We start from the raw sequence: 111,455 nt of genomic DNA, 5'->3' as shown, positions 1-111,455 counted from the left end.
TTTAAGTTGCACACAAACAGCATGTTTCTCTCTGGGTTGTATTTGTTTTGTGCATGTCAGAGTGAATATATATATATATTTATATGTATATATTTAAACACACAGACACTCAAACATCGTACAGAACTCTTGCTTCTTCCAAATAAATGCCTTTGAGAGCAAAAGTAAACACTGAAAGTATACAGTGTATACAGTCTGATGACAGACATCACTGATGCATGCATGCATACACATATTTGACCACAAGGGGGTTGTTTTGACCAAGGAAATGTTCTTAAATGCTTCAACCACTCTAGATAAACACATAACATGGAGACATTTCAACAGGTGGCAAATCAAAAGAAGAACATGCAACATATAGTTTTCGTAATGATGATGATGGGCACTCAAGAGCAGCGTCAGTGCTCCTTGGAATATTTCTACAACTCTGTTAGAGAGACGAACAATATTCCTCCAAAATATATTCCCTCAATATGTCTTTTAATGAGGTGGAGATCACCGTCAGTCCAAAATTTCCCAAGATGTTCATATCTGATGGCTATGAAGTCCGTAACATGAGATTCACATCATTTTCACCCTGATCAAACCATCAATAGTAACCTCTAAAAGTGTACTCCGATGGTTCGGTAAACACATCACGTAGAGCTTCGCCACTCTGAGTAATGTCCCTGCTATCCTTGACAATATGTGTGATTTTTACAGCCCTTTTCTCCTTGTGAAAAAGAGGCTTCTCTCTTTTCTGACAGAGCATGTCATCCCTCTCCACAGCTGTGCTTTGCTTTCAGTCCTTTGTTACTGGTGGCAGAATGTCCTTTGTGACTTTCGTACATTTAATCATTGCCTGTGATGGTACTGTGCAATTGCAAACTTCCAGGCTAATTGGTCTCATGTCCTGAGAGTATATAGCATCCCAGCTAGTCCTTGCATGTACAGAGAGAATCAGAATTTAGAGGTACAGTGTGTAGGATATAGTGACATCTAGTGGTGAGGTTGAAGAACTGATACTTCTCCTGTGTGCCCAGTGTGACAGAGAACTACGGTGGCTGATGCAAAAACATGAATGGCTCTATCTACGGCCAGTGTTTGGTTTGTCCGTTCTGGGCTACTGTAGAAACCGCTCCATGGACGAGGTCCTGCTCGGTATATAGAAGTAAACGGCTCATGCTAAGGTAATGACAACACAGTGATTCATATTTTCAGGTGATTTTACAATGATGAAACCATAGTTATGAATATTGTATTCAATTTTTGCCAATAGGTGCCCCTTAATCCCACACACTGGACCTTTAAGATTAAACACCAAAGGTATCCATTAACCTGTTTTAGTAATTTTGGTGTTGTGGGTGTAAAGATATCACCTGGCATCTAGTATTTAACACTGAACAATGCTAGTGATTATGAGTAAGTATAAAACAAGTATTGATTCCAAATGCACTTATCATTATCAGCAATTGATATCTTTTTGCTCCTTCAAAAAAGTCAACATGGAAAGATGTTAAACAGATGGACCTGCACTTATAAAGCACCTGTCTGGTCTTCCAACCACTCAAAGTGCTTTAACAATACATGTCACGTTCACACATGCACATGCGGCTGAGGGTACCATACAAGGTGCCACCTGCTACTCAGCTTAAATGCCCTCAGACTCTGATGGAACAGCCATCAGGAGCAATGTGGGTTCAGTATCTTGCCTGAGAATACTTTGACATGCGGGCTGGAGGAGCCAGGGATCAAACTGCTGATCTTCCGATTAGTGAACGACCCACTCTACCTCCTGAGCCACAGTCACCCCTAAGAAAGAGAAAGACATCTGCCAGTCTTGGCTGTGGTAAAGACGCAATATATTAAAGTTGTAAGCAGCACTGAGCCAGGGCCAAAGCAGAATGCAAGTATTTGGATGCTATTTGGAACTCTTGGTGTTCTTTAAAACTGAAAAATGAAAATGAAAAAAAGAAAAAAGATTCATCATGGTCATCGCAATATGCTGATACTCTACTGAAGTATGTAAATCCACTTTCGGAAACATTTTATATAGCTTATATACTTCAGTGAAGACGTGTTTCACATAATTATAAGTGTACTGAATTTTTACTTTGTTAAAGACCTGGAATGTATTCCATGTCTATGTATATTTTGCTCTTCCTGAGGTTTCTACCATTTTTTATCTTTTTTATTTTAAACAGTCAAAGTATCTGTGGAGACATTTTAAAATAAATACATAAATAAATTACACATCATTCTACTGGTATATTGGTAAATATTTTGGTGACAATTATTTGAATATTAGATAAAAAAAAAAGAGAAAATGTTTATACAAAACAAATAACAATTATTATGATTTTTTTTTAAGTTTTTAATGTGAAATGTCTAGAAAATTATATTTCTTGTAATAAGCCACACCCACTTCAAGCAATCATTTCCAAACTTTGTGCACTGACAGAGTGATGACTTTAGATGGTGCAAACAGAATTTTGTACAAATCGCTGCAGCTGATTAGAGGATTAAAAACTTTTTGTGGTGCCCCCAAGTGGCAGAATATCTTGAGCTCGGATGAAGCATCTGAACACGTGCACCAGGTATGGTTACAATCACTTAAACCAATGTTGATTTATGAGCATTTATGTAATATTGAACATTAAGACAGGTTTAAAAGATAATTTCAGAACCGTATAAAGGATTGATAAATGGATATTTCCTTGATATCTTTAGATCAGTGATGTCTGTAGATGATTGCACTGGCAAAGTTTCAATGCAACTGGATGAATGGTCTCTGACTGGTTCTCAAAAACAGGATTTAGAGGAAACTGAGGAAAAAGTCATAAAATTTGACCTTTTTAGTGCAGAAGACCATTGAAGCAAAGATGCAGAGGAATTGAGAGACTGAAATGGTAAAATATATTTTGACTCAAAGCCAAGCTCTGTTCGAAATTATTGGAAAAACACGTACCTAACCAGTGGGTGGAATTTGTATCCCACCTGCCAATGTTGGTGAGTTGCCTTTTTTACAGCATTGACACTTTTAGCAGATAGAAATAACACAAAAGAAGAATAATGTGTTGAGCGGGTGTCGCTGCTTGGACCCCTAAATATAGGCAAAAGAAAATAAGGTAAGTGTGGGAGGGTTGGAGGACCTCCACAGCTCTGGTGTCCTTTATGTTCATTTGTTAGCTTAACTAAGAGCTACTCAGTAGCAGATACTGGGACTCATCGAGTATTAAAATGGCGGCTCAAGTGGATTTCCTGCGCGCCCTTTGCCCTCAATCCCATCTTCCCTCTCTGGATTGGTTCACTTAATGATAGGATACTTTAAAGTGTCTCCATGTTTGCACAAAATCACAGTTGTGCAGACATCCAATTAGTGATCCTGGAGAAGCAGGAGTCTTAACCTGCATGCAGTAAGCAAGGCAAGGAGCTGTGTGCGAGCCTGATCCTGTGGAAAATACAAAAATTGGGCCTTTTCTAATTTACATGAAATTACATCCATGGCCAATTACCTCTTCAGAGTGCACCCATCCACACACAGCTTGATTCAGCATTTGAAAAATAAATGAACAGACAGAACAGTGCTTGTGGGCTACAACACAGCTACTATCCGGCTTTCTGTATTGATCAGCAAATGAGTGGGGAGGTTAATTGCTATTGGCTATCAAACAATCACGAGATGCCAATAATCAAAATACACAAACCACAGTTTAATCCATTGAGATGTGGCGTCAACTCAGACTTTTGACACAGTCAGTGAGGAAATTACCAGTAAAAAAAAAATAATCAGCGTTGTGTGGGTCCGCGTGAATGAAATAAATCAGCATCCGCGCGCGCACCGTGAGCTGAGCAGACAGCTCGCGCGCCCCTCTCTGTGGTGGTATAGCCCATAGGAGAGCGTCTGCCTCCGCACAGCCTCTCTGCTGCTCATTCACTCGGCTCCTCTAGTTCGTGTTTGGCTTGGGTTCAGTGAGGACGGAGAGAGGAGGCTTCACGCTCACATTCGGCCGTCTCACCACCCGGTCCAGTCCGCTCAGTTCGCCGGAGACATGGAGGGAGTCAGCAGCAACAGGAGCATGTCTTACAGTAGGTGGAGCTATGACAGGTAAGCGAGCTGTCCCCATAATAACAAGTGGAGCCTACGTTTGAAACGCCAGCTTTCATCTTAAGTCTATTGCGTTTGGTTTATTGGAGGGAACTCCCCCCTCAGTTTGGTGACAGGTGCTGATTTGGACGACAGAGATGTGATGTGAGTGTGTAAGTAGCCTGTAAGCATCATACTGTGTGTGTGCTGGCTTCCCTCTGTGTCTGTATGTCAATGTTGTATTTACAAATCTTCCATCATCCAACACAGCCCACCACAACATTCATAGGAACAGATTTGTCTGTGGCTTTCATAGTACTTTTGCTTTTCCATAATACTCCATCTATCTATCTATCTATCTATCTATCTATCTATCTATCTATCTATCTATCTGTCTGAAACTTACATATGCTAGAGAAGTGACAATTTTCATTTACTCAGTAGTCCAATACCCATCCGCACAGTGGCAGAATATCTGTGTACACAAGCTAAAGTGCTTCAATCACAGATCTGGACTCATTAGTCAGCAAGTTGGCAGGATACGTCTCAGCAGGGAGTGTGACTGTGATCAAGACCTCACATTTTAGGACAAATTCTAAGAGACGTGGAGTATGAACACATGGAGCTCAGATGATTAAAAAACATGGAGTCACGGCGGTCCTTGACAGTAGCCGGATTTCTTAACAATTTTTTTTGCAAGGGATTAAAAATAGAGGCAAGTGGAGGATTGTTTTCCGAGGTGTGATCTATGAGACATTTGATAAATAAGTATCACAAAGGAGGACGACAAAATGTCCACTTTGTGTGTGATGTCATCAACATAATGTCAGAAATAAGTGTGAATGAGTCAGTCAGTTTGAATAGTCATGACTTGGGAAAATGGCTCTTACATGGAGAAAACACGCTGTAATGTCCAATATGAAGAAACACATTTCTGCACAAATGCATCTCCCAAAAGCACAAATATCTGTAGGAATACTTCACCAGCCAAGACATATCAAAACATACAGTACCTGATTAGCTGATCAATTTCCTGCTCAGCCAACATTTTGAAACACAATGGATGGTTGTGGAGATACTGTGGCTGTATCATTGATCAGCAGGGGCTCCATCAATAGGGCAGGTTTTACCCTAACAGCCCTGTTTATGCTGGCTCGGACAATATAATTGGTATTCTGAATCTGTGCTTGGACATCCCAAGAGACTGCCGGTAGAGCCAGTGGTATCTTACCCTCCTAAGATTTCACTGAAATCATGTTTACTGTGTGCAAGCAGCTTTGGTCTGTAAGAGATGCCAGAGTCTGTGCATTAAGTGTTTGTTTTCACAGCAAAATTATATGTTATTTTTCCCCCCCAGAAAACCAATAACACCTCGTGGTATTAATTCACTTTGTAGTACGTGTTTCACAAATGTAGGTGAGCAGCTTTCACAGAGAGATAGTCATACTGGAGGCGATTAAATTAGAGTGGACTATTTTAATGAATTATTAACTCCATCTTGAGGCCAAAATCAATCCAACCAACACCAAATTGTAATGTTAATATAACACTTTCTTACAGGCACAGGATATTAGCAACAGGGGTCAAATTGAGGTCACTGGTTTACGCCTTTATCTTATACCCTTTGTCCACCAAAATTAGCGAGTACATGCACGAAAACCCATGAAGGATTGGTGATAGACTTCTTTCCCATTGCCAGTAGACTAGAGCCTTGTTCAGGACTCTGCAGTAGATGAGTATGCATTTCTGTTTTTTCTTGCTTGTGTGTAACATTTAACATCACAAACGTGCAAGACAACAGGTTAATAAACAGTAGGAACCAGCATGGAGGCCAATGAAAATGTAACATGGTTACATCTTTATTATATCTCTTACTTAATCAGTCTCTATTCAATGCATTCTCACATTGACCATGTCACATATCGGCGTTTGGTCATGGAACTTCAACATCCAGATGCGACGTGCAAGGTACCCTGGGTGCGTTGGTTGCTGGCGTTCTGGTACAGAGTTATGCCTTTTACAAGCATTGTGTTCTTTCACAGGAAATTTAACGTTTACATACAGTCTCTATCAAAATAAACACACTACGTGCAACAAACGCACATGGTTAGGTTCAGGAAAAAAGAGTTTGGCTTTATAACCTTATGGGATGCAACACCGCTTTCCTGAAAGTTGATGTTTGTTGGACCCATCCACCACCCCTTCTACTTGGACTTTTGCTGCCTTACCTGTCATTCTGTGGCTGTGGCTCAGAGGTAGAGCGGGTCGTCTACCAATCGGAAGATCAGCGTGTCGATCCCCGTCGAAGTGTCGGAAGTATCCTTGAGCAAGATACTGAACCCCCAAATTGCTCTCGATGATGCTTCCATTGGTGTGTGAGTGTGTTAAAAACTGAGTAGCAGGTGGCACCTTGTATGGCAGCCTTAGCCACTGGTGTATGAATGTGTGTGTGTGAATGGGTGAATGTGACTCGTAGTGTGCAAGCGCTGCAGAGTTATCTGTTCTGGGAACGAATGCCAGTTGTAACCTTTCCCACTAGAGACAAAAGCTAGCTGTTCGTGGGTGTTAGCGTTGTTTTTGTCAAGTGTGAGAGGGGCTTTATTGAATGAAAAATAACAATTCCTTGTGAGATCTGTGCAGGTGATGCTGGTTGTTGTTTTTTCTTGTCTGTGTTTTTTGGCAGCTCATTTGTAACATAAAGGAGGTTTGCATACGTCGTACCTTGTCAAAGAGCAGATACGTCTCCAGTGGCGGCACAGATTCTCTAAGGGGCAGAAAAAATGGCATCTGTCCCTTCTATTATTGTTATATCCCCTGTTAGGGTAGCAGAGGCCACACCTTTATGTTTCGTATTGGTTCATGACTTTGGGGGCCTCAAGTAATTCCAGCACTGCTTCACCCAGTGTCAACCTGAGCAGAGAGCTCATCAGACACAATGAGAAAGAGCACCTGTGTGGCTGCTTTGAGCCTTTAAAGCTACAGTTGGTTATGAAAATAACTTCTTGTCATATTTGCTGAAGTTGTCACTGCTTACACACAGTATAATATGAGGCAGATCGTCATGGAAAACAACAGACCAGAGCTGAGGAGTCTGTCACGCAGCTGTCAATCATGTCAACCACTGCTTGTCAGCTGGGACAAACTGTCAAATTAGGCAGCGCTCAAATCAGGAGTTTATTTCTCATCTCAAATGTTTTCAGAAACATATTTTAGTGTACTGTTTACCTGTAAAATGAGAAAATTTGTACCAAAGTAGCACAAGCTTAGCCTGTTAAGATCCCCGTCCATTCCAATGCACCTAACTTTTCTAGGATGTCTAGATCTGTGATTACTGTCACCTGACTCCACCTAAATGCACAGACTTTTTTGACTGGATGTCTGTAACCCAATCACAGTGTTCCACATCATCTAAAGTGGACTGCAGTTGAGCCACTTCCCCTTCTTTTACAAGCATGGCGGACTGTGAGAAAGGAGAAAAGGCAAGTCACATTTAATCTATTAATCACATTATTAAGGTACATAATCTGTGTTTAAATTGTTTAAAGTTAAGACGAGATGCTATATTACTTATACATGGAAAAATATCTTATGAAAGATTTATAGGTTTTACTCAAGGCTTTTTCAAAAACATCTGTCCATTGGAATGGACGGTGGATCTGAATGTCACCTGAGAGTAAATTGAGAAATACTGTTTAAATAGGGAAATACTAATTCCGATTCTCATGATAAAATCAGCTCATTATGCGTCCTGTTGATTATGCACACAGAACATTCATCTCAGGAGGTTTTGAACACACTGTTTTCTCCAGATACTTAAGAGATTGAGAATATTTTGGTTGTGATGACAAATGCAATACAAAATATATACATATATAATGTGTTTTACAGCGTCACTTTATTCCTTTATATAACTAAAATATTCATGAAAGATAAGTTTACTCATGTTTTTTGTAGGAAAAAAAATTATACTCATGATTTACGAGTACATTCAGAGTAGAAATCCAACCATACAATATATATTTTTGTTGGGCTCTGAGCAGCTTAAAACATCCTTGTGACATTCCCTAGCTAAAACCATGGGGATGGAGCTGGTAGTCTCATTTAAGATGAGTGCTGACTGCTCAGCAAAGTGAGTTCATTAGCCACGTTTCATTGTTCGTTTTACCAACTCACGGAGTTACCAATAGCTGATAAAGACTGCCAGCAAAATGAGTTGCTTCAGCTGATACTTGACAGTTACATTTTTGAGATTTTTTCCCTCTTTGGTGAGATAAAATGCAGCAAATTTTATTTATTTAGCGAATGCAAAATTCTCAAACAAAGCAGTAGCCTCTTGATCTATATTATGGAGGCTAGACCTCCTTTTAGTCTGTGCAGAGGGCAGGCTTCAATAATATGCTCCATAGTTTGCTCCTCTCTCCAAGCACACAGTGGGCTCAGGCTGCTCCCCCATCTGTAAAGGCTGGCCAAGCGGGGGCCTTGACCAGTCCTAAATCTGTTCAAGGTGGACCACTGTCTCCTTGGGAGGTTGGTGCCAGGGACTGGTTGAGTCGGGTTTGATACTAGATGTTTGTTTGGGATGTCTTCAGATTCCCATTCAGTCACCCAGGCAGACAGGGCATCAAAGTCAGTGGGTGGGGGGTCCTTCCAAATTGGACGTCTAGATTGGAGACGAGCAGGTGGTGGATTGAAGATGACGGCGTGGATTGGTAAATAGGGGGAGTCTTTGACCTTTTGGAGCATCCAATAGATGAGTTCAGTTTGTCTGATGTTGAGGGGGATATGTTAGATAGGACAGGGAGCCAGGGGAGTGGTGTTGAACGAATAGTCCCAGTTATGATTCGCATAGTGGTGTTAAGTTGCGTGTCTATGTGGTGTGTGTGGGGTGACCTGGACCAGACAGGGGCACAGTATTCTGCTGCAGAATATGACAGGGCCAAAGCTGAGGTGCGCAGTGTGGGGGCTGCTGCACCCATTTTGCACCTGCAAGTTTGCAGAGGAGGTTGTTTCTGGATTTCACCTTTGCTGCCGTTCCTTTAAGGTGTTCAGGCAGGCAGTGTCCTGTCCAGAGTCACTCCCAGTTATGTTGGATTAGGGGCTTGTCTGAACTGATGTCCACTCTGTCTGATGTCCAATTGTTTGGCAGCTTCTGAGTTTCGAAAATGGAAAACACTAGAGACTGTTTTTGCTGGGCTTGGTTGTAGGCGCCAGGCTTTGCAGTACTGGTCCAGTTTTGCAAAGTCCTCACTGAGCACCTGCTCCAAAGAGGCCAGGTCAGTAGCTTGGGTTGCCAAACAGATGTCATCAGCGTAATGCAGCAAAGAAACTCCATGTTGAACTGCAGTTGTGGGTTTGACTATATGTATCTTGAATTCACAGTGTCAGATCAGTGAAAAAGCTTAGTCATACTCATAAGACCTCTACAGTTTAGAGAACAACCAAATCTTGCTGATGTGTTTTTGCAGGCACTGCAATTCATGGTGGAGTCTGTTCGTATTTGGACCTACAGGATGTACAATCACACTGTGTCCTGGCACCCACTCAGTAAACACTGCATCCTAGAGATGGAGGGGCAAGGTGGGCTGACAAGATACAATTCAGAGCCTTCGGAGCTCAGTACACAGTGACCATGTCTTAAATCAAAGACAAGGATTAGTCAGATCTTCCTTGTGTGCACTGTACGTTCAAACTGCCCAGGATAAACAGGTATAGAAATAGAGAAAGCAGTGGAATCCTCATCCTTCTTTATTTAATTTTAATTTCACCCTAGAGCTTGTGTTTTATTCTGTTTGTAAATATGACTTCGAATTAGGTTAGGTGTCAATCTCCTAACTAGTTGCACAAAAGCTCAAGGCTAGTATTGAAGCCAGACAGGCAGAGCATAAAGACAAGAGAACATCTTTTCTCACAGTATCTGTGTCATTAATAAAGTATATAAAAATAAAAAAATAAAATAAATAAATCATGATTTAGCCCTCCTTACACACGAAGCTGGCATTTTTCATGCCCCACAAACAGTCTCCAAAGTGGCTAAATCTAATAACAGTGATTGGGGTTTATAGTCCTGGCATACTATAAGATTTTCACCACATGTTGATTGCAAAAAATATTCACAGTCACTTTATTATCTATGGAAAATTTGGAAAAAAGTAATGCATTAAATCAAATGCATCTTTAACTCAGCAGTTGCACTTAATGGATAGCAAAAAGGCAGCCCGTTAGAAAAGAAAAGAAAAGATTTAAGAAGCACTGGATTATTGACACATTACAATCATCTGTGTATCATAAACATGATATCAGTATTTTATTTTTAAATATCACAGTTACCGTCAATACTGGTATATTGTGACGCTGCCAGTTTCTTAGTAAGGACAGGAAAAGACATAGGTTTTGGAAAACAATGATGTAAGACACTGTCGAAGGACGTAGGGTTTAACCTGCTCAGACTCGGCAGAATAACTGGGCTGTGGCCTGATGCGCGTTATTTACAGTTTTCCTACTGTTAGAATATTTTACTGTCAATGTAAATCTTTCAAAAAAGACCTGACATGTTATAGTGAGGATGCACATTGCATTCACATGTAAACAGTGTTTCTAGACTTTGCTGGCTTGGTGTGAAAGACGTCTCAGTCTGTGTTTGTTGGGAGGCTTTGCATTGTTTATTCAGTGGCCTTAGCCTGTCTTAATGTCTTAGAATTTCAGCTGTGATCATTTGGAATCTGTGCCGCTAACTTGAATTACCTCCTGACAATGATGCTGTGTTCACATGAAATTAGGGAGAAGGTAGACGGCAATCTGGATATTATTTTAGGAGACGTGACCATGACCGCAAAATCTGGCAGAGAATACTGGCAATAGTAACAAAAGATGGCACTGCCTTTCAAAGTTAAGATATTTTAACCATCCACGATGGAATTAACATCTGAATTTTAGGGTATTTCCACACACAAGGTGAACACACAATCTGGACAACTTCTGGACATTACCAAAAAAATTTAATTTCATATATTGTATTCCATTCTTTGTAAACAATTCAAAATCCCCATTGCAACATATCATCATGCATGTTTCGTTTTACTGCCCCGCCATTTCATCCGACTGGTAGTTTGTTTTTCCTGTGCTGTCCGAAAAGGTTTTTTTCTCCATCTGCTTGTGAACGCAGCATAAAACATTAAACAATTAATTTAGACATGCAGCAAGAAGTTGCCTTGAGTATGGTTGTGAAGTGATTTCATAGAGTGTTGTTTTGTTCTGTGTATCGGAATAGCTACTATGCATGAATGTGGTTCAGATGAGATCCGAGGTGTGCTCGTGTCTGTTCAGCTCGTGGTGCAGGTGTGAATTGGCACCAGCAAGAGCTGTTGACATTCAGTCTGCATCTGTGTATCCCCTCTCTATTGCCTTGCAGAAGCTGTAACCTGACTGGATTCTGGCATTAATTTGCAGTACATACAGAGTAATGCATTTTGCTATTTATAAACCGAACCAGTCCTAAGCACCAGATTTGTAAGAGACCCTCCTCCACGAGTGCATTTGTAACACTGGTAGTCAGCTACACACAAAGTCATACACATTAATCGCTGCAAGCTCCTGAAGTGGGAATCCATCGTGTGTTTGGGGCTATTGTGGGTGGCTTTAAAGTTGAGTCATAAAAGAACCATGTACCTTAGTGAAAATTGCAACCAAATAAATGGTTTGAGATTGATTCATCTGTCTCCATCCAAGAAGACTGTCAGGGCCATTATGAAAAAAAAAACCCCACATTTCTAATAGTTGAAAAAATAATAATGAAATAAAACTGAGCCAGAAGCAGAGCAGAGAATGAAAGTTGAATGTGGTTGTCATGACAGTCTGATTAGAGTTTGTAGAGGTATTTGCGGCGAATCAAAGTATTAGATGGAACAACAAGCACCATCTTTAGGTGGTGTTACTTGTGTAGCAAAAATGTTAAGTGTGTGTTTTACCGACTGAGGCGGGGTATTATTCAGTCACTGCGGCAAAAGTCCTAATCCACAAGATGCTGACTAAGAACATGATTTCTCCTCTAGACATTTTTAATAAACAGAGCCACTGCCCTTCACTGTCTGACTCTCACTGGTACGTCTTGAATCATTCATACTCTGTGTACCGTCTTTAAGAGGCTTCTCACCGATGGAAAGAAGGTCTTTTCATAATACTTGGCTGTCTATGCAGTAGAGAGATGCAAATACACTTGAAATTGGTGCTGCATGACCAGAGAAAACTGAGAAAATGGACTGTTGCTCAAGAGGTAGAAAATCTACCGTTACTAGAATGCACTGCACTGCCACGGACCAATAAACACTCCCGGTGGTGGGTGATGTATCCCAAGATTGGCTATTTCGACTCAAAGCAATGTGGTGGCTAGCTGGTAGCAAACAATCCTGGATTACATTAAACTGTATGCTAAAATATGTTTCTGAAAACAGTTTAGGGCAGTGGTTCCCAACTGGTTCAGCCACAGGGTCCAGATTTGTCCTTAGTCATCAGTTCAAGGTCCACACAGTTTAACACATTCAGCATCATACTTGCATTTGGCCATGATGTCGCGCTAGCTTGCTGTCTCTGTCAAGTAGCTGCCCGTGAGTCACTCACTGTACAGCAGGAAACAGCACTTCAGAATAAAAGCTCTGTGCGGGAAATTCAGTGTACTTAAAAATAAAGTGTGTTTTTACAAGCTCGGCATGTTTACGAGTCATTTGCGGCCCGTTCAGGATGAACCCATGACCCACTTTTGGGACCCACCAGTTGGGAACCACTGGTTTAGGCGAGGATCAGGAAATACAGTCACATTATCTTGAGCCCCTTTTACGCTGCCAGATTTTCGGCGAATGTTGGGCCGTTTTGCTGGCAAGCTGCAAGCGTTTAGATACACAGAGCCGGATTGGCGAGTTGATTCGAGGCGCCCAATTTTCCACCACGTAGGGTAATCATATTGGCGGAACCCTTTTAGATTAAAAAGACTGAGGAGGCCTTCCGCCACGGGAGGGGCTGTTGATGACTTGTGAGAGGGGCTGTTGATGATGCCGCACATGCAAGCCACTGGCGGTGGATAAACAGGATACAGCTGATAGCAGGAATTAGCGAGCAGCTAGTACTAGTAGCAAGAGAGAAATGCAAACCTGACAGACATGAGCAACTGGGGACACAAAGAATTGTGCGCCCTCCTTGCCCTCACAAATGAAGAGGACATTAACCGTCAGATGATGGGAACGGTGAGGAACAGGCCGACTTGTGAGAGAATTGCCGCAGGACTGACCAGCCGCGGCTTCCCTCCCACATCACTGTTTACGTCACACGCTGAGCTACATGTTTTGTTACCTGCTCAAGCCCCCCATTGCCCCGAAAAAGGCGCATTCTGTATAAACAAAAGTAGGCAGGCGGCATTTTGCTTCACTTGTTTTTATACTGCCAAGGCTGAAAAAAGACTGATTGGGCTTTCCTACAAATTTGCACAATTCCTGTTTTAAAAAGGGCTTTGGTTTATATTTCATCAACACTGCCTAGTTTTACAGTTTGTTCTGAGTTTGAGAGCGCGAGAGCAAGGGGCAAGTCTCTCCTTCAGTCACTTTTATAATCTCTGTGTCTGTGAGCATACAAAATTGCTGAAATAAAATTTGTAGTTCAAGCAACAGCCTGAAGAGCCAGCAAATGTCATCCAGCTGATTTGAGTTGATAAAGATGATCAAAGAGATCTGGGTGCTGGTGAGATGGAGGGAGGTTTACCACAACTCATTTACACATACTAGCCACATTGTTATAATACAAAGCTGGTGGAAATTGGCAAAGTATCCTTTTGAAGAGAGATGAGCCTGGAAAAGCAGGCTTGATACTGGTAACTGCTGCAGTACAGGCAGGAGACTACTACAACATGTTGTTGTTGTTGTTGTGGCGTGCTTGTGGACTATTTCACCTTTGCAAACCTGGATGAAAAACACAATTTCCAACCTGTCGTTTGTGGTGATGAGGCCTGTCATGTCTTATTCATCAGACCTCCAGACTCTCCAGCTCAACAACCCCTCTGCAGCACTGCTGTCATTATGTTGTGCAGTTCATAGCTTAGTCACTGTCCACCTGTTTCTGTAGTAACCACAGATACCAAACAAAGCCTCCAGGCTTTAGTCTATGCTGCGACACCTCCTGAGATCATTTGTAGCTGTGGCCCCAACTGTTAAAATCCTGTGTGGCATTTTGTGATATTGGACTTGATGGATTTAAAAATCTCAAACAACCTAACCAGGTCAACACCTTATACCTCTCTGTGCGTCTTTTATCCAGGTGTTGGGTAAGCTAATTGTAAATGTCAGATGTTTCCTGAGTAAGAAATGTACTTTGGCCATCGTTAGTGGCACCTAAGCAGGACTTGGCGTTTACCTTTACTGCCCGCATATTTTTCACCTGTCCTCAGATGTCCTCCAGGAAGAGTTTAACTAATGCAAAACAAAATCACATAATTTTAAAATGGCAGATGCTGTCTGCACCCAGATGTCAGTAGCCAACAATGCTGTTTGCACACAGGGTGGAATAGCTAGTGTGGCTATTTACATACAGGTATATTCATGGGTGTCCTAGCAATGTGGAAATATGACTTAAACACAAACGGGTCTATTCAGCTATTCAGCCACTTTATACATCCTAAAATCTGAAAATAATAAGTGAACATCGACTCATGTATGAATGTGGATGTCCTGTGCTTGAAACATTCACCCACCACCTTTTACTCCCTCCATGGATTATGTCACTCTTTATACACCACTTGACTTTCTGGCAGTGTAATTGTGTGTTTTTTGTTCTCCTAAATCAATGAATGAATGAACTTTATTTAATAGCACCTTTCATGCACAGAATGCAGCACAAAGCTTTACAATTCAGTGACAGAGTCGAACAGCAAAGAAATAAAACCGTACAACTATACCACACATTCAAGGAGAAATGAAAGAAAAAAATTCATTAATCAGTCAATTAATTAAATGATTGAAAAACATACATATTAACAGAGATAGCTGCTAGTTATAGGCTATATTAATTAAAAAGATATGTTTTGAGTCATCGTTTGAAACTGTCCACTGAGCCAGCAAGTCTGATATCTAAAGGCAGGGTGTTCCATATTTTTGGGGCGTAGTAGCTAAAAGAAGCAAAGGTTTTTGTAGTGACATTGGGAACAGTTAAAAGAGCAGCTGTGGAGGATCTCAGGGTTCGTAGAGGGACATAAGGTGATAGGGAGTCTATTCTATAGGAGGGGGCAATGCCATCAAGAGCCTTAAAGGGATAGTGCACCCAAAAATGAAAATTCAGCCATTATCTACTCACCCATATGTAGAGGGACGCTCAGGTGAAATTTTAGAGTCCTCACAACACTTGCGGAGATCCAAGGGGAGAGTGGGTAGCAACACAACTCCACCTAATGGAGGCTTACAGCGCCCCAGATTCAAATGTCCAAAATCGCATAATTGAAACCACAAAATATCTCCAAACTGCTCGTCTGTAGTGATCCAAGTGTCCTGAAGCCCCGACATAAGTTGTTTGGAAAAACGTCATTTGAACTCTGTTTTTAGCCTCACTGTAGCCTGTAGCTCTAACTATCTCTCTGTGCACCGCGCTCGCATGTGCGTGCTTGCGTGAGACCGTGAGACATGGGGACCGTCTTCATGTGTGTTCACGTGCTTTCGCTATGTCGGGGCTTCAGGGCACTTGGATCACTACGGACGAGCAGTATGGAGATATTTTGTGGTTTCAATTGTGTGTTTTTGGACGTTTGAATCTGGAAAGCCATAAGCCTCCATTAGGTGGAGTTGTGTTGCTACCCCCTCTCCCCTGGGATCTCCGCAAGTGATGTGAGGACTCTAAAACTTCACCTGAGTCTCCCTCGGCATGAGGGTGAGTAGATAATGGCTGAATTTTCATTTTTGGGTGCTCTATCCCTTTAAGAACCAATAGAAGGATTTTAAAATCAATTCTAAAAGATACTGGGTGCCAGTCTCTCTTTTTAGTTTTTGTTAAAACCCTAGCAGCAGCATACTGAATGGTCTGTAGTTTTGCAACGGCAGTTTTGGGTTGGCCAGTGTGTAGGGCGTTGCAGTTGTCAAGACGACTGGAAACAAAGCATGGACAAGCTTCTCAGCATCTCGCAGGTTCAATAGAGGTCGTACCTTAGCTTTTATTGTGTAAATGATTAAATGCATTTTTTGTGAATAAAACTTGCAACTTAATCTGGGAATTGCCCATTGGTTCAACAGCCCATTGGTTCGACATCCCATTGTTTCGACCATATTAAACTCATTGTTCCGAAGTCCGTTTTGAAATCATCATGATGTCCTGTGGTTAAGGTCTTTTTAGGTTTAGGCACAAAAACCACTTGGTTACGGTCAGGAAAAGATCATGGTGTGGGTTAAAATGAAAAAGAAAGTGACAAACACATAAGCCGTGAGCCTGCTTCGCCTCAAGCCGGTCGCGGCGCACCATACGCCTGCTGCGAGCCGTTCAGCACCGCGGACAGTCGGACTAATGGGATGTCGAACCAATGGGCTGTCGAACCAATGACATGGACCCCTTAATTTCAGAGAATACCCCTAGACTGGCTAGCACTACCTCTAACAATGACCTCTTTGCCCTAATCCTGACAGCTACTGACCTCAACATGTCAATGTGATTAGCACCAGCCAATTACAGCACACAGTGGGGGTCACAATAATGCATCCTAGGGATGGGTGTAAACAGCCAAATAGCTACAGTGCAGGGAGCAAACTCTGCTTTAAAACATACCGCCTGATAATACTAAACTCCTGCAACGTTTTTCCATAAGTATTAAGATTAAAGATAATGGACAAATTTCCCCAAAGCTGCTTTACTGCACTGCTCTGTGTGCCTGTACAAATTGCCTCCTGAGGACAAATTTTGTTTTGAGAAGAACTGAACTCAAAGAACTGCAATTAAATGCAGATTCTGTAGTATTAAAACAACCGGGTTGATTAAGGTGATTGAAGGTAACAAATTAAAAGCCAGACAGGCACAAAAACACAGGCTGAGAGAACACGATATGAATAATGATCTACACCTAATGCCAGACTTTACACTGACTTTTTAATGTGGTCATAAAATAACTTGTCAGTTTATTTTACAGAATCATAGCTGCTCAGCTAATGCCTATGTTTTGGGAGTTGTAACTTGTATGATTTAATGTGACAAATAAATGATGAGTGAATATAGTGGACAGACGGAGGAGAGATCAGTGAACAGATAAGGTAAGGAGGGAAATGTTGCGTGTGCTTCTGGATCCACTGAGGTGAAGTTTAGAGTCAGAGTCAGAGTCAGGTAGAGTTCAGAGAGGCAGCCAGCCTGTCAGTCCAATCCTTCCTCTGCAGTTAAAAAGAAAAACTCTCTCATCGTCTGGGGAAACGGTGAAGCCGGTTGACCTGCTGCTGTGGTGTGAAGTTGCACCTCTTGTAATGTTGCTGACAAATAGGATCTGTATGGTGGCCTGGAAAACTACTGTGGTGTTGACTGTGTTTGCAGTGTTTTTCTGTTGCATTTGTTTTCAGAATGTATGTGTTCTTGAATTGAATGCGTTGCCTCTGTATTTTTGTATTTTGTTTTGGCTTTGGCAGCAGCAGTTTTTTTTTTCATGTGCAGCATGTCTCCATTGTTGTTTCAGATTTTTGAATGTGTTTTTGATTTGACATTGTCCCTGAATCTGCAGCCCATTTGTCCTCATGGCAATGTTTGGAGCCATTATAGTGGGTGACCTTGTCGTCTACTGTAGCTCCAACATCAGATGCAAAGGTGGAGAAGCTCCCTCTCTGACGTCTCCCTCTGTATATTTTGGCTCTCTGTTGCTGCGAGGGAGCAATCAGTTTCTGCTGTGGTGGCGATGCTGGCAGGCCATGAGCTCTGAAAGCAAAGACTCACTTAAACATCACTTCATACATATTCATTGCAATGATTAGTATGATTAATGCTTGCATGTAGAGGAGCAGTTAGCTAATGTACAGCGCTTCTGACAAGAGAACAGCCCTGAGCACTTGAATTCTATTGAAGGCTTCCCTCATCAGCAATAAATGGTCTTCTTTAAATTCATGATTGATCTTTATAAAAAGGAGGTATGCCAGTCCAATACATTTATCCATTCAGGCATCTAACTAATCTATTTATATATTATCGACATATCTATTTAAATTTTAACTTGAAATTGATTATTTAGATCGATAAGCTTGTTAGACTTCAAACGGAATAAACCAAATAAGATGCCTTACTCTGTGTAACTGGTGGACTCTAGTGTTGTCTGTGTTGTGTTGATATGAAGAGATCCAGACCATGGATGTCTCTGGAGGTGATCTCCGTCTTTATCTGACTGACAGCAAGAGACAAATACAAAATCCTCCTTCAATTATGACCACATAATTCGATCCACTATACACAAATTAAGTGACACCAGAATATGTTAGCATATTATACAATAAGTTTAAGATGAAAAACTAACTTATAAACAGCTTAAGGGCACTAAACCACAGATATTACTACAAGAGTGATGTTGCTTACCTCTCCATGGAGTACAACAGCAAAAGGGGAGAGATAAGGCAGGAGACTTCCCCTTATAGGTGGGGTATCTCCAAAGGTGAACGTAGGGATACAGAAACTGAGTATGAAACATTCCCCATATTGACTATGGAGGCCTAGGCGTGTCAGGTGATAACTGAAACAAATTTGGCGTAATTGTAACCCTCTTTTCTTTGTTACCCTCTGATTGTTGGTGTTCCCCAGTTCGGGCTGTGGGCTACAACATTTGGTTCTTCCTCTTTGTTTCATTTTTACCAACACGACAAGACAGTACCAGCACATCCCAACTTAGGGGTACAGCAACTTCTCTTCACTCTAAACACAAGGGGTACGTCCAAAGTCTCTTAATTTTATACTGCTAACTCCTAACTCCTTACTTGAACCGGAAGTCGTTCGAGGTCCGCCATCTTTAAGGCCGTCTCATGTCTCTTATTCCTGCCAGTAAGGAGTTAGCGTTAGGCATTAGGAGGGATCTATTGCGATGAGTAAGGTAACACGAGAGGTTCCTAACAGGAAGTCTTCTTCAGCTTGAGGCCCTGACGTATAAATACCCGCCCCCCTACGTCTGGCTCATTTGAACGAGATGGCGGAGGAACAGCGCAAGTGTACCTGTTACATGCATTCTTTGCAATGAAACGCTGTAATTCACATGCCTACGTGACTGCAAAGAGTAACGTTAATGATATTTCATGCAAGACTGTCATGTTGTAATTAAGTTTATTTCATTCACAACCCGTTGCGGTGTTCAGTGGACTGTCAGTGATGTGTGGCTGTTAAATGTGTAGCTCCTCATGTCCAGAATCACACGTGTTGATATAACACCACGCACGCACACGCGCGTGCACACACACACACACACACACACACACACACACAAACATACAAACACATAAACACATTTGCCCATCATTAATTGTCCTGCATGTCATGTGAGTGGAATAATGTTTAATAGCCTGTAGGTAATATTAATTATTAATATTAATATTAATTAATATTATTACTTTCATTAATGTTGTTGAAAGCTACTGTCATTACCGTCTGTCCTGCATCTCTCTCTCTCTCTCTCTCTCTCTCTCTCTCTCTCTCTCTCTCTCTCTCTTTCTGTCTCATTGTGTCATACGGATTACTGTTAATTTATCATGTTGATCTGTTCTGTACGACATCTATTGCACGTCTGTCCATCCTGGAAGAGGGATCCCTCCTCAGTTGCTCTTCCTGAGGTTTCTACCATTTTTTTCCCCGTTAAAGGGTTTTTTTTAGGAGTTTTCCTTATCCGCTCTGAGGGTCCTAAGGACAGAGGGATGTTGTATGCTGTAAAGCCCTGTGAGGAAAATTGTGATTTGTGATATTGGGCTTTATAAATGAAATTGATTGATTGAGGCAGACTGACAGGTCTGATATGTCTTATTCACTCAGCAGCTAGCCTCGCATCACCAGGCTCTTCAAGCGAAGAGCCTGGTGTCTATTCACTCTGAATTTTGTCTGGATTCTGGTTCCGGTCTAGGGAGTGGATGCGGTATTCACCAAATTCACCAAACTAAAAGTGTTTACCATAGTAAAACTTTAAATTCTGGCGCACCATCGATTTGGGGTGATGAGGGGTGTAAGAAAATCGATGGCTTGGGGCTTTTCTTGTAAATTATATTCTTTAAATTAAAAGTTTCACCACATTTTTATTAGCTTGGTGCTTTTATTTTTACGGAAAGGCACATCCATCGAATTCCGGATCCTGTCTCACTCGCCCTGGTTCCGTTTCCTTACCAAAACGGCCACTAACGGCCCCAGACTACTCAGCAGCTGACTTGTTGAATGATGGCGAGTGGATTTAATAATAGTGATAATAATGATGATGATAATAATAATGATAATGATGCTCATCACAGTGACAGTGGCAGGGCTACAGACCATTCTTTAATTGCGACAAACTTCGGCAAATGACTCAGTAACAATGGTAATACATGCAAAAGTGTGTGACCAAAGTCATGACAGCGAGGGGTGAGGTTTACAGCTTTGATCAGCGAAAATAATGTGACTTGGGATGTACGCCAAACGCTGGCTCCGTTATGCAGCAGATCCAGCTGTCGCGTCGTCATCAGAAAAGGGCGTCGCTTTATGTGACGCTTCGGAGTAAGGCCGTCTCATGTGTCTTAGGCCCAGTCCCAAACCTGCCCCTATCCCCTCGCCCTATTCACTACCCCTCACAAGCTCCGCCATATTAAGGGCTGTCCCAAACCAATTATCGCTGAGTGTGAGTGGACTGCTCAGCCCTTAGATAGCGAGTGTGCATCAGTGCAGGCTTCTGATGAGCCCAGCAGGAAGTGCAACATCACAATAGAGGAAACAACTTACTGTAAGAGTTCCGTCTTTCTATTTTGTAAATATTTTGCATCAAACACTCACATTTGTTTTCCTCACACTGACTTTACAGTCTCAAACAAACTCACAGAATGTTTGGTGTCGAAAGATGAAAACCTACATGTGCTTAAATAAACTATTTAAAACGGTCTAAAAAATTCCTCATCCCATTCTCATGATTTTTAAAAAATATATAATTATGTGTTCACAGGGACAGAAGAAAAAACAAAGCAGTTAATCAATCTACGAATAAAAAATGAGTCTCTTTACTAAAAAGAGCAATGCTGCAAAGCAGGGATGGGAGTAAGATTGCCCAGATTAATTAATAAAGTTCACCTGTGAATGTGTGAACTGTGTCTAGAAAATATGAACAAGTTAATTACTTTGATTACACACTGTATCTCTTATATGACTTATTAAAGTTTTTTTTTCCAATTTAACTCATTTTAATTAATATTTAAATGTTTCTTTAATAGCCTATTGCTCTATTTTGCTTTCACAAAGCATCTGTCGGTATCCATGGTTACATCTGCTTCCTTCTTCCGGTAGAGTGGTGAGGGCTTCCCATGGTTTGGCTTCTCTTTCATACACTTCCCCTTAATCAGGAGTGCCCTCCACAGCTGCGAGTGTAACTTGATTTGGAGTGACACTGTAGTGGGTAGGGAGTGGTTTGGGAATGGGCCTGGGATTTGGGGAATTTGGAGGCCAAGTCAATGCCTTGAGGTCTCTGTCAAGTTCCTCGGGCCACTCCTGAACATTTTTTGTGGTGTGGCATGGTGTATTGTCCTGCTGGGGGACCAATGCTACTGGGGAGTACCACTGCCATAAAGGGTGGTACCTGGTCGGCGCTGGTGTTAAAGGGAAATTTCGGTTTATTTCAACCTGTCTCCTATCGTCCTAAATTTGTTTCAAGTGATTAGTGACATAAAAATAATAGTTAGCATGTTAGCCGTTAGCCTAGATACAGCGGGGCGCATAGTAGCGTCAGACCTGTTAAAACGTAAATGAACGGGCAACCTTCAAGTGCAAAGTTAGTCCACTAAACAAGCTTTTTTCCACAAAGACCGCCTCATATCGCTAGGATAAATGTCAGAGAACATATAGAAAATGTGGTGTGGTGCCATGTTTGTTTACCATCTAGCTCTGCTTTCCAAAGTGCGGCTGAAATATCATGAGAACAACATTCATTTATTTTATGAAAGATTTACAGAATAATGGCTGACTTTTTGCCAGACTTCGACTTTGTGGAGGAGGAATTTGATATTGCAGAGTTTGATGACCGCCCTTATTTATTTGAGCCACAATACACTGACGAAGAGCTTCGTGAACGGAGGAGGAGAGAGAGAGAGAGGCGCAACAGGTAGAGGACGAGAGAGGAGAAATGGCTGCTGCAAGGCTGCGTAGCTCTGGAGATTGGTGGCGTACCTGTGAATGCTGTGCCCCAGTGCCCACAGAAGAGGAATGCCTCTGTTGCAAGGAATGGGACTGGTTGCAGCCTTATTTTCAAGGTCTGGATGTGACTGAGGACGAGACACTTCCACCTGGAGTAGTATCCAGCTGGGCTTTATCTAGAGCTCGCGAGATATATTTTGGCCGGGCTTTGGAAATCAGAGCTAAATGGTAAACAAACATGGCACCACACCGGTAAGGTAAGACAACACGTTTACATGTTGTTTTATATATGTTCTCTGACATTTATCCTAACAATATGAGGCGGTCTTTGTGGAAAAAAAGCTTGTTTAGTGGAATAACTTTGCACTTGAAGACTGCCCGTTCACTTACATTTTAACAGGTCTGACGCTACTGTGCGCCCTGGCTGTATCTAGGCTATTGGCTAACATGCTAACTATTATTTATATGTCACTAGTCAATTGAAACAAATTTAGGACGATAGGAGACAGGTTGAAATAATCCGAAATTTCCCTTTAAAGTGTGTGGAGCATGTCTGGTGGCATCCACATGAATGTCAGAACCCAAGGTTTCCCAACAGAACATTGCACTGTAACAAGATGATCATTGCTGTTCACGTCACCTGTCAGTGGTTTTAATGTTTTGGCTGATTGGTGTAGGTGTGTACAGCTATCGAGATGCATGCCAAAACATACCAACTTTACATTCAAACAAAAATTCTTGTAAAGGTAATCCCTACATATCTGTGTTCATCAGATTACTCTCCTGATTTGGGTTCTGGTTACGTTACTGTTTCTACAATCTATGGTGCCTATACCAAAGATTCCATGCATTTTATGATTATATAACTCTACTTACTCCATGGATTATAGTTGCCTAATTCAGTTCTCAATCTCACCTGGGTTTAGGAAATGTCTCATTCAGAGAAAGGGGTATTGTAAATGAGTCGTTCCCCTTTTGGTTTATGAACGTAATACATTTTAGATGCAGACAACACAAGACAATCAGCCACACAGTGCAGGACGGAGCCTCTTAAATGTCCTCCAGCGACAGTTGATGATTGTGTTTTGTAGTGAAGAGTTTTAGAAGATAATCTTTGAAGTGCTGGAGATGCAGTGTGGAGGTGTGGAGGTGCTTGAGTGGGACAGTCTTGCCAAGGCTTCACGAGTTTCTCAGTGATGCATATCCAGTGTGAAAAGAAATGGATAACAATGTCTTATTCTGAATCTCCAAACACTGCATTTGTGTCTAGCTTGTAGCAGCAGCCATGACTTAAAAGCAGCCTTGAATAGTGAACGGACTTTTTCTCTGTGCTGGAGGCTTTTAATGTGAACAGAAACATCTGAACACAATAACTCATGAATGTGGTAATTCATTTTTTTTTTTTTAAAAAATGCCTATTAATTCAAAAAAGAAAAAGTCGACCATAAAAATTGTGATTTATATTAAATGCTATTGGAAACCAATGCATTAATATTTAAGTTAAATCAAGGGTTTTCTTTATAAATGATTACCAAATGCCATCAGTAAAGGTTATCTTTTTGTCAGCTAGGCATTCCTGACTGAAACAAATCCTTTATTTTTACACTTGTGAAGGCAGTCTCATCAAAGGAATAGCACCGCCTTCATCCACAGATCACAATCGCTGTACGAGTGGCGTGATGGTGTTTGTAGCCTCCTCACTTTGATGCCTTTGCTTTCTTATCAGAACAGGAGAGGTTGTTGCTTCTCCTTCACATCAAAGTGGATTTGTGTTGAATTACTCTCTCAGCAGCAGGTGTGCCTTGTGTGAGTGAGGTGTGGGAGTCTGAAGCAGCATGACGATCCAGCTGTGCCCTTGGCTCATATAGATGGCTAAGGAAAAAAACCCTGAGACGTGAGAGCAAATATTGACAAATGGTACTGCTTTATGAGTAGCTTGTTGAGTAAATGAGGACCCTTTGCCTTCCCTAAGCATCTACCAAAATGAAATAGCTGGCGAGATTGAATTCTATATTATAAATCTGATGTGTGTGCGGTGCTCCATCAGCAGTTCAGTTCTATTCTTTTCGTACTCAGGCGTAGGGATGAAACCATGAAATGTTTACTGGTTTCCTGATAAAGCAGGATCAAATTCCTGACGGTCAGTACAGTATTATCGTTTCAAATTTTAATAATCATGTCATATCAACCGTGTTTGATTCTTGCAGTTTGAAAATCTCACAGTGATTACTAACCAGCATCAACCGATGTAAGCGATAGTCTCCCAGACCAATGTATTCTCATACAACAGTATGTATGATATCTAACCCATATCCTCATGAATGACGCTATGTACTTAACGTAAAGTTACGTACTTAATATAAAGTTACATAAGTTAGGTTTAGGCAAGTAAAGTTAAGTTGTTAGGTTAAGTAAAAGAAACATGTTGACGATGTACCTTAAAATAACTCAAACTTCTCTTTGTCTCCCACAGAACACAAAACAGGTCTCCTGGGGTAAAGTCCTGTGTTGTTTGACCCATTCACCACCTTAATCTTCCTCTTATGCTGCGTTCACACTACACAACATTTTTGTTTGTTCAGACAGTTGCTATGACAAAATAGGCCATTTTGGAGTCATAAAATTGTACCATGACTTGGCCGACAGACGTGACAGACTATAAATTGGTCCCCGACCAATCATCGCTGGTCGTCTTTCATGACGTGTGTGATGTCATCGCATTATTCTTGTCCTATTTTTTATCATTATTACTATTATTTCAGTGACTGTGGCTGTTCATGTGCCAACTGAAATGTTATTGTAGAAACGTAAGAAAGCACCAGCAGGTGGCAGGAGCTACATCTGAAGCACCGCAAACTATGCAAGTCACTGAATCCTCCACAACTTCCTGCAAATGTTTCACAATAAAAGTCTGTTTAGAAAATGAAGGGATTCTCTCAACAGAAATTTTAAGGGGCTTTTAATTTTAAGCAGTCACAGGAAGCGTTGAGTTTGAAATGACTGTGCGATGCATTAACATTTATAAGGCAAACGGGAAATTACAGAGGGATTAATAAATAACGGCCCGTTTATAATGTAGTCTGTTTTAAATGAAGCTAGTAGCCTCTGCAGATGTGATAAGTAAAAGCCACTATTTTTAAAATTTTATTACTTTATATCCTGCATTACGAGGAAATAACATTCTTTGCTAGCCTGATGCTAATGGCAGTACTCACAGGTTTGCTAAAGTGCCTCTGCTGTTTTACGCCATCATTTCCCCCTTTTACTCTGTCATGATAATATCCCTAGAGGAAATATCAAAAACTCTGGGGTGTTGTTGTCATACAGTTTCCACAGCAGCTGATCGATCTGTGTTTCTATTGAAAGAAAATCAAACATGCTAGTCTTTCTGTTGGGATGTTGTGAGGCATCCCAGACGCAGCGTCAGTTGTCGTCTCCTATGACACACTACATGACATGAAACAATGGATTATCGCGTACAACACTCATCGTTGTTCATGATCTGAGCCGACACTGTACGATGCTGTTTAGTCACTGATTAGTCACGTAATCGCATGCTTCCCAATTATGTTGGATATACACAAATTACTGGCTCATGATTACGTGGGTTAAATATGATATGTAGGTAATTTACAAACGGTGCATGAGAACTTCCTGCTCAGGTGAAGTATGCACATTTACTTTGCTGTTCCCTTTTATGCACAGTGGGCATGCAGCAGGGACACCTGGTGATGTTCCTGATCCCTTGTCTTCACTTACAGTGATACAGACACTCAAACAAACATTTCAAAGACAGGCGATCTTCACTGTGCATATTTAATGTATTTTCTTATGTTCATATGTAATTATTTTAATGTATTCAAACAAAAAGTGCTGCTAGGTTTATTTGTGGTTTTCAATGTAAAACTTGGTGAAATAATTACAGTGTGTGTATCAGTAATTTCTTTAGGCAATCTGAGCATATTTTTTAAATCCAGTTTTACCCAACCACCCATTTTCCGCACCCCCCATGTCTCCTCTCCACCCTCCACTCATACCTCCCTCTGATATCCAATCCAGTCAAACCCCCTACAACCCTTCCACCCATCAACTCCACCTTGAACTCAGGAAAATATATGCAAACATATGTACATTTAAGAAATAACTTAAATCAAAATCAGGACATGAAATGAAGAGAATCTGTGTGTAAATTAGAGAGATGAGGAAAGCAAAAAAAGGGCGAGGCTAAACTGCTCGCAATGTCATCAGGCAGAAGAGGCATCGAGTCTATGTAATTAAAAAGGGTTTGAGTTTGATGCAGTGCAGAAGTGATATCATTTATCTTTGTATTTGAACAGTATGTTCAATATGCACAGTGGCCTCCTGCTGTCTGTGCCGATGTATATTATTCTGTAATTCCACCTTGATGTGTATCAGATACACTCTGAAATGGATTTGTGTCACAGGCATATCTGTAAAGGTGAAAGTCATACATTTACGCAGGTCATTTTGATTTATGATGCATATGCAGCATACATATGTAAATACTGATGCATATACACATATCTGCCCAAGGCCATACATGACCACTTATGCTGTATTTGTAAACACAAATGCAAAGCATTAAGGGAGTGATGATTCAGCCCAGTCGCCAGAAGAAAATATCAGCATTGTACGTTTCTGCAAACCACAGACATATAACATTTGCACGTTTTATATGTATCACATCAGTGTTTTGAAAGCGACAGTTCGGAATACATGAATATGAACTGAGTTTCTCAACAGGAGGAGGATAGTATGGCGAATGGCGTGAGACCCAGGCAATATGGCTCCCATGCAGCAGTCCACTGTTTGAGACCAGCTGTGTTTGTGGTGACAAAAGTGGGTATTTTTTAAGGAGATGCCAAGGACATTTCCATTCACAGCTGTGGCCAAAAACAGGTATCTTAAGTCCATAAAACATGATGTTCCTAACCACATCCAAGTTTTTGTTTTTTTTTGTTTTGTTTTTTTGCCTCAACCTAGAGTTTTCACATAACTGCCACATCTGAATGTACAAATGCAACATATCAGTGGCTTTTGGGAGCACACAGTGCTGACATTTTTTCTGGCAGTTGGGTAACTGATTATTTTACAGAATAATATAGCAGGTTGAAAATCACCACTTATCTCTAGTTTGTTTTTTATAGCATCTTTTAGCTCATTGTGTTTCTTTTACAGCCCACAACTTTGTTCTGTTTTGATATACTCTCACTGCTGTCATCAACCCTGATCCCAGCTTCAGTTGTTCTCAGTGAAAAGGCGCTGGTGAACACAATAGTAATTGCCCAGCACCAAAAGGCACAAAGGCAAAGCTAATGACAAGGTTAGTTGCACATTCTTTGGACTAATGGCGACAACAAAGTAAGTAGGTCTGAATTACCCTGAGTGTTAGACTGAAGCTCCCAGAACCTTCAGTCTGACATCGCCTCCATTGAAGGCGATTTACAAGGGGGAGGGAATTTGATTTTTCCCTAACCAATCAGTAGAGATCAATGACTCACCCAGAATCTGACGTCATTAGTATCCATGCCTCTGGGGTGCCGAAAACAAGTGAGCATTGCCTGTTTAAAATGTCTCCGTCGTCGTGCACGCCCAGCTGCATCGCCGTTAAATCCAGTTTAGCAGCTTCCTTAATTTGTCCTCCATTAACACGAGTAGTGGCGAAATATCTCGATAGCATCGTTAATGTGGTCTGTAGGATCTGCAGCGGTCGCCATTGTTGCTATCCTCACCAGTTACCCACCGGCGTATAGCTTGACATCAGCGTGGCGCTGATTAGCTAATCGCTAGACCCGCCCCCACCCCCGGCATTCATTGGTCCGTCCATCGTTTGGACGAGATAAATCGCAAATTCATTGCAGTATGCCAGACCAGAGATGCAAGCCTACTCAGCTGAGTGGGCGGGGTCTATGGTCTGGAACCAGGCTAGGTCTGAATAGTTTCCTGTAGTTCTACAACTCAGTTGCCAGAGTAAATGTTCCGGTGTGATGTTTCTGCACACCATGGATATGTAACACTTGTATGTTGTAATGTAGAGCAGTGGTTCCCATCTGGTCCAGCCTCAGGGTCCAGATTTCTCCTTAGTCATTCGTTCAAGGTCCACACAGTTTAATATACTCAGTGTCATACTTGCATTTGGCCATGTCGTTGAGCTAGTTTTTGTCTCTATTAAGTAGCTGTCGGTTATTCACTCACTGTACAGCAGGAAATGGCAGTTCTAAATAAAAATTCTGTGCAGGAAAGTCACTGTACTTAAGAATAAAGTGTGTTTTTTACAGACTTGACACACTTGTGGTCCATTCAGAAATGCTCCGCCACCCACTTTTGGACCACAACCAACCAGTTGGGAACCACTGATGTAAAGGCTATGTTGAAACCTTACATCTCTTTACGATTCAGGCACAAAAACACTTGGTTATGGTTAGTAAAGATGATGTTTTGTTTTAAAATATGTGATTTGGTGGCATAATAACGGATGGAAAGGCCACCAATGTTTTGCTAAAAAAAACACACCCACTTTTGGTGGCACAATTTGCACTTGAAACGCTGGCGATGTCTTGCTAAGAAACAACCAGTTTTCCTGTTTGTTGGTCTTGAACAGTGGTCTGCAGCTGGCAGTCATCTCGTTAAAGTGTGTGCACATACATAGTCACGTGCACACATTTATACTGTGCAGCACCCCTCAGCAAAAGTGTATGCAACAAGCTGAGGAATATTGTGGAGCATGTGGCAGCTACAGTGCCTTATTTCTCTCAGGAGGAGGTGGAGACCAAACCAGAGCCAACAATACAGTGAATATTGGACTTAAATTTGTCGGGTGGCCAGAAAGTCAGCTTCGGATTAATGCTAATGGTGCTCCATGTCTAACAAATATGTCAGTGTTGTGTTTTCAGCTTGTTCAGCTGCTTTAAACCCTTCAGGCATCTTTTAAAATTGATGGCCAGCATTTAGGCCCCACATGGGTATGTATATTTGGCCCCTTAACTAAATGCACTCAAATGTATTGCTACAGCTATAATACAGGTCTTAAACAGTAAATGAGCAGATTTTGAAATGTGATTTGAACATGGATTGATATGAGGAGAAATCACATTAGAGAGGTGTGGCACTGTGGAGTCTCTGTGGACAGCTGGTATCGAGAAAGGTGATGAAATCAATTATGCCTGGGTCATTCTCACTTCTTCATGTATTCCACGTGTAAATAATTAAATGATCTTACTCAGTTTCTTTTATGTCCTTGTCCCCCTATCATTGTCCTTTTATCACTCCATTTTATTCTCTTTTCTGCCATCAGCATAGCATATGACTCCTCTAGCCTGCAGTACCCTTGGACTACCATTGATATAGTATGTCACAACACTATACATTATACATGACATATCTGTATTTTGTCTCCTAAGAGCGAGTGCATAGCCTCAATTTGTCAGGTGAAATCTTTTAAAGTCTGAAGTGTAATGGTGCTCTCAGGGCCTGCAGGAGATTTGGATCCATTCATCTGTAAAATCACTCCTTTAAATTCATTTTCACTGGCGCAAGTAAAATGTCTTAAATTTACCCTTTTTAAATTCATGGGTTTTACATTTGTATTGGATTCTTAAAGGATTTTGTGAACACTGTTTTCTTAAAGGCCCATAAATATGAAATATGTTAATTCTGTTCCCTCTTGCTATTCTTTTATTCATCTCCATCCTCTCCTCCACAGCTCTGTACTTCTGGTGGATGTGTGTGGGATATGCCTCTGGAGCTAGTTGCTATGGTGAAACATCATGGCGTAAAATCGAGAAGTGGCATCAAGTTTTTGAGAAATGAGGTTGTGCGTGTGTTTGTGTGTGTGTGTGTGTGTAATTAAGTATCCCCCACTGACGAGCAGACTGTAAGTGTGACCACCCTCCCCCCGTTCCTTTAACACGTGGGAGAGAACAGACGTCATAATAATGTGTTGCCAGGTCTGATTTTTCTGCTGCTCTATATTGAATATATTGATAATGATGTTGATATATTTGGATGTACTCCTAGTTACCAGTGAGTAGGAGACGAAACAAACAAACAAAAAAAAAAAAACAACAAAAGAATTTCACAGAAATTATTGCAGTCAGAGACTGTTTGTCTTTGGTGCATTGGGAATACATTAAAACTCATCTTAGTTATTTTATCCTGCTTTTTGTCACAGTAACAATGACAGAGTTTGTTACATGCAGGTCATTTTAATTTTCATCTGGTAGTATTTTTATATTTTTTGTGTATTTTTGTTTTACAATGTCACATTTTTATTTTATAAAAGAACAAAGGAATACTTTGCACATCTATGGCCAAACAGGTGCGTAGGAGAGGGACGGGCAGAACACAACTTGTGCAGCATTAAAGTCATTATTTCTGCAAGGAAGACAGTGTATGGGACTTTTCTAAAAGTTTTTTTTATTTTTATTTTACAACACAGTTTTCCCCAATATTTCTTTATGCCACCTTTCATCATGCTGTTTATCTCTGTTACTCAAGACAAACAGGTCATGTGATTGGCTGTCCATTACATTAGACCAAAGCAATATCCCATCAGCCCCATCTTGTTTCTTGATTATCTATAATGTGTTATTCATTTAATTTGAGTTGAACACTTTGTCTCAAAACATGATGAGATGATCTTTTTGAATATTTTTTAATTTTATATACTTATATTTAATTTTATATACTTTATTAATTACTAATTACTTATTAATTACTTTATTAATTAAATTCAATTTTTCACTCTGTTGTCAATTACACACAGGTCCGAACACACACATGCACAAACTGGACCTATACATGCACTAAGTGGAGAGATGTCAGAGTGGGCTGCCCATGACAGGCGCTCTGAGCAGCTGGGGGGTTCGGTGCCTTGCTCAGGGGCACCTCGGCAGTGCCCAGGAGGTGAACTGGCACCTCTCCAGCTACCAGTCCACGCTCCATATTTCTGGTCCGGACGGGGACTTGAACAGGCGACCCTCCGGTTCCCAACCCAAGTCCCTATGGACTGAGCTACTGCCGCCTGTCAGATTCATACTGTATCACTGGCTTTAACAGGAATCAGTTACTACACAATATTATCTTGAGTGCATAATCATGTTGTTTACCTTATTTACATGACAGCTGATACGTGTTTGTCAACAGTAATTTTGTTTTTCAAAATTGTCAGCCTTACTGGAAATATACTAGTATTGCAATTTGGCATGTGATTTATGTGTCTTAAAGGTCCAGTGTGTAGGATTATGTGACATCTAGTGGTGAGGTTGCAGAACTGAAAGTTCTCCTGTGTGCCAAGCATAGACTGTAAAAATAATGGACATAGCCACCGTGACGTCATCATTGGTGTGTGGACTGCCGTAGTGAAGCCTCGAGTTTGGAATTTTGGCTGTTGCAAATATTTGGACAGAAAGGTGGAGTTGTGGAGGAGCGTGGGGTGGATCTGACAGAGGGAGCCAGAGGACACTCCACACGGCCACCTATACCTGTAACTTGACTGAATGCTGCACCTGGCTTTCCTGTGCTAAATCGCTGCTAACAAAGTTAGCTTTCATAAGTTGAGGTAAACTTTACAGACAAGTATTGACGTAATCTTGGTGACAGGAACTAATTGCATACATGCCCACATTTGGTAAATATTACATATAAGAGGAGTAATGTTTACCTCGTAACATTATTGTAGCATTAACTGGAGTTAATGTTACTGTGTGTAAGTTAATGTTAAAGTGTGCCGTTAGCATAACTGCAAGAATGCGGTGGGTAACACGTTAGATGTCTCGGTGTGCTGATAGTGCCAAAGCTAGCAGATAAAATTTAGCTTATTTAATTCAGTTAAAGTTATACCGCAAAAGCCAAGCGTTTAGGAGAACCACAGTGGCCGACGCAAAAACGCTAATAGCCCTATCTAGAGCCCTATCTGTTGATTTGTCTGTTCTGTAGAACAACATGGTGGACCTGCTCTGTATGTGGATATAAATGGCTCAAACATGATTCTTATTTTCAGGTGATAATACACTAATGAAGCACAGTAAAACACATATGAATATTATATTTTATTTCTGCCTATAGATGCCCCTAAATCCTACACACTGGACCTTTAATTCACAGTGGGTTGCCTCTCAGGTTTAATAGTGATAATAATGATGATGGACTGGTGAGAACGTAAACCATACTGCCATGTGATTAAAAGATAGTTGGAGGATTACTTTGATCTGCTGAACACGGAGAGAGCAGCTGGCCTTCTTAAAGACTGAAACAGGTGCTGAGCAGCCACTGGGACATTGTTGGGAGCTATTTGGCAACCAGCCATAAAACTTAGCTCTGTTATATGATCATTAGTTATATATTCATCTGGATGCACCACCATCTCCACTGTCTCCATTATGCTTTATCAAGATGTCACGTAGTGTCTTCCTGCCAAGGCCTTCTGAGGATCGATGTGAGACTGAAAGATTGCCTCTCTTTCATTGCCTTTCTTTCTTTGCCCTAAAGCAGGAACAAAAACACACATAGGTAGTATGTTGTGCTGACTGAAATTAAACCCTGAAAAGTGTAGGGTTAGCTAGCTAGCTACTGAAGATATAGCCTACTGAATGTATACACATGCTGCTTTTGCTTTGTAATGACTGTAACTTCTTTCAGAAACTGCCTTTTTATTTTTCTAAAGATGTGAAAATGTTTCTTCAGGGAGTGCAGTGTGGGCTCCATGCTTACTCCGACAGCTTCACAGACCTTCACAAGGGGGGGCGGGGGCTTAGTTTTACTGCAATTTCTGTGGTCTGTCTCGTGATGGCCCAGAAAGACTTCTTAATGACATACATGATGAAAGAGACATCTGTAAATCAGTGGATTTTTAACACACAACCCCCGCCAAATGACTCATTTCACTATCAGGATTTCATCCATTCAGTCTAAAAAGATTTTGGATGTCTAGAAGATCCACATGATTGAGTCATTTTTATCCCCATTCAAGGTAGCGAGGTAACTGGAAGTTAGCTGTTTGGCCAGTGGAATTAAGACACTCAGCTGCATTTGGTTGCAAATGGTGAAAGTAAGTCTTTGGTGCACCTGCTCTGTGGTCTGCACAATGAATGGGGTCCTAACTAAAAGATCAAAGTACAGATGTTTGCTGAATTGTGTTTTTTTTTCTGATAAGTATCATTGTAGTTAGTTTGATGTTAGTTTGACGTCATAATTGACAGCTGTGTATCAATCAGTGTGCTCATGATCAATGATGCTGCTCGCAGTTGGTAGAATGGTGGGACCTCAATACCAGGGAGAGTGCTGCCACGCAGACTCTGGCTACAAATGGTGCCACCAGAGCAAGATGGCAGAAGCCATATCCAGAATATCTTGGCTTTATTACGGTTGGGAGAAGTGGAGATGTGTCGTCCATCTTTATTACTGTCACTGGTTTGTTCTGTAAAAAGTGGGAAAGAACCAATAAAGATAAATGATGATGGACAGGTCTGTTAGGACGACTTTTATCACCCACACAGCAGTGAAAGTGAGTCTTGAACTTGTGATGTCATAGAGTTTAAAGTCTAGAGCTGCTCCATATACAGTGAATTATTGATTTTTGGGACTCAGAGACTGTTTTCTTTTTCTTATATCCAAATGAGCTTTATTTTGTTGTACCCATATATTCACGACATTCCCCTGGGTGCTCTCAGTGTCATCAACAACATCTTTCACCAATGCGTACACTTCATAACATCACAAATTTAAGTTTTAGCAATCTAGATTGGGGATTTTTAGAGAGGGTTGTTTATGTTTTCTTCTGTTTTTGAAGTATTTTAGACCATAGGAATAACAGAAATTCATTTTGAAAATAGGTGTAAGTCTCCTTTAAGGTGGGATGATTATGAGGTAATGCTTTTCCTCCCACAACAATCACCATCAGGGTGCTCCTGAGCAAGGCATTCGGCTTTAATCTGCTCAAAAGACTAGATTTGACTCTCAATGACTTTTATTTTCAACATGACACATTGGACTTCATTACATCATATTTTTACCTCTCTAATTTTAAGTAAATTAATACTTTAAGATACTCAGTATTTACAACACTGTCATGACAAACACAAGAATGGGACTGGCACACTGTATTCAGCAACTCATTCTCCATACAAGTCAGTGCTGTTAACTCTAACAGAAGATGTGCGTTTGCAGTAGCTGTGAATTCCACTCCCTCTCAGAAAGTGTGAAGCTGTTATTGTAGGGTCTGTGCAGCCAGAAATGCAAAGCTTATGCTATTGTACAGCACCTCCATGTGCCCACGAGTGGTCACTACACTTTCCTGTTACTGTTCAGCGAGTCCCCCTGTTGGTCAAAAAAAAAAAAAAGCACTGCCTCTTGCTGCAGCAACACAGTGATGATACTTCACCCTGCAAGCACAGCCAGATGTTGATTAATCACAGCTATGGCAACTGGCATGATGGTAATTGGTTTGTGTTTGTGCATGTGTGTCTTTTCTTGAAGCAGATATTATGGTTAACCGGTGAGCTTTTAAATGATAATGAGTCTCCACTGTTGCCATGGTCACGGGAGCGAGCCGGCAGAGGAGCGTGTGTCAGAGGAGGCAGCGTGACATACAGAGAAAGACATCAGCCGCCGCCTCCTCGCAAAGATGCTGAGTTAGGATGCAAGGGCTGCACACATTCACACCACGGCGCTCTCTCCGTCTCTCTGCTTGAGTCTGTGGAATTGAAAACAGTCATTAGCACAGCTCTCTCAGAGTCAGAAAGACACGGTCAGCTAAATTTCTCATGGAAAAGTACTTGGGTTGAACATCACTTCCCGGTGAACAAGCTGTAACAGTGTCATTTAGGAATAGTTGGCTCACAGTTTTCAGGTTTTATCTGCAGTCATTTGCTCATCTGATTCATAACGTGTAATTACTGAGAGGTTTCCAAACTGAGCTGTGAGTGTGGCTCTGCCAAAAACTAATTTGAGGACTCAAGATTAAACATAAAGACGACAGATAAATATGAGCAGAAACCGCTTAGGAACAGTGAGTCACATGCATATAATCCTCTAAAGATAGACACAGCACTCACACGCCGTACTGCACCTGACAAAACGACACTCTCATTTAACATCTCTGCCTCTCTGTCAGCAGGGTGTGAGGTACAATGTGTGCACATCACTTTGGCATGGCATGTCATTTTTATGCAGTTTGAACCAAAAACAGGTTGAACTTCTGAAAAGACAAATTATGCCTCTGATTTATTTTGATTTTTCGTGACAATATGATGAAAATTCCCTGAAAGGACTGTGACAGTTTTGCTGTGTAGGTAACACGTATGTAAAGTGAGCCATGGACTATAAAATGTAGTTTTAAATGCAGTTTTTTTTTTATATAAAAGCACTACTTATGAGTGCTATATGCTATATAAGTGTAATGTACAAATATAAGATAGCATGAAAGCTCAAGGCTTAAAATAAACAGCTGCCTGGGAATATATAAACCGATGAATACATTAACTGTATGCAAACATTAAACATGTTTGACTTGCCACAGAAATGCCTTAGTACTACCTGCTGTCAATGTTGTGGGGGGAGGGAAACCTTAAATTCTTTGAATATTTCACACAGTATGTGCTCCAAATAATGTTAAAAATGATGTAGATTCAAAGAAATATTTGATTCAAGGGTACTATAACTCAGACACACCCAGGCTACCTTGCACAATGTATGTAGACGTGGGAAGTTCACGACCGAGCAGTGACATGTGACAAGGTTGGAGTGAGAATGTGTCACTGCAAGCCACAAAATATATGCACATACAGTACATTTCATATGTATCATATCGACATTTCTGAAGTGACCTAGTTGTGATTTTACGATGGAGTATTAGGGCCACATTGAAGAAATTTTTTGGGGGGAGATTTTGAGAATAAAGTCGTAATATTACAAGAATAAAGTCATAATTTAATGAGAATAAAGTAATATTTCAAGAATAAGGTCGTAATTTAATGAGAATGAAGTCATAATATTACAAGAATAAAGTCATAATATTACGAGAATAAAATAAAGTCATAATATTACAAGAATAAAGTCATAATATTACCAGAATAAAGTTGTAGGAAATAACCAACAACAAACAGAGTGGGTTAGAACCTGCTTCTGGCAGCTGCTCTCTGTCTCAGGTGTATTGCCTCAACACACACATTTATATTACGAGTTTTTTTCTCGTAATATTATGACTTTATTCTCATAATATCACAAATTTATTCTCGTAATATTGCGACTTTATTCTCGAAATCTCCGAATTTTTTTTTCTTCAATATGGCCCTAATACTCCATTGTGTGATTTGATGTATATGGGCTGTTTGTCATGGGTAGGTGGAAGGGATGGTGGATGGTGTGACACCTAGGCACGACAGCTGCCAAGCTGCAGACCACTGTTCGAGACCAACAAACAACAAAAGCACTTGTTTTTTTAGCCAGTCATCGCTAGTTTCCAGCAGCAATTGTGCCACCAGAAGTGGTTGTTTCTTAGTAAGCTGTTGCTGCATTCCCAGCAGCAATTGTGGCTCCCAAACTGGGTATCTTAAGCCCAAACATAATCATTTCTTAACCATAACCAAGTGGTTTCTGTCCAGAGACATAGTGACATGATAACCACAGCACTGTTAAAGCATAAAGAATTGTAAAAACTCAACTTATCTGCCGCACAATAATGCGTAAATGTTACATATCCGTTGTTTCAGACATTTACAAAGTACACTTTTAACAGCTTTGCGGGGGGGGGGGGGGGGGGCATCAGGGATTGGATCTTTAACAGCTGGAAAATGACATTGCAAGTTTAGGGCATAATTTGGCTGTCTAGAAATGTAAACACATCTGTATATACAGAGGGAAAATGTGGGAGATGACTCATGAGTCCATGTTGGGTTTGTGCCTCTTATTATACTGAGCTGTGCATCTTTGTCTGTTGCCTGTGGAAACTATTGGTTTCCAAATGGAAAGCCTGCTATAAACATCACTCTAGCAAAGCTCAAGACGTATAGCCTTTTTTTCAGGTTAGGAGAGAATGATTCAGATCTCTGGGTGTTATGGAGGCAGTGTCCATGTCATGTTAGGCAAATATCTCTTTGTGAGCTTCAGCTTACGACCACCATTATTACAGATTTTATGACTTTTGTCCATACCATGAAATCTGGAGTGTATCTTTAAACTGTAGAGGATGATAAATATGTTTCCTTAGACCGGAGATCAGATTGAGCTCCTGTGAAAGCTTAAATTTAGGCGTTCATAATGCTACAGAGTGGCAGTAAGAATGCAAAAGGTACCCAGACTGTGAATGTGAATTGTTAGCTTCTCTAATGATCATTTGGCATTTACAGGCAGCAGCAGTACACTGTACATAGTGTATATACACAGATACAGCTGCGCTATGGAAGAGAGGATGCAGAGGAACTTTGGTGTATTGAAGCAGTCCATCTGGTTGCCTCACTGGGACACTGGGACACTGTTTCATCCACCGTGACATTTTCTAATCCAAATCATGTTTAATGCATGCCCTCTGTTGGGCGCTGAGAGATGAGATACAGGGATTTTTGTTGATACAAGGGCTGTGCGTGTGTGAGTATGAGTGTGTGTGTGTGTGTGTGTTGGTCACTCACCTGCTGATTCCTTAGCATAGTTTCATGCTGTGCTACAGTCTCTGAGACACACACAGTTTCATGTGCAGATGTGATGCTAATACAAAAGAAGTGGTCCCTGAAAATGCAGCTGAATTATAAATTCAATTTTTCCTCACAATTTGCTGGCAAAGACCACAGCGTCCACATTAGAGGGAATCAATAGACTGCACACATTAGATCCGATCAATATCGGACACAAGCCAATATGCTCATTTTTCTTTTCATTCTTTTGCATGCATAAGCTCACACACAGCCTCTCGCTCGCTGCCTCTGAAGCTGTGAGATTTACTTTTCGCTCACACCCACAAACACACATAGTCTCTGTTTCTCTCCCTCTCGCTCCCTCAACTTCCCGCTCTCTCGTTCTAAGATTTACAACTGCCCTTAAAATAAAGATGCCACTGTTGATGCCCCGCAGCAACCTTCAAAGGCCGGCTTCCTGGTTTTTAGCCACCCACCAGCGCTCTCAAATAAATTTTTTTGAATGTTTGTACGAGGACATTTTTCGAGGTCTCCATCTATAAATGATGATAGCAAACGGAACGTCAGACTGCTGCTGATTCACAGGCCTCAGTGGGCTGTTTTTGGCTGAGAGTGGGATTTTTTAATCAGTCGGTCCATATGTGTAATCAGCTTTTCATATACTGAACAAAAATATAAACGCAACACTTTTGTTTTTGCTCCCATTTTTCATGAGCTGAACTCAAAGATCTAAAACATTTTCTATACACACAAAAGACCATTTCCCTCAAATATTGTTCACCAGTCTGTCTAAATCTGTGTTAGTGAGCACTTCTCCTTTGCCGAGATAATCCATCCCACCTCACAGGTGTGGCATATCAAGATGCTGATTAGACAGCATGAATATTGCACAGGTGTGTCTTAGGCTGGCCACAATAAAAGGCCACTCTGAAATGTGCAGTTTTGCTTTATTGGGGGGATCAGAAAACCAGTCAGTATCTGGTGTGACCATCATTTAACACATCTCCTTCGCATAGAGTTGATCAGGTTATTGATTGTGGCCTGTGGTATGTTGGTCCACTCCTCTTCAATGGCTGTGCGAAGTTGCTGGATATTGGCAGGAACTGGAACACGCTGTCGTATACGCCGATCCAGAGCATCCCAAACATCATGCTGCAACATGAGGTGATGGTCGTGGATCAATGGCACAACAATGGGCCTCAGGATCTCGTCACAGTATCTCTGTCCATTCAAAATGCCATCAATAAAATGCACCTGTGTTCGTTGTCCATAACATACGCCTGCCCATACCATAACCCCACCGCCACCATGGGCCACTCGATCCACAACGTTGACATCAGCAAACCGCTCACCCACATGACACCACACACGCTGTCTGCCACCTGCCCTGAAGAGTGAAAACCGGGATTCATTCGTGAAGAGAACACCTCTCCAACGTGCCAGACGCCATCGAATGTGAGCATTTGCCCACTCAAGTCGGTTACGACGACGAACTGCAGTCAGGTCGAGACCCCGATGAGGACGACGAGCATGCAGATGAGCTTCCCTGAGACGGTTTCTGACAGTTTGTGCAGAAATTCTTTGGTTATGCAAACCGATTGTTGCAGCAGCTGTCCGGGTGGCTGGTCTCAGACGATCTTGGAGGTGAACATGCTGGATGTGGAGGTCCTGGGCTGGTGTGGTTACACGTGGTCTGCGGTTGTGAGGCCGGTTGGATGTACTGCCAAATTGTCTGAAACGCCTTTGGAGACGGCTTATGGTAGAGAAATGAACATTCAGTTCACGGGCAACAGCTCTGGTGGACATTCCTGCAGTCAGCATGCTAATTGCACGCTCCCTCAAAACTTGCGACATCTGTGGCATTGTGCTGTGTGATAAAACTGCACATTTTAGAGTGGCCTTTTATTGTGGCCAGCCTAAGGCACACCTGTGCAATAATCATGCTGTCTAATCAGCATCTTGATATGCCACACCTGTGAGGTGGGATGGATTATCTCGGCAAAGGAGAAGTGCTCACTAACACAGATTTAGACAGACTGGTGAACAATATTTGAGGGAAATGGTCTTTTGTGTGTATAGAAAATGTTTTAGATCTTTGAGTTCAGCTCATGAAAAATGGGAGCAAAAACAAAAGTGTTGCGTTTATATTTTTGTTCAGTGTATATTGTATTTTACATCCAGGGTGGTTTCATTGTAAATGTATTAAGCAGTGCTGTAGCCTGGCACTCCAGCATGAAACAATCAAATGTTATCTGATTATGGCCGAGATTTGAATACGGTTTCTCGAGTAGACTGTCAGAAGTAGTTTGAATATGCAATGTAATCACAGTTTTGCAAAGGCTTGAAAGCATTTGTAACTACATCTGCTGTTTCATTTTGTTTCTGGACACTTTCCTGAGAACAGGGAACAATGCTGTACTTCCTTTTCAAGTATATTTTTTAAGCGTTTCCAGTTTGCACTACAAAAATATCTTTTTGTTTTGTGCTTTTTTTCCCCTTGCATCATTATACCTTTGTGTGTAAATGTTTGTCAATCACTTTCCTGTTACTCTCACAACTCTTGCAATAGAAGAGCTTTTAAGCAACTAAGAGGTGTGTACAGTTAAGCGTATCACCATCGAGTAGCACTCACTCACAAAATGTTCCATCTGATATCCGCCGTCACCCATTCATTCCTGTTTTGTTTATGCATAATTAAACAGGCGAGCATTATTAAACACCATCTCCCTCTTAATCCTGATGCAGATAGGGGCTATTTTTTTTATTATTTTTTTTTTTTTTAGCTTGCACCAGTTTACTGCTGACAGGTTCCCTTTGCTCCCCTCCAGTCTCTCTGAAGTGCAGCACACTCCCGTGTGTGATGTGATGTAATGTGGATCCAGTCAGTGACTCACTCCGTAGCTATGTCCTAAGTGCCTCCTATCGAAGTCCGCATTTAAAGGCTGCATACGTCATAAGAGTTTGAGGGGGCAGTCTCTTCCAAGGCTTCTCCAAATGCAGCAGAGAAACGCAGCCTGAATCTGGAGAACAGGGCAGGTTTATCCAGCGCCTCTTACATCACTAACCCATTGCACAGTAGTAGTTGTTAATGGTGCATTGAGGCAGTTATTGCCACCTTGGGATGCCCCCCAAAAACTACTTCACCCAGATGGTTGTGGTTTTGCACACTTTGGTGAGCTCCGTGAACGTCTCAGCCAAATTATAACACACGCATACAATATTAGATCAGTTTATTTGATGCATTTTAATTATGAATGCATACAGAATGTTTTACTCATGTTTTCCTATAATTTGTAGATTTGGTCTCACACACGCGCAGACTTATTATCTGCCTTGTAAATCTATTTGGGCTGGGCATCTGCTGATGCAAGATATTACACTGATATCAGAATACAGCAACACATTCTTACTCCGACCTCGTCACATATCGTCGCTTGGTTATTGACTTTCCACGTCTTCATATGACATGCAAGGTAGCCCGCATTGCGTCTGTTGTTGGTGTTCTGGGATGCCATGTCAAATTCAGCCTGTTACATGCATTGTGTCTTTTCCAAATACACTTTGTTTTTAAAGGAATGGACAGTTTGCATACAGTCTCTTTCAAAATAAACATACTATGTCGGTATAATACCTTAAATTGACATTTTTTTCCCTTAAATAACAAACACACATGGTCACCTTAAGCCAACATATGCACATGGCTATGTTTAGGCAACAGAAGCACGTGGTTAGGATTAGAAAGAAATAACTGGGTTTAGCATTACATTCTCACTGTTACTTTGTTGTTGGACATAATATAGTCCATCTAAATGTCAATATATGTTAGCACTATTTAACTGTACATAATTTCCAGTATAACATCATGATTGTTGATTTGAGAATTTGTCAGCAGTCAGGTCAAAGTCCTTCAAAACTGCAGGGAGGTCGCTTGCAGCCGTGCCAGCAGTACAAGGAGAAAAAAAAAGTATCTTAGTGAATCGACTTTCTCTGTTTAAAGTTGCAGTTAGGTATGAGGTCTTACTTACTCAGTAAGTTTTCATTCCCTGTGGAACATAAGACTGCAAATATCTGCCTTCATGCCTCTTACCTTGTTTCGTCTTTAGGGAAACTCCCCGACAAGGACATGAATCAGGCACACAACATTCTGTGTGACACAAGATGTAAGGCACTGCCCCAGTGCCCCCAGGTGAAATACCAAGGGTTTTTTTTCGATCACAATGTATTTATCAGGATTTGTGTTTTTTCTTGTTGACATCTTTGGCATGTTGTTGGCCACTACTGTGCAGGAACTAAAAATAATCCTTCCCACACTGAGCTGTTTGCCGTAAGCCTGGTGAAATGTTTTCCAAATGTCCATCATATGGTAAAATTCTATGTCACAACTCTTACCATACACTCAGATATAAGTGAACTTTACCACTGGTATTTACCAGCTTATATGTATTTCCAAATTCACGTGTTGAGGAGAAGCACCATTAATTATGATATCTGTGAGGCAAGGGGTGAGAAATGGCCATTTTTAGGTTTGCACTTGAGGAGGAGGAGCAACTCTTTCATCAGGCCTGTTCCTTCGAAGGCTGAGCCCCCATGTAGAGATGAATGGCAGCACATAGTTTCTGTGAATCCAGTCAATCAGAGGTGAAGGAATCGGTGGAGCGATTATTATTATTTTTTAAATCTAACTTTTATTTGACCAGAAAGTCCTATGAGGGGTAATTCTCTTTTCTGAGGGAGACCGTGCCAAGATGACACACTGGTTACAGTTTAAAAATAAATAAACCACAACAGAGAGGAAATACAGTCATGAAACACTCAAGGAAAAGCTCAAATAAAGCAGTTGCATTTCTCAGTTACAAGGCATTTTTCACACGGCTTTAAATTTTTTTAAGGGGAATACTTTATGAAGACACAGTATGCTGTAAGTTTAACCACAATACAACATACAGTATGTATTCTTTGGACAATGGTAAGATATTTGCCATGATATGATTTTGATCTGATTCAATGCCAGGGCCTGCAATCAATATTCAATTTCAATTCAATTGTATTTATAAAGGCCAATATAACAAATCACAGTTTGCCTCAGAGGGCTTCACAGCAAACAACATCCCTGTGTCCTTGGACCCTCACAGCCGATAAGGAAAAACTCCCCCAAAAACCCTGTAACGGAGGAAAAAATGGCAGAAACCTTAGGAACAGGGATCATGCTTCCAGGACGGACAGATGAAGAAGGGTGTAAATATTGGATGATATCAGTTAATGTCCTTATTGTCTTTTTCTTGGCGACGCGCCATTGTCTGCCTGGTGCGGGGCCGCTAGGACTGTTTTAAATATTTAGGAAGGAGGTGAGCTCGGATGAAAGTGGTGATACAGACGTGCCGTGGGATTTTAAAAATAATAGTGCATCTTGAAGGTGATGGTATGTATTGATGACATCGAATTATAGATCATCATTTTTTTGGACCTTCCCACTCGTGAGCTGTGGCTTCTGTGGCATCTGGTTTTTGTTTGATTTATATGTGATAAATGACATATACAAACATTTTACACGCAGATTCATACAGAGGTAAATGTCGCTCCTCAGTTGGCACATATCCTGCATGCCTGATCAGGCTGCTATATTATTAAGGCTGTGTGCTCTGCAGCTGTGTTTCGGCCAGTCTGACTAAGACATGCAGACACAAGCCAGAGATCCATTTTCACATCAGTGTGTGCCGTCTGTGCCAGGACCATTATTATAATTACTGATACTGCTGCCCTTCTGTTACCAACAATAAAATGCCTCTGGGAAAACTCTGCACAAATTCTGGACTGGAAAAATCTAATTTGTTGTGAGGATCTTATCGTTTGCTGTTTAATGCTGTAATGGCTATGAGGCCAGATGGGGGGAAAAACGGAAAGAAAGCGCTCTGTTTGCTGAGTCTAGTGGGATGGAGAATATACTTTTGTCTTCATGAAATTATATGAAAGTCAGCCTTCCTCCCAATTCCATCTCCCTCATGACCGAACTTCAAAGTCTCCCCTTCAGCATCAAATATTAAGCAGGGTGCTGCGCTTACACCTGTTCCTCAGCGGTGTGGCTTGTTCCATTTACTTCCACTTTCATCACACCGGCTGATACGCAGGGTTCGCACCATTAACCACAGAGGCTCTTTAACAGTCAGATACATGTGTTGATTGTCATCTACATTTATCTCTTCAAAGGACAGATCACCCCAAAATCAAAAATACATATTTTTCCTCTTACTTGTAGCGCTATTTATCTGTCTAGATTTATCGAAAGACATATCAGTTTATCAAATTTAGCTACTTTCTTTCCATTGAACTATACCCACTGAATGTATCACTGCGCAGGAGGAGGCATGCATCTACTCATGGACAAAGCACTCATGACAGTGCAAGATGTGAACATTAATGTGTCCGCCTTGGCTGAGTGCTTGGTGATAGGCGAGCTAGTAGTAGATGCAAGCTTCCTTCTGTGTGGTGGTACAATTGGTGGGTGTAGCTGTGTAGAAAGACAATAGTTCCTACATAAAAACTGCTCACAATAACGTCTGTGGATTATCTTGAGGTACCAGGCCATGAGTCCTGGAAAGAGACATGTCTGTTGAGTTTTACCAATGTATTTTTTGGCATTTTGAGCACCACAAGCCGAGTGCCATCAAGTACCATTATATTTGAGAGAAGGCAGACGTCTTGGCAGCTCACACCGAAATAATCTATACTAATAAATCAACATGGTCTCATCAAGAAGTCATCGAATACCGGCACTTGGGCAGTGACTTCCAGCGTCAGACACTGATGAAAAAAGCTGCCCTTTCACATAGGCATGATGCATGGACCGGCAGTATCAGCAGAAGACGTGAGTGGACAACAACGTAAGTTAAGGGGGCGAAAAGTCTGAGTAGGGTGGGTGGGAGGGGTTGTGGATGGGTCCAACAACCAGGACTTTCACTTGAGCCTGGTCTCACTCCAGAGTCATCGAAGTCCACTTGCGGTGTCCGAAACCAGCAAAAAAAGCATTCCTTTAAGATCGACATTGTACGTGGCCTGTTGCCGTTATAGTTTAATGCCACCAGGCGGCATCGGGGGGGAGACGCGGCAGAACAAGGACAAAAGTTAAGGCGGCAAAAGTCAGACTGGGGCAGGCAGGAGGGGTGGTGGATGGGCCCAACAAAGATTCTAAAGCCAAACTCTTATCTTTTTCCTAAACCCAACCATGTGTGTTTGTTGTTGAAGGGAAAAAAAAAAGTCAATATATGGTGTTGTGCTGACGTAGTGTGTTTATTTTGAAAGAGACTGTATGTAAATGGTAAATTTCCTGTGAAAACAGAAGTGTATTTTAAAAGAAGACAATGCATGTAACAGAGAACTTGAGACAGTGTCCCAGAACGTCACCAACCAACTCACCCAGGGTACCTTGCACGTTGTATGTTGACTTGGAAACTCCATGACCAAGTGTCGATATGTGACAAGGTAGGAGTGAACATGTGTAGGATGAATAGCCGTAGTTGATGAATCTCTATATAGAATTGTGTTATTTCTTGCCCCCATTCATATGAAGATGATGGGGAGCCAGTGCCTTGCACAAGAGCATGAGCAGAGCTGATGCTAGCTGGGGGCTTTAAGCTCCATCCTCAGCTACACAAGATGCCTCCCTAATTACTGCGCAATCTTGCTCCTCAAATAATGATAATTGCAGCTGGGAAGGTTGATGATGCAGGTTGTTTTTCTTCAGCAAATCTTCATATTTTGGTGTCTCATCATAACAATTGCATTATGGAATAAATTATGAAACCCAAAAAGAGCATGGGTCTCCTGGGTCGTTGCACAAAATCCAAAAACTGCACCATCTCTCTGGGAGTCTTTCTGAGTTTGATGAGGGAACACCATGCAGGGTTTTTCTTGTGTAGTGGAATTACGGCTCTAAGTTGCAGAAGAAACAGCAGCAGAGCTGTGTGGGAGGGACATCTGACTACTGCCCACTTCAGTTAAATACAAACTGTTGTCAACATGCTTCTCAGTCATTTGATGCAGCAATATTTCACTCTCAAAATAACAAACGTGCTTATTAATTATGTTGCCAGTACAGAGCACACATAGGTTGCCTACTTACCAATTTAATAGTCACATTTATTTTTTAAAAAAGATCCTCCTCGCTCCTCTGTTTGATTTAAACATCCCTGCTGGTCTGTGACCTGGAGAGAGAAACACTGTGTGAGGGATCGATTTGTTTGGAATTTCATGAAAGCTGATTTATTTTACTATTGTCAACAGTTTCTTTCTGTTGGAGTCAAAATGAAACACCTTTGTGACTTGACATTTTTGAAAGGCCATACCATTGGAGAATGTAATCAATGTTTCATTATGTTTGCTGTAAAGAAGCTGCAGTCGACTTTGATGCTGTTGGGTACAGACGGAGAATAAAACCAAGTTCTGGCCAGATTTGTTATATGTAGTTTCGGCTGGAACATGCAGTGTGTTGACCACTTCACCTGAAGAATAGATGTGTGATTTATGTTTTCATTTACAAGTTGAAAAAGTTGTGTAATTTAACAAATGCTGACTTTTTGTCATACCTACAGTTAATATCAATCTGAAGGTCAGTCATCTCAAAGAATATGTCCACAGGGCTCAATAGAGAATTTAATAATAAACTGAGTTGCATTGCCTTGGGAAGGAGAGTTGTTTCTGCAGTGTATGGGTCATTGTGCCTCGCCTCTTCAGACAGCCTAGCTTCCATCAAACATCGGTAGGAGAGGGACTTTGTGCAACCCTGACCTCAGCCCAGTGGGAGTCTGTCCCAGTACACACAACAATGGTATTCAAATTTGCTTGATACAAAATTTTACAAATGAAAGTGGTGCATAGAGCGTATATTACACCATGCAGATCATTCCCTTTCACATTCATGTTGGCATGACTGTGGTGAGGCAGGATCACTCATGCATCTGTTGTGGCGTCGCCCCCTCAGTTAGATGTTTTTGGGACAACATGATATTAAGTTTGTCTTCTATCCTGGATGTGACAATACCGCGGTTTCCAACAGTCTGCCTCTTAGGCACTAGGATAGAAATTATGCAGTGGAAGCCTTTACACACCGCATTATTGCCTTGCTTGCTTTTGTGTCAGTTAAACGTGTCATTATGATGAATTGGAAATCACACAAATCAAATTGTTTTAGTATAGATAATTGGTTGAAAGACTGTATGGATGTATTATCAATGGAACGAGCAGCTTCAGCTCTTTGTGAATATGAGCATGGAGATGATGGACCCTGTATTTTTTATAAGATCTTATCCAGGGAAAATGGTTCATGAATGAATTTTATCGTGTTTATTCTGTACGCCCCCTTCCCCTGACTTCATTCTGTCATGCAGTATGTCAGTTTGCTGTCCTCTGTCACATGTGACTTCAAAACTATGAAAAAGATAACAATGTTAAATAGTATTTACATGTTTTAAATGAGTCGTAGGTGTGTAATCAGAATTTATATTTTAGAAAAAAGCCCAGCACTACATTTATATGATATTAAATTGTTATTTTTGTCATGGACTTCATCGACATTTCACTTCCTCCCTTGTTTACTTTGGCATCTACCACTGAACTCTATCAGAGATGCTTCTTTGTAGGCATGCGATAAATAATTGAAGTAAGATGCTTGAATGCGTGACTCCAATGTTTGACCAGTCTTTGCTTAAATAACATTCTGCACAATGCCTTATTACATCAGCACATGAGTTCTGACCTTGGGAGAACAAACTTACTGTAAGCGTCATCACAGCACAAACGCCCTGGCAATCATACACGTGTATGTATGTGTGTGTGTGTGTGTGTGTGTGTGTGTGTGTGTGTGTGTGTGTGTGTAGCACTTCAGTGCATTTGTGGGTTTCAGAATGGTTTGGTGCACTGAATGTCCTGAATCCATCTGAATACATAACAGGAACTGGTGCAACACATGGATGATGAAATACAGCAAATAAAAGATCCAGCTTGAGGCTGTTTTGCAGGGAGACAGTGGCTGGGAAGATGCTTTCATCTGTACCCACGAGCAAAGAGATTTTGCTTCCCTGAATAATTTCAGGATTGTTTCAGATTTCGTAAAATCAGCACATGCGTGGATCACACACCTTATAACTAGAGATGTTTGCCGATGGAGTTGACATGAATCAACTCCTTGTGGAGCAGTTTTGTCACAAGGAAGCCGCTTGGTTTAACTGTCTATAGATGGACTCCTGAATAACCCTGGGAACACAGTGAGTGATGTGTGTTTGTGTGGTGACAGTGAGGGGCGGCAGACGGAGGGCGGAAGCAGATGTGTGTGAGAGAGGTTCAGAGCTGTGGCACTATCACAGGGTGCCTTTGTCTGGCTGGAGAGAGTGTTGAATTAAAGGCTGTTAACACTAGTCATATGCTAATGCCTCTTGCTCTGAGAGAATAAATAAATTATGGTCCAGAAAACACATCTGAGTCCCTGCTTTACATGCCTCGTGCAACACAGTGTGTGCAGGGAAGAAGCAGAAAGAGAGTTTGTGTGGTTGCATTATGGAGAAGGGGGGGGGGGGGGTGGTGGCACTGTACAGGAATAGCTGAGAAGGAACATCAAAGAGGGAAGACAAAGGGGGACTCTCTATAACCTTTTTTTGCTTAAGGCTGCGCACTGGATGGTGCTGTAGGTGATGCTACACGAGAGATAACGAGAGATAGATTGGGTAGAGAGGCACAGTGCGAGATTTGGACAGAGAGGAAGGAAAAGGGAAGGGTTGGGGGGGGATTTAAAGGGCAAGAAACGGAGGGAGATTTAGATAGAGCCCACTGAGTGAGAGCGAGGGAAGAGAGCCAGCGCAGAGCAGGAGCAGAGGAGGTGGATGGGAGAGGAGAAGAGGAGAGGCATTGACTGGATGCGTTACACATGGGAGAGAAGAAAACGGCTATTTCGTGCGCTCGGTGTGCATCACTGAGGAGTGCGGCTGTCCGTCTGGATTGTTAGTCATCTGCTGCCCCACAGCGAAGGGGAAATACGAAGGAGCACAGGCAGGCTTGGGGGAATACAGGGCTGCGTGCAGAGGATGAACAGGCGATGTGGGCTCTCTGGCTGTGATCGCTGTCCTCAGACCCCCGTAGACACTTGCACTGGTGCTGTTGCAGGCCGTTAGCCTCGCAGTTAGGCAGCAGCAGTCAGAGTGATTGATACAGGATGAGCTCCAAGCACTCCTCCGACTGGATCCCCTACAGGTACTGTACCACATGCCTGGGAACACGGGTGAAAGAGGGCACAGTGTTCTTCTTCTTTTTTTTTTCATGAAGCAGTGTGTGCATGTGTGTGTATATGAGCGGGTGTTCAGTCATGTGAGTGTCTGACAAGGAGATCAGACTAATAAGGGAACATTGAATGGCAAAATAAAAGCAAACAGTGTGGATGGAGACAGGATTTTTTTTTTTTTTGGTGGCATTATATTCTTGTTTTGCTAATAAATGTGTATGTATTTATGATTTCTCTTTTTTTTTTCAAAGGAGCACCACAGGAAAAAATATATAAATAATGCAAAAGTGAATCCCAGAATTTCAGCTGCATAACTATTGAGGTCTCAGTGTGGTTCACAGGCACAGAAATATCCCCTTTTCTTGCACTATTAAACTGCTCATGTGTAAAACCTGCTTATAATTTAATTTAAAAAAGCTGTTTTATTGGATTCAAAGGAAGTAGTTCAAATGTAGAAATCACAGAAGAAGTTCCTGCCTTTGTGTGAGAGTATGTGATTCACGTATATGTGTGCAAATATGATACATATTGCATGCTGCTTGAAACATGATCCTCCCATTTGCAGCAAAGTATTTTCTTGTGAATAAGAAAAGTGAGAGCATGCATGAGCTTTTTAGCATCTTGCTCTGAAACCTACATCTGCTTTCATCATTTCAAGTGCGGTACTGCTGCTGGCTCGTTCCTCTGATTGAATACCCATTGCCATGGTTTCCCTGCTTACTTTGATGCCATTGGCTCATGGTTGCTATAAGTTACGGTGGCAGTCCATGGATTTCAGAATGAAATTAAACTTCTAAAGACTGTGGAGATGCCAACATTCAGGTATCACAGAAAATAAGGTTGATATAAAAGCATTTTATAAAGTCATTAAAAAAAACATAAAGAGATTATTAATGACTGATGAAGTAGTAGGAAGAACAAATAGTATTTATTGGGTCGTTGCACATTTTTGCCTTCTTACTCCTTCACTTTCTGTTCAAGAAAAAATGTGCTCAAAGCTGGATTTCAATAGGGGATAATATATATATATATATATATATATATATATATATATACATGAACAAGACATTAACCACTCCCAGTGTCCAAAATGATCTCTTTAAGTGTTTGAGTGTCAGTGAGAGGGTCGTGGCAGACAGATTGGTGGCTCCTTCAATGAGCAGTTTTTCCCTCATCCAGTAAAGCTGCCATGAAAAATGCATGGGCCTGTGTGCAGAGTTGGAGGAGACAGCTGCACTGTGTAGCTCTCTCACCTCATTAGAGATATACTGTGCATGCATTCGCAGAAATTAACGAAATGATGAAAAAAATATAGCTCACAAACACACACACACACACACACACACACACACACACACACACACACACACAGCAGTTCAATATTTTTTCCCTGTGAGGAGCAAATCTCTAGATCTTTCCTCTTTTCTAATGCCATGGGAACCCAGGGAGGACAGCAGAAATTGCAAACTCTTAAAAAAAAGAAAGTGAAATTGGTATATCATCAAAATGCACGTACAGTTATTACATTGCATTATTACACATTACTTTTTCAGAGTATCTTTTCTGAGGTTCGTTAATACAATACATATGCTGTTTACAGCCCCTATATGTATTAGTTTTCTTATACTGTCACATTCTGTCAATATTAGCTTCATTATTTACTGATAAGGTCAGTTGGGTTGTTGCAGTGCTCATCAGATTATTGTTCCCACGATCAAATTTCATGCATTGCATGCAGATGTAAATTAAACCTGCTTTAGTGTGCACACTTGGATTGTCCTCTAGTGTTGCCAGGTGCTGCTGCCATTGAATCAGCCAGTGACGGTCACACATATAAAGCCTGGTGATGCATGTAAAACTATTTTAAAAGTGTGAAGAGGAGTCTCAATGAACAGCCAAATCCTTCACTTCCCTGAATGTCAGATTCACTTATGGCTGACTGAGTGAATGAAAAATCCACTAACTTGTGTCCAAATTGAAAACTTTCATTAAATTTCTGTTTGAAAAAAGGTTTAACGAGATCAAATTTATAACAGCCAGTGTTTCAATGTTATTTTATGAAGAAGAGATCAAAATCAGTGCTATATCTCACAGCATCAGGATCTTAACATCGCCATCTTAAACTCGACCAGTTACGGAAAATGATTCTTGGGGTTAGTGGTGTTGTGGAAATTCTCTGCTGCTGGTGAAGAATGAAATAAAGCCTTCTGCCGGTCGACAAGGTTTTTGTTTTCTTTGCAAAGAAAACGTCGATCAACACACGAGTGGTCAGAATGAAGAAAGACCCCGAACATGGGAAAGCCTAAAACATTTATACCTGAGGAACGCCTCTTAAGGTGTGCGTATCCTGCAGGATTTCGTATCTGGGTGGGAGGTTAAGAGGTCTAGACATCTGAAGTAGTTGAAAACACAAAGAATACACAAAGAAAATGAAATTACAATTACAGTGGTTAATGTATAAAATAAAGAAGCATAAAAACTACGTTTGTTACATTACACTGTTTTAGTCAGTTGACAACTGACAATTTTAAGAAGCTGCTCACAATCAAAACATTTTTGACATTTTTGGATAGGATGGCATTAAGATAAATAAGTTAGACAACTAAATAGCACCACAACTTTTGGATAAAAATTAAGGTTGTTTAACTTAATCAAGCTTTTTTAAGTTTGTCAGATTATGATAAAAGACTGGCTCAATAATGAGATGAAAGTACTTAAAAAGATACATGGAAACTGTTACCTTAATTTGTTTAAGTTGAACCAGGGAATATTTTTTAGAGTGTAGAACTATGACAGTAAGTGATGGTATGAAAATAAAATTTGGCATTGAACAGGGAAACATTTGCACTGAACAAAGTTCCACTGAAAAACAAAACAGACCCATTAAAATTGTTTTAGTTTGTTTTTCAGGTGTGTTTTTCAATGACAATCGTCCAATTTTTTGGTCATGTCACTCGCCAACGACTGCAGGTCCACAAGAGACTTTCTCTCCTTGGTATGCAGATTCTATGTGAATCACACTGTCCTTGCCCCCTCCCTAATAACTCCTCCCCTCCACACCAAAACTGCAACAGAAATTTGAAAAGAAAATCATAAGATTATCACTGGAAAATGTCAGAATGCAAAATATATGTATAAAAATAATAAATTTTAATGTATGTGGGTTTTTTTCACATTCTCTATATTTTCTTTTGTAAATGCCAAACTTAATTTTCATTACCGAAACTTCCTATCCTAGCTCTGTAACATGTTATTGTAAATAAATGGAAAAAATAAACATAAATCTGATCCTTAAATGCTAGCTATACAAATGTATTATTTTCTGCTTTCATAATGTTGAATAACAGAAATTTACAAATACATTTGAATTTAGATACAGGCATAGAGATAGTCAAACACTGTGATGGATTGGATCATTGCCTTCAAACATAAGCAGATAAAAAGCAACCAAATAGTTCAACAGCTTAAAAATATATAATAATTTTGAATGGAAAAAGATGCCTTTGCACACTTGGATCCACAATTATTTAATAATAGATACAAGCATTTTTTCACTAGATGATCGCCTGATCTTGTGATGGTCTTGAAACCAAAATTATGGCTTCATCAATAGCGTACAGAGCCTTCCTTCTTCATACTTGATATTTTTTGTCCTCCTTGCACCTTTAAATAGATTATCAAGCCTCCTGTAAACCTCACTATCAGTGTGTTGCAGAGCAAGAGTGACCAGAGACTCTCCACAATAACGAGCTGTTTGACCTCCGCAGGCACAGCTCTGTTTGTGTCATTATCTTCCTGTCTGATGCCTATTCACACACTTGATTACTGTGATTGCAGACATGGAGTGCTTTGTTTGTCTGTATGTCTGACAGAGAGTGGGAGGTAAATACATTTTCATTGCATCTGTGTGGGCCTTTGTTGTCAAACTGGAGTCGGCAGTGCAGAGTTACAGGTAGACAGAATATTTACTGATTTACTGATCCTGCGTGCTGTAGCTGCGGCAGTGACTACCCACCATCACTGTCACTGTCACGCTGAGGCTTTTGACGGAGGTATGAGGAGTATAAAACTCTCACAAACCACCTGTTCGCTTTATTTATCGTGCAGCGGTAACACTTAACAGGAAATGAAAACATATTTGCAGCTAGTGGCATGAATCAAGCTGAGAGATAACAAACTGACAAATGAAGAATGGGAAATTGCAATTAAAATACCAAGTTTGAAATGTATTCTGCTTTTAATTATGTTGCAACTATCAGCCCTGCAATGAGCACTGTGTAACCAACCAAATTCATTATGCAAATACATGCACCTATATGGCCATTTATCATTCGGATGTCACATTATTTATATGTCTTCAGGCAGTAGGCTATGCATGAAAGGTTTTTTAAATGTTGAGAGTAAAAAAATAAATGGCTTTTAAACATAGGCACATTACTCAGAAGATAATCGAATGAAAAGTAAGAGACTTGTGCATTCATTAAGAACCTGCAAAAAGTCACGAGCTGCATATGTCACACAATGTCATATGCTGCAAGGGTTAGGAAACACTTTGTCACAATCCGCATTTGCATTTAAATAAAACATCACGCCTGTAAAGCAATTTCAGTCATAGTTAAGACTGCTGGAAAACAACATCATTTTCTCACACACCACACATCAGCAGACAACTTCTCCCTTCATCTTCCGTCATTTTATTTCCTACGGTTGATCGTTCTCCCTACGTCTTCTGGAGAAAACCTCTCATTGACCTCTAATTAGGATCTGTTGAGGTTTCTCAGGGGGTCTCCAAAATGCCCGGCCAAATGAGCTGAAGGTACAATCAGTGAGGCAGCACAGTGGGGGTGGCACAGTAAAATTCTGGTTTGATCTTCCACAGCAGCAGGGATCCATGACGTCCACAAACCCCTGATGAATGTCGTAGTTGAAGTTTGTGCGGTTTCTAATGATTTGATTCAGATTTACTAAAAACTTAGCACAACAGCACAAATGCAAGAAAAGCTCTAATGTGGAAATGGAGCGCTGTTGTCAGCATGGAGATGATGTTTAACAATATTACAGAGAAAGACTGGCATCTGTCATATTATAACTTTGTTTGTGGAAGACATGTTGTCACGAATTCATTCATAATTGGATTTGTTGTCGTTTTGCTTAGCCCGAGCTGTAGTTGTTTACACGAGATGAGTTTCACTTATTCTTCCAAGCAGAGACAGACGGGTGAACAAACTCCCACACACACACACACACACACACACACAGCAGGTATACTCAGGGTCACTCTGAATTAAAAGCTGTTTAATCAGGGGGCACTGGAAGAGGAAGGTTTAAAGTTAAGAGCAATGCTAATTTTTTAATTACATCATCAGACTGGCGGGTCGTCTTAAAGGCAACATAGGCAGCTGCCTAGGGCGCCAGCTAGAGGGGGGGCGCTAGGTGAAGCCCGCCTAGGGTGCTGAGTGTGCGAGGTCTGGCACTGACTCAACATTATACATTATATTTTAAAGTCCTGAAAAACCCCAGAAGAAATACATTGTTTTTTTAAATTAACAGTTTGATGAAAAATAATGTAGCTGCTCAATAAAAGTAAGTTAGTAGGAAATAACCTAATTATTCTGTTGTCGGTTTTCTTTTCCTTCATTTTGACTCGAGCATGGAACTAACGTTTCCTCTCCCTAAATATCAAGTAATGCTTTTTAGCAAGATGGCAGGCATTTCACATGCTCCAAAAACAACTGGTCTCTTAATCGATTAGTACATTGAAAGAAAATCAATCAGTGTTGATTCTGATATTTGATTAATCCTTTAAAGCCGCAGTTCTGTCACTACATCCACACAGCAGTACGTGAGACAGATAATCTGTGGAGAAAGAAAAGCCTCTGCCTCCTCAAAGCGCTTCTAATGACGTTTGTCAAAATCTATCACTGCTGAATGAAAACAACCAATCAGAGCCAAGCAGTCTGTAACACAGCTGTCAGTCATGTCAGTCACAGCTCATGAACTGCAGTCAAACTGTCAAACTAGGCAGAGCTGATCAAATATAAATCAAGATTCTGTTACTGCATTGCCTATTTCTCACCTCATATGTTTTCAGAAACCTATTTTAGTGTACTGTTTAGCTGTAAACCGAGAAAGGTGGTTCGGCTGGCGGGTGGTGCTTCGTTTTTTCCTGACTATTTTTAACATGGCAGGTGGTCAAGATCTTTCTCTAACACTGTTGTCAATCATGATCTTATTATTGCTGTCAGTCACTGCTCCTGAACCGTGGTCAAACTGTCAAACTAGGCAGCGCTGATCAAATACAAATCAAGACTCTGTAACTGCATTGCCTATTTCTCACCTCTGATGTTTCCAGAAACAAATTTTAGTGCACTGTTTAGCTGTGATATGAGAAAGTTTGTGACCCAGCTGCCATGTTGAAAACAGTCTGGCCACAACAAAGCACCATCCACCGGCCGGACCAACTTTCTCGTTTTACAGCTAAACAGTATACTAAAATATGTTTCTGAAAACATTAGAGGTGAAAAATCGGCAATGGAGTGACAGAATCTTGATTCATATTTGAGCAGTGCTGCCTAGTTTCACAATTTGACCACAAGTCAGGAGCTGTGACTGACATGATTGACAACAGCATTTGAGACTCTTGTGCTCTGACTGGTTGTTTTCTTTCATGTGTGGTGATTTCTTGCAAAGGCCTTCAGAAGCACTTTGAGGAGGCAGAGGAACACAATTTATTATGACAGATTATACTGTGTGGATGTAGTTATAGTTTCAGCAAATATAACAAAAAGTAACCTACTATAGCTTTAAATATTCATTCATTCATTCATTCATTCATTCATTCATTCATTCAATTTTTGTAACCACTTATCCTGTTAGGTGTCATAGGGGGCTGGAGCCTATCCCAGCTGACAATGGGTGAGAGGTGGGGTACACCCTGGGCAGGTCGCCACTCGCCAGACTATAGCAGGGCTGACACATATAGACAGACAACCATTCACACTCAGATTCTAACCTCGCTTTAAATATGCAAAATTTTAAAAGATATTGCTCTCACCTGTTCCATCATCATCATCATCATCATCCTTACATTGTGCACAATGTATTGTGATCACATTTTCTCTAGGTAGTTATTCAATTTTCAATTCAATTCAATTTTATTTATAAAGCCCAATATCACAAATCACAATTTGCCTCACAGGGCTTTACAGCATACAACATCCCTCTGTCCTTATGACCCTCACAGCGGATAAGGAAAAACTTCCCCAAAAAAAACCCTTTAACGGGGGAAAAAAACAGTAGAAACCTCAGGAAGAGCAACTGAGGAGGGATCCCTCTTCCAGGACGGACAGACGTGCAATAGATGTCGTACAGAACAGATCAGCATAACAAATTAACAGTAATCCACATGACACAATGAGACAGAGAGAGAGAGAGAGAGAGAGAGAGAGAGAGAGAGAGAGATGCAGGTAATGACAGTAGCTTACAACAACATTATTGAAAGTAATAATATTATAGTTATAGTTCTGGCTACTGTGGTACAATATGTTGAAAGTATATATTAATATCTGGCAGTATACAAGTGTGACAATAGTCATATGTGTATAATAACAGTAGAAGTATGACTAATGACTAATGATGGCAGCAGCAGCAGGAGGCATCTGGCAGGACCACGGCAGCAGCACAACCACACACGTCACGCTGTCCAGGCACCGCTGCGATATGAGTTAATCTGAGAGACAGTGGAGCACAAAGGCTCCGGAGAAGAAGCCGAGTTAGTGACATCCAGAATGGCCGAGTTAGCAAGATGCAGTAATAGAATGAGAGAGAGAGAGAGAGAGAGAGAGAGAGAGAAGGAGAGAAGGTGCCCAGTGTATTATAGGGGGGTCCTCCGGCAGACTAGGCCTAAGTCAGTTTAACTAGGGGCTGGTACAGGGCAAGCCTGAGCCAGCCCTAACTATAAGCTTTATCAAAGAGGAAAGTCTTAAGTCTAGTCTTAAATGTGGAGACGGTGTCTGCCTCCCGGACCGCAACAGGAAGATGATTCCACAGGAGAGGAGCCTGATAGCTGAAGGCTCTGGCTCCTGATCTACTTTTGGAGACTTTAGGGACCACGAGTAACCCTGCGTTCTCAGAGCGCAGAGTTCTGGTGGGATAATAAGGCACTATGAGTTCTCTAAGATATGACGGAGCTTGACCATTTAGAGCTTTATAAGTTAACAGTAGGATTTTAAATTCAATTCTGGATTTTACAGGGAGCCAGTGCAGAGAAGCTAAAACAGGAGAAATATGATCACGTTTCTTAGTTCCTGTTAGTACACGTGCTGCTGCATTCTGAATTAGCTGGAGAGTTTTTAAGGACTTACTAGAGCTACCTGATAATAGAGAGTTACAGTAATCCAGCCTTGAGGTAACAAAAGCGTGGACCAATTTTTCTGCATCTTTTCGGGTCAGGATAGGCCTAATTTTCGCAATATTACGCAGATGAAAAAATGCAGTCCGTGAGGTTTGTTTTAAATGAGAATTAAAAGACAAATCTTGATCAAATATTACTCCGAGGTTTCTTACGGTAGTGCTAGAGGCCAGAGCAATGCCATCTTACACTGTAACTTGGGTTTTTATTCTACCTCTGTGCAAGTAGTGACTATAATGTTTGTCCCGCTATGTTAAAGCTTGCTCGTTCACAGATTATCATATGAAGAAGGCAGCTCTGAAAACACCTGTGCATTTATCCATATGTTCTTCACTTAAAGCATTCTGCGGTGGAGAGAGAAACAGTGGCCAACTTGCTGAAATCATTTAGACATTCATTTTACCAACACTGACCTTTAAGGCATTTGCTTAGGCCGGTGGCATTATGTCAGGGCGCAGTGCACCACCAAATCAAATTATGCTCAAGTCAATACTGGTGTTCTTGTAGAGAAAGATATTTCCCAGCTGTTTTCGAACAATCTGCTCAAGAAAGCAGAGAATCATTTCCAGAGGCTGAGATCAGGTGTGTGCTTGGTATTGTGCCGTCTGTGCCACTGGGATGTGATGATGCTCTTGCGATGAATCTGCTGTGATTTCCTTTTGTCCTTGCTTTCTCTGTGCATTGCATTAGACATTAAACGTGCTGCAGAGGACACAAGAATGCTTTTGAGAGATATAAAAGATGCAGACGTACACACGGATAGTAGCATCTGTCACATTTGTCACATTCCCCTGCAACACCAACAGGATAACCTGCTGAAAGACACTCACGCTAGTAGGACTGAGGGGGTGATTACTGTAGCTAACAATGTCCGTTTAAGCAGTTTGTGGTGATACTGCACAGGCAAAATCTCTTTCATCTATCAAATCCTTTGTCTTGAAAGGTAAAGTGTGTAGGTGGAGAATATCTGCTGTTCAGCTAGCCCAAAATCATAAATGTGCCTCAAAGGGCTTTTACAGTGTGTACAGCATACGACACCTGCCATCATTACACCCTCTGTCTCGCCTTTATCGTGGCACACGCTTCTGTCTGTATGTTCTCTGGTGCAGACTCCTCCATGTGAGCTATGCATCAAAAGAAAACAGTCAAAAATGTTGTTTGCTGCAGTTAAAATTTAATCTCTGTTGACGTAGCTGTGCAGATCTGCACATGCACCTCCACTCACACTCACTTCTTTTTACGCCTTCTTGTCACTTTTGCAAAATCTCAGCTGCAACAGTTTTTTAAAGCTGTGCAAATGCAAATGAACTTATAAGGCATGTAATGGCCTATTTAACATTTCATAATCCGTCTGCTGCGAGGAAAACCATCCTGAAATCAAATTACGGGTCACAAGGAAATAAAGCAGTGTCTCAGTGAAAGGAGGAGTTTTTTAGTAAATCGGACATGTTTGAGGAAGGAGCTCTGTGGCTCTTCTCTGGTAAAACTCAGGATGTCTTATCAAGTCAGCGACGGAAACCAAGGACATCTCAAACTGTTCCTCTTCTCTCTCTAATGATCCGGGACAGCTTCATAATATGTTTTTTCCTCTGGACTCCATGACATCACTTACAGCATCATGCTCAAGTGATGCCTCTGATTATGTTGCTGTTGTACTCGAAGAGAAAAAGTGACAGCTTTATAAGAGCCCTGCCACTTGATTTTGAGGGGGAGTTCTTTTTAAAGGGCTGTATTTATCAAAGTACACATACTCTTATTAAACTGCTTCAGTGGCAATTTTATGAGCCACCCAGAAGATATAAACACCTTTATCCAAGACGTTACGACACTGTTAGCTGCTGTGTCCTCATTTGCACTTATTGTACAACTGACTGGTACGTTTTGTGTATTGGACTTTATATCGTAGGCCCTTTTTTCACTGTCAGATTTTCCGTGAATGTTGGGCCGTTTTGCCGGCAAGCTGCGAGCGTTTAGACGCGCAGAGCCGGATTGGCGAGTTGATCTGAGGTGCCCAATTTTCCGCCTTGTAGGGTAGTCATATTGGCGGAACCCTTTAAACAGACCGAGGCAGCCTTGCACAACGGGAGGGGCTGTTGATGACTTGTGGGAGGAGCTGTTGATGACGCTGAACCCAGGTTGGGGGAGCCCTTCTGTGCGGAGTTTGCGTGTTCTTCCCTAGTCAGTGTGGGTTTTCTCAGGGTACTCCGGCTTCCTCCCACAGTCCAAAGACATGCAGGTAAATTGGTGACTCTAAATTGCCTGTAGGTGTGAATGTGAGTGTGAGTGGTTGTCTGTCTCTATGTGTCCAGGGTGTACCCTGCCTCTCACCCAGTCAGCTGGGATAGGCTTCATTTATTCATAGAAAAGTGCTTTGATCAGAGCTTAAGCATGTGGGCAAAAGTATGTCAGTGAAATGAAGGGTACGACAGGGACTGGCTTTTAAATTCATTAAGTCCATAAGCAACTGTTTGTGTCAGAAAAATATACACCAGATAAGCACTTGCAGTAAGATAAGGCTTTTCAGTTAAACACCCCAAAAAATAAGACCAGCAAATCTTCTCTAATACTTTTAATCCTTTTATAGTCCCACATTGTTGCAGTCTTAAAGATAAGAATGCACAAAGCTATCATAACACCTTTTATATAATTATTATATACTCACAAATACTCCTTTTGTTTTTCAGGGAATAATAAGCCAATGCATTTGGGGTGTGCGGAGATAATGACAGCCATGAGGTTAATTTAGGTCTCAATGTGAGAAGAAAATGTCTCGCAGTAGAAACAAACACACTGTTTCCTGCTTCATTACCACGTATTGTTTATTAAAGGCAGTGAAGCTAAAACACAGTCAGATACTGCAAGTGTTCAACCTTCTGCTGCAGTTTCGGAGTAGAGAGTGAATTAACTGAAGCATTTTGGAAAATGTCTTTATTACATTATAAACATCATAAACAGCCAAAGAGCACTTTGCATCATTTTAACACTGCCCCCGCCCCCCTTCCCTCCCCTCCCTCCTCTCTCTGCTCTTTTCTTTGCAGCACTTTAGATGATGAGGGCACCAACCTCCGACAGCAGAAACTGGACAGACAGGTGAGTCTTTACTGCTCCTCCTGCAGTTCTGATAATAGAGTAACACAGCAGCAAAATCAATTATAACAGGGCAGTTTTATCATGACACAAACTTCCACTGCTCCATCATGAGGCCACAAATGGCCAGCCAGGACTTGTTATCTCTCTGAGCGGAGTTTTAATGAGCGAGCGTGTCAAGAGTCAATTAATGTTTGGATTAACGATTTATTGAGGCAGGGAAATATATTAGTTCATGATTTTACTCTTCATTCAGCTGGTTTCTGCAGTTTTTTTGAGATTCAGACAAGGTTTAAAGTGACAAAATATCATTGTCATTGTTTGTAAGTAACCAATTAGTCAAAGGGAGAGAAGCTTGCTTGTAGCTGCATTTTAAACCTGTGTCTTACCCACAAGTCAAAGCTTTAAAGGGATACTTTGCAGATTTTAGGGCTGCCCCCTAATCACCGACCAAATTTTAGTCGACCAGAAACGTCTTTAGTCGACAAGATTTCATTAGTTGCTTAGTCACAGGAAAAAAAAACAAAACGTGAAACTCTTATTAGGAGGACTGACACAGGAAGTGGCCACACTCAGCAGTCAGACATGACTGATACCTGCGGTTATTCCACAGGCTAGTTAATAACATGTCGGGCAGGAAATCCAAAGTGTGGGATCATTTTGAGAAGGTGAAGGATGAACCCAAGGTGATATGTAAACTCATCTTCATTGGTCGACTACAAACATGACGTATCATCTGAAACATGGAAGTAGCTACATGCCCATTAGCCACTTAGCACAATCATTACTGCTTTGCCGACAGCGTCATTAACAGGCGGCTCGCTCAGTGTGTGACGTGCACTTGTAGATAAAATATAGGCCTATATTAATGAAGGCTCATTAGTACGGTTTTGTATTTCTCTGTAATATAGCACAGTGTTAACAATGTTACTGACGCTATTCTTTATCACGCCTTGAACTCAAACCATTGTGTTGCCCCGCCCAAAATGTATCATTTAATGATTAAATTCATATTGTAAACATGCGGGTGACTAGTTGACTAATGGCCCTAAATGACAACTATTGGTTGACTAGGACAGTTCGTAGTTGGGGACAACCTTAATGGGTAGTATGTGTAAATCAACTATGGTGAATTTCCCTCCATTTTGTTCAGTGTCCAGATCTCCCTGCTTATCTGTCAGCTTAAACGTGTCAGTCTGCAGGTGCTCGAACTACAGATTGTACTTCTGCATTTTCATATATCTGTAACCATGGACACAAAGATTATAGAAGTGGATGGAGAAAAAACCCACCCCTTTCTCTCTGTCTCTCAAATGTAGATCAAACGGTAAAACTAGGCAGTGTTGATCAAACAACCATCAAGACTCTGTTACTGTATTGCCTATTTCTCACCTAAAATGTCTCTAGAAGCATATTTCAGTTCACTGTTTGGCCGTATTGTTTTTTACCAGCCGGCGGCCACATTGCACAATGTCGCTCACTAGTGCACAGAGCATTTTGGTAGTTTCTTCTACTGCATAGACAGCCCAGTTTTATGACAAGACAAGCATCTCTCCAGTTGCACAATACTTCTTTAACTACCAAACCCATGCCCTGTGTAAACGTACCTATTGTTATCACTGTCTTGGCATAAAACTGAGCTTTGCGGGGGATACTGTGGCTCCAAAGCTCTGCTTCCTGGAATCTCCACTAATAGAAACCTTCAATATTTGATGAGCTCTGGTTTGAGGACGTGCATATAGCTGACAGTCGGTCCAGATGAATAGCTATATCCAGCCCCCGGTCAAAGTGGTTTGGACAGCTCATCCTTAAACATCTTCAGTTGCTTGTGCTGGCTCAAAAGATTTGTCCAAGACTGTGTTATTACCAAAAGTCTGTATGAGGGTAGCTCACAAGGAATATGATGCCTCATAAGTTATTATCATAAACAAATTTGGTTTAAAACAGTATGATGTTACGTTTCAGGACTGTTTTTACTGCAAGAGTAGAGTAAAGCTTTGCCTCTAATTGATCCTGACATGGTTTTCTGATTATAAGTTGGGTAATCTTAAACAATTAGCAGCTAAATTATTACATAATAACTCAGTGAGGCAATTTTGTTTAGAAATGTATCATACACAGATATGTACAAACACTCGTTTGGTGACTGTCAGGTTAAATACAGCCATGCAGATACAGAGATTATATTATATCATGGCTTTCTGCAGTCATTGGTGCTTACTTCAGTGACCTCTGTGCTAATGTATTTTCATTTTCACTTAAATTATTCCTATAATCATATATTATAGGAGGGGTGTAACTTCTTTCATTTGCTTAAGCTGTATATATAATGCACACCAATAGACTGACAATTTCTATGATGGTAGATGTGGTTAACCATCTAAAGCAGTGGTTCTCACATGGTGTGTCGTGATGCCAATCCAGGTGTGTCGTGGGATTTTGTGATAACAATACCTTATTATTGCAATATTCAACTGGGCCTTTACATAAAGTTATGAATGTTTCAGTATTTTGTGCACTCCCAAAGAGGCAAACTCTAGCTAAAAAATGTAACTTAATTAAATTCAATTTAGAAAAACCTTCACGGGGAACCCATTTATCACCGTTCGTGCGTGGGAATTATAAGTGTGTGACACATCAAAGGCCCTGATTGGCAGCCAGCGTGAAGGATGATAATAATTAAAAGGAGAACGCCGTGAGTGGGACAATGGATTACTTTATTGTATGGAGCAAATTACAACAAAGCACCAGCGACGACGACCTGCCACTGAAAGAAAAGAGAACAAAAACTGTCAGTAGAGGGTATCATGAAAGCTACCTGTCTTCTTTTGTCTTGTTTTTATTGTCTATGTTGAAATAAGAGTGACACCACACATTATAGAAGCTATTGTGCACAGATATAAATACAGGTGTGCCTTGAGATTTTGGCTTGCACTTTGGTGTGCTTTGGGCCCAAAAAGTTAAAAAAAACCCCCACTGATCTAAAGCAAGCAAGTGTGCAGGCGTTACTTTTTCTTCAATTACGCTGTTTTCTAATAGCCTTGCACCTGTGTGATGTGCGTATAATTACTTTCCTTTAATTTCCTGAAACTGTGCCCTCATTATTTTTCTTTTTATTTGGGCATGTTTGTGTGCATGTGCGCACGTACGTGAAACCTTCACAACAGCGGGTGCTCATTGAACAGAAGCAGAAAAAGAAGAGGCAGGAGCCTCTGATGGTCCAGTCTAACGTGGATGGGAGATCTCGCACTCGTCGGACCAAACAGAGCGAGGAACAGGCTCCGCTGGTGGAATCCTACCTCAGCAGCAACAGCAGCACCATCTACCATGGTGAGTACAGACTGGCACTCTTCTGGGACTCTGTAGATTCAGGAAGCTCAAACAGATGGTTTATAAAACACTATGGATTGAGCAAATAGAGATCTTAGACTGCTTGTTTGATCAATCTGTAGTATTTGCAGGAAGTATTTATTCTTGGGCTGAAACAGATTTTCTTTTTATGCAGTTTTTATGTCTTTCCCAATTAGAAACTGTAAACTACAAGTAGCATATCTGCCAAACATATAACTATAAAAATGAGTGAATAATATATATATTTTTTTTAATATTACTATTTTAACTTAGCGCCTGTGTAGAAACGATGCAGTATTCTGTACCATCAGTTGCAGGCGCTCACTGTGCTGCAAATCTCTCCACTCGAGAGCAGAGATGGTGTTAAGACTGGGATTGATGAGTCCTCTTATCTACACACAGAGACCAGAGCAGCCATCTAATCCCCAGTTCTGAGGGCCAGTTTCTGGGCTCAAGGCCTCGAACTGTCACTTTCCCTGCTGAGAGAGGAGAAAATGTTACTCTGCACTATGCTGATATACTGATCGAAAGCAGGGGAATAATAACCTTATCATTTCCCCCCAAACAAGGGAAATAAATCTGACTTCCATTTACAGTTTAGCTGTGTATTGCTCTATTCACAAGCAGGCAGTGGATGTCTTTATGTAGAGTGAGTCTGAACTGTACAGCTGCATAAATGTTTACATTTGCATTAAATAGCAGCCAAATATTACTGTCATGTAAGCAAATATGGATGCGTTATGCTCAATTAAAATCTTTCTCTTTATAAAAATACATTTTAAAAACTACATCTGTAACATATTAGTATATCTGTACAGAAGATTTGATTGATTTTTATAGAGAGAGATTTTTTCAGCAGTTTGTATTTCAGTTTACAGCTACAAAATACTTTTTTTTCTAAGAGGAGCAGTGTTTAAGATGAAGGGGCATTCAATGGCATCAAGCAGTGACAACTGCACTTTGCAACCAGCTGAAATTTCTCTAAGTTTGAATTCCTTTGGTGTTCATTGTTCAGGAGGTTTTTAGCAGGAGCTGAATTATCTGCAGAGGTCTCTTCCTCTCCAGAACAAATGGACCATTTGATTTAAACCGGCAAAAATACAGAATAAATCAGTTTAATGTTTAAAAAAAAAATCAATGTTTTTTTGACCCTCTCTGTGAACTATGCGGGCCAATGCGAAAGTTATATATGGCTCTATCTAGAGCCAGTGTTTGGCAGGCAACATGGCGATCTCCACAGACGAGGACCTGCTCCCCGTGTAGATACAAAAGGCTCAAACATACTCATCAAAATATATTCGATTTCTACCAATATATCCCCCTAAATCCTCCACACTGGACCTTTAAGTTAGAATAACTAGAAATCAGTGCAGCCTTTGCATTTCTTTCTCAAGAATATTTTTAATGAATTCTGAAGATTTTACAAGATAAACACAGACAATTGTAAAGCGCATTCAGTCTTCAATCTTCAATCTAACATTCAATCTTGTCTCAATCATCCCTCGCCCCAGTTAGCCCCATCAATAAGCTGGAATTCCATAAGGGTGCTTTGTCCCTGGAGTAACACAGGAAGTTGCTTGAGGTCTGGGTTTATATTTAGAAAAGAAAAAGGGAAAATAAGTAAAATATATTAATAAGAGAAGAGGGGTTTAGAAATTGATAAGCTCATACAGACTGTATGAATGACACAGATTCAGAGAAAGATGAAACAAGAGTGAGAAAATAACTTTGACCGAAGGTTCTGTAAGTATTTCAGGGTGCTTTCAGACCTTGAGTTCGCTTGCTTTGGTCTGAAACAGGGACTTATTTTGTAACAAAGTTGCATAATTGCAAGACAAATGTGACACTTTCTAATGTCACAATGGAGGGATAGCTACGCAGGTTGATCTTTGATCTTTTGATGCACTGGATGAATGTGCATATTAAGGCAGTACAGGAGGAGGTGCACATTAATAATCCTCCAGGACTGTAACATGCTCATGTTTTACCCAAACATTGTGTAATGTGACTGCTGATCGAGGTCGAAACACGTTCTCACCACAAAGAACCGCACCAGAGTTCGCTTGTAACCGAACCGAGACCACCTCTTCAAGAAAGTCTTGGTCCGGTTGTTTTGGTGCACACCCAAGTGCGATTGCTGCGTTCACACCTGCCCAAACGATCCGCACTTGGGGGGCAAACGAACTTGAGTTCAACTGAACTGAACCAAACAGGGCAGGTGTGAAAGCACCCTCAGTGAAGGTCCCCACACTTTTTGGAATTTTTGTTTTAAATTGCAGCCTGAGTTGCAGATCTTTTCAAGGTTTGGACAGGACACAGTGTCCCTCAGCCCCTGAGCGTGGGTGGGCGGGGCAGTGTCTTTCCCTCTTAGCAGTACTGAACGCCTGGCCAAAAGAGAGACGAAGGACAGTGTGCGCTGTTTGATTGGAGTCATGTGCACGCTGTCCTCTCCTGTGGTGCCTTAAAGGGCAACCAGAGGGTTAGATCTGTGTCAAAACTGAGCATCAGGGATACAGTTTGGAAAACGTCCCTCTGGTATTTTTCAAGGCTAGGACACATCCAGAACACGTGGATGAGGGAGGCTCCACCTCTTTTACATTTCTCACAGCAGGGATTCACAACTGGGTGCAGAGAGATAGTTTGACTTTGGACATAAGTGCCTGCGCACAACCTTAAACTGTAACAGACAATGACAGGCACAGAGGGATGTTGAATTAATCAGCCTGAAGATTGAATTCTGTATGTCGTCTCACAGTGAAAGATTTAAGTAGTGCTCCCAAGCAGCTTTAATTTTGTAAAGAGGGGCATGTCTTACACCTGTCAGCTTTTTTGTAGGTAGCAGATATAACCACAGCATTATTTAAACTTTGTGACAATGTCAGGTTAAACATTTATGTACTTATTTGCATTTGCATTCACAGTTATTTTGTATGACCTTCTTATATTATCTGCTAAACGTAATATTTCTAATTTCTTTTTTGTCAGTGAAACTTTAAACTGCTCTCAGCTCTCTTTTCCACATCTCTCCTTCTCTGTCCATCTGCTCTAATCACCCTGCATCTGCTGCTGGTTGTCTCCATCCCTGTGTTTAGTGCAAGAAGCTGAACAGGAGGAGGTGAAGGTGATAGCGGACATACAGCCGCCCCGCTCAGCCAAAAAGGGCAAAGCATCGGCCAGCTCCACTCCACAGACGGGCAGCGACAAGAAGGAGAGGAAGGGGAAGCACAAAGGTCAGCCTACCAGCCAGCCTATTAAGGGTAGACAGAGTGAAAGATATATAGAAATGAGATGAATGAACAGGCAGGCAAAATTAGAATATTTTTTCCAAGCATATTGTTCCTGGTCTTTACTGATTCCTGTTTAAACACAAAAGGGGTCAGATTTTAAGTCACTGGAGACAGTATGAAAGAGCAGCTTATCCAGCAGCTGCAACTGTCGATTCAAACCCTCGTTGCAATCCTCACATAATGGTGCGCCTGCTGATTTTTTTTTTTAGCCACATCTGGCAACACAAACAGCCAGTGAAGCTGCCCCCTTGGCCACCACTGCGGTGCCATGGCTGTCAGAGCTCAACTGTGTGTGATGATGTATGACCGTCTGAGTGCCGTCAGCCCGCTAACACGACACAAGTGGAGACATAAATTAGTCGTTAGACGGAGGAGGAAAAACTGAGTGATGAAATGGTTAATCCAGCTTCATCTACAATGCTGCGATTGTTCCTCTTTGCTTCTGTGCTTTTCAGCTTTCAGAGTATGTTATTGCAGACCGACACTGTAGTGTAATAGGTCATATATGCCATGTAAACTGAGAGAATCACTACAGAACAATAAGGAACCGATACACAGCCATAATTCATTTCTGTGTCCCAGAAACCCCCCCAGAAAAAAAGAGAATACGATCCCACTGGGGTAAAAGATTAATCAGGCCAGTAGCATCACAAACACCGCTGATGAACCTGTCTCACTCCCGCTCTGTCTCACTCTCTGATTTTCTCAAGCACGAGCGCACAGGTTCAGGAGAGCTACTTTACCGAGCTACTATGCAATCAGCTTCATCAGGGCTGCAGAACAGATGAGTATAGGAGTAGGAGTAATCAAGCTGCTCTATAAATATATCTGCATCTAAAATTAAATATGCAACACAACACCGGTGAAATACATTTGGATTAAAACAAAACCCAAATCTAAAAAAACTATATTAAAAACAGACTTGCCTCCTACATGCACATCCGTCCTTAGAAAGCCTTCCAGCAATTTTAATCAAGGAGTAAAATACACAAGTTGTTGATACATTTACAGATTTTTTAATGACTAATCTGTCAGAAATATGTTAAAAAAAATTAACTTCTCCATGCACCATAGGCTAAATTTGTATTTTTTAATGAATTACGTAGATTTTCAATAATGAAACACACCAGTAGGATTGAAATATTCTATTTAATAAGACACTGGATTTCTATATGCATATGTTTGAGTGAAAGAAATAAAAAAGGACAAGGGACCATGTGAAAAAACAAGTGATTAGACTGGCTAACAATTGTGTTATACTCAACAAAAATATTTTCCCATTATTTTTATTCTGTTTTTTTCTTCTGCTGTACAAGTTGAAGTAAGGACAAGTAGAGAGGAGCGCGTCCGTTGTTTTGAAGCTGCAGTGAACTGTGCTTGAACGCCTGAGGCAGCGTGGACATTGAGTTCCTCCCTCTTACACATTAGACACTAATTAAATCGAAAAGCCAAAAAGTGAAGCCAGTCAGCAAAACAATTACTTAAAACACAAGAACCCAGCACAAAACACCCACACCTTCATCAAAGCAGAGATGTGGAAATGTTATCACATTCATTCAGGCAGGCGTCGACTGCTGGATGTGATGACAGACAGCTGCCTTTGTTTTACTTTGCTGGGGCTCATTTTGGTGATTTATTGTGTGTTAACGTGGAAACAGACGACTTGTCAGCATCAGTTTTTGCACCTTACTTACAGGGGGTGCGTTACAGGGGAGCCAGGGCTCCTTTGAAAACATTTATTTTGAATCATTTATTCAATTTTAGGGGGATCTCTGAAATATTGACAATATGGTTTATTTGCCATGCTTTTCGATTTTTCTGTATCTTCATCATCATCGATCATGTGTAGAGTCAGGCTATTTTCAATGCATGTTCAGTGATGATAATAGCAGAGAAGTTATTGTGCATTTATCTTTAATCGCTGATCCCTTGTAGGCAGCCTGGTGTGCTCTGTTTTTAATGCTAATACATTTGTGTGTTTGTAGGCTGTTTTGATATTTGATCTGTCCATGTCTTATTTTTATGGATAAACTATAGATTATAGTACATCACTTTGCAGAGTACTGTGCCCTGTGGTATCGTTTCATGGTGTGATTTTTGGTTTTGATGCTCGTGTGCAGGTTTGATGTGGTCATTAACTGATTATAGGGTGGCACGGTGGTGCAGTGGTTGGCACTGTCGCCTCACAGCAAGTTCTAACCCAGGTTGGGGGAGCTCTTCTGTGCGGAGTTTGAATGTTCTCTCTGTGTCAGTGTGGGTTTTCTGTGGGTACTCCGGCTTCCTCCCACAGTCCAAAGACATGCAGGTTAATTGGTCTGAATTGGCCGTAGGTGTGAATGTCTCTATGTGTCAGCCCTGTGATAGTCTGGTGACCTGTCCAGGGTGTACCCCTCCTCTCGTCCAATGTCAGCTGGGATAGGCTCCAGGACCCCCATGACCCCCAACAGGATAAGCGGCTACAGAAAATGAAATTAAAGGGTTATTATATGTTGAGATGTGCTGACATAAAGCAAGTAGACCCACATGCTTGCAGCTGTAAATATTTCCCAGTCAGTCCTCTCTTTATGGCACTTGCAAGCCTCACCACCCCTAATTAAATCAAAGAGTGATCTCCCCTGAGAGCCATGGTATAGTTCACACACTGCTTACTGATTCAACAGAAAGAATGCCAACTGACTCACTATTGGTTTTGAACCCTCTCAAGTCCCGGAGCTCTCTCTATTGAGTGAATGCCTGTCTGATGTTCACTCTTATTTTATCTTGGCTTTTGTCACTCTCCCTCTTTGCCTTCCTTGCCCCCTCTGTCAGTGGGGCTCTTTTTCTTCTGCATGTATAGTTTTCCCAGTTGCTTCAGCTGTTCCACTGTTCGCCATTTTCGCTACAGGGGATAGTAACTGCAAACAAACTTCTATTGATGCTCTTTTGGTACCTGGGGATGATTACTGATAGCTACCAGGGATACAAAAGTGCTGTCCTCTTTTTATTTTGGTTGCACAATGGTTGACGCACTTTCTTTTGTGCTGTAAATCAACCTTTATTTTCCCTGGAGATCGTACCCAGTGACACACAGAAATGCACAGGGAAAGTGAGTGAACCATTTTAAATGCTGATGGTGTCATTATTCTACAGTCATTATAGTCATTGTGCAATCAATATTTAATTTATTATCATAAATCAAAGCTACAAACGTGTCTATTTTCACTTTGACATGAGATAATGATTGTTGTACAGTTCTGATGGAGTTTGCTCTTGTGGGATTGTGGCTCAGCAGCGATCGATGGCCTGGCTTCCCTGCAGGATGATGGTCAAATCCAGATCCTGACAGTGGGTCACCCCAGCTCAGAGGATGGCGACTCGGAGCCTGTCATGAGCTGCACTCAATCGCAGAGTAAACAGGATCTGCGTGTCACCATGCTCAAGAAAGGTACTGTCTCACTGCATTTGCAAAAACACAACCATGAGTCCACATTTACACCCACGCCATTCTGGTCCGCTGCTGTGATGTGTTTGTAGGAGGGTGAAACACACTGAATCATGCTAGAACTGCAAATAGAAATGCCATTTTAAGACCAAGTGCGTGAATGATATAACTCCAACATATGATGCTGACATATTTTTCTGTCAGCATAATGTTTCTTTGAGTTAATGTAAACATTGATCACTATTACACTCATTTATTATTCCTTACATGGCAAACACTTAATAATTTACTCTGCTGTCTAGTCTTTCACTGTTTGGTACATTTACAATGTGTTGCATTGTGAGATGTTTATCAAAAAGAAGTGTTAATTTTAGGACACTATAGTGCATATAATGTACTCTACAATTTGGTTAATAAAATGGTAAAAATAGTGACTTGACTTGTTTTGTTTTTGCAAAAAGTAGAAACAGGGATTTTGAAAAGAAATCAGTCTCTGATTTATTCCCTCTATCTGTATTTATGTCAGTAATTATTATTCCATCCTTTTATTAAGATTTCTTAAAGCTAGAATTGCCAAGATATACCCAGATATGGTTGATACTTATGACAGATGCTCCCAGTCTCCTTGCAGTCTGTGGGAGTACTGGAAGTCTTATTTAAGAATTATTTCAGAAATATTAGAGCAAGTAATAGGACCTTTCCCACAGATTACTATATTTGGTGTATCTGAAGCAGGCATGGCAGAAGTGTGTCCAAAAACAAGCAAACATAGGCTCATTTACCTCTTTAATAGCCCATCGGATAATACTCTTACTATGGAATAAACCTCTTGCCCCGTCTCCTATTTCATGGCTGCATGATACGATGTCTTTCTTAGAGTTGAAAAAAAAAACAAAAAAAAAAACAATTCTCCATAAGAGGCTCAACAGATATATTTTATAGCTACTGGCAGCCCCTGATCAATTATGTAAAGAGCCTGACCTCTCTTTTCCCAGAATGACCATGTGGATGAGATGATTATTGAATATAACAATTGAGATTTCAATTCTGACACTGAGCACTGACGAGGCCCATACCATATACACTTTCCCCTTTCCTAATATAAATATATGTATATTTTAGATTATTATATATACGTATATATATATACATATTCATTTACTTTTTTGGGGCGGCACGGTGGTGTGGTGGTTAGCACTGTCACCTCACAGCACCTCCCGGGCGTGGGAGCCCTTCTGTGCGGAGTTTGCATGTTCTCCCCGTGTCAGCGTGGGTTCTCTCCGGGCACTCCGGCTTCCTCCCACAGTCCAAAGACATGCAGATTGGGGACTAGGTTAATTGATAACTCTAAATTGTCCGTAGGTGTGAATGTGAGCGTGAATGTTTGTCTGTCTCTATGTGTCAGCCCTGCGATAGTCTGGCGACCTGTCCAGGGTGTACCCTGCCTCTTGCCCAATGTCAGCTGGGATAGGCTCCAGCCCCCCCGCGACCCTCAAGAGGATGAAGCGGTTAGAAGATGGACCCTAATTTTATTTATCATTGGGGTTTTTTTTGGTATAAGTATATACATCTTAATTTATTTTTTATTTTAATTACATTTCATTTATTATTGTTTTTTGGTACAAGTGTATACATATTCATTTATTTTTATTTATTATTATTTTTTTAATAAGTGTATACATATTTATTTTTGTATTTAATTTAATTATTTATTTATTTGTTGTTATATTTGTCACTCTTTTTTCTCTCCTTTGCTTTACATTAATTTACCTCAGTCATCATTCTTATTATTAACCGATATGTTGCTGGTCTTATTGCCATCCCTCAACCTCGTATGAGGGAGGTTGGAGGGGGTGGGTGCAGGTTCATTGTTGGAAACTCGTTCCCCTAAATGGTTTTGTGCCTGATCCTAAAATGCTAATTTCTTTTAAGTAATTTATTGGCAAAAGAATTCATTGACCCTATTCCTTATTATTCAGGGCTGTAATTTGCAACTTTATATAAGATGAACAGAGTTTGTTCTCTTCCACATTTTTAAAAAGGTTAAGGTTAAGCCTCAAGTGGACCAACATGAAATTTCAGTCTCAGTATTGTTGGGCACCAAATAATTCACACTGTACCTCCTTAACATGGATGACTGGACTCACACACTTCTGGGAAACAGTCACCATTAAGTATTTGTTTAACTACAAAGACAAATTTCCCTACGGGGGCCAATAAAATATATTGTACCATACCGTATCGCATTGTATCGCATCATATCGTATCATATTGTATTATAAGTACTGTGTGAAATCAAGAGATAGTAGACAGTCCTGATAACACCTGAGCTCAGATTTACTAAAAACCCCTCTGTGTCTCAACTGAGTTCTGACACCTGGTTTATTTAATGGAAACCTGTGACCTGGTTGCACTCACTAACATGGGGCACAAATAAGTCTATTTAAACCTCAAACTGTGAAGATGTTTTTTTTACAGATGTTATACGTGATGAAAAGGGAATGTGTTCCTGTTGGCTCCAATTATCACAGTGTTTCATGTTACCACTAAACTGCAGTGAATAATAAGTGACACCATTTTCTTTCTTCTTTCACTTTCTTGTTTCATTTTCTTTCTCTGTGAAGGTATTTCCAGCAGTATGAATTTCGATGAAGAAGAGGACGACGAAGATGAAATCAGCTCCAGTTCCTCACAGCTCAACAGCAACACGAGGCCAGGCTCGGCCACCAGCAAGAAGTCATGCAAGGTAACATGAATCTCACAGCGTGCACTTGTGCTCTCTGCATGATGCGTCTTTATTCTGCCCAGTAACCAATAGAGTTTTAACCAGTCAGTGACACGCAGGAGAAAATGTAGATTCAATTTTGTCGCTCAGCTGGACTCTATTTAAGTTCCATGACTGAAAGTACAGTTATAGACCATTATGGCTTAATGTGATACAAATAAATTGCTGCTGCCCTTCGGCTTTTCTTCTTCTACAGACAGTATTGAAATTATTTGGGGCTTTTGCAATTTCTGGCCTGTTGTTTATTTATTCAGGTGGTGGAACAATCATCTCATACAGACACCTTATGTGCCTGTAGCAGTTTGAAAGGGAAAAACTGCCATTTGGTTTGAAGATACACACCTGAGGCGGAGAGCTGTGCATAAAGGCCCAGGTGGGCTATTGTAAGCATTTCTGTGCAATTTATGTAATCAAACATACTGCCAAATATTTTTAAAACATGTTGTAAGCAAGGGCATAGGTTTTGTTGAGATTTTGGCAATGAAGGAGGACATAGAACAAGAGTTTGGAGGTCCTAGCCGTTTCTGCATCAATTTATGGTGAATATGTCTTTAATACTCTCTACTACTGTCATGCTTTCATTGGTTGGATATGTCCCCTGTGTCTCCCCCAAAATCTACACCTATGGTTGTATGCTATTATTTTGCATACTTCTGATCACTTGAAGTCAGCCAGCTTTGGATCTATTTGATCCAATATTTGAGGTAACACATGTCGGTTTTGTTTTTCTCCATTTCAGGTGTGATAATAGATGACTACCCTCAGATGACCATGTAACCCTCTTTAAAAACACATCCTCTCTACAGCCTCTACACTCTGTTCAGAGTGAAACCTCAGCTGGCATTGTACTCACGATAGCCATCTCTGCTCCTCATTCCACTCTAATCTTTCCCTTCAGTCAACTCAATCTTCCATCTCTACACCAGCTCCTTATTTTAGCCACAGTGTGCTCATTCTTGGTCCCGGTGGACGATTTGATCTTCAGGCTCATTACTCTGTTCTAATGAAAGTCAACTCTAATGCATCACTCACCAGTCCACCATCTCACCTGGGGTCTTGCCCTGCGCGGGCTGTTTTTCGCCTACAGGAGGTGGCTTCAGCACCCACTCCACCAGTCAATGAACCTGCTGTCGATGTAGATGACCTTGAAGAGTTTTCTCTGCGACCTGCGCCCCAGGGGGTCAGAGTGAAGTGCAGAATTACCAGAGACAAGAAAGGCATGGACCGAGGCATGTATCCCACCTACTACCTTCATCTAGAGAGAGAAGACGGCAAGAAGGTGAGAAGGGTCAGGCAGCGGAAACTCTGAGACTGTAAACAGCAACATAATTAACCAATCCAAACACTAATGGAGTAATAAGCATTGTGAAAACTCTGAAAATTCAGTCATTTTCTAACGATAAGTCGCACAGTTTCCACAGGCTTAATGGACAGTTCATGCAGTGAAAAGAGATTGTTTTGCATGTGTCCAAACTAGTTGACTTGCTAATTTGGTTTCTGACTTGGCTCGTCACAGGTGTTCCTGTTAGCAGGCAGGAAGAGGAAAAAGAGTAAAACATCAAATTACCTCATCTCCATCGATCCCACCGATCTGTCTCGAGGTGGAGAGAGCTTCATTGGTAAACTGAGGTAAGTCAGTAAGCATTGTACATGATTCTTTGTTAAACTTTTTTTTTGTTTTTTAGCCCCTCTCCAACGGCTCCCTGTGGCTTTGACCAAAAATTAGGCTACATGGAAATGAATCACGGTTATTTTCTAACACTTACATTTTCATTTATCATTGTTGTAGGCCTAAAGTGATTCTTACATTACTCAATTGTAAAAATGTGTAAATGAGCTCCTGTTTAGCCTCCTCGTCAAAACCATGTAGGCTCTTCTCATCTGTCTTACGCAAGTGGATGGCATTGATGTGAGTCTTGTACACTGACTTCACGGTGCTCTGACGTGGGTTTACGCGCATGGGGGTTGTTCTGTAAACACCAGTGATGCTTACGCGGTCTCCCGGCTGCACTTTATCAGTCAAGGTCATTAAGAGCATTGACAACAGTTGTGTGAGGCTGACAAGCCGACATGTCTTCAGGAGATTCTTGAACTTTGAAAAAAAAAAAAAAAGTTTTAACATTTCGTCATCTAAAATGTGACTCAAACCTATGTCTACAGCCTGGCGCTTTTTCTCTTGAACATTGAGCATGGTGGTTTGTGTTGAGTCTCCGTAGCGAAGCTTGCCATGAATTACAATTCCAAAAGGAAAAGTCTAGTGTATAGACAGATTTGTTTACTTCTGCTGCAAAGTACCAAATATTCATAAATACCTTACTGCAGAGTAGCCACCTTATGGTTAAATATATTGATGATTAGACCTATTAGTTACGTTGATAAGCCAATTCAGACTTAATAAGGCTGTGTTACCTTTATTATAAGGGTTAAGGGGCAATCACACAGAAATGAGACGCTAAAGACGCAGACGCTTCAAAGACGCTTGGAATGCTGGAAGTGCTTATTCAATGTGCGCTAGCTACTGGCATCTGATGCTCAAAAAGTTGAAAATATTTTAACTTTTCAGCGTCTATGTGCATCTAAAAGCATGCGCCTAAAAAGAAGCATCTAAAAAGAAGCGTCTACAAAAATGTGCATCTAAAAGACGCCGGGAAAACGCCTGTTTAAAAAGATGCTTGGATCATACGAAAAACAATGGTTTTACTGGCGTCGCATTTCTGGCGTTTCATCTCGGTGTGATCGCTCCCTAGATATATTTTGTGGCTCCAGGCAGATTTAATTAATTTTTTTGGACCAAAAATGGCTCTTCTGGTAGTAAAGGTTGTTGTACCCTGCTTAAGGCCCTGTATTTAGTGTTGATACAGTTGTTTAATTAATATTAAATGGGTATTTAATCTAACTAGAATATATTACATTGATTACAGATAGGGTAAGTGGCTCGGACATCCGGAGGGAGCTCAGGGAAGAGTCGCTGCTCCTTCACGTCAAAAGGAGTCAGTTGAGGTGGTTTGGGCATCTGATCAGGATGCCTCCTGGGTGCCTCCCACGGGAGGTGTTTCAGGCATGTCCCACTGGTAGGAGGCCCCGGGGCAGACCCAGAACACGCTGGAGGGATTACATATCTCATCTGGCCTGGGAACGCCTCAGGGACCCCCAGGAGGAGCTGGAAAGTGTTGCTGGGGAGAGGGTGGCCTGGGATGATTTGCTAGGCCTGGTGCCGCCGTGACCTGGCCCCAGATAAGCGGATGAAAATGGATGGATGGGTGGATAGAATACATTTCCATATTTAAATAATTCATTTAGAGTCAGTGTGATAAAATATATATATATATAAATATGAATAACTGTATGAGTAACACCTAACAGTGAGGTTTTAAAAAAAATCTGTAATTCACCTCTCATTTAAAAAAATATATACCTTCCTCATAAATGTACAGCGAGCCATAATGTTCACTGTAAATTTGTGTAACGTTTAAGGCCACAGTCAGATGCAGGGAGTGAGTCGAGACATAATCTTTGGAGACAGCTTCAAGGCTGCGTTAGTGGCTCCATGGAAACTCCTGGGGAGTTTAATCAAATATAGCTCTGTGCAGCCTTTAATCTTCAGAGCGGGCCTGACCATTGGTCGATGCGCTGCTCAAACCTGTGCAATCACGGTCCCGTTTGAATGATGGCGATCTAAATTTAAATGAACAGTGACCTTTCATCTAGTGCTTCTCAAGAGTCCTTGAGGGGGTTGGCCTAAATGAGGTATGGACTATAAGAGGTATACAGTCAGCGGTTTGAAGCTGTGGCTTTCAAAAGCAATTGCAAAGCTGTACTACTTACAAACGAGGCATACATACCTGGGAACCAGTACAGTAGTAATACCTTTGTGTTGTTTAAGACTGTGTAATTGACTACAGTGGTTGATTTCATAGTCCTTGACTTAATATGAGTATAATTGAGAAATGCGAAAAGCGCATAATTAGATGAATAATTATTTCTCATTAGAAATTAAAGTTGGTCAGAAACAAAATAAAACAATGTAATATCCCATTGTGCTGATGTAATTAGATTAATCATGCTGCTCACATATCAGTAGTAATGCTGCTTTTTAGAACGTTGCTGAATCTATATCTCCCCAGAATTTTTGCAAGTCATATTACCTGTATGGTATAAACAAAACATTTTAAAAATTAGGTAATCCAAAGGTCATGATGTGAGAATAACTTGTGTCATGACTGTGTTTTTACACTTGGTCTCTTTCAGCCCTCCATGTGGACTCAAAGTGATGAGTCAGCATTTTTTACGCATATGTGAACACTACAAAAGGAACAAACTGCTCTCAGACAGGGGGGGTAGTAAAGGTGATGGATGTAGTCTTCATTAACCCTTGTCAGAGGATTTCATATAATTGAAACGGTCTTTAAAGGGCTGCCAAATTTTGTAAAATTTCTCCTTTTGTTTTTTCAGAGTGAATTAAATTTTCTCTAGTTCCAGATGCTTCATTACATCGCTCATTAGATTTGAATGTGTTGGTGCAGATCTCTGTTTCCACTTAAGTAAACTCCGTCTGCATGCTAGAAGGCTGACAAATGGTACCATGATGTCTTCCACACTGTTCTTTACAGTGGTTGAGTCTATAGCACTTAAAATGCCATCAAAGGATCTAAGTCAATATGTATTTGCATAATCTTTGATAAGGTCTGAGAAATATTGCTCCAGTAGTTTGATATCCTCGGGCAGCCCCGGAACATAAGAGCCAGTGATGCTGGTGCGAGCCTACAGCTGTCACATGAAGGATCTTCCTCTGGATATATTGAACCGAGTTTTTGTTTAGACCAGTGTAAGGGATGTATTACCTTAAATTGCGGGAGGCCATGTTTCGCACGCACTGAAGATTTATGAATCTGTTCCAGGGCTTCTTCTGTTGTCTGGCTATAGATCATCCTGCCAAGCTAGTTTCAATTGTTGTTAACTGGGAGAGTTTCTCATATATATTTGATACGCCCCCTTTACTGTGAGGATCTCACAAAAGTAACCATTCTACTGACGACTGGTCTGCAGAATAGAAATAAGTACCTTTTCTGTCCACTTTTGGTTTACTTTCAGGTTTTTTCGCATATTGTCCTTTTTAGGATGCTTTCACACCTGCCCTGTTTGGTTCGGTTCAATCAAACTCAAGTTTGTTTGCGCCCTAAGTGCGGTTCATTTGGGCAGGTATGAACACAGCAAACGCACTCGGGTACGCACCAAAACAACCGGACTGAGACCTTCTTGAAGAGGTGGTCTCGGTCCAGTTATAACCAAACTGGTTTCCGAACCAACTGCAGTCACATGACACATTGTTTGGGTTAAACATGAGCATGTTACAGTCCTGGAGGATTATTAATGTGCACCTCCTCCTGTACTGCCTTAATATGCACATTCAGCACATCCAATGCATCAAAAGACTGTTTGCCAGCTGGAGCCGCGCCTCGTTTTCAAACTGTATGGTTTGACTAAAATGAACAATGACAGCAATATAGTCCACGATGAGCAGCGCTAAAATCAACCTGCGTAGTTGTCCCTCCATTGTGACATTAGAAAGTGTTTATGCAGCAGCACTTTAATGCTTTTAAAATGTTTATATTTGTAAATAACTGATAACTGATTGTTAGTGTTATTAGTAGGCTATTATTAGGCTGCAAATCAATCACATGTTCTGAATAATGGCTAACACAGAGACAGGATGAAAAGAAGGCGTCTTGTACAGAGATGATTCGGGGCCTAATACTGTGGGATCACTGTCACACACTTTAATAGACTTAATTAACAGTCGAAGTACATGGAGTCAGATAGAGTGATGGCAGTTTTAACAGCTTTTTTAATCAGGGAACATAGCCTCACTGAGGTTCATATGTGTTACCATGGTTACACGATCAGCAGATGGGTTTATTTTTGGTTTAGCTGTTGAAATCCTGCTAAAATCACATATCTGCTTTCATAAAATCCTGTGGTTGGTTTGTTTCCTTTCACACCACAAATGAACTGCACCAGAGTCAGTTTGGAAGCGGACCGACATCTCTTTTTGAGCGGTCTCGGTTCAGTTGTGCGGTCCACACCAAGGTTCGATTGAAAACTTTCACACCAGCCAGTCTGAACCGTACTAACTTTAAAAACTGACCTGAGTTAATTTTAACTGAACCAAATAGGGCAGGTGTAAAAGCACCCTTAAAATGGATTGAAAATTGGACCAACAGAAAAGGCACTCACTTCTTTTTGTATTCACATTGTCAGTTCATTTGAAAGAGGATTAATTTCTCTGTCTGGTCAACTTCAGCTCTGAGGGAGCCTCAGTCCTCTCTCTGTTCACACTATAGTTCCTCTGGAGCTTTACTGCTTTACCAGGGTGGACAGGACTGTCAGAGGCTTGTCTGGTTCCCAGACGATCACAGGGCTGACACACAGAGACAGACAACCACCTACAGGGAACTACTGACCTGACCTGCTTGTCTTTGGACTGTGGCAGGAAGCTGGAGAACCCAGAGAAAAGCTCACACTAACACAGGGTATACATGCAAACCCCACACAGAAGCTCCCCAAGCTAAGCTGGGTTTGAACCCAGAACCCTCTTGCTGTGAGGTGACAGTGCTTAACCACCGTGCTGCCTTCTGAATAGAAATGCCAGTCTTGTAGAAAATGTGCTGTGTGGGGAAGCATATCTGCAATTGATAGCACTACATAAATGCAGAAATTATTTACACGGGTTCACAATATTAATGATAGTGCCTGTGCATAAAGCAACTGGATACTGCCAGATTTGGTAGGATTAGGAAACAGCCTTTCAGAATGATGCTAATGATACTGCATTTGTACTGCAGTATAGAAAATAGCAGAGCTACAGTGCAGTTTTTTCCTCACTACAGGCAGAACTTTGGGAAATGTGGGGGAACTGCCCATTGGTCCGACAGCCCATTGTTCCGACCATATTAAACCCATTGTTCCGATATCATCATGATGCCCTGTGGTTAAGGTCTGGTTAGGTTTAAGCACAAAAAACACTTGGTTAGGGTCAGGAAAAGATCATGGTGTGGGTTAAAATGAAAAAGAAAGTGACAAACACATAAGCTGTGAGCCTGCTTCGCCTCAAGCCTTTCCCAGCTGACCCAGAGCCGGTCGCGGCGCACCATCAAGGCAGAAATACGCCCGTCGGGAGCCGTTCAGCACCACAGACCGTCGGACTAATGGGCTGCCGAACAAATGACATGGACCCCATCGTGGTCGGTTAAGAATCAGATTGATTTAGCTAGAGGTTTTTAAAGTTTGTTATAAATTGTCCCTGACTATTAGTATGCATAACTGTACAGTAAAGAAATATATTTAAGTCACATTCTCCTAGAGCAGCAAGGGGACATGTCTACTCTCTTCTGTACTCCATAGCACCCCAGAAGATTTCTTCTATTCTTTAATACACAAATGCTTTTTCACAACATAGATAGACTTTCTGTTTCCATTGAAAATGGTCATGAACAAGCTGTTTCGACGTTCATCTAGGGTAGGAAGTCAAGTAAGGGCAAAGCACTGCCCACGGCCTCCCTCTGTCACGTTCTGGATCTGACCACCTTCCTGCTGGGAAGCCAGGCTATCAATTCCTGCTGTGCCCCAGTCTCACATGAACAAACTCCATTAGAGTACAACAACTATATCACTGTACACCAACCAAAGTGACCTGATGTGGAGTATTTAAAATGGCTGCTGTTCCTTTTTATTATGTTATAAACTGACTCTGAAAGGATGAATCTCACAGTTTCCTCCATTGTATCAGCTTAGCTGGTGATATGTGCAACTAAATCTACAGATCTCTTCAATCTGTCCTGTTTTTCTTGTAGGTCTAACCTCATGGGAACTAAGTTCACCGTATATGACAGCGGCCTGAACCCCATGAAGAGCACCACCAGCCTTGAAGCTAGCAACCTGCGTCAAGAGCTAGCAGCCATTTGCTATGTGAGTTTGTCAAAATGCTCTTAACCCCCAAGCTGCACTCAGTTTCTCTAATATTTGAAGATGAATGTTGATAAATGAGCTGGCAGTAAGATGATAATTCAGTGTGATTACACATACAGAGATAGTTGATTAAGGTTTGCATGATTGGAAGTATGATGTCATTTGAATGATTTTATGTCAGAGGTATAAAGGAGCCAACAGGAGACCTACTGCATATGTAATTTAATCTGCTTTGAAAGGCAACATCCAGCTTAATGTGTCTGGTGGCCTTTGAAACGCAGAGTTTCATTCAGAGACAGATAATCAGATAAAGACATTCATGCAACAAACTGAGGAGTCAGGGCATTGCCATAATCAGGCTGTAATCAAGTTATCATCTGTGCATGTATAAATCCAATTGAATATTTATACAGCAGAATGGCCTTCACCTTCATGGCAGACAGATAGTATCAAAAGTCCTCAAGAATATTGCATTTGCTTGATTATGATGTAGTCGTCAGTCATCACAAATTACATACAGTATATGAATAAAATGTCTAGCGGAAGTTGCACCAGCTAAGTACAGTAGATTGTGCAGTGTATATTTCTTCAGATCAATAGTGAATGTGTCTCTTGTGATAAAAATGTGTATTTTATTTAAAGCAGTTTCAGCTGAAATCTGACACAACTGATGTTCAAAATAATAATATACTGTAATGTGCTATTAAAACTTTGCAAGTTTGTTGGGTGAACATGTTTACACAGTACACTTTATCTTTGTTTCACTCCAGGAAACCAATGTTTTAGGATTCAAAGGACCTCGCAAAATGAGTGTCATCATTCCTGGAATGAACATGGACCACGAGAGAGTGTCAATTCGCCCACGGAATGTATGTGTCACCTCCTTTCTCAACAGCCACATCTGCGCTGACCTCTTCTAATACTTCCATAATTGATCTGATGTCTGTGATGTCCATGTCCAAAGCTATTCTATTTTGTTCCTCACTACAGGACCATGAGTCACTGCTGGCCAGGTGGCAGAACAAGAACACAGAGAGCGTGATTGAACTTCACAACAAGACACCCGTGTGGAACGATGACACACAATCCTACGTGCTCAACTTCCACGGCAGAGTCACTCAGGCCTCGGTCAAGAATTTCCAAATCATTCACGACAATGACCGTGAGTTCTTTACCTCTAAACTGCCATGTTATCGTATGTTACAGGCCTAAATGCATAGGACTAAAGGTATAGTATGCAGGACTGTGAGATACTGTTTGTGAACATGCTTGTAATCGAAAAGCCAACTCCAGATTCAGTTGTTTGACATTTCGTCTTATTATATTTGTGTTTATTAGCACTGTGTCTCTTGGATGCCTGCTGCTTACAGTTTGGCACCTGATCGCTATCTTTTAATAAAACCTCAACCTCACCTGAGCACTGCGGGGGTACATGCCCATAAACACGCCTAACACTGAAAATAAGAAGTTAATAAGAAAATACATGCAGAGAAGGAAGAGTCTGCATATAAATACATCACCACACACTTCTGTTGGGTCATAAGTGACAATTAAGAGGAATTACTTCTGTATGAGTCTATACATTATCTTTATTTTTTTAGGAAAATCTTGCATAGTATATTTTTAATGCATCCACTTGAAAACAAACATATTTGTTTGATTTATTAAAGAGAGCATCATCTTAGTATTCTGAGGAAAGTTTTCAATGAAAAAATAATTGCTCTTATTTTGTCCAATTTTTTTCTCTCATGGCATTACACCTCCGTATTTCTATACAACAATCCCTCTGTAAAAAGAAAATGTAATGAGAGAAAGTAATGGTGAATTAAATTGTACGCTGGTGCAGTGGTTAGAACTGTCACCTCACAGCAAGAGGGTTCCTGGTCTGAAGCCAGCACCCTGTGTGGAGCCTGCATGTTCTTCCTATGTCAGCATGGGTTCCTCCCACATTGGTGACTCATAATCGGCTGTAGGTGTGAATGTGAGTGTGAATGGTTGTCTGTTTCTATGTGTCGGCCCTGTGATAGTCTGGTGACCTGTCATAAATGTACCCCGCCTCTCGCCCAATGTCAGCAGGGATAGGCTGCAGATAGGCTCTAGATAAGATTTTCAGTGGCCCCATTTGGCCACCCTTATGAAAAGTTTCTGGGGGCGCCACTGCCAGAAACCTCTATATCACTGGACAACATTTTAGTGATTGTCCAGATATTTTTGAACTACATTCAGGGCCAAGAACACATTACACTAATGAGGCGAACAATTATATACATGTGATTTTAACTGTCAGCACCTTACAGGAGTAGAGATAAAAAGAGGCAGCACAGTGGTGCAGTGGTTAGCATTGTCGCCTCACAGCAAGAGGGTTCCTGGTTGGAATCCTGGGGTGGGGGAGCCCTGTGGAGTTTGCATGTTCTCCCTGTGTCAGCGTGGGTTTTCTCCGGGTACTCCAGCTTCCTCCCACAGTCCAAAGACATGCAGGTTAGCTGGTGACTCTAAATTGTCCAAAGGTGTGAATGTGAGTGTGAATGGTTGTCTGTCTCTATGTGTCAGCCGTGTGATAGTCTGGCGACCTGTCCAGGGTGTACCCTGCCTCTCGCCCAGTGTCAGCTGGCATAGGCTCCAGCCCCCCCGCACGACCCCCAACAGGATAAACAGTTAGGGAAAATGAATGAATGAACAAACATTATTGGAGCTGCATAACACATTAGACATCTAAAACTATGTTATTTATTCATACAATTATTTGTTCCATAATAATTTGTTATTGAATGCTTTGGGTCTACATAATTAAGAATACAAATGTAGGTGAGGCGAGAATATTGTTTTGTAGCAGCTTCTTCAAAATGTGTTTCCTGGTTCTTCTCCTCTTCAGCTGACTACATTGTGATGCAGTTTGGCCGTGTGGCAGAGGACGTCTTCACCATGGACTATAACTACCCAATGTGTGCCCTGCAAGCCTTTGCCATTGCCCTCTCCAGCTTTGACAGCAAGTTAGCCTGTGAATAGATCCCAGCCTGAAGTTCAGTGGAGAACTGGTCCATCTGTCCTCTCAACAAGGGCTGTTACTGTATCCTTGGGGGCTGGTTTGAGATCTCCAAATCACCCAGTACCTTGGAAGTCTTGCATATCCCAGAATGCTTTATGGGGCCTCAAGTCTTGTGTGTTTGTGTGTGTGTGGTGGGGTGGGTGGGGGTGGGACCTCGGGATGGTCTAGGTCAGTGGAAGAAAACAAGCACAAAGAGCAAATCCACTTTCAAAATCCAGTTCATTTGTTTTGATAACTATACTCATTTTGTACTGTAAAGACATTATGAAAACAAACACTGTTCCTTTATGTAGTAGTTAGAGAAATTTAACATTTCTTTACCTGTAAATTATAACTAACATTTACACATCTGTAAGTTTTAAAAGCCGACTGGATTTCATGTGGTCTGCCACACAAAGCTGTCACACTCTCCCTTAAGCATGAATACTGCTTATGTACTTACTGAATTAAAACCACCATGCACGTCACACTATATTTATTTTGTTATTTATGTATTTATTACATGTTTTGTTTTCTGTTATCATTAGCAAAAAAAAAAAAATCAGCTCCGTGGAGCTGCAAGCACATAAATTAGCATCACAAGAAGGAACATGTCTTGTTTCCACACTAAACAATTAGCGACAAGGGCGTGAACAGGGCAAAGGCATGTAACACTGTGGTGTGTCCCATATACAATATTGTGTCACAGTGTCATGTATGCGAATGTAGGATGGTGGTGCACTTTACTTTGAAGTCTGTCGTGGATGAGATATAGCTGTACATACTTTATTGTGCCTTTGAAGACTAATTCCAGTGTTATGCTTTGGCCATAGAAGGAGCTGAGCTTGAATTGGTCTTTGCTGGTCTTGCTGTCCTCGCATACATTGGGGCTAATTCTCTGTAGCTAATTCAGTTGTCTAATGCAGAGCTCATTTCGACTGATTAGATAGCTGGAGTCGCAAAAACCTCCAGAAACCAGTGGCACCCCCAGGGAGGGGGCCTTCATTCAATTACTGGCCCCCTCTGGCAAAAAAACTGGAGGCTGACATTACTAACTCTAATAGCTCTCACTAGTTTATTTTTTAGCTAGCATGGAGGTAGGGTTAACTTGTAAAACTAGAAAACCTAACACATCCATTGGTACCAACCATGTCAGCATGGCTTGTAGGGAGAGCGGCCAAATAATGCTCCAAAGTTATGTTAAATTTTGGTGAGGGGACAGCTGGCATGGCCATTTCCAAAGGGGTCCCTTGAACTCTTACCTAGAGATATCTGAATGAAAATGGACTCTATACCCACGAGTCTCCCCTAAACTTGAGAAGGCTTGTCCCCAGTAAATGTTTTGTTCCTTACAATCAATGTGCTCCTTCATATTAAAGCTATCTTTTAATGGAAAATGACAAACACCCTATTGAAAGAACAATGAATCTCCTAACATGTACAAATACGTAACATATTAAAACAGCATTGTTGTGGACCCCAAAATGTTATCTGTACTGGTATAAGTCTATGCACATCAGATAATTTGTGATATTAGTTTTAAAATAAGAAACCAAAGTATATCAGAATGTGATTCTGTGACTCTCCATATTGACAAAGCTTTCAACTAGCCTATATGTAACAGCATGATCAAATTCCTGAAATTCAGTTATGGCATTTTTTTTGTGTGCCGCCCCAGGATGTTCAGTGGCCCCATTTGGCCACCCTTATGAAAAGTTTCTGGGGGCGCCACTGCCAAAAACCTCTATATCACTGGACAACATTTTAGTGATTGTCCAGATATTTTTGAATTACATTCAGGGCCAAGAACACATTACACTAAAGTGGCGAATAATTATATACATTGTACTGTTAATCAGGCAGCAGATAAAACATCAAAGGCACTCAGGCTTAAGGTTGTGCTCATATCGTCTGACGTCTCCTACCTGGAAAAACGAAACTGAACACAGATTGATGTACTGCCATCAAACACACAGTAACAGAGTAAATCTGCCACAGCTTAAACACTTGCATATTTCATTTCTCGCTCTTTACATCTTTGTTTACTTTTCTGCTCCACTGAGATGGAGTTCGGTACATTCCTCATCTGACCGGCAGTAAGTTTCTATATCACGTGGTTTATTGCTGTTCACATTTTTACTCAAAATATTATTGCTCTTGCTTCTTCTGGGGCAGTGTTCTTTCTCAAATATCTGATAGTATTTTGTATTCTATGACCATTAAAAAAAAAAAATGCTGAATGAAGGCAAAGAACAATCTCTGATACCGCTATTGTTACTGTGGGTTATGAGGAAATCTTTATCAAATGTGCTATTCTTGTACTCAATTGTGTTCTAACTATTTTAAATTTCTATTTTAAAATTGTTGATACTCTTGCTGTAAAGTCTGCTTTTCATACATGTGTCCAGGAACCAAAGGTTCTTTCACTTTCTGTTTTTAGTGCTCTCGTTGTAATGTACAGTAAATGGTGTACAATTTACTGTGGTGGTATAAACACAGTCCTTTGTTCATGGAAAAAAATAAAACTTCAGTGAGTCAAAAAATGCGTTGCTAACCCTGTTCTTTTTCATTCATCTTTTTCTCCCTTTGCTCTTATTTTAAAACAAGGTAATAGTGAACATACCATCTCTTGTTACTAATAATGTCCAGTCCCAGCAAATCAGTCATTTTGTTCTCAGCTACATGTGGATGGATTACTGATTCAACCTACCTGGCCTTTACTTGCAACATGTCACTCAAATTAACAAGTACCGACCAGGAAGAGACTCTAAATTACTACAAAGACACGTGCAAAGGAACTGCAAAGAGACACAAAATAACTACAAACATTTGCAAAGCAACTACAGGCACAAAATGAGCACATATCAAATTACCAACAAGACCCAAAACCACAAAAAGTACAACGCTAGCTCTTGACAAAAACACAGTCCCAACATTATAAAAATGACTGGGGTGATACAAATGGATGCCAAATCCTGTTGTGACTGGTTAAAGTTTGCTTAACCTATGCCTTTTGAACACAAAGCGCTTCAGGTTCGCTTAGCTCTTTACCACTGTATTTAGGACCCTAGATCACACTGGAGCGCCTGAAAAAACAGATGTAACCATGTCGACCTATAATGCTTGAACTGAGTCCCTTTTCTGTTAGTCCACTTTTTGGTGCACTTCAAGAGGACTGAGTTTGGTTCATTTAAAAAGGACTACATGAAAACACCGTAAGATTCAGCTTCAGGGTTTTTTCACATATAGTGAGTCCGTTTAAAAGGCTGAAAAGGACCAAGTGTGAAGTGTGAGTTATATCTAAAGTTGATAATCTACAACTTGGTATGTTTTTTTTCCCAATTTTCATCGTGAGTAACAACCATAAAACATGCTAGTCTTTGACATTTTATTGTGTTTTGCAGCTTACACATGCTAACAAACATTGATAAAAGACTGCTCATGTTCAGATGTCAAATATGTCTCAGAAAAAGAGATGTCAAAGATTATCAAACAGTTGCAAACCTAAACATTTCAACTAAAAGCTGCTATATACAATAGGATATTTCATTCAAAATAAAACAACATTTCTCTTAATGATTGAAAAATAATAAAATTAAACCTTTCTCATAGCTGACTATTTGACTTGTCATACCAGAAGAAGTGCAGGTGTAAATAATAATATTAATTATGGTTTTGCCTGTTCAGGTGTCAGCGAGTCAACATGCACAATGCTGGGGCTCTGGGACTGGAACACCTCAATGGATTGCAGCCATTACTATTGTTAGAAGTCACAGCTGTGCGTGACAGTCAAAATGTCCACAGTGAGAAAGGTCTATTGGTCAGACAGACATGTTTGATGTTTGCTGTGAGAACACTGGCTGCAAGAGTGATGTGTGCTAACACTGCTGATAATCTCAACTGCCCTAACCCTGACCTTAATGAATATGTCTGACTTTTTTTGTTCTATATTGATTGTAGCAACCATTTATCATCATCTCCAAATTCTATTTAAAGACTCATACTGTGTTCTGTCACAGTGACATTGCTTTTGTCTGACTCATGACAGGTGTAACATATACATTTTTCTGTAATACTCAAAGACTTCACTGCCTCTTGCCGTGGCTCACAGCTGCCTCACTACTGGACTTACTCCCTGGCTCTTGTGCTGCAGCAGTTTGCTGCTCTTTAACAGTTGGATCGAGTGCAAAGGATGGATTTCCCTACAGGGTGAAATAAAGTACAGCTTAATACCATCAATCACCAGAGGCATCAATGTGAAAAGCAGCTAATGACTTAACGTTGGCAGAACACTTGAAGTCAAAGTTGTGCTGCTGTTAGTGGAGAGCTTCCTTACCACACCCTGCCCATCTTACTGCACTTTGTATCTATTAATCCTCATGCCCACATTTACTGCATATATTCACACATGCTTTGCTGCTGTTTACCACTGCTACCTATTTGCAAAAGCCTTCTCCACCACAGCCTCCACCTGCTTTGCTTCTGCTCTGTTTGTGTGCACTGTGATGGCTCTTGCTCGGGGGTTATATGCAGTGCTCCCTAGATGTTATTTATCGTCTTGTTGTATAAGGCTGTAATGCTGCATTAGCGCAACAGGGAGCTTCACAAAGTGTCGAACCGCAGTGGACCACCGGGTGGAGCCAGATATTACATGACAGTGTCAAACTACTGCTAATGGGACACATTTTCTGATTCAAACGTAATAAGAGTGGCATGTAAAAGTAATCTGGGGTGATGATAAATAATGCAAATGTTCTCTGTGTCCATAACATCATTGCTTCATGTCAAAACTATAGAGCCTTTCTTGAGTAAATGAGCAGTCACTAACTTTATAATAAACTTTATAATAAGAATTCAGTTCTTTTATAGGTTCTGCACACCCACACAGGTGTTTTAAATGGACGTGACTGACAGAAGCTGGGCTATGTCAGGAAATAACCGATAACCACCTCAACAGATGTAACGAGAGACAGAGGGAGACGTCAATCAAGCACATTTTCTTTACACTTGTCTAACAGAGTCTAATCAGGCTGGACAATGGGTGTGCTAGATCTTTCAAAACAGCCTGTTCATGAAATTGTACATATCAACCATCAGAAGCTCTGACCATATTAAAGGAACACTTCACCTACGAAATGATTGTTCGTGTATCAGTTACTTATCATGTGTTGTCTTGAATTTGTAAAGAAAACTTTGTTTTTCTAGCATGCCTTCATCGTGAGCAGAGGATCCAAAAGGCGAGCATTCTTCATGAATTGAAGTCACTGGGGTCCACGTTTAACAATTGCAAAACCGTATCAAAACATCTGTATACAAGAACTCACACAACTCCTGAAGAATAATTCAGTCGTATGCTCAGCACTTCCCAAACACAGACATTTGTGCTAATTGTTAAAAAATAAAACACTTCCACCCATGAAGGCGTTCCTGAGCATGCATGTGAGTCTGAGCTCTGCTTGATCAGGGTTCAAACAGACCCGCTTGCCCAGGCACGCTAGTTATCCATGCATGAGACTGTTTGTACTGACAGTAAGCTGTAAAAAAAAAAAATGGACATAGCCACCGTGACATCACACACTGGTTTGTGGACTTTTGCTCAAAGGCCTTTTGGAGCCAGAAGTGACCATATTTGGGACAGAGGCTGGTGCTGTTGAGGAGCGAGGGGTGGCTGACTAAGAAGCTGAGGACAATATGGGCACAGGCTGTCACTCAAAGCATCCTACCCTTAATTATGTGTAAATTTAGGCCTTTGTATAAATGTAAATGAGTGAGCCATACAAAAATTCACCCCCTGTACAGTTGGCATGAATGTTAAAAGTTAAAGTTGGACATTTTAACAGGGGGGTCTGTGTAGTCTGGGGCCGTTTAGTGGCCGTTTTGGTAAGGAACCAGAACCAGGGCGAGAGAGACAGGATTCGATGGATGCGCCTTTCCGTCAAAATAAAAGCACCAAGCTAATAAAAATGCGGTGAAACTTTTTAATTTAAAGAATATAATTTACAAGAAAAGCGCCAAACCATTAAGTTAACCTTTTTCTTTTATTGTAAATCGATGGTGCTCCAGAATTTAAAGTTTTACTTTGGTGAACACTTTTACTTTGGTGAATTTGGTGAATTCCGAATCCGCTCTCTAGACTGGAACCAGAATCCAGACAAAATTCAGAGTGAATGGAAACCAGGCTCTTCCCCATACATGAAGAGCCTGGTGACGCGAGGCCTGGGTCTGTGGGGATTGGCTGGCTTCTGGATCCAGCCTCAAGTGGCCATTCAAAGAACTGCAGTTTTTGACACTTGGCACTGTAGTGTTTTAAACCGTGATGTTTTAGCAAAAGTGTGTTGGGTTTGGGAAGTACTAAGCATTCAACTGAACAAATGAGACTTGGATCATACTGCAGGAGTTGAGTGGGAGTATGTAAATGGATGTTTTGATGTAGTTTTGCTGCTGTTGAACAGTTTTCTTTGATTCATGAAGAATGTTTGCCTTTTTTGGATTCTCTGTTCACCATGGGGGCACGCTAGAAAAACAAAGATTTCTTCATGATGTCAAGGCGACAAACAGTGAATAACTGATACACAAATTGTGGGTGAAGTATTCCTTTAATGGTGCGAAAGGAGACTTTTGTCATATAAAAGTATGGCTTCAGAGCAGCATTACATGTATCTATTTAGCTTGTGTTCTATATTTTACACATATAAGGGATCATCAATAAACAAAGTACAATCTGAGTAAGACTGAGTTCACTGCATGTTTAAAAAATCAATTTTAATAAAGGAAAAGTCCTTTATGTCTCCCTCCTGTTCCGCATCCTCAGCCCACTGGTCCCGACCTCTTTAGGCATGTCTGCCTGGATAGCATCACCACCCTCAACAGGCTCTAACATATACTCTTCTTCATCCTTCTCAGCTTCCTCCTCTGGGTTGGGACAACCCTCACTACTGAACAGCAGGTTCTCTGCTTCCATCACTGGATCATCCTCATCAGCTTCCTCCTCCTCTTCCACCTCTGTCCCCTCATCCTCCTCCACCTCTGTCCCCTCATCCTCCTCCACCTCTGTCCCCTCATCCTCTTCCTCCACCTCATCTTCCTTCTCTTCCTCCTCCTCTTCATATGTACCCTCTTTAGGGTAGTGGAACACATCTTTGTGCTCACTGAAGCTGATCTGCTTCCTCCCTCCGCTGAGACACTGCAGCTCTTTGCTCACCTCCAGACCAAGTCTCTCCTGCTTTCTCTCCGCAGCAGGCTGGGATGAAGGAAGACTGAGCAGCAACCTTTTCTCTGCTTCAGCTTCTTCCTCCTCCTCGTCCTCCTCCTCGTCATCCTCCTCCTCCTCCTCCTCCTCTTCCTCCATCTCTTCCTCTGCTTCCTCCGCTTCTTCCTCTTCTTTCTCCCCCTCTTCTTCTGCCTCTTCATCCACCTCTTCCACTATGGATAGTTTCCTTGCTGTAAGCTCTTCCTCCTCTTGCAACATCCTCTCTGCCAGGGCCTCGGCGGTGGGCTGATGGGGGGGTTCCTCCAGAGTAAAGATATTAAAACCACGTTTTCTACAGGGCTCATCATACTCTGGGTAGGTCTCCTCTGGGTAGCCTGCAGAAAACAAATTCTTATAATACAAATATATTTGATTACCCTGGAAACAAAACCTGCTACTACAAGCGCAACACATGTGGATTTTGTAAAATGATGTGAGCTTCAGATGTAGACGTGTACCTTCCCAGTCTTCACAGTAGGGGACCTCCTCAGCCTCCATCTCTGGGGAAGCTGCCTCTAACCGGCCCTCTTGCATCAGCATCGTGATCTGTCTAAGTTGCCTCAGTAATTTCTCCTCCTTCTTTGATGTTGAAGATTTACTCTTCCTCCTCCGTCCTCCTCCGCTAGAGAGCAGCACAGATCAGGAAGCAGAGTCACGCAAGATGGAAATGCAATGATACATCACTTTATGCCTGTTGGGTAAATGGTTCTCTCTCAGTTAAATTCTTATTACATTCAATTGCTATATCTTGCTTCACTGCATACTTCCTGTTTGGTCTTGATTTCCTGATTCTTCCTGATATCTCAAAGCCCATACTGAGTGAGGTAAGGCTCAGATTAAAGGGTTTTCAATGAGTTATGACTAATTCAAATCACTCACAAAGAATATGACGAGTACTTTCCAACAAACTCGCAACTAGATAATTTTTCCTATTCCTATTTTTTTTATTCATGACCAAAGGCCTTTTAAATAAAGCAGGAGCAGAAGCTGTTCAGTAAAAAATGCCAGTGGCCTTTCCACCTTTGAATAATTTTCTCTTTAATTTTTCGCCCATTTATTTCTATGCCAGGTCTGTGCTGATTTATCCCAGTATGCAATAATTTTTCTAGTTGTTCTGTGCTACGGGCAGTGAAAAGTACATTTTTAAGAGAAAAAATAAATCTAACCTCCCAGAACCACGACTCTTCCCAGAGACAATCCTCTCCATCATCTCCTCTGTTCGCAGAAGCCTCTCCTGAAGCCTGATAAGCTCATAATCGGGTGCTACAAGGTGTACAAGAGAAACATTGTTTAAAATCAAAATATAATGGGCAACTTACATACATAGCATTTATTTTATATGTATACTGACACACACATGCTGAAGGTGTGTGGTTGATTTGTACTGCTACACACTGTCAAGAAAGGTGTCACTTACGCACCAAATTCCCTTATAAAAACAAAAGTATTTTGCTTCTGTACTTTGGGCTTCGATTATTCTTTCACCAAAGAACTTTAAGCACTAATTTGGTAAGAAAAGGTCAAACTGTTTATATTACACCCTAGAAGATACACAGTTTTTGGAGTCACGCTGATACAATCAAGCATTCATCATTCACTGAAGGTACTTACGAATCTTATTCTCCATCTTTGCCTTGGTTGCTGTCGTGTAGGGTCCTGATTTATTTGCTTTTCCCCTACATGTCAGCTGTGAGCATAAAAATGATTAGAGCATAACAATATATATTTTTTTTATTAAATCTACTGTACATTAAAGGAGCTAAGTGGGAAATAAATGCACAGCCACTGCTGTCACTGATATAACCATCGTATTTCTCATTACACTGTATCTTTATGATAAACAGTATAGCACAGTATATTATATATTCATACAACCTGCCCACCAAGCACATCAGTCATAGTAATTACCTTATAGATTATGTAGAAGATGTAAAGAAGTATTCCAAAGCCGTATATGGGTATCACTTGGGCCATCAGGTTGTATTTTTTGCCTCGTCCGATGCCTTTTACTTTGGCCATAGCTTCAACACTGTGTGTCATGGAGTACGAAGGGTCCACATTCCACTGCTCTGGGTCCTCTGGCACTGACAGCTGATGCATCAGAGGAGGGTAGAACCCGGGTCCCACTGGAGGAGACAAAAATCAATCAATCAGTTAATAATTAGAGCAAATATTTCCTGTAAATATTCAACAGTAATATCTGAAATGAGGGGGGAATACGCTACATGATGTAGGCAAGAGATCAAACATTCAAGTAGCACCAGTATTTAGGGACCTCGGCTGAAGGGCGAGGACCCTCTTGTTCTTGTAGTGTTTATTATTATTATTATTATTATTATTATTATTGTTTCTTTCTTTCTTTCAGCGTACGCGACTTTCAACTGGAATTTGACCCCCTAAACATGCTCGAAAACTCACCAAAATTGGCATGCCTGTCAGGACTGGCGAAAAAATTTATAAACTGATGAAATTAATCTGAAAAGTGCCAAAATGGGCTCTCTAGCGCCACCTAGAAACACAAAAATGGCCGCTGCAGCCAGTAGGAACGTCGTAGAAAGATCAAACCAAAATAGCCTCGTTCGTCTCATCAAGACCTACAAATCACGCGCTCGCACCCATGACCTAACTCCAACAGGAAGTGAGATATTTCCCTTTCAAAATAAGAGTTTTCCTCAAAAAAAAAAAAAAAAATTCCTTTAAAAATCAACTAGTCCAACACCGTTTATCGTATCGGCTTCAAACTCGCACACATTATTCTTCAACGTGTCCTTATCAATTATTGTGCGTAACTTTTTCAATCCTCGACTGGTTTGGATGTTATGACGCGTTTCAGGTGATGTGCGCCAAAACCTCCTGAGGATTTGTTGTGCCACCTAGACACACTAAAATGCCCGGTGCGACGGGTAGGAACCACTTAGAAAGACCAAACCAAAACTGTCTCGTTCGTCTCATAAAGACCTACAAATCACGCGCTCGAACCCATGACCTAACTCCAACAGGAAGTGAGCTGTCGGTCTTTGAATGTAAGATTCTGTTTAAAAATCAACTTTGCTCCTACACCGTTTATCATAACTGCTTCAAACTTGCACAAATTACAGCTCTTCAACGTGCTGATCATTACTTGTGAAGGACTTTGTCATAACTTGAACGGTTTGGATTTCAGAAGCGTTAGAAGGTGCAGGACACAACCTCCTGATGATCTCTGGAAGAAAAGATGAGGGCCAACACACTGTAAACCTGTGATTAAGGTGACATTTTTCAGTCCATAGACATACAAGCTTTATATGTTTGCGTTCAGAACAAATTTATCTATCTGGTGATGCTTTCAGATTGAAGATGGGACCCACGGTTTGGAATCTGGAAGGATTTGTTTGAGAAAGTTTCAAGCCATTCTGCTCTGTGTGTGAGATGCAGCTCTCATCAATTAGCATAACAAATGCTTCACTCTGACACACTGTCAGAGTGAAGTGTGTGTGGTCACACAGACATGACATTATAACATTTACCAAACTCATTCCTAAAACTTTGTCATACATATGTGACAATAATCATATGTGTATAATAACAGTAGAATTATGGCACACACAGACAGACACGGACACACAGAGACACACAGACAGACAGACACCCACACACACACACACTCCACTCCCTTTTATTATACACATATGATTAGTGTCACATATGTATACAATCAGATATTAATTCAACATATTGTACACACACTCCACTCCCTGCCCCCCCCCTCTCTTTCTCTGTCTCTCTCTCTCTCCCCCCTCTGTCCTCTTTCTCCCTTTTCTCCCTCTCTGCATGTCTAACTCGGTCGTCTATGTCTGTGTGTGTTATACTTCTACTGTTATTATACACATATGATTATTATTGTCACATATGTATACTATCAGATATTAATTCAACATATTGTACCACAATTGCTAGAATTATAATTTTAATATTATTCCTTTCATTAATGTTGTAAGCTACTGTCATGATCATCTCTCCTGCATCTCTCTCTGTCTCCCCTTCTGTCTCATGGGGTCCTGAGGATAGAGGGATGTTGTATGCTGTAAAGCCCTGTGAGGCAAATTGTGATTTGTGATATTGATTGATTGATTGATCGATATTTGTTTCTTGACTCAACAGCATTCAGTGACAGTATTTCAGTTACAGATGTAGTAAATTTAAAGACTCTGCAATGTTGCACCATTGCTCACTCAGAAATATTAACAAATAATTTGCAATATTAGGCTATAGGAATTATGTTCCATCAGTGTGACTAATAACATCATTGATAGAGATTATTAGTCATTGATAGTACGTCTTTGAAGCGTCATAAAGATTTTTAAAATGTAAACAATAAGACCTACATATTATGAGCATTAAACATTTCAGAGCTGATCTGACAGACTGACAGTCTGGTCCTTGTGCACAGTGTTATTAAAACAAATAAATATAAAAACGACAGAGGTTTGATTTGATCATCACACATGTCAAAGTTTCATTAGGTCACATGGCTTATGTCTACAACTTGCAAAATATACGCTCACACCACCTTCATAAGAACCCTTTACAGTTTTTAAAATTGAGTTTGACTTATGATTCTGGCTATTGTGGTACAACATGTGGGAAGTATATATTAATATCTGATAGTATACATATGTGACAATAATCATATGTGTGTAATAACAGGAGAAGTATGGCACACACAGACAGACACGGACACACACAGAGACACACACACACACACACACACACACACACACACACACACACTCCACTCCCTCTCCCCCCTCTCTCTCTCTCTCTCTCTCTCTCTCTCCTCCCTCTGTCCACTTTCTCTCGTCTCTCCCTCTCTGCATGTTGAGAACTCGGCCGTCTATGTCTGTCTGTCTGTGTGTGTCATACTTCTAGTGTTATTATACACATATTATTAGTGTCACATATGTATACAATCAGATTTTAATTCAACATTTGTAGGTCTTAGTATATATTTGTGTCTGTTTGCTGCACTTAGATCCTCAAAGCAGCCAATACACATCACTCAAGCTTTCACTAGGTCACATGATTTCAAATGAATATGGATGTGTTGTTTGATCATCACACATGTCAAAGTTTCATTAGGTCACATGGCTTGTGTCTACAAGTTTCAAATTATAAGCTCACACCACCTTCATAAGAACCTTGCATTTTTAACCCTGCGGGCCCCCTTATAAAAATATAATATAAATATAATCTAATATTCATTCCTTTTGAGGATTTTCACAATATATTTGCCATTTTATTTACATGAAGTCACTGTTACTTTAATGAAAAAAACATGAATTAAGATTAACTATATAATAAATGTTGGATGGATTTTTTTATTTTATTTATCACAGTCTGTGATATGTGAATGATAAATAACAACACCAATTTTGATGCATTATCATTTTTGGGGGCAGTTTCTATTTTTCAATAAAAATACACACTGTTCCCCTTCAGGACTTTTTTTGTCTTTGTTGAAAAACAACCATAAAAATATTAATTTTTTTTTTTTGATTTTTAACTCCTAGTCAGAGTATACATACCAAATATTCATTGTGGGTGTATGTATGAGAGAGAAAGACAGGGAGATATATTATATATATATATATATATATATATGTAGAGAGAGAGAGAGAGAGAGAGAGAGACATGGAGAAAAAAAATAATGTAACCTTAAAGCAACCTGCAGCTCATAATTTGCAAATTTTAGCGACACAATTACACTCACACACACACAGACACACACACACACTCCACTCCCTGTCCCCCCCCTCTCTCTCTCTCTCTCTCTCTCTCTCTCTTTCTCCCCCCTCTCCCCTCTCTCTCCCTCTCTGCATGTCACTAATTCTGCCGTACTGCATATCAGTTGTATACATACCAAATATTCATTGTGGGTGTATGTATGAGAGAGAAAGACAGGGAGAGAGAGACAGACAGAGAGAGAGAGACAGAGAGAGAGACATGGAGAAAAAAAATAATGTAACCTTAGAGCAACCTGCAGCTCATAATTTGCAAATTTTAGCGACACAATAACACTCACACACACACACAAACACTCCACTCCCTCTCCCCCCTCTCTCTCTGTCTCTCTTTCTCCCCCCTCTCTCCTCTCTCTTCCTTCTCTCCCTCTCTGCTCATCACTAACTGCCGTACTGCATATCAGTAACTCGGCCTCTTCTCCAGAGCCTTTGTGTTCCACTGTCTTGCAGGTTAACTTCTATCACAGTGGTGCCTGGATAGTGTGGTGTGTGTGGTTGTGTTGCTGCTGTGGTGTCAAATGCGTCCTGCTGATTCTGTTATCATTAGTCATTAGTCAAACTGAACTTGAAGTGCCTGTGCTGTCACCTAAGTACGTGGTCATTAATTAGCATAACAATGGCTTCACTCTGACAGACACAGGCCTGTGTGTGTTTGTGTGTGTGTGTTGTTTGATCATCGCACATGTCAAAGTTTCATTAGGTCACATGGCTTAGGTCTGCAACTTGAGCTGGGGGACGACGGCGGGGGGCCGAGGTCCCTCCCAACGCTGCTTGCAGCTTTAATTATTCATTTGTCTTTGTTTACCTTTGGTGTAATACACCTTCTGTACACTGGGTGGCAGTAACCTATAATCAGACTGTGTTGATACAGGAAGGGTAATTGCAACCAGGTGTGTTGTATGCCAGGGGTGTTTTTTTTTTCTTTTACTACCGTGACAGTGACGTCTGCAGGTAGCGTTGCAGCAATTTAAATGTGGTTAGGCTACTAAACTGGCAAAGTGGTTGTGTGTTACGCATGCGGTCAGTTGAGTTCACCAACGTTGCAGCAGCAGTGACTTTATGGAAAGCCACTATATTCAGTCAAAAACACCTGCTTTCATAAACTTTAAAGCTAAAGTCACACTTTTTTGTGCGTAATTGGTGAAGGGCGCAACTGTGCGCGTTTGGAGCTGCTGTGGAAGAGTTAGGACGCCGACTGTGGATTATCCAGTGCAGAGGCACCGACAGTCAGGACCGGAACCAGTACTACAAATTGCTTTGGATTCAGCAGGACCAGAGAGGACGCAGAGGGTCTTCCTCCAGGTGTGAGTGAAAGGTGTGTGTGATACTAAATAATAATGGCCATTTGACTTTGTGTGCACACATTTATGAGGCGCAAATTTATGTTTAGTAGCTACAAGTAAACAAAACTTTGTTGTGTTCTTGTGTACAAGCTGGCTCTTTGTAGTGGCAAATGTGAAGAATGGTGACATTTATTGAGCTATGTGCAACTAATGATTTGAATGGCATCTATCTGTAATGACTCAGAGGACAATGGTAAACAATCCAGATTGGCAAAAGTGGGCTGTTTAACTTACTGGCAAGACACTTTGTAGAAAAACTTGGAAAGACTACAGGCTCAGGTATAGGCTAGAGTTTATGACAAAAAAAAAAAAGACTGTGAACCTGAGGTAAAATGCACTTTTGCTAAATTTGTTGCTTTGTAAAATGAAGCTAAATCATTGCATAAATTACTGATGGAGTTGTTGCATGGTGATACACTAGAAGTTAGCCAAAATAGACTGGCCCAAAATCTGCCTGAACTCGGCATGCTGGATGAAATTAGCCGGGCCATATCCCGCTGCCTGGCTGTCGCCCCAGAATTGAGCCAAATCAGCTAGCCCAATTCTGTCTGCCAACACTGGGAAATAATGACTTTAATTGTGATGTGCAAAAATGGTTGACACACACTAATGAAAAGTGGTGATAAAAGTAACGATAAAAAATTGACAGAAATGAAAAAGAGGTCATTTATAATACTCTCCTGGATGACTGTCTGCAAGAATGCTAGCAGACAAAGTTGTGGCAGCAGGGAAAGCAGCAGTTCCACACATCTGCACACATTAAAGCAGAAGCCGAAAGAGCCGCACTTGTTGCCGCTGCAGCAGCTCTGAAGAATCAACATGTACTGAAGGGACAGGAACAACAGCTGAGGGGACGAAGGACGCCACTTTAACTAGAAGTTGAAACAGCTGCAACAGCTGCCAAAACAGCACCGCTCCAAGCCTCAGTCAGCAAAAATGTGTCCAAAGCCCCATCAGATGGCATGTGTTCCAGCCTGGAGAGGTAAATTCAACAGCTTTCAACTTCCAAAGTTCTCAGTCCCATGGCAAAGGAGTATGAACCTCTTTCAGGAAACTCATTAAGGCGCAGAAGGGAGCCAGCATCAATGCCAGTATGAGCTTTTCTTACTGGGCGCACGTCCCAAGGACCAGCTCACTATGAAACCAACCCAAGATGCTCACATGAGGCCAGGTTACCAACATGAGCCTAATGTGCATGAGTCAACAAAACACGCTCTCTCTGTTCCTTACGTGCAACCATCGCTGGATGTCACAAAATCTATGGAACTGCAAAGAGGAAGCATCTGGTAGCTTTTACAACATAATGCAAAGACAGAATGAGATTACAGCAGCTCTTGTTCAACAGCAACGCACACTGTCTTTGCCAGCTAAAGACATTTTAGTATTTGATGGGAATTCTCTTCAATACAGAGCCTGTATTTGAGCATAGTGAGGAAGACGAGGCCACCAGCAAAGCTGATCGCTTGTGGTTTTTGGAACAGCTCACTAAAGTTCAGCCAGGGAAACCTGTACGCATCTGTTAGCATATGGTTCCTGAACGTGACTATGCTGAGGCAAAAGAGCTCCCTAACATTTTGAAAATGAATTTTAAATTGCTGCTGCATTCACTGAGAGAGCTTTGGCTTGGCCCGCTGTCAAATGTGAGGACTTGAAAGCATTGCAGGCCTGCTCTTTGTTCTTGCATGGTTGTTTTAACATGATGGAAGAACTTGAATATATGAAAGAGTTGGATACACCAACCACCATGAGAACGGTTATGTCAAAACAGCTGTTTTGATCACTGCACATGAGGAGTTGGAGAAATATAAGCGCAGGGCATGGTTCACTGTTCTTGTCACTTTCATTGAACTCTAGATAGTATTTGATTCTGTCTTGGGTAATATTCAGGACTCGTGAAAAAGGACTTGTGAAAACTGGTTCGAAGAGTGTAAATAAGTCTCTGCATAGAAAAGATGTAAGAGGAAACGGCTTTACCACCACAGCAGAGCTTGCTGACTATGTGGAGGAATTGGGAGCTAAAGATGGTAAATGGACTTACACTTGAATAGCACCTCTCTGCAAGCACTGCTTGTCACATTCACCCATTCACACACACACACACTCATACGCTCATGGCCGAGGCTACCGTACAAGGTGCCTAGCCCTACTCAGTTTAACATTTACACACACTCGCACACTGATGGTACAACCGCTCGCAGCAATTTTGGCTTCAGTATTTTGCCCAAGGATGCTTCAACACACAGAGATTTGAGAAGCCGGGGATCAAACCGCAGATTTCTAATTAGTGGACAGCCCGCTCTCAGTCAAAATCATCCCACTATGCTTTACGTTAAGATGGAAAGAGCTAGTACAGAGTTGAAACAGTCCAAGGAACCACCAGGTGGTGGTGCATGTGTTTCTCAAGAAACCTGTGGATATACTGGGGCTGGAAAGGATAATTGTGTCCTGTGAATACTGCCTGTCAAGGTTAAGTCCAGCAAAGGACACAAAGTGAAACATACCTATACTTATTTGGACCCCAGCAGTTCTCATGTAAAAGGTGACTATTGGAGGTAGACATACAAACTCTCTACTAAGCACTATGGGGGAGTGCCTCGAGATTTGTCTTGGTCTTGTCTAAAGATCTCTTGTCTCGGTCTGAACTACATTTTACTCAATCTAGTCTCGGTGTTGGAGAAAGAGGATATGGGATTTTATGTCAAAACCACAATGTGGGAATATGACTGAATTGTCTGTGAGTAAAAGGAGCATTGAATCAAGGTAGTGAAGTTGATTTCAGCTCCTTATTGCTTGATTGTATTCTTTTGCTCATAGAAAACAAAGCAAAATTCTCATACATAAAATTTGCCTCTGCAGTGCCTCTTGATAATTTCATCAAGACACTTCTCATTGTATACCTGTGTATACACACATACAATTTGAGAGTCTTCATTTGTTTTCTGTGTTGTTGTTGTTGTTGTTGTTTTTTTTTTTTTTTTTTACAGGAATGTGGATATTTCAAATCAATTTGGGGACTACCTATGGTTTACATGTCTGTGGTCTATATTTTATCATAAGTGTGTCATGCAGTAAGGGGCTGGCAGTGGTCTGCACTTGACCTGGTCTCAACCCCTCAAAGTACTGGTCTTGTCTTAACCTCGATACAGTCTGGTCTTGGTCATGACTTGGTCTTGGGTTAGGTGGTCCTGACTACAACACTGCCATGGGACAGGAGAAGGTTGTTTCAGCATACACTCTTGCCAGCCTTTAAGTGTCTTGTCCTATCACTGAGTGCTATTACCAACTACTTGATGTGCTCACTGAGAGAAATAAGCCTGTAACAATACAATATCACTACACAGGAATACCTGGCACAGTGGCCATACCTGTCTGCCATCAAACTTCCTTTTGTAAAAGCCAGTGTTGACTTGTTGACTGGTAGCAATGCTCCCAAGTTCCTGGAACCTAGGGAAATTGTCAACAGCCATGGAGGAGGCCTAAGTGACAGAAAGTGGGTCAACAATGGTGGGATGAGTCATTAATGGTCCCGTGCAAAGCAGCGCCACCTGGAAGCCAGACTCACTGTTGCTGCTGTAAATAGGATCTGTGTTTGCAAGCTGAACTGCTGAACAAGTGCTACATGTATAATTTACAAGGAAAGGGCCGTATGAGGACAAGGAAAGTCACTATACTATTTACACCCTTGATGAATGGAATTGTTTTGGTTTCCAGCACTGTAAGTTGTCCCAGAATTAAATCATCACTCATTTGGTCCGATTAAATTCACTGGCAGGATTCAGGTTAATATTTGGGAACAATGTGTTTTTGATAAATAACAGAAACAAACCTCAAACAACTGCTCATAAATATGAAATTATTAGTGGAAAAGTGCCACCTGTTGGTGGCCAAAGGAATTGTGAGAATGTGAGCATCCTGCCTTTACTAGCAGTAATGGATTCAAACTGACTGACAGCATCTACAGGCAACTATTGACTTGCTAAAATAAAACAAAAAACAAAAACAAAGGAAAAGCCATCATTTTTCATACTTGGTTTCTTGTAGATTTGTCACTGTATTTTGGGTTGCCAGGAAGTTTTACAGTACAACACAGTAAGGAATGAAAACCCCTGTGACAGTAACATTATCTGTGTGTGAGTGACATTTCCTGGAAACATGTTATTGTATATGTGTGACATTTTTAGTATGTCTATTTTTAAAAATATATAGTTATGATTTCGCTATTGATCAGTATATCAGGTGTGGTCAGTCATAATATCTGATGAGCATCAGTTTGTAGTCAGAGGTTAATGATGATTTTTACTTTGTATCGTTGGTAATTGATCATAATTTGTATTCTATTATATTTACATAAAAAATGTGTCTAAAGAACAGCACAATGAAGTTGGAGGAAATTTTAGTTAGTTCTAGCTTGATAAAATATGTATTAAAACTCCTAAAATTAAACTGTAATATCTTTTTTCTGAAAAAAAAAAAGGGAATAAAACCTCCATAAGGAATAGGGAATTTTTAAAAAAAAAAAATAAAAAAAAAAGCATAAGGCACTGACAGATATATGGTCGGAGGCTCTACAATCTGATGTACCATGTTAAGTGTCCACTCTCATATTTAGGTCAGACTCATAAACAAACGTAGCAGCTTAATCAGTCAGTACTTCTATGGTGGACATGAGGTGTAAAAACATAAAAAAAATACTTAGTAACACACATAATAAAATACAACCCTACAATATTTCCAGTTTATCAGTACTGTGTGTTATATAGCCTCCTTAAAATTTAGTGTACATGTATTAAACCATATGAATTAATAGGCATAAATATTTTAGAGCATGTTCACATATGTATGTATTAATACAGTACATTAAAAAAACACTATTTTCTTCATTTCCATTGTGTAACATTATGCCGAACGTGTGCACTTTGATGGGGCCTTGGGCCTGGCGCACTCTGTACAGTCAAAGTAACAGCTGGCAGCAACAACAACAGCAGCAGCAACAGAAAAAAAGACATCGGAGATGGAGCAGGATGGAGATGGATGGATGGATGAATGATGATCTGATAAGCCGCCTTACCCTCAGGCCGACCCATCTCCTTTTTCCCTTTGGGTAAAAGCATTCTGGGCAGGAAGAGAGAAACACAGAGAACAGAGCATGATATAAGAGTAACCTTCTGGCAAGTTGTTATAGACATTTTGTCTCACAAAATGACAGCCATGCGTTTATTTCACATGAACAGTAAAGCTACTATCCACAGATGTCATCTCTCATCTGGTGACGGTCCTGCCCAGATTAGACCAGATTAGACCAGCTGCCTTCAAGTGCTGTGGGAAATATTGATTACAAATCCCCCAAGAGGGAATCTACTGGCCTAGAGCATGCATGTTAGGAATTATAATTAAAATCATTATTATAATGCTCTAAAAGTATCTGGATTACAGAAACTACAACACACACAGTATTCATAATAATTTCGTTCATGCTTGTTCAATAGACAGGAGCCATACTCTGGTAACAAAATTCCCTTTTCCCCAGATTGGGTGAAGACACATCTCTCTGCGAATGCCAACCCCATTTCAGCCAAGGTCTTTCATCATTATTTATTTTGGCCCAAACACAAATAAAACTGCAGCCTTAAAATGTATTAAATCTCCACAGAATTAGTTTAATAAAATGACTGACCAATCTATTTAAATCTGTGATGGGTACAGATCATTTGCACATCCTAACATTCACAGACCTGAATAAATCCTGGCATTTTACCCCTAGGGGGCACCACAAGAACAAGAAGTTTTTTGTTTTTATCTCTCAAAATGTATAATTTTTTTTTTGTTTGTTTTGCCATAATCCAGAATCACTGCTGCAACCAGCCAAGTCTGGGAAATGAGTTGTGGATGCTTTTGCCTGGAGACTGGTGAGGAAAAAACACCTGGTTTAAGGTAAGTCGGCTCACTGTGTGACTGTGTGGGTGGTTAAAGGAGAAGTGTTTGTCAGGCAGATCAGTGCTCTGCTGATTGACATGTGAGGCAATGCAGGATTCCAGTGTGCGACTTCATGACAGCTCTCAGTCGGCTAGTTGTTATTCAGGTTTGATAAAAGTGGCAGAGTGATGGCTTTGGATGGAATGTACGTCACTTTGATTTGTCAGAGAGGAAGAAAAAAAAAACACAAGCACAGGCGTGTCAGTCGCATGATATCGATCTGGTAAATGCTCTGGGTTTGCGTTGTTATTTCTACCAACTGACATTTCTGATTGGAATTGTTATAGTGTCATGTTGTGGTGCGCCATAAAGAGGTGCTGAAGAAGTGAGGAGTGACACACCTTCTTTTCTGAAGAAAGCAATATGTTGTTTTCTGCTTTGTAATTTTAAATGCTAAAATTGAGCTTGCTGAAGATGTCAAAGATGAGCCATCAACACTAATTTTTGGTGACCGCCAGGCTGGCAGCCAGGTGTCAGCTTTTGGTGGCTGAAACGCAAAATGTGGTTGCCATTTTTAGTAGACTTATATTTCGACTAATTAGGATACTGTGCAGTTATAAATCAGCTTAAAATCAAATATTTTTTTTATGATAATCAAGCCAAATTCTTTGTAGTATGTGTTTTATCAGACACTTTACATGTGTTGTACATGGTTTGCAATATAATTTTCTGTCTAGTTCAAAGATGCTGGGATACTTTGTCTCCCAAGACTTTTCAAATATCCTTTCTTTTTCATTAGGGTTCGTCTGGTTCTCTCAGTTGAACCAATTTGGACCTTTGTTTGTGATGTTGACGGGTTAGAAAGACTTTTCATCCCACAGTCAAACAACTTAATTTTAAATTTCAATCACTGTCTCACAAACAGAGGCCTGTGTGTTTGCCAGTAAATGCACAAAGGCACGTGCAGTGTTATGTGGTTCTGGTTCTGATGTAACAGCAATATTCAAACATCACTCATGGAACAAATATCTAAATTTTTTTTTTTTGGGTTGTGCTTTGCTTTTTGTTGTCCTTATTTTTTATTATACGTTTCTCAGTTTCTCAAAATGGTTGCCAATGACAACCTGGCAACTGTTACCGTTGAGCCTTGTGAATGTGTATTTTGCCCCTGGCTGTGTGCATCCCCTATCACTTTGTTCTAGTACCTTCTAACATAACTGAGTGGAGCACTAAGTTTAGTTTGAGTTTACACCCCTGATGTGCAAGTCTTTCAGTGCATCCCTTTGTTATGAGACAAACTAGCTCTGTATTGTTTCATTTCTAAAATAGACAATGGCCAAGAAAGGTTATTTATTAGGATTTATTAATTATTACCAAGCAATGGCCTTGAATAAACAACTTGCATTCACAAATTGGTTATTTACGAAGGGCACTTGAAAGCAACACGTGACCTATAACCCATCCAGTCTGCAGCCCCTCTGCTGTGTGTTTCACCCCAGAGAGCAGCAGATGGCAGTGCAGGCTCAGGTACGGCATGGTGAGGACAGGCTTTCACCTACTCAGAGTCCCACCATCCTAGTAACTTACAGTGTAGTTCATGGTGTCTAATAGCTTTGTTGTAAATGGTACAATCTACTGACGAAGGAGGAATACATTCAGTATTTTATTTACATATTATAATACAAAAGTCCTATTTTCTGCTGTTGTGTGAGATTGTCCTGCTGCCATCAGTCTCTTATGTAAGTTTAAAAGTGAAGTAAAGGCTACGCTAAGTTTTCATTTCATTCGTTTTCATTTAAAAAAAAAAAAAGGTCAGACAGAGAAATAATAAAAATGAAATACATGTGCAGATGAGGTAGAAACTCACCATGAGCTTATCTAAAACCCTCACCTTAAAGAGACAGAAAAAATATAAATAAAAAAAAGTAACAATGCAGAGTAAAATCTCAATTAACATGTATATCTTTTACATCCTTAATTACATTGTCAATTATGATTAGCTGCTAAGAAAAATCTGGATATAGATGCTGACATAATCACGTGTACTGAAGATATTCTAGTAAATTAGGCTACTATAGATAATGGAAAAAAAAGGTTGAAGACAAAAATAAAGATTATTCAATACAAAATCTTTTTGAAATCAAAACACTTTTGAATCTTATTTTGTACAAAGACAGAATCAGTCAGTTAGTACAAGTCTGTATTCCATATTTGGACTGCACAATATTATAAGTACCTTCCTTGAAACGCACAATACATAGGCAGTTAAATGTGACTGATTTATCTAGTTAAATGAAAATGAACTTTAGAATTAAAAACAGAAAACTTTTCAAAGCTTTTTGGCAAGTCTGTGCTCATGTTTGTCACTTTAAAAATAAAAACACATTTACAGAAGGAAGTGAGTGAATGTGTGTTGCACTTTACCATTCGTTAATTCATGTAGAAATGAAACTCTCGATATCTTCGATCAACAGCACTCTAATTTTAGTGTAGACCGTCAGATTGGACTTATGAACGCGCCCTTGATTCTTTTGGTGTGGGTCACCAAAGGAAGTAGCATCTACTGCTAGCTCACCTAGCACCACTGAGCCAGCTAATATTGCTGCTTAGTTGAGGAGGACCCCATTAATGTTTACAATCTCGGGCTGTCACAAGCCTCCCGTCCATGAGTAGATGCATACTTCCTTCTGCGCAGTTATAGGGTTGGCAGGTGTAGTTCGGTAGAAAGAAAATAGTTCCTACATGAAACGGTCTGTGGATTACCTCGAATGACTGGGTCATAGTTTCTGGAAAGAGACATTGCTGTTGAGTTTTTAGGTGCATTTTTTTGGCTCTTTTAGCACAATAATCCGAGTGCCATCTCATTCATTCATTCATCTTCTAACTGCTTCATCCTCTTGAGGGTCGCGGGGGGGCTGGAGCCTATCCCAGCTGACATCGGGCGAGAGGCAGGGTACACCCTGGACAGGTCGCCAGACTATCGCAGGGCTGACACATAGAGACAAACAACCATTCATGCTCACATTCACACCTATGGACAATTTAGAGTTACCAATTAACCTAGTCCCCAATCTGCATGTCTTTGGACTGTGGGAGGAAGCCGGAGTGCCCGGAGAGAACCCACGCTGACACGGGGAGAACATGCAAACTCCGCACAGAAGGGCTCCCACACCCGGGATCGAACTGGCAACCCTCTTGCTGTGAGGCGACAGTGCTAACCACCACACCACCGTGCCGCCCCCGAGTGCCATCATCTAGATTGATAAATAGCACTGCAGGTAAGAGGGAACATATGTATTTTTTGATTTGGGGGTGAATTGTCCCTTTAAGCTCAAATCTACAACACAGAAGGTCAAGTAGATAGGACCTAGAGGACTTATCAGGAAAAAGGGCCATGCAGAGGCCACGGCCTTGACAGAGTGATCAATGTGTTATAGCCTAAGAAATACCCAGTTAGTTCAGGGGTCAGATACATAATCAGTGGTATAAATGTGATCAAAGATTACCTAGATGTACTTCCAGAGGAGTATAGTTCACCATACATATTTGTATGTGTACTGTACATCATCATACACAGATGTCAGCGTGGTTACTCCCTGCAAGCTAAAAGCAGGCAACAGTCAGTATCTGCCATTGTGCACTTACATGGCAAAAAAAAACATCAAACACTGCTAAAATGGTGCAGAGTGGATTTACAGAGAATTTAGACGTGCTATGAGAGGCTGCTGAAGGCTGAAGTGACATGGAGCAACATGAATGGATAGTTGGAGCTGTGTGCAGGTAACTTAGCAAAGAGTTGAGTTTTCTCAATGAAACATGACAGAATACTTTTACAACCCTGTCAGAATGTCCTTTGAAGACATTGTGAGGAGGTTAAGCTGATAAATCCTGCTCTACAATTCCACTATGCCTATATATGTTTAGTCTTTGTTGCTACATCCCTGGGGTTAACCTGCATACACGTATTCAATTTTAACATGGATCATTGTCATACAGATTGTCATTGGCTTGTTGGTTTTGTTAATGGCATCATTTCTCTCCTCATACATAGCAGCTATAGATTGTGTCTTTGGTTTTACACAGTTATGAAATAATTGTGATATTGCAGTATTTTAATGTGCATCATTTTGTTGTTCATTCAGTCTCGACAGTGTTAGCATTTAGGACTGAAGACTTAATTTAAGACTGAATCATTTTAACACGCTAATTAAAACTAGCTTGTGCCACTGCAACCCTTTACTTTTGCAGTGACTTATGTTCAGTGTATAGATCGATCATGTGTAATAAAATGCCAATGTCCAACACCCCTTGAACAACCTATGAGATGCAAATACCCTGAACATGCATGAACAAGTCTCCTCCTCTTGTCACAGTTCTGGAGAATATTATTGGAGATTGTCTCTTTGAATGAAAATTAAAAATCCTTATATCAACTCCAGTCAGGTTTTAGGGCTCACCAAACTGAGATTGTCTCTTTGAATGAAAATTAAAAATCCTTATATCAACTCCAGTCAGGTTTTAGGGCTCACCAAACTGAAAAAAATGCAACTGAATTTACTCAAAGTAATCCATTACTTATTGATTTGGATGCTAACGTTTGATCAGATGTAGTGTTTACCTTAGTACTGTACTTAGCAATCTTAATCATGCAATCATTATTAAGCATTGGGTGGACAGTGAACATGACAGTTGCTTGAAAAGGTTTAGGTTTAAAAATAGCACCTAAATATAGAGGTTTTGAGGTTCTTCTCCTGTATAATGCTTTGTGGAGTTCCCCAGGGATCATATTTAGGTCCCGTCCTGTTTTGTATTTACAAGTTATCTTTAGGCTATATATAGTGTTCTTGATTATGCGGATGGTATGCAGCTCCACTTATTATGCAATTCTCAAAAGCCACAGGGATTGACTGTCATCATAAACATTCAGAAGTGGATGGCTCAATGTTCTACTCCAGCCAGATGCAAATAAATCTGAAATATTTGTCATGTTTTATGAGGATGCAAATTCATGCAATTACTGCAAAAAAAATCTGGAGTTTTTATACAGTAGCTCCCGCTGAGACAAGCATGTTTAAAAAGTGGTGCAGTCATGTTCAAGTTTGAAGCAGTCAGATCTTTGCAAAAGTGTGGAATCTATTATTTATGTATTTATCACATTCCACTCAGCAAACTGTCATGCTCTCTATTCTGAAATGGGCAAATAATCCATTGCCTCTTGCTTGGTCAGATGCATCAGCTAAATATTTGTCGAGTACAAAGTGGACACTCCAGTTCTTTCATCCCTTCATTAGCTACCTTTAGGATTGATTTTAAGCTCTTAGTGCATTATAGACTCCATATAGTTACGGTGTTGCAGGGGTTAGCATTGTCAGCTCATAGCAAGAGGGTTCCTGGTTTGAACCTGGGGCTAGGGGTGGGGGAGCTGTTCTGTGCAGAGTTTGCATATTCTCCCTGTATCAGTGTAGGTTTTCTGTGGGTACTCCGGCTTCCTCCCACCGTCCAAAGACATGTAAACTCCACACAGCGGTGACTCTAAATTGGATGTAAGTTTGAATGTGTGCGTGAATGGTTGCCTGTTTCTATGTGTCAGCCCTGTGATAGTCTGGTGACCTGTCCAGGGTGTACACCGCCTCTCGCCCAATATCAGCTGGGATAGGATCCATTCACCTGTGACCCCTAACAGGATAAACAGTTACAGAAAATGAATGAATGAATGAATAGTCAGCACACCACTTGATGAAGTGCTTTATAAAGGTTGTGTTTTCCATGTTGTACAAATTTGTGGGGCAATTGCATTTGGTTGCATATGGTATGAATGCTTGACAGTGAGTAGTCATCTGGTATTTGAATGGTTATTAAGAGGTGCTTTGGAGGCTTTGCAGCTACTGGCTATTGCTTGGTACCCCAGTTGAATCTGCACCTTTGAACCGCCAGAGTAAGCTGAATATGGTCTGAATATGACTCAACTTTGGTGTAGTCATATCTAACGATTATGACCTCCAGATCTTTAGTTTTTTTTCAGTGTTGTAGAGTGCTGTAGAAAGAGGAGCTGGCTTGTATTGCAAGGTGAGAGGAAGGATACCTGAGGCACCTCTGTCTACTTGATTATTTAGATACTGTGGGTTGTGAGAGTCCCTATTGGCTGGTCCTCCACTACCAAAACATAATTTTCATTTCATAAAAAGTTTGGCCGAAGTTTGTGGTTGCATCATCAGGCCCTGTTTTGAGTGTACTGCTTTTCTACCACCTCTTGGTCATGGTTTTCAGAAGCAAAGACTTTGAAAGGGTGAAGGTCTGTGTCCATGTACAACAGTAGTTACAGTGATGTAACTTCAGTTCTGTGAGTACAGATGTAGCCTTCTAGCATGCCCAGCTGGTCCCTTGCTCTTAGAGTTCAACGTGTTGAGTACAGCTGTTAATATAAGACTGGCCACTATTCAGTTGGGTGGTGGGTGCAAGAAGTTATTTTATTGTCTTGCAACAGAGCCTTAGGGGACAAACTACTAGTGAAATGTGTTAAATAGAGCTCAAATTACACCCAGGTG

The 111,455-nt window shown here is 40.9% G+C and overlaps 2 protein-coding genes across 4 annotated transcripts; one reads left to right on the top strand and one right to left on the bottom strand.

Moving 5' to 3' along the window:
- The first annotated feature begins 3,876 nt into the window (after nt 1-3,876).
- On the top strand, nt 3,877-84,745 carry tub (TUB bipartite transcription factor). 3 transcript variants are annotated; one of them, XM_049601025.1, is made up of 12 exons: nt 3,877-4,087; nt 60,743-60,794; nt 63,959-64,121; nt 67,235-67,372; nt 70,701-70,853; nt 73,475-73,596; nt 74,723-74,914; nt 75,152-75,264; nt 81,486-81,600; nt 82,371-82,469; nt 82,591-82,762; nt 84,473-84,745. In XM_049601025.1, exons 1-12 carry the CDS (start codon nt 4,032-4,034, stop codon nt 84,604-84,606), a joined length of 1,509 nt encoding a protein of 502 aa, XP_049456982.1. In that variant the 5' UTR covers nt 3,877-4,031; the 3' UTR covers nt 84,607-84,745. The 3 variants fall into 3 exon arrangements, with proteins under 3 accessions (XP_049456982.1, XP_049456973.1, XP_049456993.1); XM_049601016.1 differs by having other exon boundaries at nt 70,698-70,853; XM_049601036.1 differs by lacking the exon at nt 3,877-4,087 and adding an exon at nt 48,729-49,266 and having other exon boundaries at nt 70,698-70,853.
- Nucleotides 84,746-90,846: 6,101 nt separating this feature from the next.
- Nucleotides 90,847-94,400, bottom strand: ric3a (RIC3 acetylcholine receptor chaperone a). The gene is made up of 6 exons (XM_049601048.1): nt 94,293-94,400; nt 93,783-94,000; nt 93,486-93,561; nt 93,041-93,137; nt 92,333-92,496; nt 90,847-92,209 (listed from the first exon to the last, which is right to left on the bottom strand). The coding sequence occupies exons 2-6, from the start codon at nt 93,972-93,974 to the stop codon at nt 91,407-91,409; spliced, it is 1,332 nt and encodes a 443-aa protein (XP_049457005.1). The 5' UTR covers nt 93,975-94,000; nt 94,293-94,400; the 3' UTR covers nt 90,847-91,406.
- Between the last annotated feature and the right edge of the window lie 17,055 nt (nt 94,401-111,455).

Source organism: Epinephelus fuscoguttatus, linkage group LG2, assembly GCF_011397635.1.
Source record: "Epinephelus fuscoguttatus linkage group LG2, E.fuscoguttatus.final_Chr_v1".
Taxonomy (NCBI): Eukaryota; Metazoa; Chordata; class Actinopteri; order Perciformes; family Serranidae; genus Epinephelus; species Epinephelus fuscoguttatus.
Note: the sequence above shows the minus strand (reverse complement) of the source record. Positions and strands in the feature narration are given on the sequence as shown.

Bases quoted from the DNA above. Each gene is read 5' to 3' on its own strand.
- tub (XM_049601016.1), top strand. From the start codon at position 4,032: ATGGAGGGAGTCAGCAGCAACAGGAGCATGTCTTACAGTAGGTGGAGC. The intron at 70,854-73,474 runs GTACTGTCTCAC...TTCTCTGTGAAG, and splicing joins TGTCACCATGCTCAAGAAAG to GTATTTCCAGCAGTATGAAT. The intron at 75,265-81,485 runs GTAAGTCAGTAA...TTTTTCTTGTAG, and splicing joins AGCTTCATTGGTAAACTGAG to GTCTAACCTCATGGGAACTA.
- ric3a (XM_049601048.1), bottom strand. From the start codon at position 93,974: ATGCATCAGCTGTCAGTGCCAGAGGACCCAGAGCAGTGGAATGTGGAC. The intron at 92,497-93,040 runs GTTAGATTTATT...GCTGCTCTCTAG, and splicing joins AAGAGTCGTGGTTCTGGGAG to CGGAGGAGGACGGAGGAGGA. The intron at 92,210-92,332 runs GTACACGTCTAC...TGTTTTCTGCAG, and splicing joins CTACTGTGAAGACTGGGAAG to GCTACCCAGAGGAGACCTAC.